This window comes from Aptenodytes patagonicus, chromosome 1 (genome assembly GCF_965638725.1).
Source record: "Aptenodytes patagonicus chromosome 1, bAptPat1.pri.cur, whole genome shotgun sequence".
Taxonomy (NCBI): Eukaryota; Metazoa; Chordata; class Aves; order Sphenisciformes; family Spheniscidae; genus Aptenodytes; species Aptenodytes patagonicus.
In genome coordinates, this window is record NC_134949.1 from 40,859,426 (window position 1) to 40,993,995 (window position 134,570).

General features: G+C 39.6%; 1 protein-coding gene across 3 annotated transcripts; it reads left to right on the top strand.

Moving 5' to 3' along the window:
* Positions 1-18,535: 18,535 nt before the first annotated feature.
* On the top strand, positions 18,536-110,353 carry LGR5 (leucine rich repeat containing G protein-coupled receptor 5). 3 transcript variants are annotated; one of them, XM_076332952.1, is made up of 18 exons: positions 18,536-18,954; positions 56,284-56,355; positions 70,653-70,724; positions 72,308-72,379; positions 83,154-83,369; positions 86,156-86,227; positions 88,829-88,897; positions 91,948-92,019; positions 92,847-92,918; positions 93,026-93,094; positions 93,242-93,313; positions 96,265-96,330; positions 96,543-96,614; positions 97,507-97,578; positions 99,502-99,627; positions 103,484-103,629; positions 104,641-104,724; positions 106,553-110,353. In XM_076332952.1, the coding sequence occupies exons 1-18, from the start codon at positions 18,740-18,742 to the stop codon at positions 107,641-107,643; spliced, it is 2,730 nt and encodes a 909-aa protein (XP_076189067.1). In that variant the 5' UTR covers positions 18,536-18,739; the 3' UTR covers positions 107,644-110,353. The 3 variants fall into 3 exon arrangements, with proteins under 3 accessions (XP_076189067.1, XP_076189077.1, XP_076189087.1); XM_076332962.1 differs by lacking the exon at positions 97,507-97,578 and having other exon boundaries at positions 18,841-18,954; XM_076332972.1 differs by lacking the exon at positions 83,154-83,369 and having other exon boundaries at positions 18,841-18,954.
* The last annotated feature ends 24,217 nt before the right edge of the window (positions 110,354-134,570 follow it).

Sequence of the window (134,570 nt, forward strand, 5' to 3'; positions counted from 1 at the left end):
TCCTTTAAGAAAATAGCAAATACACCATCAAAAGCACGCACAGAAAAGGTTTTCTGATATAATGCCAGCCATTTATCAGGTAAAAGGCACAAAAGTGTCTATGGAAAATTCCATCTAGTATTCCAGTGGTATGACCACTGCATCTTAAAAAGCAATCAGTCTATTTTTATACTTCTGTTCCTCTAAGATTTTTTTATTTGTTTTGGCAATGTATCTACATTTTCTATGAATTATCAGTGAACGTAGGAAAGGTTTCTAAGATCTTCAGTGCAACAAATGTGCTTGGAAATACTTATATTTCTTAAGCCATTAAAATGCAGTTGTATGCAGTAGCTATGCTATCACTGCCATGTCACTTTAGATAATTATCTCCCCTCTGCAAACAGCAGCTAATGCAGAGCCACTGACCCTTCCCCCTTCTGAACTGGTTCTCTTTTCTCCTCTCTTATTACTTCAGTAACCAAATTAAAATAATTAAAAGCTATACCAGTTGTAGATGTGGTGTAAGACCAGAAATGGGTCTGTTCCCATTGACTTCAGAGAAAATGGGTCATTGGTATGCATGATGCTGGCTCCCGGAATACAAAATTAGGAGGACTTTGCATTTCTGTTTTGGTATTTATTTATTTTTTCACACCCAATTAATAAGTAAAGTCAACTGCATAAAGGAAAAATGCGTATATCAAAATGGAACACATTTTCATCTGGCTTTTATATTTTCTAAATGAATTCCCTTGAAAATTATGCATATAATTGAAACAGAAATTATATATTTATTGCTCATAAAAATCTATCATGCACAAGATGTTGAATGTTGAACTACTTAGACAAATTTACTCCTTTGCATTTTTCACAAGAAGTTCCATTATGGGAACTAATGAATCTTTTCTGGAATCAGGGACATTTGTCTCCGTTCCCGAATGCAGAAGAATGGAAATATGGTATTCTATCATTTTGCTGCACTTGGTCCAGGTCCATTCAATTTTTTTCCTAATGTTTTGGAAACATACAGACATGAAAACCAATGTCTGCCTGGCCCAGCAGGAGATAGTAAAATACTTCACAAACACCAGATGGGATTTTAACAATGTTTGTAAAATATAAAATGCTCGAAGCATTCTCTGCAAACCTAAAACTGAACATGTTTCATCTCATTACAAGCCTTTTATTCACCTAGTGAATGCCTGTACATTTTCTGTTAGAAGACTGACACTAACAGACCTCTGATGTTCAAAAGGAAACCCAAAAATCAACCTCTTCGGAAACTAATATTGATACATATGGTAAAATACTTGTGTGATGTTACCAGTGTAAATCCTATGTAATCATCATAATGTAACTGCATGGTCTCAATGCTGGGAAAAAACATAATGATATTTTTTGTTTCATTCTTCTATTAAATAACGAAGGTATTTGTGGCTTTTAAGATATTGTATTATGTTTATGTTTCTAACCATCAGATAACACTTTAAAAGCCAAAAAGCAGACTGCCTATCCATCATCACATTGAAAGAAATAATAATGAGTCCCTAATCCTCCAGGATTGAGAATGCGGCTGAATGGAAAATTTTAAGAAAACTACTTTTGCCACAAGATACAAAATTATTTAAACTGAAATTGTTTGGGGGAGATGAGCCAGCTGCACTGAATTTCTTATAAAAAAAGGGAAACATTTCAAAAGTATTGCAAAGAGTTATTTAGACAATTTTCTAACTAATTTTCTGTTTGATCAGTTTTCCTTTCAAAGCTTTAATCTCAAATGTAAGGCAGCAATGGCTGACATAATACACCTTAAAAATGGAATTATATATTTAGAAACAATCAAAAAGAACAATTCATGTCAAAGCAATAGTTAAGTTCACAACCATTCTGAAATTTCAACATATTGCCCTGACAAGGGATGGACAGAATCATCAAAATCTTGAAAGTTTTCCCAGGAAGGAAAATCGTTTTAAAGTGTATGAAACAATGAAGTTAATTTACATGCAATATAATATAATTATCTAGAAGGAAACCCTGTCTATATACAACCAGCCTTTTAGCCTACTTGTTCTCTTAAATCCAAACAGTATTTGAATTAACTGAACATTTTAAAGTATATTGTACAGAAGTATTCTTATTTTCCTTGCTAAACATTTCTGCTTATAGGGTACCTGCACTTTCCCGAACGAAGGATACACAACTCTAGTATAATTTGATACTTTTCTGCCTCCATCAGACAAAGCAGTTATTCCAAGGCTAGATCTGTAGCTAGCATTAATAGGCATAGGTGTGTGCTTTCCTGACCCAGGAGCCCTGGTCTCCCTGACTTGGTAAGCTGCAAAGTCAAACTTTATGGTTTCCTTTTGACAGCAGCCTCTTGCATTCCCAGCAGCACAGTGATCTGGGTTTAACAAAAGGACTCTCTTCTCGGCACGCACTGCAGTTGGAGCCGTCGCACTCTCAGGGGAAGTGACGGCCGGTGACTCCAGGGAGCCTGGAGTTCCTCCTTCTCGCTTCCTGGCTGAATACTGTGATGCAAATGGTTGAGTAGCACTGGCATTGCTCTAGAAGGCAAGCGGTCAGGGCCTGACCGCTGAGTGCAAATACAAGGTTGGCTTTGGATGGGGGAGACATTCCAAACTCCTGCAACCCAGCAGAACTCAAGCGGGAGAAGAGGGCCCTCTTACCCATCTTGGGGGCACTTCTGCATGGGCCTGGGGGCAACTTCAAGGGCAATCAGGGTCACACTGAAGGAATTCTAGGCAGCACCAGATGTAGCTGATGGTGGAAAATAGCTTTTTTGGCTGCTTCTTCAGGAATTAGGTACCTCATTTCAATGCAGTTTCAGCAATCTTCAACTTCAGCTTAGGGAGCTAAGTGGTGGTAATGCAAAATAACTTAGTTTAGAAAGATTTAATTCCAGAAATGCCTATTGCCATCTGAAGGTACTTAGTGGAGTGTGGCAATCTAGATATTTTTGCATCAGGTTTACCAGATTCTCTCAGTTGCAATTAATATTTATCATTTAATTTTGAAGAGGTGTCAAAGGAATTGTGGCCCCCTAGAATATGCCCCTTTTAGTTGTGTCTCTTGGATGACTTTATGCACAAAAGTGCAGGGTGTTGATTGAAGTAAAGCCACAAATGAGTTATGCATGGTCATCTTTAAATCAGAAGAGTATTAAGTGCCTTTAAGTTTCCCTATCCCTTTGCATTGTAGGCCAGATTTTCATAAGGTGAAGCCTCATAGTCATATATTTTATGAGCCTAACTTTTGCACCAGCAAGTGCCGCAATTGCATCCTAAAACATAGCTTTATTTCAAGAAAACAGACGGATATTTGGGTGACTGAGGGACAAGTGAGGTCTTACTGAATTCATTGTGAACCTTTCCACCAACTTCAGTGGGATTTATGTTAACAGTAGAATCATATTTTTATTAGGAAATGAAAGAATTCTGTAGATAGCTGCATAAAACAAACAGCAAAAGCATGGAGTCAGGTATGTCATGACCTCTGGCTTGCTTTGTGAAATCCCACGCTGAAGGTCATCCAAGAAAGAATGATTTCAGGAGAGCCAGTCCTGGTATAATCTTTTTGTTATGCTTTTTGTAAAGTTGCTTGTTCTATTAATTTAGTAGCAGGTATTACCAAAGCTACTGAAATGCTATGAATTATTAATTGATGATTTTTATTCTCTTCTCCTGTGGTGTATTATTGTACTTCCTGAGGGTTTTATGTGAAGTGCAGTTTGTGCTTTTTGGTTAAATATTTTTAAAACAGTAACACTGTCAGGATAAAGAAAAGCCAAAATAAATTCTACTCATGAAAATTTTATTTTGGTTAAGTAATGTATATGCATCGCCTACACATTTGGCTGCATCCATTTACAGACAAAATCTGCCTTCATAGAAATTTATGTGCAGAAACAAGGGACAAACTTTAAAAGCTGGAACACTTCAGTAGAGATCTTTTTACAAGGGTCCTATAATTTGAGTTACTCAGTTCCACATGTGGCACCCCCTTGAAACCTACAGCAGTTGTGAGTGTACAGTCACAGAAGAATTGGGTCCTATATATTCGTTAGTGAGAAAGGTATAAACAGGCAGTTTCCTGAGGGGATTCACAGAATAAAACCTATCTCACTATGCAGTTGTGTACTAAAATACTCCTCTGTAAAACGGTGGTCTTTCAGTATTTTTATTTCCCAACGACCTCACAGATTTTGTATCAATTTTATTCAGTTTACAAGTTAAAATATGCTTGTCTTCCTTTTGTAAATGCCAGCCCTCCAAACTAAGACTGAAATGTAAAAGTCAAGATAGGTTTTCTCAAGTTTATACTCATCAGCATCACCAGTAAAAGATGCTCTGCAGCTGGAGCTCCATTAGAAATGCTATTGTGCAAGACTGACAATAAACTAAATCACTCTCACTAAATTTGTTGGCTCTCCAGAAAGAGAAAAGCAGCTAAAACGTACTGGCAAGGGCTGTGCCACCTTTGGAAGAGCTGTAAGCACTGTGTGCTCCAGCTCCTGTCTGCCTCCTGCTCACACATGACTGTTAAAGGACAGGCTGCAGGCTGCTTACTAAGGCCTGCCTGGTGGTGCATCAGTTTGTATTTGGGCCTGCACTGGCTCGCTTTCTGTTTGATTTTATGCTTCAGGGTTCCTTACCCTGTGCTTGAGCACCTTCATGAACCCTGAAGGAGCCCATAACTATAGACCATGAGTCCTGTGGCCCTCTGGGTTACATGAGAACTACCGTCTAGAGACTACACTCATCCCTAGAGTCAGCACAGTAAGCTGGCAAAGCTCAGTACAGAGTGGAAGCAAACAACAGGAGGAAAAATGTATCGTTTTTACTGGGCACCTTCACTTTATTCACAGTAATTGTCCTCAGAGTTGCCTACAAGGTGAGGAGCAGTCTCTGAATTTCAGTGGGAAATGGGAAGCTGTATCTCCCTTCGCCTCCTTTGAAAATGGCTATATGTATGTTAGATGCTGCAAGAAAAAGATGTCAGATTGAGAGAAATTTTTTTCCAATTTCTTTTTGGCCACAGAACAAAACTGTCAATTATTTGTGCTAGTGTGTGTATGTGTCCAGATGCTGCTTTTCAAGTAACACATCCTACCCAAGCTCCACATTACAGCTCCTTCCATGTCTAGTGCCTTCAACTGCACTAGGTTCTCACTCCTGTCTTCCCTTTCTCACGCAAGAGAGTCTATGAGGCTGAATGAGTCTTGAATTATATTGCTTTTAATGGACCCAAATGCTAACTGCCCTTTCTGCGTTTCAAAATTTACATCTGGAAACAATAATAAAGCCACTTTGCCTGTAAGTAACTTTATCCATGCTACTTACAACTTAAAGAACATTTTCTTTGTATTTCTATTTAAATAGTTTGATGAGGAGATCTCTCAGACGCTGGCTGATTCTCCTTGTCTTGGCTAAAGGGTGCAGTGCACCCTTTCAACCTCCAAATGCGATCTTTCTGTCTCTTCTGAAAAAAAAAAGTTTCCCTTTGAAGTTACTGAGGCAAGCCAGTGGTGTTGGTTCACCCGCCTGCTTCCATAAAACCTATTATTCATAAATTGGAACACCTACTTGATGACTGTAAAGGCGCAAACTACAGACTGGGATTCAGTACATTTCAGCAAACATTCTCCCGTGCTATTATTACAGCAGACAAACATAATGTGCAGAAAAAATTATTTTAAAAGAATTCATGCTTGTGAAGCAGATGCACCTAATATAAAATGAAATCAGAAAAAAAAATGGATTTCATAGAATATACACTGTATTTTAATGAACAGCGCATACTTCTCCCAGGATTTTTTAGGGAGCATATGGAAGACTTTTTTCTCTTGCGTTTTGTGATAGGATCAAATAGGCTAAAACTCAGATAGAACTGAGAGTAGGGTAATTGTATTCATATTTTTACATCACTTCTTGAAAATCCAGGCATTCATATCAACAGCATAATCCGTTCTCCAGTATATTGAAAATGTGCTAGAAAATAAAAAGCCGAATAAATCTAATGGCTAAAGCCATGCCCCTTTTTTGGTTTCAGAAAGCAACTTCTATTTAGCAATGGCCTTGATTCTTCAAGTGCATCTGTGCTGTGCAGTACTGTCTAATGAAGCCACTTGGCTATTCACACGACTTGAGCTAGCTCAGCTTTGCACTTGTCCTGAAAGATGTATCCGCTCTCTCAAAGCCAGCTCAGGTATATCAATATAGATATACAGAGGCATGTAAACACCCCTGTTCTGTGCCACAATATAGCCCTTGTGAGTCAAAATTTCCACTGACTTAAATTAAAATTAGCAAAATAGAGTATGAACTGAAAGATTGGCCCCTACAGCTAGAGAGTTAAGATAACTGTGGAAGGGAATGAGTCCCTGAACTTAGATTTGGCTCAATGTGAGCTGACCACTCTACCGTTCATAACTACATCCTAGCTCAATTAATAGATTTTTTTTTTGTGGCAGAAAAACCAAGTCTTGAAACCTCACCCCTCAAATCCCAATATGGTCCATCATGTGTCTCAAAGCCAGGTATAAAGGACAGAGAAGTTCCTAATATGACGATGCTTTCAAAGCAGGTTTTTTTCTCCATTCATTTGCCTGCATAGAGTTTAGAGTGGTAAATGGTGTCTACTGACAGTGCCTTAATGGGTTGAATGAAAGTGAATTGTGCACAGCTATCTAATAAATGCTATTTATATGGGGCGCTTCTAAAGTAATCACATAAAAGCAGCGAGTTCTAAAAATCTCCTGTTGATTAAATCTATATATGTATAACTGTATCTGCATTCCGTTGTCCTGGCAACATCTGGGTGACTGCTGAAACACTGAAGAGGCAGATGGTTCACAAACCTGAAGGAATACTGTCCTGTTTCTGTGTACTACTACTATCATGCCCATTTAAGTATCAAAAGGATAAAAAGGTTACAGATCAGGACTATCATCATAAAATTACCAGGGTGTTTTTTAACCTTCCTCCTCGTATCTACTTACATTGTAGCTGGGTTCATCACTGCTACCATGTGACTGATTTGGCCACCCTGTTTCTTAAAAATTTCAGACTGTTCCTTCAGAATTGCCCTTTGTATACTGGGCTTTAGTAACTCCAAAAAAAAGCCCACCTTGAAATATGTCTCATAATAATTCTGGTATCATGTTTGTAAAGGCAGTTTTCCAGAAGATTAGTAGAAAAAGCATAGTCCTTTTTTTTGACAGTTACCCTTAACTGAGGTCACAACACAGGCCCAAACAAACCTTTCATCTGACATGTTCATGCAGGATGATGGGAATCTGTTGCGGCAAGTTGATCTCACCACTTTTTCACGTATAATTCAAACTCATCAGCTAAAAAACAAACTCCATATCCATCCATGGCCAAAAGAACTGAGAAAATCACACTGGACGCTGGAGTGAGGAAAGGGAAGGAAGTATTCACAAAGGCTAAGTTTAGCCTTCGAAAACCAGACTTGCTAGGCCACCTTCATTGTTTGTAGAAGGAGATAAGCTGTACTGGGGGAAAAAATCAAGAATGCCTAGATTATGGCTTCTACTCTGAACCATTTTCTAAAGAAGCCTCTCTCTCTTGTGAATATTGTACATTTCCCTGCTTTCCTCTGGCACTGTAAACTTCTCTTTCATATAACCTATGTACTGTTGTTCAGTACTTTGGGGAAGGATGGAGAGTTCACATTCATTCACTCTCTCTCCCATGCAGTGAATGGCTGTGTCAAGCACCTCTGTGGTAACTTGGTCACAACACAGAGAGGGTGTTAAAAACATTCCCTTACTTTCATAGAGCCCGTGCAGCCTTCCCTCATTGTACAAGCATGTCAGAGACTATCACCTGAGCCCTCAGTCTAAGAGAGAGTGTCCAGGATTCCTTTTGAAATGAGCTGTATGTGGTTTTCCACAGCTTTATTAATAGCTATTAGTTGGTACGGAGGACAGGCAGCCATCTTCCTTAATGCTTGAATCGGAAGCCTTGTATTCTTGCAGTGTATTACACCTCTCCTCTTGCAAAGGCCTGCTGGTATGCAAAGTGTGAAAGTGCAGAAAGTGGATCCAGGCCCCTCTCTTTACACAGGTAGAATGCCATTTTCTACCTTGGAAGATAAAAGGCCTTTCAAGATGAACATGGGGTTAAAGGCTATATTATACAAACTCTTTTTCATAAGTTTAACCTTTCTCTCACATTTAGGACAGAAACATAGAACAAAGTACGCTGGAAGGACTTACAGAGGTTATCTGGTTCAACCTCCAGCTCAAGGACCAACTTCAGATCAGGTTGCTCAAGGCCTTATCCAGTTGATATCTGAAAAGAAATCAAAGGATCTTGAAATAAATTATGCCCCAGTGTCTGGGGACGGCTAAGAAGTGAGAGATGGAATATTAGTTTTCTGTCGAGTTTTACACAGGAGCTAGGATCCATTAGACTGCATCCTCACTTCTCCACTCCCCCCATCTCTTTTAGTACCTGAAATCACAGAAGGTAAAAACTTGTTTCTGCCTAGTACTTTCTTTTCTGGTCTGCCTGATGCTCTTTCACCATAAAACTATTATTACTTCAGAGTGTCTGGGCATTTCAAACGCAAGTTTTATATTGCTGTTGTATTTTAAAGGCTAGATTAAATCTATTTTAATAGCCACTCGATTATATTTTTGCCTCAAAGTGTAACTGTTTAAAATAAGCTGCAACTCGTGTCTTCTCAATTCTACTGTCTGGAGTGCCTGCTGACTGTGCTGGAGAAGGGCTCAGAGCGGCACCAGGAGCCAGCAGAGGGAGCCCATGCTTTTAGCTTGGTCTTGTCTTGCCGAGACCGGTGAGCGATGTAAACGGGCAACATCAAGCGTACAGCTCCCGTACAGATAAACTCAAGTGTTGGTAAGAGACGGTAGCCAAGTTACTTTTTAATTCAAGCAGAAGTATCTATCTCTTGGGTGTGCATGCTTTTGGCAAAACAATAAATAAAATCCACACCTTCCAGTCATAAGCAGTAAAAAAATTATTTGGTGTGAATACACAAATGCATGGGAATCCATTCAACTTCTTCACAGATCAACTTGTAGATATGGTTGGAATCTTTTAATTAACCCTTGGCCTCATATGCCTTTTTGTCTGTCACTACTTTTTCAGAAGTCAAAATAATGTCTTCATCTACTGCTTCATCTTCTTCAGTTCAACCACGGCTTTAGACTCCAGCCTTGCAGACAAATATATGCACTTACATTGTCCGTATGAAAAGTCCCAAAGAAATTGTGCAATGTACAAGAAATACATGCGACTTTTCCAAAGAGTAGTTTGCCCTTTTAACGTCTTACTGAAATCTAATTGTTTGGGTTGTTTGGGGTTTTTTTTTCCAAATAGCTCTGTTACAATTCATGTCAATTACTCTGTGTGTGAAAGCATTAATAAAAGATACCATATTTTTCATGTGTTATGGGTATGTTTTTACAGACATTTCTCTGAACAGTTGCAATTCACCTGAACACAATTCTAAACTTGTTAGGTTTTACTCTGGCGAGGTACTGAGATAGAAATAGGAAGAATAGCCTTGCATGCTAAATGCAATGGAACTACCACAAAAGCCTCTATTATTTGGACAGACCACAGTAAATAATAAGCTGCATTTGAGAAACACCTACCTGATAATACATTTTCTTGGTATCTATCAACCCACAGCAATAGTAAAAGATGAAATAACTTAGTCTCACCAGATTGCTCTGAACTTCTACACCTCAAAATAATTTAATGATAAAATTAACTTAATGTTGAATTTAATGCCGTCTCTCAGATACATATTCTCAAGGAATACAAAGTAAAAGTTCTTACTGCATGGAAAAAGGTTCTCTTAAAAAATGCAGTGGGAAAAACTTTGCTGATATACTGCCAGACAACTGTAAAACTGGAGGAAATTCTAAACATTAAAGATCCAAAGTAAAATATACCATAAATAATCTTCTTTGATCACCACAGTAAATCTGAATTTAGGATTTCAAAATAGCTTACTTAGTCTAACTTTTCAAACTGTTCTTAAGTTGTTCTGAATTTGTAATTAAGTTGTGCAAAGTTAGGACAGCAAAAACTACTACTGTCTCAAAATTAGCAGTTACATTTTGAAAATGTAAATAAATAGAAATACTGCATTCTGAAGATTTCTGGGCACAAATGAGCATTACTGAAGAGTAGTATCTGATTTTATTCAAATTCACCTGTGAATAATATGCTCCTGCCCTAAAAAAAGTTGAATACAATGCTAATGTATACACATATACATAACATAATGCATAATCTGACAACTTATCCTAAAACTCTGACACTGTATGGAAGGGGCAGATTTTGCTCTCTGTTACAAATGGGTCGAGCTGCAAGTTGTTGAGAGGACAGAATTCTGAAGCAAAATAAGAGGACAGCTGAATTCTGCATGGCCACCACAAGCAACACAGCATCCCTTATGAAGTCTTCTTCTCTCCCCAAATCATTTCAATTGTGTTAAGTTCGCATGTTCCACTCCCTAAAATCATAAGCCAACAGACCTGACACTTGTGACTTCTTTCCATAATAACATTTTCTAAAATTCTGCATTAATCATTATTATTCTTAAGTGCATTAAGTGCGTATTTGTTCTACAGATGAAGATGTGTTCCCTGAAAAGGAAAACCTATAATGGAAATGAAAGTGAAAAAGTACAAATACATTGCTTTTGACTTGGTGCTTTTCATATCCATTCCAAGAGATCAAACTTAAAAGTAATTATTTTTCAATACAGTGCATTGCTTTCTCCTTTTGTCATTTTCTTTCTCTTTGTATATTTTAAATTCCATCTGTTTTTACCATAGTTCACAGAAATATTTCAGAGAAAAATTAAACTTGACCAAATGCTGCTTTCTATACCACTGCTGCTTCTGACAGGTTCCAAGTGGCATTAGACCAAAATGATTTGTACTGACTTACTTTCAACCTTCTGTTTCACCTATCTCAGGGGCTCATATATTGAGCCAAATGCAGACCAAAAAATGTACATAAACAGAATATAGTAAGCCTGGGCTTTTCATATTAGTCCTTGTTTGCCAAAGTTTCCTTTTTCCTGCATATAACTTCTCAGGGCTCTGCTCTGTAGCAGCAACTCTAGTCATAATCAATGCAAGGATACTTTTGCATAGCAACCTTGATTTAACTATCCACAAATACATAAAATAATTAATATAGGTGCTTTGAACCACCTTCTGGAGGAGTCTATTACTCTTAATCAGCTTCAGAGAGATGCCTGGGAGATTAAATTTGGGTGGTATGAACACTCTCTCCTCATCTCCTACTGTCTCCATTAATTACTAAAGAAAAGTAGCCAAACCCTCAGAGGCCTGAGTTATTAACAGAAATAAATGTATTGGCTTCCGTGAAACTGTACGAATTTTGTATTGCTGAGAATCTTGCCTTTTCAGCTACTACAAAATGAACCTTACTCTGGATTTACAAGTTTAACAGATCTGAACCAGGTCTAAAAACTATAAATTTGAACTTCAATGATGACCGAAGAAGCTAAACAATGCAATACGCTGCTCCCCACTTTTGTAAAGATGTTAGGTGTCATGGGTCTATGCTGACACTCTGTTAAGGTGGGATTTATAAATATAAAACTCTTTCAAATAAGTTGCTTGCCTCAAAGGCAAACACATCCCAAAATAAATGTGCCTGCCCTAAAGTCAGCTAACCAGCCTTGCCAAGGAACAGAAGAGCAAACCAATGCATGTTATAAACATGTTAATGTTATATAAGACCCTGATTCTGACATTCAGTCCAGAAATCTATCTCTATATCTTTCAAAAACACTTAAGGCAAATACATAGCAATTCACAGAGTATTAACACTATCAGGGGCAGTGTTTGTAGAAGAAAGGGCATAGAAACTTTGGAGTTGTGTATTTCAACTCGCTGAGTTTATTGCAGGTACTAAGACTTCTTGCCTCTTTCTCTTGCAAGTTTTTTGTGGGCCACCTTCCCTCCTCTTCTCTGTAAAGACCACCCTGTCACTCCCCTGCTCTAAACCTCCTATTAGTTCTGAGCGTCCCCATTCTGTTTTTTCAAATACAAGGACTCCTCCAACTCACCCACTCTCAGCTTCCTATAAACATCTGTGCTGCAATCATTCTTCCTCCCTTTGCTCCATGCTCCCCTGCATAAGGCTCCTTCTATCTTCAGCTCCTTGGCAGCTGTAGGCACATAATCCCACTTTTCCTTCCTTCTGGTTGCTCTGTCCAAATTCTCGACTGGTTCCCTTCCTCCACCTACAGCAGGGGCCCTGTATGATTGCCTGCCATGCAGAAGAAAGCATTTCTTGTACATCCATGTGAGCATTCTACATGACCTGTGTCACTGGCAGGCTCTGGTGAGGCTTTGTGCATTGTTGAAGGTCACAGACCTATATTTTGCTTCTTCCCTCCCTTTGTGCCATTTTGCATTACTGCAGATGGGGCTGCATCAACTTAAAAGAGTCAACAGTTTATCACCATGGTACAAAGTGAGGATGAAGTATGTGAGCCACAGAAACACGGACACTTCAACATCTGTTCTGATTAAGCATGTACTAAAAAGCTTTGTTGATTAATTCTGCACTGGGCGATATGCAAATAGTTTTCAAAAACTTCTTGAAAAATGAAGTCCTATAAAGTATTTCCTGTTTGATTTTTCCAAAGTCCTAGTCAAGAATAGGAAAAGCACTGCTATCAAGATGACAGAGAAGTTTGAAACCTTTTGGTCTTACTCACTAATGAAAAATTCTTGACTTCCCTCTCTGCAAAGAAATCTGCTTTTTATGTGCTTACACCTCAGAAGCCAAATACATAGAGACAGAAATAAAAATACAGACACACACACCCCCCTTCTAGAGAGGAATTTACAGGAAAACAAGGTATTACACCACATCTAAAGCCTTCCAATAATTTGTCACAATTAGGTGCTTCTTTCTTAGATGCATTTCTTCCTTTTGCATGGCAGCTGATCCCAAAATGACTAAAACTATTACAACCACCACAAAAAAGAAAAAGAAGAAAAAAACCCATTATTGTGACCTCCTTCAAACAACTACAAAACAATGTAATCGCTTATTATATAGTATCATGCAAATACACTTTAAAAACCACAGGAACCCCAGGGTGTTTGCCACACAGACACAGTGAGAGAAGGAAGGATGAAAGAATTGGACAGAATTTCTATATGAGCTGCTAAATTAAGAAATGACTCTATGCATGCACATGGTATGTATCAGCTCTTGTCTTTCACCCAGAGAAGAATGCAGATCACCACAGCACGTAGAGGACACAGAAATACATCATGCATCTTCACACGCACACATATTCAAAGGTTTTATGTTTTACAAGTGTTAAGGAAAAAAAAAACCCTGCAATGCTCTATGAACTGGAGTTAACTTCCTCACAGATGTGGAGGTATTGACTTTCCATGGGAGTGCTGAACTTTTGTTGCATTAAGTGAACAGTATTTTGGAGACCTTCCTCAAAGTCCCACTGACAAGCACCACAGAATGCAGCACTCTCTGGACTTACTACTGTGCTACAACGCACAGTAATGCATTTTTAAATGTTTGGCTCTGACACCTGCTATTATATGGAACAAGTAGCTATTGATTACTTTTGTGGGGTGAGAAAGTATAGTCCCAAGGCTGTGCAATTCAGGAAACGGTCAAAGGGATTCATCCATCACAACACATCCTTCCAAAATTCACATCCTTCTTTCAGTCCTTTCTGAGAACCATTTGAGCCCACTTGCCATTTGGGTTCAAACCTACCACGTGTTTTTCTGTGCATGTAAAAACAGAACAAATCAGTTAAGAGACCTGTTGCAATGATTTACTGACTATCAGAAGACACAGTTAAGACCACAATATAAACACCTGACTAGAGGAAGGCTACAGTCGATTTGATCTGCCTTGCTGCCACACTCCCGTGTGGCACAGCTCTTAAGAAACTCTATCGTAGCTGTTGATATGATTCTCTTAGGACTGCAAGTGAGACAAGCTTTGAATGGGGAGTTAGATATAGCTTAAGAAAAAATACTGATGACCCAAAAAGAGGGCTCTTGTCTGTTTTCAAGTATTAGTTGTTCTGATGAAAGGTATTACTCCTTATCTAATGCCTTACCATTCTTCATGTACCTTTAGCCATAGCTTACATGTTCTCTTCTTTCTTCTTTTGGCTTTATGTGAGACATACAAGGATAAGGTAACAGACCAGTAAATGTTAGAGTTAAAAAACATCATTTAAAGTATCGTTTAAAGCACGTAGTTCCTATATTGGTGAAATATCCACTTAATGCTTTTGCAGCCTGGCTGTAATTCCCTAAATGATGTCACATCCACCTCAACTCAAAATAATAGAAGGTTCTCTTCATATAGCTTATTTCCACATCTTCACTCTAACACATGGATTTTATTTCCTAGAGAATTACTGTAACGATCAGCTTTCATTCCCTCCAAACAAACATTCAGTAAATCTGCATCCTATGTATTTACATTTTTTCCTTGTTTCTTTTCCCAAATGCCTAGCTATTAAAATGTGCCTGGGTAATCCTGACTTTTCCACTAATGTTGCAAGCTTTACTATCAGATATTTTCAGACTAAAAATAATGTTCATGTCAGCATTTGTTTCAAAATTATATGGATAAGTCAGCTGTCATTGTATGGATTGTAATAATAATACTGTTTTTCTGTTTTTGTCCCTTCTTCCCATCAGCAGCTTCACTATTGAAGAATATTTCAGGTGAACCCAAGTAAATCTTACCTGTCAAATGTTTCATCTTGGTCCTACCATCACACTAACTACAGAACTGTTGAGGGAGGAGTGCAGCTAGGTGGCAGCGTGCCAAACAGAAGAATCAATATAAAAAGACAATTTCTAAAGATGCATGTCATAGCATGCCTTAAATAGCATGAAAACCTGAACAAAAACAAGTTGATGTCACATAATCCATAATATTATTGTGACTGACAAGCTGTAACCATGTGGTAAATTGAGCCAGGGTAATTAAAACTCCTGTATTTCTTTCTGGTTCTAGGAGTGACTCTGCCTTAACCATCCAACATTTCGGGTACCAACATTTATCACTATGTAAAACAGAAATGGTGCTATCTGCCTTGGTCTGAAGAACATTGCGTGGCTTAATAAAGTGATGTAAATATATGTGTTAGCTTAAGATCCTTGGTGAAACATGATAGGTACATGATGCAAATGAATGTGAACGTATACAGATAGGTATATATGGAAACAAATGAACACAGTATATAAATAGCCCTCTGCTGTATGTATAAAAACCCTACATAGTGATAAATCTTAAAAGACATGCACCATTCTCCAGGGCTAGCCAGAATAAAAGGACAAATCAGGTGTCCTGCAAAGAAGAAAGGATCCTTCTGCACAGATCACTGGGCAGTTGCAGTACTGCTCTACAGTAGCACAGCCTTAGGGCTAGCGGAGCTTCACACTTGCCTAATGAACCCTTTCAATGTAATGACTTCACATCCCATGAAGAATTTCTTCTCCCAATAGGCAGAAAAAGAAATCCCACCCTGCACAAGAGCTTTATTTTCTCCACAGCCTAACCATACAGTTGTACTGCCTTCTAGGAATTTACCCTTCGTCCATAGACAGGAAAGAGAAAACCAAGCTACATTCGACTGTAAACTACCTTGCCCTTTGCTGCGGTGCTTTTTACTTTGGCACTGTGTTGGACTTGCCTTAATATTTAAGCACTAGCTGCTACTTTTGCTAGTGCAGGATCTGTTAACATTTCTGCTTTAAACTCCATTTTGGCTGGGACAACTGATCATTTCAGGATTAAGCATATTAATTATTAAACGCTTTAGCCACACTCTCTTTTAAAATCAATTCATCCAGTTTAAGCTTACAAAACAGAAATAGTAGCGAATATTCTGGATACCCGATTTTCTTTTTATAGTCCTATATTTTAAAATCAGATTTCACATAAAGTCTAAAATCTGTCATGCTGTAAGTAACGACCTAAAAGATGCATGTTAAATATATATCTGCTGTGCATTCTTGACATATGAATTGGTATGCTTTTTGTGTGCTAACAATATATAACACAACATATCATTTTGTTTATTTGCATGTAACATTCCATAAAGATATCTTTTATACTGATAAACCTTCGGCTGGAGGGTCATCACATTATATATCACGTTCAGAAGACAGGGGTTTTTGCCTGAGTATCAGGAAGACAAGAAGAGATTCAAGAGAGCACTCTGCTGAGATCCCTAAGGGGTTTGTTTACTACCTTGGTGAAAGCCGAAGATCACTGATGGCTGTACTATGGATGTCACTCCAAGTGACCAGGACATTATGCTGAGATGTCAGAACCTGCAGGAAATCTTACAGCCCCAATGGCCTTTGGAACACTCACAGCACCTCCCAGAGATGTTACCAAACTGACAGATGTTTTTCCTTTTCTCTTTATGGAGAACCAGAGACCTATGAGAAACATGAAAAGGAAGTAACTGTACAGCCTAATTTAAATGTGCAAAGGTAGGAATCATCCATATCCATTCCTATCAAATCTTTCTTTTAATCTTCAAGCTACTCTTCTTTCAAAAAATCTTTAAGTAAAATTGAAGTACATTAAATATTTCAAAGAAAGTCACTAGCTGAACAAATGCATTAATGACAAATAAACAACATACAAAGGAGGATTTTTACACTTAAACCCTCACTACTAATTAATCTATGTCTGTCTAACTTCAGATATCTTGCGCAAGCTGATAAATCTGCAACAGAAAATGAACAAACAGATACACTTTGCTTGCTAGAACAAACAAAATATGTGTGCAATAGCCTCAGGTTATACAAATACTACTTCACTACAGTTATGAAAAATATTTACTTATTTGTTAACTACAACTATTCTGATGTCTTTTGGCAGCACATGTTAAGGATTCTAATATCACGCAGTACAGATGCCTAATAGAAACTATGTCACCCTAGAAGAAAGTAAAGTATTCACAATTTATCAAACCATTAGCATGTACCTATTCAGCACAGCATGAAACTTCTTAAAAACCATGAAATTCAGTGACAAAAGTATTGCTGCTTCGCAGTGATATTAGACATGGGTAAGAAACAGTCAGAGGTTTTGGGGGAACAGGTCTCCTGGACAGATATCACGGTACATAATGAAAACGCCGCTTCCTGCAGAATTTTTCTCCTCAGGCATTTCTTCCTGACAATCTATGCTTTCAACCATTGTTTTTATTAGCTTAGGATAAGGTGATGCTTGGGGAAAAGCTTCCCAGCAGCCCCACAGGCCTAGATTTACAAAACATTCTGGCCTGTCTAACCAGCCAGCCAGCAGATTCCTTTTTTATTATTTTAAATAAAGCACTTGAGCTCCAGTACAAGATCCTTCTGCAGCTCAGATTACACCAAATGGTCCAGAGGTGGGAATAGGGATTATAAACTGGGTAGAATATAAAAGCATGTATTTTGCCAGCCTTTTCATTAGGCTCTCATTTCAGACTTAATTGTAGATTCAAAGACAGTGTAGCAGAAAACCTTTAACTAATGCTCTCCAACGCATACCAAGTAGCCTGACCAACAATTTACTCACCAGTCTAAACAGGAATTGGGCTGGGACCGGGTTATTAAACTGGTAGCTAGTCTCAAGTCTGGAGCTTGTGGTCAACTTTGTTCACACTGAAAACTGATTTGGAGGAGAAAAAAGGTTTAAAAAAATTGCCATCCTCACCTCTCCCTCGTCAATGGCTTTGGCATACTCAGTCACAGAAGAGTAGCACGAAGGCCACTTTCCACACAACCTGAGGAGTGGAAACCTCTGGCAAGAAGCTGGGTGAGGGACAGCTCAAGAGCTTTCAACGGCAGCCGCGCTGCAAAGTCAGTTTCCCTTGGCAGCCGGTCTCCTTTAGAAAACTGCTGCCTGTTAGCAAGCCTGCGATTTAACCGAGTGGGAGCGAGGGAAGCGGGTGGATCCCCATCTCTGAACAGGACCATCGCTCAGAATGCAGTTGGGACCGCTCACCGACGAGTGGGTTTCTGACAGTAATCAAGACCTGGGTTAGACCTCACTTCCAGCCCAAAGGAGCACCCAAGCCTTTGTCCCACCACCCCAGGGACCCCCAATAAGCCCACTGCCTCAGGACTGTACCCCCGCTACCCCAACCGTCGTGTCCCGCGCCCCAGCGCCAACCGACGCTCTGATTTCAAATGTAATTGGGGGGGTGGGGGAGAAGACCCGCCCGTTCCGCCGCCTTCCAGAAACGTCCACCGCGCGCGCCCCTGCCCTGAGGGGACAGCACCGCCCTGAGGGGACACCACCGCCCTGCGGCGAGCCCCGAGGCGCGGCGGCCGCGGGCCCGGCGGGCGGGCGGACGGGGGGGGGGAACTCCCCCCCCCGCGCCTCCCCGCCCGCCCGCCCGCCGGGCCCGCGGCCGCCCCCGCCCGCTCGTTCGTACGGCGGCGCGGGCAGGGCCCGCCGCGCTACGGCGGGCAAGGCTGGGGCGGCGTCAGCGGGCGCGCGGTGCCGGCTCCAGGGCTTTAAAGCAGCGTGTAAGCTGAGATGCTACCACAGACAGCGGCGCGGCGGCGGCGGCCGCAGCAGCTCCCCGAGCCCAGACGGGCGCCCGCCTTTCGCCCCCGCCGCGCCGCGGGGCATGAGAGCGGCCGCCCCGCAGCTGTAGGTACCCCCCGGGCCCCATGGCGACGTCCCGCGCTGCCCGCGCCCTCCTGCTCCTTCTCCTCCTCTTCTGCCTGCCGGGGCTGCGGCGGGGGGCGCGGGGCGGCGGGCAGCGCCCGCGGGGTTGCCCGGCGCCGTGCCGCTGCGAGCAGGAGGGCATGCTCGTCCGCGCCGACTGCTCCGATCTGGGGCTCACGGCCGTACCCGCCAACCTCAGCGTCTTCACCTCCTACCTGTAAGTGCGGGCAGCCCGTGCGGGCGGGCCGGGGAGGGGGCAGCGGCGGCCGCCGCCAAGCCGGCAGCGGCGGGGCGGCCCCGCGGGAGGGCCCGGGGCCAGCCCCCGGCGGTGACAGGAGGCGCGCGGGGTGGGTGCGTTGCCGCGCCGCTGCCCATAGAAAACACCCGACTTCAAATAAGTTCCTAATCGCTTTTTAATCAGCGGGCGGATTGTAAAGAGTTTATAGGTATCTCGCTATCGCCGTGCCCGGTCCGGCGCCTGGAGGATCGCTGTGTGATGTGCCGTTTAGAGGGTAATTAAAAGCGATTGCAACAGCAGAAACTCGATTAGATCTGCAGGGACGTTATCTTCACCTTTGCTTCCCGGGACAGAGCTTTGAACTGCGGTTGCCGCTGACTTAATCTTTAACAGATCTCCCCTCGGGTTGAGGAAAAGCAATAAATAAAGCGAGCTCCCAGGAGGCGGGCAGCGGTCGGAGACCGGTGCGGTGCCCGGGCGGCCCCGCGCTGCCGCCGCGGCGGGCAGGTGGCTGTGCCCCGAGCCGGGCCCGGGCCGGCGCACGCGACCCCGCCGGAGCCCTCCCTCTGCCTCAAAGTACCCGCCTTACGGGGCATCCCCGCCGGGCCGGGCTGCGGTGCTTGGAAACTCCTGCATCTCGGGCGCGCTGAATTACAGCGTGTAGGGACAGGGACGGCGAGAACGGAGAAACTTTGTATTAACAAAAAAACACCCCAAACCGTGGGGAAACTTTTTGTTTCCTTCTCTTTGGCAGAGGGATGATCGTTTAGCCGCTCTTGGTTTTTTGTGTTGAAAGTGTTGGTGCACTAAAAGTGTTATTTTAGTGCCCTCCTTACTGATTTCATACAGTTCTTTGTGGTTGCATGGCCAGTAGCTTGTTAATTTAATACTTATCCTCCATATCCAGCATGCAGTATGTCAGTTTCTGAATGTGTTTGTCCATCTGTATATTTTGACATGCTGTTGAAATGCTTGCTACTATGGTTACTGTAAAGATGCTTTCACAGTATTGTGCGTCTGGGGCACTAAAGTGATAATTCTGAACTCATTTCTCTGTTAATACCATACTTCAAAGGACATAAAACTTATGTTGCATCTGGGAAAGTAGATGAAACTAAACTAGAAATGGCTTTTCAGTTTTAGCTTATTTTATCATAAACATTTCAAAGTCAAAGCTATTAGTAATGTTAAGAGGCAGGAGTCAGCATTACTGAATGACCATTTACAGTAGAGCAGAACTTTGGCTATACATAATAAAGATACAATCTTTAAGAAACATACAAAGTCTGCCACTGGTTTCAAAAGCAGCAGGTCAGGATTGTGGGTATACACAAAACACAATGTTTTTTGGTGCTTTGGAAAGTCCTAAGCAGAAAGATAGATAATGAAGGTATAAAGGCATACTTAAGTTGTGCATATCCTGTGTCAAGAAGTAGATGCCCTAAATTCATCGTTGCTTGGAGGAATGCTAAAACTGGAAAAACTTTAGAGAACCCACTGTTTGACTGTTTTATGAAGAAAAAGGGAACATAAGTATGCATGACGATATCAAAATACCACTGCTGTGGTCTTCTGCTGTTGAAAAGATACATACCTCCAGTAACCTAGTTCTCGGTAGGATTGTGATCTGGTCCGCGCTTTTGTTTTTAAATCCTCTTGTCCTTCAGCAGGGGAATGTCTTTCTCCAGTCAAGAATTCTGTGCTGTTCAGTACCGTACTGAAGTGAAAAAAAACCACTGTGGGACAGGCAGACTTTTAAATGACCAAGGCTGCACACAGGCAGTATAGCAGTGTAACAGACATGCGGCATAACAGTATAAAAGACTGGTTCATACACATAGGCAGCTACACTTACCCTTTTCCAAATTTACCAGGCTGTTATCCTTGGACTGATTAATTATTGCCTAATTATGCAGAGTTATAGCTCCTGCCTGCCTTCCATAGAGAACTGTCAAGTCTCATTTTCTGTAGATGGCTAAACAATGGCAAATTTTAAAACATGCTTGCTTGTTGCCTCCCTGAGCTTGGTAGTGGCCAACCAGACGCTCCTTGATTCCCCCCCCCCCCCCGAAAAACAGCAATGTCTTTTTTCGCTTTTACTTTTTACTTCAGATAAAAGCAGAAGATTAAAACTGTGTACTCATATTAACTCTCTTTCCAGCAAAAAACCTGTTGATTCCGTTCTTGCACAGTAGGCGTATCTGGCCAAAACCAGTCTGTGGTACTACCTTGTGTTAAGTTTGGGCTTTTAAAGTTTTTTCTAAATTTCTGTCAGTTTTATCTTATCTGGACACTCACATAAAAAAAAAAAGTAAACATTTTCTTGGTGCGCATTGGAAGTTGTGTGAAAAGTTGAAATGCTGAGGCCATTAAGGTTTGTTTTATGTTGGGACAAATGTGTACAGAGCATGATATGTTCTGGTGACTAAATTGTGCATGTTTTTTATGATGGTGCTCTTGCAGCAGAGCTAAATGTAGTCTACAGATGGACCTGCTACACATTTCTCCATTCTCATTTATATTCCCAGGCAGCAATTCTTGCCTCCCATCAAAAAATCTTTTTTATTTATGATTATGTGTCTGCTGCCATGAACTGTTAGACTTTTTAAGAGCAGACAAGGAGAACCCAGGAGTTTCTTTCCATTCCTTTTTCTTCATTTACTTTTAGGGTAAATAATGTACTCGGTGTATTTAATGCAATTTCTGTTGACATAAATGTGAATTCCATGTGCTGATGAAGGGCAGCACTGAGTCTCTGTTTCAAATTAAGAACATGTCACTTCCCTATCAGTACACAGTAAAAAGAAGAAGCCAGGATCTACAGGTCTTTTGCACATGGGACCCTCATTAATTCTCAAACCAAGCCTGTGAGTTAGTGAAATATTGTTACCATTTACTGTGATGTGGAAAACTGAGGCAAAGAAGGGCTTGCTCAAAGTTAGAGGTAAAGTTTATGACAAAGCCAGTAATTACAGACAGACTGCCTTATCCTAACTCCATTCTTCAACCACAGGCTCACCCTACTTCTCCTAAATAATTACTCATTAAAAATAGTGTAAAATCTGGCAGCTCCTGTTCAAGAATATTTAGTATGACAAGTATAAAAAAAAATCTGTTTTCATATCTCATGTGATGACAATATAGAAGATAGCTCTTAAAGATTTTGAGGGTCTCTGTTATGTGCCTGGATAGCACAGAAAAGTAAATTTATTATAAATGCCAGGGCTTTCTAACAGTTCAGATGCTGTACTCTTTGTGATCAAAAACTCTCAATGATAAACTTAGTGGAATATTTTAAGTGGAATATTAAGCAGAATATTTTCATAATGTGACCATCTTAGATTGAAAGACATGCATGCATATGTGTATAAATATTGCACCTATGGTACATTAACTTTTACATTATAGTTTACTTAATGAGTTATTTTGGGTTACAGGTTTTTTGCATTAAAAAAGTTTAATTATGAGTACATTGTGAATATGCATAGTAATTTGGGAAATTCTGATTCATATAATTTTTAATTCTTCATAGAAATAATTAAGAAAAAATATTTTTCAAAACTATGATAACATTGATAGTACTACAGTAAAACCTGTGAAGAAGAAACCAGTGCATATTATAAGGTTCCTAACATATCAGTCTTCAAATAAATTTTGGCCTTCTGCTTCATTTATTGCCATAATATTGTATTTGATGATAAATATTCCTGTAGAGCACAGTCAAAACTGTATAAGGTACCTGAAAGTGTTTTAAGACTACTAAACAGAAAAAAAAAAAAGACAAAGAATTTGGGAGGAAAAAAATTATTTACTTTTTGAAGGTTAAAAAGTATATTCCCAGAAATTAACTACACTTCTGAAATAGGAAAGATAGTTGTTTCTGAGTTAGGAATACCCAAAAACATTAAGACCAACCCTTTGGGGTAAATTGGCACTATTTTAGTCATTCTCATCTCACAGTGCAAACTCAAGTCTTGTCTGCATCTTCATCTAAGGTATCTTGGGAATGACCATAGTTTTTCAAAGAGATTAAACAGCAAGGTATCTTCTTATGAAGAAGTAAGCTTTATAAAGTCTCTTACAACTTCCAGATCCCTTGACAAGCTTTAGGTGTTAGGTAGTTAGTAAAATGTCTGCCTTTTCTTAGAAAGTACTTCCTTACATAGCTACAAACTGTATAAACCATTTTTGCACCTTTCTAGTTGAAATAAATTAAATGATTGCCATGTGGTTTCAGTTAATAATCTGAGTCTTGTCCCAGTTGAGAATGAAGGTGAATCCAGGTTCTGGATTTAGAATTTAGCGTTAAATCCCCCTTTTGAAAAGAAAACAGAGCATTTCCTCTCTACTCATGGCAATAGTAGGTATGCAAAGGTAAAATGTACACATGGATAAATTACAGGTACACAAAAACTGAAGAAGTAACAAACTATTTGAAGTTCATGTTTGCCAGTTTTCAAGGGATTTGCTTTAAATTTCGAAACATAATGTGTCAAATCAAAGTTAGTTTCTTTGTGAAAAATTTGGATTAAAAATACATTTAAGAAGAGAATATCACTCTTCCCACTTGAGAATACAGTGCTAAAAATAACTCTTTACACTGCTTCCTAAAGAGCATTGTGCTGCTCAGAACGGGGGAAAAAGGCACTCACACACTACCTCTCTCCTTTGTAGCATTTGCTCTGTGGAAACGCTGCATAAATTGACAGGGAAAAGGAAGCTGTCTTTAAGATGGTAGAATATAAAGAGCTGGCAGGGTGAAGGCACCTTCAATTTGGTTTGGTATCTGAAGTGCATAGGACAATTGGCCAGGCAGAGCGAGCCTGACTCCAGCTGAGAACGCGTGCACTGGGCTGACCTTCCCAGTCGGCATGCCAGCGGAGATTAGACTTTCCTCAAGTGCTCCCTTGTTAACCCAGTCTTTTCTCCGATGTCATTTGTCTTTCAAATGCTTAAAATTGCTACCAATTTTGCAGCAGTCCACATCGCTTTCTTTTATTCTGTTTGTTGGCCAAGATAATATTTCATCTGCGTGCACTGCTTTCTTAATTCTCTATTGGTTATTTAAATGGTCTTGATTAATACAATTTATGGTATTTTCCCTGACTTCCTTCCTTGAACTGTCCAGCAGATCTCATTCTTTTCCCAGTAAAAATCATGGTAAATAAGGTGTCGTTCCTTTGGCTCCAAGTAAACTGACTGAGGGCAGAACATGATGTGGTGTTTTTGACATACCAAAACAGCTTTAGACTTCAGTTAGAAGAAAATACCCTAACATCTTTAAAAAGAATGAGATGTGATCAAAGCATGCTTACTCCTCAGAGATTTAGCAATTCATGTGGCAAATCCTTATGCTACATGCTCTGTACTGTTTGCCGAGAAGACCTGAGAAACTTCTATACAATTTTACTGATCAATTTTTACTGAGAAATTTGATGCCTGGAGAATTATAAAGAAATAAATGTAGTTGGGGAGGGGTAGGGCCTGAAATGATGTTACTGTTACTTGTTGAAGGAGTGCTACCCCCTTCTCTCTCCTGGAATTGAGGTTTAAATGAAAAATGCACAAAACTAAGACAATGAACAGCTTCGACTATATATGACAGTAACTCATGGTACCCCTGTTTTTAGTCCCAAGAAGCGTGCTTTTTTCCTAAAAGCCTATGGACAACAGCTTGGAATTTTTGAATTAGAGACCTTGGAATGAATATTAAAGCAGCAGCACCCAAATAGGAATACCATCCTGGAAAGTCATTGCCATTTAGATGAAAAAGACCCCTGTAAGCTGCTGCTCAGAGAGATGTGATCACTCGAGCTGAGAGAGCACAAGCCAGCTAGTATTATACTAGGCACCAGCAATACCTGGAACTCCAAGCAGGAATGAAATGGGATAGCAGTGCAGATCCCCAGCAACTGGTACAGTATGTCCCCAGCTTGATAAGACCTTTGCTCAGACAGTGCATTCTGTATCACTTTCCAGTTTTATTATTTTGCTATGTTTTACTAATTTTTAGCTATGAGCTTTGGGTTTTGGGGGTGGTGGCCACAGCACTAAGGTCCATCCCAGAAAGGACAAGTTGTATTTTCATGGCTAGACACTGCTGCAAAAAATAATTATTCTGAAGTGTAGTGTTATCCAACAATGATAATTATAATAATAATAGTCAGCCACTCCCAAATTAAGATTTTATTGGTAACAGTTGGCTCTTAGTTTGGGCCCAATTGTATGATTTGGCTCCAGTCCTGCAAATACTTATCCAGATACTTAATTTTAGTGTCAGGAATGGTTCTACTGAAATCACATGTGCAAATGTTTGTCGGATCAAGGCCTTGAATAATTCTAAAACAATTATCCCCTTCCTCAAATATCAACTCATTTGTGTGGAATAGTTTCACTAAGATGTTCTGCTACACTGTCTCATTATGCAGATTGTTTAAAAGCCTTTCTTTCCACATTCTTCAAAATCTTACATAAAATGAGCATTTAGTTTCATCTGGAACGCACTGTCTTTCAACAGTATTAAGTTATGTAATTGCAATGAAGTAATTTTAAGGACATGTTTTTGATAAAAAATTGCTAGAACTTTTTGCATTATAGTATAAAATATAGTCTTGTACAGGACATACGATATTGTGTATGCGGAGATGTGTGTGTATAGATGGGCTTTGGGCAAATTAAAAAGTATCAGCCTAAAGCAGTACAGACAACTATAGCTCCCACCACACAAAATCTCTCCCCTCTTTTGCACGCTTGAATAAATGCTTTCTTTTTTATTGAGAGTAACCATGCTTACTGATGTTACCAAGCTTAAGCATTAAGTACTTAAGTAATGCAGAAGTATTTTCTGGTTTGGGACTTAATTTGTATAATGATTGTGTATAAACTTAACCCTTTAAGTCTTAGGATTTTTTTTGTGCTTGTGTCATACAACTTTTCCCATGAAAAGTGTACAATAATTTGATGCTGATATTTATGAAGGGGAAGTAGGAGGTAGAAAAGTAAAGCTGGTGTTTAGTACTACTACTTCTCTATTTTCTTCAGTTTTTTTGCTGTTAGTTGCTTTACCAAGCCCTTCAGACTGCTTTGCTTGAGGATGGAATAGTTACAGCACTGGTATTACACAGAAATAAAACCTTCCTAGCCCTTGTTTCTGCAGCAGTAGGCATCTTACGATGCCAGTTATACCACGTCTTCTGGATCCTGTGATAATATAAATGCTAGTCTAAGTGAATGAGAGAACAGACGTGAGGTGATGTCAGCATTAAGGGAAGTATAACTGCACTGATTTGGCATTCACTGCGTTTGTAAATGAGTCTCTGTGTACCCTGAGGGGAGAAGTAGGTCATAGCTGGCAAAGGAAGCAAGGTAAGACAAAGCTCTTTCATCACTGAAAGTTACCTGTTCTGAACCACCTTGGTGAGTAACTTGCCTTTGGGCTTGATCCTTGATCAGTTTGGTGTGGAGGCTGCCTCAGAAATTAAATCTTTCTCCTGTTGGTCTCACACATGATGAGGTTGCAGTTATGTTTGTGGTGGTGGGCAGACCAAGTTGTCTGGTGTCCAGAAATTAGATTCATCCTTATGAAGGCATAGAAACCAAAGTTTCTTAAACACCCTGGTTCACAGAGATTGCCATTTTGGAAGCATGAGGAAAGGTCAGGAACTGCTTATGGCAATAGGGAGTATGATCAGATAGCTATAGCTGGGATCTAGGTAGCGAGACCTTTTGAGTTCTGCTCCTGGATACAGTAATGATGTAGTTCACAAATTTAAGCAAGTCATGCAACTTTTCTGTAGTCTTACTCTATATATGTGATGGCTGGGACAACTATCTACATGTGAGTTTGACTGATTTGGTAGTGGCTGATAAATGCTGGAGATCTGTAGATTAAAAACACTTAATGAGGTGCTAATTATGAGTATGACATGGTAAAATAAGGTGAAATCCCACAGGATTTTCTTCTATTCGTAAGGATGTATGTCTGCCTTTCAGTTTTGCTCATGGCTGTCTATGTGAACTGAACTCTGTGATATGTAAGATTCTTACTGGAACAAGTGAAGTCTATGCAGGCGTCTGAAAGCAATATTTGACCTGCTGACAAGAAAATACAGGATCCATATGCTTGGTGCAATATGGAAGTATTGCCTGCACTTGTGCTGAAGTTGTGCAAAGACAAGGATTTGGAAGAGGACCAAAAGAAGTGCAGGTTCAACCTTGTGACCTGACAAGGGTCTCGGCGAGTAAATTCCAGTCCTACACTGTCCCTGCATAAAGCCTCACTATATTGACTTCAACCTGCAACAGGCACACACAATTACAGGAAGATTAACAGAGAAGCAAAAAGTGCATTGTGAAGAAAGAAACGGCAGATAGCTTGTGAATCTGTCTGTATCGGTGCTACAGAGTAGTGAAATGTGGCTGTCATCAGGCAGCTCAGCCAAACCCTCAGGAGAAGTGGCAGTAATGCAAATCACAGTTTGCATTAGTGCCATGTGTCTGCAATAGGACTTTGTAGGGTACAGGTACCTTGGCATAGTTATTATCAGAAATGTTTGTGACTAACTGGCCCTAGTGGAGATAACACTTAAGTATATAGCTGTGGTGGGGTGAAGAGTATGGGTTTGTAGTACTGCTGCCGGGTGTTTTTAAAAATTGAGTGTGGGGCACTGTGGAAGAGTAATTGGTAGCAGAATAAAGGGTTCACGTGGTGTTATTTAGGCCTAGCACTGAAAAGGGACAATGTCAAAGCTCACGATCTGATAATAGCATCTGGGAAGGCTGTAAGTTCCTCAGCATATGGAGGCTTCACGTTGCCTCTTACCCGTTGCCTGTACATACGTAGTGTGAACTGCCGAGTGCCAGAACTTTACTTCTTTCTGGCCAAGGCAGAAGATGTGAAAAGAAAGGGCAGGACAAGCATCTTGGAACATCCTATCTGCCTGTAGGCCAGAGACAGTATGGAATATAGCTGAACACGTTCTTGAAATCTTGAAGTACATGTTTTTAGAATAAAACAAATGCTTACTGAATACTGATAAGGTGAAAAACTTTCATCTAGAATAGAAAAAGCCATTGTGTAGAAACAGATATATGTGGAAGACTATTGTAGCAGAAGTATTTCTTAGGTTATTTGGATGGAATATTTAAAATAAATCATTATAGGGAATGGAGAAAAAAGACCCAGTGCCAAATTCATCTCTGCATGTCATTCCATGTGTGTAATTTAATAGACTTATGCCAAGAAAGACTTCAGGTAGTTTTTGCTCTGCTTATACTAATGGAACTAAATTAATTTTGTTGAATTGGTACTGCTAAACTAAATTTAATTTGAAAAATTTGAAGATTTTGTAAAAGCATTAATTAATATAACTAAAATGCAGCATTCACTTCAGTTTTAATGTGCCAACTCTTGATAGAAAAGCTTCTAATATGTCATTACTGTGCATGGTGTCTGTCTTTCTGAAATAAATAAAAGTCAAAATTTTTTTAGAAAAAAAAAGATTTTAAACATACAGCCAAGTGATCATTATTGCCTTGTTTGTGTCAGGATATAGGCTCTGGCAGGAAAGTTGTGTTGTGTCAGGGAGTTGTGGCTAACTGTACAGACTTCCCAGCAGTTTGAGGAAGGAGGGATTTTCTTTCGTTTTTCACTCTTTTTGTTGTCGTCGTTGACAGCATTCAGTGAAAACAGCAACAGATTTTTTTCTGAGGATGCTTACACAGTGCTGTGATACATTCATTCCATTTATCATAGACAGAAAGAACTGTCACACCAAATAGAGTTATCAAAATCACATTTCTGTACATATTGGTGCCTCAGCTGTTCTGCCTTCAATGGCTTTCTCCGGTCAATCCGTGAAGAATCCCGTAAACCTGAAGCCAGATGTGGTCTGTTTTCTACATTTATCATCCATCATAGATACAACATCTTGCAGTCATGTAGCTCTGTGTTCCTGCCTGTCTGACCATAGAGCAGTGCTGTAAAAGCGTCGGATTTCACAAGGAATTTGTAATATCCAGATTCACTGGATGGTATTATTTACAGTGTTGTATCTCTGTGTGGGAAGTATATAGGGAAATGCTGCATGCTTTCAACGTGGTGCTAGTTTAATCTATTCTGATAAGGGTTTGTGAAAACTAATTATGAGCCAATTTGGATCCCAATGAAACTAGAACTGAAACTCCTTTTGATGATACAGATTGAGCTCCTCGTATGTCACAGTTTTATTGTAGAGGGTTCTGTTGGGTCACGGTGAGTCTAATCTAAGGGAAATTACTCACTCTTTATCCAAATATCACCATATGTTGAGTACACAGATTTGTTTTTCATATTTGGTGAATGAATAATTACCTAAGTACACAATGATAGTAATTAATTGTAAATTACATTCATTAGTGGTTTTGATTATCTCAGCATAGAGAGCTTCCATTAAAGTGTTCACAGCTTTTATAAGGCAGCATTAAGGTGGTTGTTCAATAAATATGTACTGATCAAGATTAGACCAAATGAAAATAAGCACTCTGTGTATCATCATGTAACAGTATGAATTTGGTAAATGGATGGATGTCCTAGCCACAGAGAATAATAACAGAAAGACATAAAGGAAAAAAAAATACACTGTAGCAGCTAAGTGTTATGTCTATATTCTTTCAGTCAGTAATATCACTACTAGCATTAAAGATAAATGAAATACATACCTAGCTGTAACAGAGTGAAACAAAATCGGACATGAAATAAGCCTTCTGTTTGTTCTCTATCTGTAAAATGGTGGTGTTTATCAGAAACAATTCTGGCAATTAAAACATTTGGTAATCTAACATTTATTAGCAGGTTTAGACATTAATCTGAGTGTTCCTCTGTGCTATCAAGTCCCTTCACAATGAAATGCCTTGGACCAGTACTAGCCAATGTGACTCTTTAGAAGACGGGTCTAAAGAGTTGACAAAGCAACTAGTGTACTGGTATGCTGTTTAACTCATGGAGCAGCTCCTGGCGTGTTAAGCCAACTGAGGTCTTCAAACAGTGTGACAGGCAAATGCCTGAGTCAGTCCACTTGGGTGCAATTAGAGCAGGCCTGTTGCTACTGCAGTGACCTTGGGTGCACTTTGGGAACGCATGGTTCAAGACTATGTAAGCTGACCTGAAAGAAACAGCCCAGGGCTGCATCGGGTGGGAAGGATGACACAGAACAAAGAGAGCTCAAAATTTTGCTTTATGCACTATGGCACCATTATTGATGAAGGTGAAATATGAGGTGGAATTTCTCAGTAGTTACAGTATGAGAAAAAGTCTTTGAAGTTGCATACTAAGATGATTCTACAGTGCTGCTTCAGAGCATATTATTCTTGAGTAAGTATTTTAATGATGTAATTATGTATGTTTTTCACTTTTAGTTAAAAAAGGCACTTTTTGAATATTTTGTCATCTGTCAGGGCAAGTATAAAGAAATAACTGCACACAGAGGTTGATCTCAGTGCACAGGGGTTTAAATGTGGAGAAAGAAACCCCAATAACATTCAGATATTTGTCTTTTCTTTTACGTCATCATCCATCAGAATAGATAATGCAACTCATGTAAAATCAAGAGTTCTATTTCCTATGAATATTTTTTTATTTCTTTCATATTCATAATAATTTTGTTGACAGGGTTGTCTCTGACTGCCAGATTTAATAAAAATACATAATTAAATGTTCTGATAGGCAAGATGATTGTTAGGTTTACTGCTGGCATGACATCATAAACTAATTTAAAAATTGTTGTAAAGCACTTGTAGCACAGATTGCATTAACGTAATATATTGAGTATTAACATATTAACAAAAGGCACAATATTGATGGATAAAAATTCAAACTAGGCAAATGAAAGTACATGTTAGATCATGGAATAATGTCTTCAAACATATGACATGGAATAGACCTGCAATTTTCTCTAAGTAAATAAATAAATAACACTTAAGCTTCCAGCTGTAGAGAAACAAGTTTGAGATGTCACCATGTAAGTATATACATGAGGCTGAGTGATATTAAAATGAGTAAAAGGTTGTTTTTAATACCAGTTCTGTACCTCATGCTACTCTTTCAATATTTCACAAAGTGTGTGATGCAGTTGACTTTGAAAGATACTAATTAAGAAGTATTCGGTAAGGGATATTGGAGTAGAGTTTATGTTGCTTCTAAAATCCAGGCCTGGCAGGGGTGGCTAGAGGTACCTTTTGCCATTTTAAAATATTTTCCTTTGTAGGTTACTTAGGACACCAACATAGCTCACAAAGAAAGTAGAAAACGCCTAAGGCTGCTCTTTAGAAAAGCAGTCAGCTCATAGATATACTGGGAACTGTTCCACTAGTCAGAACTGTCAAGCAGAGAATGTAAAATGTCTTCCTCTGGCTTCTGAGGAGTTTTGCCGTATACCATTGCCTTGTCCTACGAGGGCTACTTAGAGGCAAGTGAGTGCCATACAGACTGATGCACAGCTGAGTCAGTGAAGCACTGCTCCCCAGTTCTGTTAAAAATAATGAGGATCTGTCAGAACTATCAATTTAGTTCAGTAGTTGAAATAATTGGCTTTTCTCGGATCTTAAAAACTTATATCTATGTTCTTAAACTTTCACATGTAGAAGACCTGACAGTATAGGTACAAGCTTTGCTAGTTCTAGGTAAAGGTCTCTGGTAAAATGATTGGGTTTATTATATGTATTATGTTTTCTGGAGTCATAAACAAATGCAGGCTAATGAAAATGTGTGCATCTTCAGGCTAATGATTTCAGCTGCAGTGCTTCTGTATAGTGCAGAACCTCCATACACTCATTGTCTTACCCTTAAAGTGTAAAATATATTAAGATATAGAAATTAGTGTGGGGGTTTTTTCAGTATCTGAATCTTTCATTCTGTAAGAGTGGAAATACTTTTGAAGTTCTGTTATACATTAAATTTTTCCTTGGGTACCAAGGTCTCCTGTATTCATGGGAGTTTGGCAGTTACATACTTTTGGATACAGCTGCAGACCTAGCTGTTTTGTATTTGGAAGGAAAGGCAGATCGTGGTGTGACTGGTGTGACATCAGGCAGTGGGGACTCTTACCTCCATATCATCTACTCAGTGCCTGGTCCCTTCCGAGTAAGTCTGTTTGCTATCTGCATCTCTAAGTGCCTATACAGCTTTTAAGACCTCTATCCTTACCATCTTTAAGCTATTAAAGTAGGAAAGAGATGCCTTACACCGGAAAACAAAGCTTTTTCAAGCTTCTCAACTTACTATTCCAGACCTAGGAAGAGGTTTTTCATAAGATTTTTCTAGCTCTTGAGTCTGAATTACATCTCTCACTTTTTAAGACATTAACTGATAAGATGAAGAAGATTATTTCCTTTCTAAGTTGCAGCTGGTAGAACACATTCAGATATTGTGTGTGCCTGTATACAGGCTGGGAAAGAGGTTCTGGCAAATAGTTGGGCCTTAGAATATTTATTTTTACATTAATTTTTATATGCTATATCATTTAAATGTCTGGCAGTCACGTTGGAAATCTGCAAACCTGTAAAACTTCATTAACAACAAGAGTATGACTGCAGGTGTACAGGCAGTAGAGAATAAGACAGCTGTCTAAATTTGATCCTCAGGTCACTGACTAGATTTCTGTCATGTTCCTAGGTCTGTCCTCTTTGTGGAAGTAGTTATTGTCAAATAAATCTGAAAATTGAGTGGTCTTGTTACCACAGTGAACTGTGTAAGCTCTGATAAAATAGAATCAAATTATTGAAGAGTCTACAAATTATAAAGCAATTAAAATGGGGAAAATCAGAGTTGAATTATTAGGCAACCTGTATTCTGAAGGGCAAAATAAGAGATTGCAAAATGGATCAGACCAAGGTGATGAAATCTATATCTCATTCTAACAGCAACCACGCCTAGCTGCTTTGGAGGATATTTAACTGCTACCTTATAAGTAAAAACAAATCACTGTGTTCCATGGTATTTTAATATACTTGTGAATATTCTTATTCCTGAGAGTACACTGACCCTTTCTAAATGCTGTCAAAATACTAATTTCAGCTGCCTCAAGACAACAGTTTTTACAGATACAAAGAAAGTGCTTTTTAAAGTATTAAATATTGATAGCTTTATTATTACAGGAATCTCTTTATTATGAAGAGGATTGTTTCTTATTATGAAAAGGAGATGTATGTATAGTCTAACCATTGTAATCATCTTCTCTCTAAACAAAACAGTCTTAATCTTTTTTTTTGTATGCTCTTATGGTAAGTTATTCTAAATTCCTTTAAATTAGAGTTCTCAAAATAAATAGTGAATGTTCAGTGAATACAAATTTTTTTTTTTTCAATTCTTTGCTTACCAAAATAAAAAATACAGAGTAATCAAAAATCAGTGCCATTGCAGAAGCCAACTTTGAGAGCCAATTTTGTTCTTTGCTTTAATTACTGTGCCTGAAAGGACAACAGAATGAGGATGTAGTGGGCATGTTGGGTTCGGTCAAAAGATCATACTTGAGGGTAAGTCATGAAATCTTATAACATTGATGGTTTAGTGAAAAAGTTGAGAAAGAGGGCAGGAAAAGCTTGATTTATATGCTTTATTTTCTGATATGTCTTACCTATACGCTTTCTTTTCTGGTCCCATCAGCACAGAATCTCCTCATACAAAAGCATAAGAAACCAAAATGGACTTTTTCTTGAAGCAGTGAAAGGTAACAGATTTAGGACTTGCTAGATCTATGAGGAAAAACAATTTAGGAGAGGTAGACCACCAACAGTGAACTTCCAAGGTGCCAGCATATGTACTGACTCCTGACACTCCCGGCTCAAGCACAATTGCAGATTTCACTTGGCAGGGCAGGGCACTGGGAAAAGAACTTGCTTTCTGCAGCTGAGTTCCTTGAGTAGGAGCTGCTTGTCTTTGCTAGTTAAGTTTCTGAATTCACAGAATTGGAAGAATTGAGAATTTTCTGTAAGATTGGATTTGGAATAGGAAACTCAGTAAAAATGTGCTTCCATATTAAGACTCCCTCTGCAACAGAGGTAAGATGTTCATGTTGGCTTTCCCCCCCTCAAAGCCAGTTGTTCCACCCTCCTGCTATAGGCTTCATCTCTTTCAGCTGTGCTGACTCAGCTGTTTGTTGGGCTGTGCTCCTAAGCAGATCTGTGAAATAATCCAGTTTAAAAAGAAACACATTTCTGGTCTTTGAAAAATACGTATCTCATTTCACTGATCTATTTTAGAAAGTAGCCACAGAAACAGCCGAACCAGCGCAGCTGAAGGGACAGGGACAACTGTTTGGAAGCTCAATGAGCAACTGAAGGGGAGTGGAAAACTTTTGAAGTACCCTTGTACCATTGCAGTTTCCAATGCAAAAATGAACATACAGAAAACCACAGGCATGGGATTTTCTTATCTTTGATTTTGGTGTAGTCATGTGCTCATTAGCAAAAGTCTTTTGCCTTGATTAACTGGGTATAGTTGATAAACATAGAATTTTGTAAAAATTCCATTGGAGGTGCTTATTATAGGCACGATGTAAATTCTTCAGACTATTCCAGTTGAGTCTAGAATTCAGCAAAACTGAACAGGTAAACATTCTCAGAGAACTTGAGTTCATTTACAGTGGCTCAATTTAGTTGTCAGCTGAGAGAAAATTTTCATCCAGACATAGCTCTATAAAAAAAATCGCACAGAGCAATTCTTGAGTTTGTGAGTCAAAGAAAGATGAGTCAAATAAATATGAAGTTTATACACCAAATAATTTCAAAATAATGACTGGGTAAAAAACTTTTCCAAAATTGGAAAGAAATATCCCCTCTACTCCATATCGAAGTACCCACAGGTAAAACATTTTGTCTGCTTAATGGCAAACTTCACCCAAGATATATATATCCTTAGCCTATAGACCACGCAAGACCATGTTTAAGAGAATGAAAGAAGACTTATCAGATATGAGCTTACAGTTGAAAATGCCACCTTACTCTGAAATAGTTATGAAGTATATCATTCAGAGCAGAACTTCAACAAATTATTAGCAATAAAACTCTAATTATTGCCCTATGGAGAGCAGTATGGCTTGTGTGTATATACTTGACATCTTTCTACCAGAATAATTTCATTCCTTTAGACACTGTGGCACTATTATGATGCAATAACAGAAAAAAAGCATTTAAGAAGTGATTGCAGCAGCCAGTTTCAAATATATTTGCTGGTTTTACCTTATTCCATATGCAGAAAGGGAATAGTCTGTTCTGCCTCCCAGCTGCCATTGCTTGCTTTGAAAATCAACCAAGTTCTGCATCCACAACCAAAAACAGATAAAAGTACGTCAGTCACATTTCATAGGTTAACATCTCATATATCACTTTACAAAAAAGAAACCCAAAAGGTAGACATGTTGGTGATTCTAAAAAACTTAAACCATTCTCCAATTTTACGTTTCACTTTTCTAAAATTCAGGAATGTACACTTGGGGCACTAAAGAAAATGTACCTATATACCTATGAATCATCTCATTGTGTGTCTGTTACAGTAGCCAGAGACTGCACTTTACATGAGACATACAACATGACAATGTTGATCAGAACTTTTTTTTGTTGCTAAGATCTGTATTTTAACATTTTCAAGCCAGTTCGGTATTTCTTGATTACCAAATAGCAAATCCCCCAAACATGTTTTATAATCTCATTCTATATATATAACATTATAAGGAGTTATATTAAACATACAACAAGGTAAGTAGAATCGTATTTTAAAACCTTGCTTTTCCTACATAGTGTTTAAGGCAAAGAAAACTGTTGCCTACACGTCTGTAAAAAGTGTTTCTTAAAATTGACTTTATTTGTTTTACAGTTTAGAAAACTCTGCAGGTAGCCTTAAGAGTCTGTTCAATTCATTATCATGAAATCAACAACCAGAGCTTCTTTCTGCCATTCCCTGGCAGGATTAATGGGTTTTGGCATGATTTGTGCATTTAACAGTGAAAGCTCTTGCTGGGTAAGCTAGCAAGCTTGACTAATTCTCAGTTGTGCTAACTTCATAAACCTATTTTAAGGTTTTAACTTGGACTAAAGATTAAAGGTAATGACTTCACGCTGCTACCTTTGAATATATGATACTCTAATACGATTATGGTTAATGAGTGTAAATAAAATATCAAATATATATTGTATGGTACGCATGTGAAAATATGTATGTAATGGATATTTTACAACATCCTGTAAACTGTCATTTTTGATGGTTTAAAATGAGATTCCACAAAACAATTGACGTATTAATATTAAAACACCTGCATTTATTTAAATGCTTGAAATAGGAAATGATACACAGAATTAGTAAACTCCATAACAGGAACAGATCATTTGTATTTCAAAACAACTTACACTTGAATCAGAAAAGTGAACAATTATGATGTGATTTGATTTAAAGCTGGCTTGCTCAGCAAAGCCATTTTAACCTGTAAAGCATTCCAGTTACTATTGGGTTTTTCACCTTTCCAGACAACCCTAGAATCAGTATTCAGAAAAGCCTAAAGAAAGGAGAAAAGAGAGGAAAAAATATTTTCAGCCTGTCTGACAAGAGTACATAAAAAGCTCATGATCAAAGGGTCTTAAATACACGTTACTGGTGTGACAAACAACATTTTTGTCCCTTTATTAGATTTATTTTTCTTCTGAAAACTGCAGTGGCCAGTGTATAGTTTGTGAAAGAAAGCTGGCAGGGTTGTATTCTTTGATTCCTAATTAACACCTTCAGTCTCAAAAGAAAACTAACAGAAATACCATAAAATGTTGCAGCTGCATTGTTATTCCGCTTGGTTGGTTTGTTAAAAGTCGGCTGGGCATTGGCAGCTGCAATAAAGGAAAAGCTCAATGGATGTTTTGTATTGTGCCCACTGAAGTGAAAGAAGGCAACCATTTTATTTTCAAATGGGCAGCTGCATAGTGATGTTTAAATGGAGCTAAATGTGAGATTTACTGTTAATTTATAGTAATTGGTTATAAATAAAGTAGCAGTATAGCTTGGCTTTCATCTATTAAAGCCATAGAACACAAATTGAAGGGAAATGAGTTATGAGGGGTAAAAAGTGAATAGTAAAATACCAGAGTGATAGAAAATGCTGCTTGAAGCAGTTACTTAAAAGGAGTAATGGTATTCAGTTTTGCAATGTAATGCAGCAGCCACCTTGGAAGCAACTAGCCAAGCCATTCTTTAGATCGTACTTGGAGAAGTAAAGGTAGACATTGCTTTGTCCCACTATAGTGAAAACCAAAATTTTAATGCTGGGATCAGAACTAAATGCAAGTCTGCCTGGAGAGCATAGGTTTGTATTTTGGGTAGTAGAACAAAGGAGGCATTTAACTCTGGTCAGATAAATCTCACTCACATTCAAAAAATGCAATTAGGGAAATATGTAAATCTAGATGTTTCATCAAATGCTAGCTAAGGGGTTACCAGTTCTTTCCTTGCACAATGACTGAACTAAAGAACTTCAGTGTCTGTGTAAGAACCATTGTCCCAGCCCCAGAGCCCGTTGGAAACAGAGTCCAGACTGGCCGTGGGAAATACCTACATATTTGACACAGGCCCCATTTCTGAGAGAAAAGGGGGTGGAATAGAAAGTATGGAGATTTTACTGTTGCATTCTAATCAGCCATGATCTGCCTAATTTGCTTTGATCAGGAAGATAAACTAATTTTCCTATAGGCTGGATAAAAGTAATTAGCAATCCAATGCTTTCATGTTTTTGAAAAGGGTAAAGAAAAGAAGAGCAGAAATTGTAATGGTGGGAGCAAAGTACCCCTTTTCGGCTCATCTGAAAGCATTGTTAGTTGAAAATAGGATGGTGCCATAGGAGAGAGGCCCTGGTGGTTTAATGGGCTGGGATGACATTGTACACCATGATCTATAATGCTACGCAGCTAAATGTTTCTGAAGATTAATTTCACATGAGTTTTAGTATATTTAGGTCCTGTTCTCTTTTATGGAAAAAACATATCCCATGTAAACAGTATGCCTGCCATTCTCTGAGGATGCTGTTTGATTTCCCCAGGCGTTTTGGTATCTTTCTCCACAATCGCAGTAGAATAATTCAGTGGTTAATTAAAGTCTGGATCTGCTGCTACCATAAGGCTTTAAGATGAGAGTTTCTAAGGCCACATAGTGAAATCAATAAACGCCATAGCCAAAGCCAAATTACTGGATAGCCCTGTCTGCTGATTCTGCTAGGTAACAACTGTGCGGTTCTGTGGGCCCGAACTGTGACGGTTAGCCGGACACATGCACTATGGTGTAGTACGCCTCAGCGAAGTTTTCTGCGAGCTGTTACTCCTCTTCTCCTTGGCTTTGGCCATTCCACTTAAGTATAAATCAAGATGCCTTGAAAGATACTAAGTTTCACTATAAAACCCTTAATATGCAGACATGGTGAAATGCCAGGGCACAGAACTGCCATCTTTACCCAGGCAAACAGTACTCATTCAGATAATCTTACTGAAGTCCATAGGCTGCAGAATCCCCCATTTTTTATCCCTGTCTTTAAAATGAAGATTGGGAAATATTTATTAGCCATCTTAACTAGTATTAAATTAAGACGCTTTCAAAGAATATGTGTTCCTGTAATTTTTTTATGTTTGACTGCTGCCGATCAGCAGTCTGGTGCTCTGTCAGCAGACTATGCCTATTATCATAAGCAAACAGATCTCTAAATTGTCCATCAGACATGACTTAGAAGAAATTACTGGACTGCATTGTTCAGCTTTTAGCTATCTCACTTTCACAAACTTGACTTACAAGGGTATAAAAGGTATTTTGGGGGGGCATTAGGGGCCTAAAACACCCATTCCTTGCGGAGGCCAGACAGACCTTCCGTAAGCATTAGGGCCTTGCATTTGTACATACTTTTGTGCTATGCAATAATAACACAGAGAAGAATCATGTAACCTTAGGCTGTGCTAAATGAAAGTTAAGGATTACGTCTTCTCCCAGGTTTCCCCATCTTTTGTATGAATTGAGTAGTTCAGCAGGCAGTTACAGCCAGCCTGCTTAATAATTCTGTCCACCTACCTCTTTGTATTTTGAAAGTTATATTTAAAAAGTCAGATAACCATAAGGACTCTATTTATCATTTGTGTTACGGTTGTATTGCAGTCCACAGCCATAATTGTGATTATGGATCCACTGTGTCAGGAACAGTTAAAATACAGAGGCAGGCTCTATAAAAGCTTTCATAGGAAAAAAACAGCTATTTGTGATGAATGGGAAAACCATTTTATGGTGTGGATAGAGAAACAGGGGCATATGTTCTATCTCAAAGACGCTCCTATTAAAAAAATAATATCCTTTAAAGACTGAGTTTGGAAAATTAATTTCCCCTGCCAGCAAGTTGCATTGAATAGTGTTTGGGGGGGAAAAAAGTATGTTCCCATATGATAGCACTCTTAAACTGAAGTAGATAACAGATTTTTCAGTTGTCTTTCTACATCCTAAAATATGTTGGCATTGTGAACATCTGCAGTATTTGTATTCCAACCCATGTGATGTCAGCTGCAAAAGCTATGTTAGTTTGAATGTGAGAACACAGTCACAAAAATAAAAATTGATGGAAGAGTTATAAAGAAAAGTAGAAGTATCCATTGAAATACCACTGAGAGTTGCGGTTAGCCTGGGAGTCTTTATTGGTTTTGCTTAAGGAGGCAGCACCACCTCATAGGTAAAACATTGATCTGAGATTCAGATCTGTATTTTCTCCTGTTTCCTTGTTGCATTGCTTAGTGCCACAGCAAAAGTAGTTCATCTCCCACTCTACAGTCTCCTCAACTCCTAAATAGTAGTTAACTCTTTCTTTATGTTGTTCTTTGAAAAGTATTGCATAATTAAATATTGCTGTACAAAAAGTGCAGGAGGGAAAAGCCAGCAAGCACATAATTACTTTGGCCCAGAAAATTCTCCCCCCACCCCCTGCCAATACACATCATTCTTGGGTAAGGGTGGGCAGAAGTTGCTCCCTTGGCACTCCCAAGAGAAGAGATAGCAATTCTGTCTCAGACCTTTGAATTACATCACTTTTTCTGTAGGATGTGAGCTAGGGTGCAGATTCCTACGGCTGTTATGCACAAACCTGAGGAAGAGCAGGGGATTGCTTTTGTCCCTCTTTTCGAGTTGCACAGAAATTAGTTTCCTAAATCCTTAGAGTTTTTCAGAATGAAAACCATGAGGAAATCAGAGGATCTGTGACTCTTACAGTAGGAAGACACTGACCCTAATTATGAAAGTTGTCCTTTTTCCATAGCGTTTTGTTCATTACAAGGCTGAGGGTTTTCAAAATAACATTCTTGTGCTAATATGGAAACAGATGACTCTCAAAATGGTGCAGAAAAACAGTTTTACAGGAATACTTCACACTTTTGTGATATCACTCGTTTCTAGTCCCAAAGGATTCAACACACATCTGAAGTCACATCTACATAGAATTTTTTAGGAAGATGTGTGTGAGCTCTGCCCGTGTTCTGAGCCATCTGGAAACCATCAGCAAAGCACTGGGCCTGACCTTACCTGAGCACTAACCTTACCAAAAAGGATGGTTTTTATCTAGAAACACCTAAGGATCTGCATGGGAGAGAAACCTGCTCCATCTCATTGAACCTAGAGGAGTCTGACTACAAGATAGAAACTCACATGAAGCTGGGCTCCCTTCATGAAACACATCCTGAGTTACAGAGAAGAAAGATTTCAAAAGTCTTTAAGCGTTGTTACAGCCTAACTTGCATTCACTTTCGTTAGGGTTTTACTAATTTTTATTAAATCATTCTTACTAAGTATTCTGTATTTCTAGGAAGACGTACCTATTTATATTTTTATAAAACAAAGCCCAACAATCACGCCACAAGTCTTAACATACACTGACGGAAGTAGAGACAACTTCTCAGTTTCCCACATAAAGAAAACTAGTTTCTTTCATTAAAAGAAAAGCTTGAGTAAGCAACCGGGCATTACAGTATGCTTCAGATGTCAGAAAACTTAAGTTGTATTGGTGCAGAGAAGGAATCAAGGAAGCAGTTTTCTTCATCTAATTTCCTTGCACCACTGCTAGTATAAATATTGTGCATACATTTTATCTTGTGATTTAGTTGCTCCTGAAGTGATCTGAACTAGTATTCAGCTCCAGATTCACATGCTGATCTAAAATGCAGGTGTCTAGAGTAAGCAGCGTCTCACTCTCCTAACAGTCAGTATAGTCCTAGTCATTGGAGAGCATTGACCAAAAAAAGTCACTTAGCTGAAGATGAGATAAATCTTTCTAGGTTTAACTGATTACACTAGGAGCCCAGAAGCCTGTTTCACATGCAGAGAGCTGACTTAGGGCTGTTAGGAGCTGAATCCCACTCTCAGAGGTCAATGCAATTGCCTAAGCATAAGTATCTATCTAGTGCGCTCGATTTGCCTTAGGGTATCGTAGCTGGCCTTCAGCTGTCCCTTCAAAAGGCAACAGGTCTTGTTATAGGTCATAATGCTATATTTTCCAGGCCCATGTGGATGTCTCAGGTAACCGAGGATGTTTCGAATGACTCTAGATGCCTATGTTTAGCAAACTAAATGTGAGTCTCCATTCTTTAATGCAGCTGGAGCTTTATTTAGATGCTCGCACATACCTGCCTTATGCCATTTAAGGTACTCCAGGTTATCTGAGGTGTCTCCATGGGGTACATATGGTAAGGCCTCTACAGGAAGTGCATCCCCTGCTGTATGGAGAGTGTTGGTTGGAAGCCAGGCAGGATACCCTAAGTCATCTCAAGAAGTGACCCACAGAGAAAAAAATCTGGCCTAGTTTACTTTTAATCAGTCAAGAGCCATGGCATAGTTCCCCTAGAAATCTTCAGGACACGTGGAGAATTGCAGTATTATTAACACAGTAACTCGGGGTGGGGGGAGGGGGCAGGTTTGGAGTAGAAAAACCCTCCTGTTTAAACTTGTGTGATGGGCTTCATGTTAGTTTTACAGTGAGTTGGGCTGAGCGTGATGATCTGTTATGCCATATCCAAGTTGCAGAGAGTTTTCACATTTAAATTATGAGGTCTCTTCCACTGATAGCAAAAAATGGGTGGGACATGTCCACATAGGTGGACAATAAGGCAAATGAAAGAAGCAGATGCAAGGTGTGCCCTTCAGCCATAGTTCATGTGATTTCACATCTATAAGTCTTTGACTGAGCTTCTCCCTTTCAACAGTGCTAGAGAGAAGGATAATCTTTGTGTATCCTTGTGAGGGATGTCCAGTGAACTTCACTGATCCCCAGGTTGGGTGTTCTTGACGTTCACAGGAAATTGTCCAGTATGGTGAAAAGGTCGATTTGTTCAAACAAGGAGATCTATCTGGATTGGGGGAAATTTGACAGGGGTTGGTTTTGGGGGTTTTTTTTAAGTATTAAAAAATTTGCCTAGCATTGTGTCACTGGCACCTCATAATTTGCCTGGAATCTCCAGTGTGTGATCTTGTTCTGTTTTTCTTCTTTTCTGTGATGCATAAACATTTTGACCTGATTATTTCAATAATAAAAATAATGAAAAGCCTTGTGCCCTTCAAAATAGCTCATACCTTGGCTTTGGTATAACTTACTGGATGCAAAATGAGAAAAAAAAAATAGAAAGGAGAGAACACAAATGTTATTAGGATCTAAGAACAGCCTAAAGAGTTTGTGTGTGTACGGGGCAGAGGCTCTGAGGGTTTAAAGTCTGTCCATTTGGTTTATTTGGAGAAAGCTAAATTAATACAGTATTGCCCTAAAATCCGAACACAAGGCAGTATATGCCATATTATAAATTGTTAAGCCTTGTAAATGTGCAAAGTTTTTATAAAATATCATAAAGTAAAAATGTTGAATAATGATTTTTATAAAGTTCTTGTCTCTACTTTTAATATAAAACAAACAAAGTCTTCTGACATCTGATTAAGGGAAATTTTAGACTGTTTCACTAGATAAAGCAATCAGGTTGTGCTTTAATCAATTTCATTGTTGAATTAGAAGAAACATACCTTCCACTCTTAAAATAGTAATGTAATTGTAAAGTTGTCAGTCTAGGGTTCCTATTTGAACTGATTACACTTGATAAAAATAACAAGCCATGACAAATAGCGGGGCTAGGTTTCAGTAATTCACTGAAGAATGTCTCTACCAAGTCTTTGTGGCAAAATGTCTTGTTTGCAGGACAAATGCAGAGTTGAAATAACAACCCATGAATACCACTGGTGAAATGGCTATGTACACAAGGTGAATGCTAAAGTTTTCCCTTCTGAATGGACCTTTTAATCCAGGCATTATCTAGGCTCTGAAAAAGTCTTCAGTGGCCTTACGTACAGATTAATGGGAAAAGCTGAGACTCCGAGTTGGGCTATTTGCAGAAACAGTTTTCAAGATTTACTGATGGTTGACAAATGCCATTTAAGCTTTCAAAGCCATCAATATGCTATTGAAAGGGATTTAGAGGGAAATCCTCCCACTATAGAAGATGAGGACTTTGAAGGATCTCGGTGGAAGCCCTTGGTCTCCCCACCCCTTCAAACCTTTCACTGGCTTCCTTCAGCATATAGAGTCCTGAAACGCGTGGCTATGGGAAAGGGGGGGGAGGTCCCTTTCAAAGGCATTTGTCTATAACTGAATGTGCCAATCTGCTTTTGTTCAGGCATGAGAACTGAATAGAAGTGTTTCCAGAAAAAGTCTCTTGTGCTCATGGTCAGCTTTTCAATAGGCTTTCTGCTAATAGATTTTTAATATGGGAGCTGGAAATGGCAAAATACAAGTTTGAAAATTTTATTGAATTGAAAAATTGGCCAGAAAAGGCTCTCTGCCCTGTAGTATTTGTTAACGACGCTACCATTTCCTTCTTTAACACTGACTTTTAAAGAAAAGTAACCTCATACATTATACATGTGACAAGACAAATCACCTGAGCTTTGAATTTAATTATTTAAAATAATGCCCTGTCTTTTTTCCACACACATTTTAAAACCTGTTTCTATGTTCTTTCTTTTCTCTGGTTATTTAAAAGCTCATTTTCAAACCACATGCCTTTATTAAAAAATGTCCATAGGTTAGAAAAAAAGACACCTTAGATGATCATGTTTTTGTTAAAAGGGTTTTAATTTAAGATCAGGATGGCTTGAAGTCCTTGTTTTTTCCTGGGCTGTGCTGAATCTGCAGGATTCAAGATGAAAGTTCTGAAGAGCTTAATAAAATTGCACAAATAAAAAAGTGGCAGAACCCACTAGACAGTTTTGGAGAAAGGATCTCTCTGGAATCTCTGGTGGATCATGCAAGGATATACTGGGGCTTTATTCAGGAAGTTCCAGACGGGTTTGTGTTTTTCAGTCAGAAAGAATGCCTGTAAAACCCCCTTTGCGGTCCTTTTAATAGCAACAGTATTAATGCATGTAGAACCATGCAGTGCTGTCTTCTTCAGTCTGCCTCAAGTATGTGAAAGTTGAGATCCACATGCCAAGACCATGACTGAGAGGGTCATCCTTCACCTGTCTAATCTTCACACCACTCCCCACACGGGATGGGAGAACGAAGCTAGCCTGTGGGCTGAGGTAGTCTCTTTATACCTGTGTGTGGTGTGAGGAGCAGCACCAGTCTGCATCCCACCAACTCCAAACCTCCCATGAAGGGAAGGCAGGGCTGACTGGATTCTGCAGAGTGTGGATAAGAGGATAACACCTCTCAGCAGAAGACCTGCTTCTGCTTAGTGAGTGCCTTGACTTTATTTCTGTCCTATATTTAATTTCTACCTGCTCCATTTTCAAGCTGGCATCTGTTCTGTCACCATTTGGGGGAGGAGTGCAGCAATAGCAGTATGTGGCAGGTACTGTCTTGTGCACTTTTGTGCAAGGTGAGACCAGTAGTGATCAGCAGTTGCTGTCACGTAGGAGGTGGGCATTGCTGTATTCGTTTGTGCTACCTGTTCATTGCAAGGCAAATTAAGCCTTTAAGAGATCTCCCAAAGTGTCAGAGAGTTTAAGCCTTCTAGTTCCAAAATGCTGATTCATCTTCACCCAGAAAGAACCATCACAATGCAGATTATTCTGAGTAATCCTTCTGTTTTCCTGATGGGGCTGACTGGAAAGCTGAACTTTACGTGAAACAAAAATTGAGCAAGGCTATGGAAAAGAGAGGGTGAGGAAGGAAAAATGAGCCTAATCAGCACATCACTTTGGAAGCAGAACACCAGGAATGAAAAGTTAAGTATCCAAATAATTGGAGCAGGCATGACAACCAAACAGAAAAGAAAGAAAAGCTTTAACAGTGAACAACACGGAAATAAAAGAAACTGAAATAAACCACTTCCTTAGATTTTGGACCTCCTCACTTGAAAAAAAGGTATAAGGATGATTTCGTCAGCAGAAAATGTCACTTTCCTCTCCTTAGTGACCCAAACAAAAAGCATCCCACCTTTAACTCAGCAGATTTTAGAAACAATAAAAGGGCTGGAAAAAAGACGTAGAAATCTTCCCAGTGAACCCCGTGGTACTACATTCACTACTCCAGGCAAAGCGATGTGCTGTTGCATGATTTCCACATCTGTGAAATATTGCCTATTGGGTAGAACCTGGCATTAGGCACTCGGAGGCCTGGGATGACGTCCTCCTCCTCCTCCCATGGGAGTCCATGGGAGTTTTGCTACCAGCATCGGTGGAGCCAGGTGTTTACCCCCAGGCACTGTTCTAGTGCTGACATTGACTTGCTGTGTTATAAGTTTTAAGACATGTAAATAATAGGGCGACTGATTCTTTCCAGCATTTTTATAGCGTTTGGAATAGCTAAAGAAAAGAGATCTTGGAAAGTTCATTTCATGTGCAAAAAAAGCATAGCAGACAGGTGCAGTACAGGGGACACATTTCACCTATGCACACAGGTGCAATAGAGTTGGTAGCAACAGTTTACATTTGTTAAAAGTTTGTTTTGGTTACTGATGTTTTATAATATTGCTGAATATTGTCTCCAGGAAGACCCAAAACTGATACTTGAAACCTGAAACTGAGACACAGCAGTGGATTTGACTGAACAGCACCAGTTAATTGCTTGCCCTGAAGAGATTTTCTGTTGATCATCGTAACAACCACAAGAAGCGGTGGGTCGCTTGGCCTCAAAATGAGGTTACCAAACACTGGATTATGTAAACACTGTGAGTAAAAGGAAGGAAACAGGGATCATTTATTCTGGATCAGTCTTCTGCCTCTACTCATACTAAATACTAGCTTATCCTCTGAACAGCCTAGCTGATCTCAGTAGAAGTAGTCCTGAAGTATTTTGCCTCCACATATTAATTGTGCAGCTCTGATCCCAGTAATTTAAGTTATTGGAAAGGGAAATAATTTATCCAAAGAGAAGTCACTTTTTTACTAGAAGGAGCACAGCCCTTCTCCCTGAAGATTGTGCTGGTATAACCACATGAAAAATACTTGCCGGCCCGATCCAACACGTGAGGTCTCTACCAGAGATTTCTCCGTGGTTGGGTAAGTTCGCGCATCTCAGCCCTGCTCCTTGACCTGAATTATTTAAAGCTAGCTCAGGTATTTCGGTACTCTGCCTATCTGAAGGGCAGCTGTTCAGTTACAAGCAAACAAAATGTGTGGAGACTAGGTATATGTGATGTCAGTATAAGATTAAGGACCTGGTGTTTATGTATATTCAGACTATTTTATACCAGCCCATGTGAAGGTATGTCATGATAAAAGTGAATTTTGAACACTTAAGCAAAAAAAAATTTACCTGATAGAGAAATACAGTGGTTTTAAGTGCATTATCTTCGTAAGAATCAAGCTATGCATATTTCCTGGCATTTACTATTGCAGAAGTTTGGGTGTTCAATCTGTCAGTGAAAAATCTGACAGCTCTGTCATTCCTCTGAGCTCTGTAGGAGGTGTTGGAAGAGGCTGTCAGCCAGCCAGGAGCTGGCAGATCTGGAGGCCCTATTGTATTTCAGTGAACAGGCTCTGTCAGACATAAAGGGAAGACGTGTGTATAAAAAAAAATCCACAATTTTATATATCTGAAGAAGATTTACGGTATTTACATCCTAGGTATAGGATCACCCTGCATTACTCTAAGCCAACACTGCCAACTGAAAGAAACAGTTCTGCTTCGCCTCCCTTATTTGTTTCTCCTCTATACTTTAGCTTGTGGTGGTACAAACAGCAACACAATGAACCAGCTCAGGGAACTGATTTGGAATAAAACCATTTTTTTTCCCTGCTGGGTTTGTTTTAATCCAGATCAGTTGCCAACTCTGGTTCAACAGCATCCTCAAAAGGAATGGGTAGTGCTGGGGTGGGGGGGAGATCAGGAATAATTCTTCTGGTAGCAGCATTGGATGAAACTGAGTATGCTGGTGATATGACATCAGTTGGGTTGTCCATGCAATAAAGAGAAGATTCTGTAAAGCAACAACACAAAAATGATCAAATTAGTAATTCAGAGTAGAGCTCTGGTAGTTGTGATACAGTGTAGCATCATTTTCACTGCTGAAACTCTTCAATTACTCTTCAACAACACAAAGTACAACCAAACTATAATAAAAGCAGAAGTGACAGTGCTGTGTTAAAAAAAAGTCTAATCATTCAGCACCATTGCACAGGAAAATGGGAACCTACAGAATAGGAGTAGTGAAGAAGCTAACCAGAATTTGACTGAAAACTCCTCTGAGATAAAAAGATCAGTTGGGATCAAAGAGGTGGACTTCTGTCTCTGCGGAGTGACGTTTTTGCCATTTCCTTTACCAAGGCAGAATTTCACCCAATCTAGAGTATGTGTATTTTGCAGTAAACCAGGTTGGGAATACCAAGTTTATATATATGACAGCTGCTACATTATATCACACAAAGTAGCATTGTGAAATTAGTACAGTCGTAGCAGCATGCTGTTGTACCTGGGATAATTAGCCTTTCTGAGGGCACCTGACATGGTAATGTAACTTCTGGCTCTGGACCCAGCTCGCTCATCTGTACCTTGTGGACCTCTGCACTGTGCAATGTAGTATATGTATTTCCTGCTCTAAATGCAGGTGTGTTGTGCACAGATTTCCAGATACTCAAACTTACTCCATCACTGTTAGAATGTGTTTGTAGCAGATGCTCCCAAAGCTGTTTGCTTTTTAATTCTTCAAATCTGTGCTGTGGAATTGAGTTGAGGCAAATTAAGACCAGCAGAATAAGTAACTTACAGTGTATCCTGTTGCGAATGAAATTGGGCTAATCCTGATTGATTTCCACCCTCAGCAGCCTCACTGAAGTAATATTGGATATTTTGGTGAAGATGAGTTTTAAAATTGGTTTGTGTAACATATAGTCTATGCTGTGCATAGCTTCCAGTTGGGTATTCAGCCCAATTGCCTGTGTGGCCCATAATACTCGATTTAGGAAACTTGTACTCTATGACTTTAGGCTTGTATTTTGAGTCTTTGTCTACACTCGGATATATTTTGAATTAGTTTCTACTGTAGTCAAGGTATAGTACGCTAATAGGCAAACTATGCTGTGCTTTTTGTAGATGCTCTCCTCTCATAAATAACCATAATTTAGGAATAGCTTCATTGAATTCAGAGGGATGAAATTATAGACCTGGGATTGGAAGGAAATTGGACCCCCAGTTTCTAAAATGGATGAATGTGTCCATTCATTCAGAAAAAAAGAGTGTTTTCCTATATTTTTGTCATTTTTGTAACAAATAGTTGTAAAAATAAGCAACTTCTAGAGTTGCAGAAAATATTTTGAAACTAAGAGAGACCAAGGTTTTTTTTTTCCCCAGACTTGGTCACTTCTAATAAATATCTTTTCTCAACTTAACTGTACTGTTCTTCATCAAAAATAAGATAAACAGTACCTGATAAACAAAAAGGTAATGATGAAAAACAGAAGAAACATTCTAGTAGTTGTCTTCATAAATTACAGTAAAAACTGATATATTTGCCTGTTGTGTGTTGTTTCAGTATTTGAACAAGATGAATCATGTATGCAGTACACGTATACTGTTTGAATTAGTGCAGCAGAAACAAGTAATAACTCACAAAGTAAAATAATACTAATACAATCTGTGGGCAGGTGAGGAAGAGGAATTCCATTCAGTCCTCTTTTAATTGCTTCTGCTGGCTTCTGTACTATAAAATATTCTTTTAGTTATTTAAGCTTTAAAATATGTGAGTTAAGTACAGTAAATGATTGACACGTTGGAATGTTTTTGTAACTTACCCTGGTAATTATTACTTAGCAAACTGAGTCTTCAGCACCAAATGAACAGCCATGAATCAGCTTTGAAAGTAAATGGATAATTTCATCTAGGGACCATCGTGAATTTGATACACAAAAAAAGCAGAGCGCCAGAATCTTTGTACCTAAAATGAAATGTCAGGTACTTGTCAGATTAATTCAGCACTGTGTGTTTTTGATCTGATCTTTGATCTTTACTTTCTTTTTGACCCTAATTGTTTGCTCTGCCCTGCTCCCTCTGCTGGAGTCTTGGATAAACTGAATGGCAAAATTGTTTCCTGAAAAGATTAATCATGCACGTACTGTTTGCTTTACAAATGTTCTGCAGTCTAGATTTAAGTAAGTCTTTGATGGCTGTTCATATGACAGAATTGCCTACTATGTTCAGGAATAATGCATGCTGTATAAAACGACTGTGTTACATAGCTTCTGCAGTAAGAAGCCAAATTTTGCTGCCTGTGACATTAGAGGAACGCACTGACAGGTGTTGGGAGTGCAGAATTTTGGCCAAAGCACTTAGTTTGTGTTGAATCCAGACGTGGCCTATCAGCCTGGTTTGCCGGGACCTGATGTTTAATATTCACCCAACGGGTTATGGGCCAATACACAACCAGCAGAGAAGAGGTGTAAACAGAGCCCTCCTGACCCTGCTGGATCACCTTTGAGGCTTCCCTAAGTTCAAGGTGCCTGATCCTTCCCATAGATATCTATTTACAATTGCAGTGGTTATATCTTCTGTAAGCAAAATGCACTGCTGGAACAAGCACCACTGGTGTGCCAAGGAAGGGAAGGACAGTGCGAGGGGGACAGTGAGAGTACTGTCCATTTACTGGCATAAAGCTCTTCGTGAGGTGCACAGGCACACATACTCTCACTGCAGGGTCTATTGTCGTGCAACCACACAACGTCATTTGCTTTTTGCAGGGTATGTTTTAATATAAAGGTGTTGGGTCTCTGGAAACAGTGAAAGTCAATGCCAAGTAACAGAAATTTTCTGTAAAAAAAAAAAGTAACAAGCGTTCCTGTTTTAGCCTTGCATCACTTCTGTGTTAATTTTTGAAAGTACGGAATGGGATCAGTTGCTGATAATTTTCTGTTACAAATAATATTACATGGGATAATGAATTTTTAAATATTTAATTTTAGCATTTGTCACTATCAACGTGCAGAAGGGCAGAAATATCCATGCTATTGCCACTTGTTACTTCCTGTGTATACCTTGATAGAGAGATTGCCTGCTCCGTGTAATGTCTATTATAACTCTCTGTCTTCACTGCTTCTTCCTGCAAATCTACCACTTTTTTCCCAGAAGATTTTTTCAAATACAAAAATGTACTGCTTCAAATGTGAATCATTTAGTGGAAATTCACATCTTAATCATAGTTTACTACAGAGTCCTTCAAAGAACCACAGACGAAGTTTGAAACTAGTTGTGAGAAGCAATGCTATGATTTAATTGTCAAGAAGCGCTTACAATGCTTATTTATGCATGCTCATACTCTGCCCTGTGCTGCTCTGCATGGGTGTATTAAACATGCAAATACATGACTACGAATTTTCATGTTGATTTTGGAAGATAATGTAATCTAGGACCATTAAAATGAAAATATGGTCATTGTTTTCTGAGGCTATTGACAGCTTATGCGTCACCATTTGGAAAACCGGTGTAAATGCCATGGGGTAGACAGTGTGATCTACTGAAAAGGGCACTGGACAAATGATCATCGATGTTTGGTTCCTCCGTGGCGTATAATCTGCTGTTTGACTGTGAGCATGTCACTTCACCATTAGGTGTCTTAGTTTCCCTTCTGTAAAATGATGGTAATTATTATACTATTTATTTATTAAGACTCTTGAATGAAAACATGCTGTAGGAATTTATTTGTGAGAATTAGGAACTACTACTACTACAGTGTTGGCAAATAGATTTATCTACTTTAAGTAGCTGTAGCAGATGAAGTTATTTTTAATATCCATAGTGAAGCATTTGCATTAGTAGATGGCATGCACTTAATAGTTAGCATATTCTTCCATCATACAGTGGAGCTAGTAAAGTATTCTGCCAACAGTAGAAACAAGAGTGCTGTGTTAAAAAGTTAGGCATAGCAAGGGAGAGCAGTAGTAATTCTCACCCCTTTTCATTATTTTGTATTACTACATGTAAGATAGTGTCCGATTTTGCTGTAAATGGATTAAGGAAATTGTCTTAGTTTAGGAGCTGTTCTCAGCTGGTAAGAACTCAGGGAGTGCATTCAGTCTATTGTCAGTATTTTTATGTGAGTGCTTTATCTTTCAAAGACTTCCATAAAAATAGTCATTAATACATCTTGTTTGGCTAAGGCAGGCCTAGAGGAAACATAATTAATAATGCTAATAATGTCTTGATCATTTTCTAAAAATCAACCAGGTTGCAACTGTTAAAAAAAAGATAGGCTACAAAATTCATTGTCTTTAATATTGGATTATTGTATTAGCCCTGCAATGGGTAGACAAGTTCGTACCATTCAGTATAATAGAAGTTTAGCCTAGTAGTAGATTAACAGGTTGGTGAAAGCCAATAGAAGCCTTGCATATATCCCAAAACAGATTTTTATTCTCCTTTAAAAGACATGAATGTAATGTGGAAAACTGATCTTCCAAGATGAATAGTCACTGAAACATCTCTTGTAATAACAGCTAATAACAGGTTAGTAACTTGACCTCCAGACTCATCTATTACAAGTTAAGAACTAGTTCACTTAACTTGTTTTACTGGCTTTTGGGAATTCATTGTGAACTACTCACTTTTAAGATGGCAACTGGATATTTTTTCAGCATGTATATGCATGGACAACAAAACTGGGGGGAAGAAAAGGCCTGTTATATTTGCCTTCCTGGACTCTGTTTTGCAAATGCTCAGAATTTGCCCATATAGTCACTAAGAAAAAACAGACAGATGCATGGTGCAGTTTGCAATGTTTTCCATTTTTCAAAGATGTCATCACAGGTAGGATTCCTTTTGCAAGTCACCGGAGACACAGCGTGGTGATTGATTGACACAGAGTATAATTAAGATATCATTATAGTGAGCCGTGTTGCCAACGCAGTCATTGAAGCAAAACTTTTTATCTTTTGAAAAGATAAAAGTTTAATTTGCTGGTATGTTGCTTTTATAGTCAGCAGTTGGAAACAGGCTGCAGAAATGCTGATGGGAGAACAGACAATGTGTTTATCTGACTGTTCAAAATAACCTATTGCCTTTCCAGTACAGTACATCAGCTCACGGTGCGGGTAGTTTTCATAAAGGTAGATCTGGTACTATTGCTGTTTACATTAGGAGCATTTTAAAACTCAGAGTGTACTCTTACAATGCAGCTCCTACTGACATCGGTGGGGTTTGCATGCTTTGGTGGTGGGATATAGGAGTAGTTCTGTTACACTAACTTATTTAAAGATTTTCAATATTCTAGTAATTGTAAGTTTTTCATCACTGTAGCTTATAAGAGTTTACCAAGTTTGGCAAGAAATGTTTGCAGTTTCAGGTGGTTTGGTTCTGAGTATACATGCACAGGCACACAAAGGAAATTGGGGAATGGATCTGATAAAAATCAGAACCGTTCCACTGAGGATAGTTAAAGGTCTAGTACCTTGATTTTAATATTTTTCAGCATTACACTACAAATCCTGATGTGCAAGCCATCTTTCATCCCCTTCTCTTTTCTAGAGAGAGCAAATTGCTGATTTTGACAGGCTAGCACTGAAAGGAGAAATCAGAAAACCCGTTTGATGCACTTTTTGGAAAGGTATCATTGCAGGTGCAGGACATAAGACATACCCATAACAATTGTTACTGTTTTTCATAGTAATAATATCTAAGCCTATAATTTACCAACTAGCTCTTTCTGGCTGTTAGCTGTGCTTGATCTAGCTAATGGCCATAAATCTCATCCTAGCTGTGTCTTCTTGGCAATATGGTCCAAAGGCTGGCAAGTTTACTGAGAACTGCCTTTATTTGTCTCTGGAGCACTATGAGGAATTTCGACTCAGCAGCCCAAACTTTGCAGTATTGCTCACATCAAACCCAGTGACTGATTGCATTGCATTAACTCTTTTTGTTTGTCTCAATTCTCTGAACATCCCCCCAGAAGTAGCTCTGGGTGATTGGATTTCACTCATAAGTTCCTTAGTTCCTTCAGTGAACAAATACTGGATGAAATGCATCCATGGTGATTCTGACCCAAAAGAGTACTCTGAATCTAAAAACTGTAAGCGCAGATGAACTACTGCTTTGCCAGTGTAAGCGATGTGAAGTTTTTAGGGAGAAACCATGTCACCTATTTAGCCAGCTGGTACAGTTGGAAGAAGTAGACGTTTTTGATTTTTGTGCCTGAAAGTTTCTCAGTTTTTCCAGCTGTATCAGCGAGCGTAATTAAAGATACTAACCTCTCCTGACAGTAGTCTCCCTTATATTCTTAAACCCTTATAGCTACAACAATAACACATCACCAACATAGACTGGAATGGCCTGTGTATTAGTTAATAGTGTGTTAAAAACTAGTTTGGAAAGACGTTATTGACTGAATTTGGAAATAATTTCTGTTACCTCCACCATCCCTGGAGGTATTTAAAAGACATGTAGACGTGGCATTTAGGGACATGGTTTAGTGGTGGACTTGATAGTGTTAGGTTAGTGGTCGCACTTGATGATCTTAAGGGTCTTTTCCAACCTAAATGATTCTATGATTCTATGAAATATGCATAGGTAACGTTTAGTAGTTCTGTTGCAGAAAAACATCTTTGCACTTTATGATCCAAGAAAAGAATAATCTGGAATAAAAGGAACCTATCTAGCAGAATGAGATTATTTAACTGATAGGTTTAAAAAGAGCTAGCAATTACTGCAGTGTAGACTGGGAAAAAGAAGAGGTTCTCCTCCATCATGTGATGTGGAGCACATACTTTACCACATGAGTGGAGTCCAAAAAGGAGACTAGGACATTGGAGTTCACTGTTGATAAATCCACCTCTGGGGTCTAAAGATGTTTTTAAGAAAAGTGCATGTATTGTTGATTTTCTCATTGTGCATCAAAGCATGTAATGAAAGCCAACTTCTCTTATTCTGATCCTCTTTAAGGTATTAGGGTCTGGTCTGCAGATTGCTTGTGACTGGTGTCATCATGGGGTCCTGTGGGTGATGCAAGCAGACAAGTACCTGCCTGCTACTAGTACAAATTAATATGCTAGAAAAATAGGCTTCAGGTTTCCCTGGGCAGCCAGAGCACTGATTAACGCTGGTTTTGTAGAATGCCCTAAATGTGTGTCTATCTGAAGATGAATCACTCCCATCTTCCACCAAAGCTGACTTTTTAAGTCCAAAATGTGATTTGGTATGTTTACAAAAACCTATTAAGACATCTGTTGAAAATCTCATGATCAAAATTATATTGTTAAAATATCAGGTTTATCTTAATATTCAGTAGTATATGATTCACTACCTGGATGAGTTTTTCTTTTGCCAAATAAATCCATGTTTTTGTTCCTTTGCCAGAATAAATCCTTTGAGCCTTTATCAAAGTGAAAGGGTAATAACCTCCTAAACTGTATGAAAAAATTAGGTGATAAAGTATTACAATAAAGAATGAATTTAGTAAGTACACAGTTCTCAAATTATACCTAGATTTTGAAGTGAATGCAGAGAGACCTTACCAAACAGTGATTTGATAATTGTTGTAAAGTATTAACAGATTTCCTTTATTTCAAAATCTCTACATGAAGTATGTTTTTAAATTAAACATTTTAAAATTCAGCAAAAGATCAAACATCAAAATTAACTATGCTGACTAAAAACATACATTCTGTAATGTGAAGCAGACTGTGAGTAATAAGAACTAGATGGAATAGGAATAGGACGTCTATCCACCAAAGTACAGATAACTTATTTACCTTGTAAGCTCTCAACAGCTGGAAGAAATAAAGTTATCTAAATACTACCCAAAGTAGCTGGAAACTATAAGTGCCGCTACAAACATTTATAGGTTTAAATAGTGGGGGATTTTAAATTATCACATAACATTTGCAGAAAATATGCAGGTCTCTTGATATTTTTATTTTAACAGTCTACAGGAATTTTGATATAGTTGTGTAAGTCATGTCTTCCACACAGAATTTTATTATACAGTCCGTTTACAGTTTTTATACTTAATGCAAGGCAATTATAATGATACTGTGGGGCATGGGGAAGACAATGGAAAACAATGAAAAAGCATGTTAAGAATAAAAAGGTTATTATATGAAATTTAGTCTAAAACATAGCTTGAATGAGCTCTGACAGAGCTGATATGGCTGGTTGTTTCCTGCGCCAGGAACTACCGTGGAACCCCACCAGGAAGTGTGCTACAGAGCAGGATCACATTACACCCTTGTTTTATGGTTCATTTCACTTACTTAATGCAATTTGAGAACCTGCAAAAAAAGAGCACTCTAAAAAGGGGATGTTTATTATTTGAAAATATGTCATTTCTTTGACTCAAGTAGGTTGGGTTTTGGGGACACCTAATGTGCCTAATGTAAGGCAAGGCAAATCAGTACAACCATGCAGCAGGTTGTACAGCAAAAGCAAAATGTTTTCATATTCATGAAATGTAAAGAATGATGCCTGTAGTTTATATCTGTACACTTTTGCCTGTCTAGTAAACCAACAGTGTGCTACAGTGCTACAACAACAATGAAAATCGTAGTAGTTTTCCTTTGCTACTCCAAGTAAATTTTAATACAGTACAGTGGTTTATTAAAATTATGTAGACTAAAAGGGTTGTTTAGTGTTCCAGCGGATTTATAGAGCGTGATAAAAAGTTCCAAAATCTTTGGAAACAAGGAACATGCTACAGCCTGTATTTGGTTTGACAAAGGTGTGTTCATATGAAAGAAGAATGTTTAACGTGATGACTAGATAAAGATTCATCAATTCTGGCAGAGGAACTAATTTCTGTTAATGTAGTACTTAAAAATGTGTGGAATGAACAGCTGGATACCATAGTTGTGGCATGCCATATTAAGTCTCTGTCTGTTTTCCCCTACAGTGATCTCAGTATGAACAACATTACTAAGCTGCCCTCAAACCCTGTGCACAATCTCCGCTTCCTGGAAGAGCTGTAAGTATCATTGTATCCTTGATGGGCATAGTCAGCACTAGACACATTCCTGTGTTTGTCTCTCATACTTACTGTGGGAACCAGATAAAACGGTGCAGGAAGGCTGTCAGCCTGACACTTTTGGCACATGCGGAAACACTTAGTTGAAAAAAAACCAATTGCTTGTGATTCTGGAAATGAACTTATAAAAGAGTTACCGTGAGGCTACAACTTCTCTAAGCAGAGACAGAGCCAAACAAATTAAAATTTTTAAACAAGGGCTGTTTAAAAGACCTGGATTGCTTTTTGGAAATAGTTAAGCAGCAGGATATTAAAAGTTTGAATACTGGCTCATGTTTATTAAAATCGCAAGTAAAGCTATAATCAAAACCAAAACCTGCTGCCTCGTTCTGCCTGTGTCAAGGACAGTTGAGTCCACATTTCATAGTATCAAGGCTTCTTGTCCTAATCACTTTTAATTACTGTTTCCTTACTCTTAGATTTAGCATCCCTGAAGGCTGACTAAAATGCAGAATCCTGCAAAAAGCTTAGTTACGCTATCTAGTACATTCACTGAGGGGAAAAAGTACACTGCGAAAACTAGCTAATCAAGCACAACATCAAAAGAGGAATTCTGGTTTGAAGTGATGGTGACTAACCAAAAGTGAAAAGTGTTGTGCATTCATGAGACCTGGATTTGGCAGTGACCCTAGTTGTAATGGCCCAGGCTTAAAAGAAAACTTAGGTTCCTGAGGAGTGATGGAGACTCTGTAACTGATGCACCATAGATCTTGTGGGAAAAAGCTGGCACCTGCATTTGCATGAGTACCTCTAAAAGTTGATTAAAAGAATTGTCTAGGCATCCAGCCTCTTACGAAACATGGTTTATAAGCTTTTAAAAGTGAAAGCCTCCTTTTTTTTGTAGCAAGTTTAGCTGCTAACACACCATAAAAACCACATAAGATATGCAAAGTCATGGTGCTGCCCTTCTTGCAAAGACACTGTCTATTTTAAGCTATGAAATGTGTACAGTCCTCTGCAATTCAGGTGGGTATTGCACTGACAACTTTTGGTGTCCTTGCTAACGCTCATTTGAATTTTGCTATCTGGTCTTTCCAGCTGGCATCTATGAAAAAAAAAAAATTAAAACAATTTTGCTAATGCTAACTTTAAACAATACCCTATTTGCAAGCAGATTTTCCTTTCCTGTCTTATTTTTATTACTGGCAGCATTTGTATTTAGAAAGCATTATTTCTTTTAATTCTCTCTCTTCCTTTACTTACTTCTTTTCTTTGGTTATCATTATCTGTATTGCTGTTGGTGCAACTTTCAAATAACATACAGATATGGACGTAACAAGGAGAGATGTCACACACCAAGTGTTAACAGTGTCAAGTGCATGTGAAGTGAATCATGCCACAAAGACGCTGCTTGTGGATTTTTGCATCATGTTCATGTTTGCTTGTCCAATCTCCTGTCAACTGTAATAACCCTACTAAAAGCTTCCAACCCAATGATTTCTCTCCAGCCATCAAAGAAAAGAAAAAAAAGGAAAGTTTGGGCTGTTCATGGAAAGGAATTCTAATGCATTAAGCCAAGTTACCTTCACTCTTCCATTTTACAGTCCAAAGTTAGATGACCCAAATAGTGAGACTTATGTCACTGCTTGCAAAACTGTTTGGCAGTCTACTTCATCTTCCTGATCAAAACCTTTGAAAGTATTCTTACCTTATTCTTGTGTTGAGCCTACTTTTTCCACTGGAAATATTAAACCATTATCCTTATAACCCTCTGTTCCAAATTAAGTAATTCCAGTCCTTCATTGCTGGTAGTACCAGAAAAATATTTATTTCTTTATTATGTTTTGCTTTACATATACGCAGTCAGCTCCTCCATTGTTTTTCACACAAGCCAATCATTTCCATTTCTCATTAATTCTGATGCTGTTTTGTGAAACCCTTCCAGTTTGTATTCACTTTTCAAATAAACATAGAAAACTGAAGCCCTTGAAGAGGTGAGGCAACTGATTACCTCTTCTTAATGCAGGTTCAAACTCGCTGTGCTGAAAGACTCTTCAGTGTTCAGAGGCATGTAATACAATTCAGTCTAGTATTACATAGAAAAAAGTATAGACAATGGAAAGGGAACTAGCTATTCAATTTTGAAGTAGGGGGTAAGAGCCATTGTAGTTCCCATGCTCCGCTTATGCTCATTTCTGAGCAGTGGTTGTACATTTGAAAATTATTTTGCCCATCCAGGCATTGCCACATGATTTTTATTCCCAGCTTACCTGGGAATTCTGTTTTGTTTATGTGGTTCAGTTAAAGGGGACTGTTGCAAAATATAACTTGGCCCATAATGCAGACATTGTAAAAATAAGGTTTTACGAGATCTTTAGACCAAAGCAATGTTTCCATAAAATTAAAATGCATCTTAGAAATGTTTATCCGCTCTTTGAAATACAACAACAGCAGGAGCTTAAAATGCATTTTTTAGGGTTTTTCAGTGTTGAAAAAAGTGGTACTAATCCCTTTATTAGAGGGCTGGTTCAAAAATCTGATAAAAGCTGACAATTGATCCACTGAGCTTTAGCGTAGATGTTATGTCCTAGATGCATGGTTTGGCAATACTGATAAGTCATTACCCCAAAAGAACTGAGAATTTATTAAGACAGTTAAGCCCATTGTTTTGACTCCAAAGCAAGGATGTATAAGCCAGGTCTGTTCAGCCAGTTCTGACCTTCTAGGTTGAATCTGATCCACTCTTCCAGCCAAGGTTAGACACCTCTGCAAGCAGCATTCTTGCAATCCTCCTGATCATGCCTGGTATTTAGCCTTAACCAAAGACTTTGATCACTGAAGTACAACATATTGAAACTATGCTGTATTTTTGAGGTGCATGTTCCTCTAAAAATTTCAGAAAACAGTGTGGTACTTTGAAAACAGAACTGTTCTAGCTCCTAAAAAGTTTAGTTTTGAGCAAGATCTTTTATTTGTGAAAATGATGGGTCTTTCAGGCCTAATTTTGTCTTAAAGTGCATATGATAGAACTCCCACCAAGAAAGAAATATGTTTAGGCTGCTTGATTATCAGCAAGTTGCTCTGCATGGACTTGTACAACACCATTAAGTCAAATTCTTCATTATAAATTCAAAATAACTGCAGATATTTATCAGTATGACCGAGTCCAAGACTTGATCTCGTGTGGAGTATTTATAGACATATGTCATTTTACAATATGTGTAGAATGCCCATATTAATAGAGCAGTAAGTTAGAGTAGTGTATAAAAAAAAGGTTTTTTAAAAGTGTAAAGAATTACCTAGGTGGGACTCTTAAGAGTTTAAGAGGCAACTAGATCTGAGTGTAGACATATCATTTTGTGATTACTAACACTTCAAAGCAGTGCCTGAAACTGTTTTATTTTATAAATTAATGTCTCTATGAAGAGTGAGGAAGAAAGCCAATAATAATATAAAACTATTTGAATCAGACCTAACTACAAATATCTCCAACTAGATATATCTCCACACATACATACATATGCATATGCATAAATATATGCACACACACCCACGCATGCACATATATAAGGCTTTTATTTTAATTTTAAACACGGAACATTCCACAGATAAGCAAAACTCCAAGTGATTTTTAGTACATTGCTATTTTTCAGCAACTTAAAATAGGTGTTTTAGTAAAACAGTAACAAACGACTGTTTTATTACAATTATTTTACCTACACAGTAAGACAGTTCCAAATAACTTCCATTTCACAAAATCAAGCAACAAAGCCGCCTTAAATTAATTGCAACCTACATACAGGTGCAAGAAAGCTTACTGACACTCGTGTTATTTCTTAAAATAACCTTGAAGGGAATTAAATACATGTACAAAGTTTTTCAGATTGATCGCAGTATTATTACAGCGGTTACTCAGGCAGAAGTGCCTTTGAAAGTGCATTTTACTGCAATACTGAAGTGCAGAATTACAGATACAATACAAAACAGACGTATTATCTGAATCTCACCGTGATGTGTGTGGAAATCCTTTTAATGCTTCCTTCTGATGTCACTTAAATACCAGTTTTACAGTTCTTGCACAGCAGGTTTTAGTGGAGCTTTTCCTGGTGGAAATTGGCTTGTGCCACCTCCGTCAGCTAAAGTTTCAAGAACTTTCACTGCTAAATTACTTACAATCCCATAGGTAATTTCAGGGCTGCGCACAATCTAACACATAAGGTGTGAATTCGATTTCTTCACATGAATTGTGAACCCGGTTTCTTCACTTCGTACGTGCATACATGTAGAGATGATCTGTTCAGACTATGCCACTGTGTTCGATACGTGGTGTTTGTCAGTGAGAGGTACCTGTCACCAGCCAGGCAAGTGGCCCATGGCACTTATAAATTCTGTTGCCGTAAGACAGACTTTTGTGATAACTCAGGGCTGTGGCTCCCCAACTTTGCTTTAATACAGGCAGGGAGGCACTCAAAGTCCTGACAGAGGGAAGTGCACCGGTCATCTTCAAATTAACCAGACGTCAGTAAAAACAGTGAGAAGATGTTTATCTAGTTAATCAGTTGGAAGTAATTACGGTAGTTTTCTCCCCTAGTTTTTGCATACACAGTTAGTTTGATTTACTAGAAAAGAACAAACCCAAACGCAGAAGATTCCCACTGTACGAGATAACAACTTGTAACCTTTACATTCACAAAACAAGGGCCCTGATGTTCCGGAGCTGTCACTGCCTTTGTTGCTGTCCCTTTGATGCCACCAAAGTGAGTAACAGAAAGAACTCTCCCATGTGGATGTGTCAGCCTGGCACCCTCCAAACTGCCCTTTTTGCTGTCTTATCAAGAATGACAAGATGAGGAACAAAAAAAAGAGAAACAACAGAGCAAATGCCTTACTAAATTAGAGCTGCTTGCATTGCTTGTTGAATAGCTTGTGCTGACAGACAATTATTCTGGAAATGTTAATGCAAATTGCATGGACCAACCTTGACACTTGGAACTGTTGTACCTCTGTGGTATAAAGGGACAGAAGGGGAGAAGATGGGGGAAGGAAGGAGATAAAAGAGAAGTGAAAGTAGTAAGATATGCATGCAAGCGGAAACAATAAATGTTCTAGGTTGATATCCAAGAAACCTTGTCAGCGCCCCTGTGTTGCTCTTACTGAGCGTGTGTTGAAGTTTATTTTTGGCTTGTAGCTTGTAAATACTTTCTGGAACTTGTAATTTATTATCCAGCAATATTCGTTAGGAACTAGTTTAGAATATCAAAAAAAGTCATAGAAAGAGCTTTTTGTGTTACGCGATCAATACAGATAGTGAAATTATACTTAATTAAATTACAGTGAAATGATGCTTTATTAAATGTGCTATATATCTGTAGATCCTGAGGCAGGATTTTAATTTAAGTCTTACACATTCAATGTGTACTGCAGTAGCAAGTAGGCAGAAATAATTTCCTTTTTCGTCAGTGGAAGTTCAGCCTGTTTGTAGACTTCTTGATTTCAGTGCAGTGAACACTTCTGATGCCTACACTATTCAATTTTCCACTTGCTTAAAATCATGGGTAATGAATTCAGCCAATATCACATTTATATCTAATAGGTTCACAAGCACAGTAAAACCAACTTCTTCTTTCTAAGTTGTTTTTTTGAATTTCCAAACAGGAGTAGCAGTAATTTCTCCAGTAATTCTTTGGTGTTGCTTCATTGTACCACGGTAGTAACCTCAAAACTGGGATCTACACAATTTGTGTCCTTTGCGTATCACACAGGAATGTCAAAACAGCTAACACATTTTTCATTATTGATAGTTTGACCATGGTATGTTGTACCGCAGTACACTTCAGCCAATTCCTGTTTTATTATTATTATTATTATTATTATTATTATTATTATTATTATTATTATTATTATTATTATTATTATTATTATTATTATTATTTCTTACCCTTTCTGGTGATACTGGCACTACTGGGATAAAACCAAAACCAGCATCAGAAGTGTAAAAGACACTTGGGAGACCCAGCATAGGAAGTGTAATGTATATGATCCACCATTTGTTGCTCCATCTTGCTGTATCATTTAAACAGTGAGAAAGGAATTTCAACAAATTTAAGATTGTTCTGGGATTAGTGATTTGGTGACAGCATTCTTCAGACACAGAAGTGATGTCTCTAATTGGTTGTATCCTTGGGATCTGCTGCTGGGAATCAGCTTGGGCTTTCCTGGCTGATGTTGGAGTACCTCCCAAGAGTTGGCCTTGCTGCAATCAGAAGGCAGGTGCCTGTTTAGCAGAAGGGCGCTGTTGGAGCCCTCTAGAACAGCACTGCCTTCTGCAGCGCTGAGAGCAAAACAGCTTGTTCTCAGCACTGGCCGTGGACAGCTTCGCGAAAGGAAAGATCAGCTGTCTTTAGCAGTTACTGGATCACACTCATGCCAGGTGCAGAAAGAGTCTCTGCCTTTTATAAGTGGAGAAAGAAACAGTACATTTTAGACCATATCCTTAACTGACAAAAATCTATGATCTGTTTTATCAAAGCCAGCTCAAGATCAAATACACACTGATTTCATTCCAACTGCTTGAGGTCAGTTGGAGTTATTCCAGTTTACACCCTATGAGAATTTGGCACATGCATTTATAAAAGGCAATTAGGCCCTAAAACAAGAGCAGACTGTGTTATATTTGAATTTCCAGCTAAACTGTAAGTAGCAATAAATATAATATACAGCACAATTACGACTTGCGCACTCCCCTCCCCTTTTTTAAAGGAAGGAGAATATCTTTACATTTTGTTCCTTGATCTCTCTGAGCATCAGATTTTTTAATATATCATTTGACCCACGTTTCTTTTTATATTACTATAATGATTACAGTTTCAATTAACATGACAGATTGAAATATAAAAAGATAAGAGTAACATTTAAATTCCTAGTCTAACAAAGTAATTCCTCAAAAACATTTTGAAAGATATATGTTGATATCATCCATTAATTAACTACTAATTAACACAGTAATTAATCACCCATTACTTCATACATTTCTATTGCATTGGCCTAAGAATAATCACTAATAAATATCAAATTGAACTCTTACCTCGAAATTTGAGTTGAATTTGGCTAAAAGTGCTTGATGAGTATCCATATTGTCAAAGCTTTTTTGATGTAAGAAGCAAGAACATTTCGTGTTACCTATTTATAGAGGTATATGTAAGCTGAAGAAAATTATGGTCATAGAAATGTATAAATTATATATTGGCTATATATTTATATAGTTGGACGAAATATATGTGTAGTTGTGTGCTTGTGTATCTTTGATTAAGTTTGACAGGAAACAAAATTGAAGCAGAAGATTCAAGATCAGTAACTCTTCCTTGAACAGAAGCAATTTTTTATATCCAGAACAAGTTGTTTTAGAAAACGATTTGGAAATTTATGCTTTCCTGTTATACTTCCACGTTGTTCCTCCACAAACAACCATTTCCTTTATTAGAAATGGAGATAATAGTTTTTAGGATTGGTACTAGTGCTATTGGTACAACTCCTCAGAGAAGAGGTAAATTACTGGTAAATACAATACTGAGGTAGGATGCAAATGAGAGTCCTATTTCTACTTGTGTCAGCACAAATTTTTCCACAAACACCAATGAGACTAAGATTTCACCACGGATCTTGATCAGTTATTCAGAACAATTATGGCAGTTGGAGAGGCGGATCAGGCTTTTAAGAAAGAAGTTTCAAATTACAAAAGAGAATTTCTTATCTGTACCCAAGGTATAAAAGACACAATCCACGATTACGTGAATTTTAATGGAATTTTCTACATGGCATACTAGTGTTTTAGCACCAAATTCAGGAAGGTTAGTACCACATAGCAGCAGAACTGTCCCAACTGTTGGGGTTTTTCACTGTCGCAGGCCCTCTGTACTTTCAATTTCTATTCACAAAAGCAAAGATTTGTTTCACCAGTCTCTAGGTACTTCTATATAATTCCTTTTCAATTTTCTGTCTGGAGAATTTGTTAGTTGTAGTATATAATGTAGCAAATGAGGAATGAACCATCTGTTTTCCAAGAAAACAGGCAAGTAGAAAGCTGACTGAATTGTGACATTATTGATGTTAACCTACTCATCTTTAAACATACATATATATATGTATAAAACCAAATTCATGATAGCACTCTCTTAGCATGTGCAGCCTTTGCTCTTATTCCTTAAATAAAATCAGCAAACCAGTTAGTGAACAGAAGTAAAATGCAGAGTCAAAGGGACATCAAGGCAAGACAGTAGTTCACGGAATTATTTTTGTAGAAATCCCTCACTGTCTTTGCACAATTGAAGGATGATTTCAGATTGCACTCACACTTACATTCTGTATAGGATATTGCGGTACATGTGGACTGATTAAATATAATGCAACACAAGTGATGCAATGATATGTAACCTAATCTGTATTAAAGGCACCACTGGCACCAGTCTAGAAACATTGAGTCAGTCTGGTATTGCTATTACAGTTTACTGGCATAATAGTAAGAGTCCTATATATTTATCATAAATTTGAGTGTAATGAAGTTCTACTTAACTGTATCTGTTCTGAAATAGAATTACAACAGATTTCACAGGGTTTTCACTTCTGCATAGTGGAGCTTGACTCCTTTTACACTGCTTGTTCCTGTCATATGTTGAGTCGCACCAAGATCCAGAGTGCCGTCTATTCTCCTACGTTTCAGCACCTTGCAAGATTTGATCAGTAACTTGTTCCAGAAAATTCCATTGTGCTAATCCTGTTAGAACACAGCATGAATATTAATTAGTGTAAACGTATGCTTTTTTCCCAAGAAGACTATTATCTTCCTTTCATGTCCTTCCTATAGGTTTTATACTACTAGATTTTGAAATACACTTGTTCAGCATTTGCTGGACTAGATCTTACTCAAGCAAAGAAGAAAAGCAGCCACTAGCCATATCGTACTGTCACTGTCTGCTGCAGACAATGAGGAGTAGCTGGGTTAGATTTGCCACAGCTTCTTTCTACAGTTAGTGGAGAGGTGCTTTCTTTATTAAATGCCACAGTTTATTAGCTGTAGAGAGAAATCTTTTTAGTGTTTCAAGTTCACCTTCCATCCTAGCAGGTAATGAGGAGACGCTTGGTACCAGGCAAGGCTTGTCCTGATGCAGAAAACATCCACACACAAAGCGGTTTTGAGTTGGTGATGAAAAATTACTGCACTAGAAATGTAAAGGAAATAGTTGACTGTGCTCATTCACAACTTCATGTTTATTTGCTTCTTTCTGAGGAAGGAAGTTTTTCTTTTCAGACATGAGCAACAATCAAAGGAAAACAAAAAGAAGTTTCTGATCACTTTCAGAGCTTTCTGTGGGTGTCTCATTAGTTGTGCTGTCTTTGGGAATGTTCTCCTGACTTGGTGACCACCATTTCTCAGAACTCTGACACTGCAGGAGAGGTCAGAATACACCAAAGGGGTAAACAGATGGGCAACACTCAAAGGAGAGCCCAGACACACCTCTTCTTAGATCCAACCATAGGCCATGAACCTGACCTGCAGCACTGCAAGCTATTCCAGTGGTGAGCAGAGATTGCCAGCTGGGCTGAACTGCGTTGAAAGTTATTTTATAAATTGCTGCCATTTGAAAGGATGGAGGCAACATGCTTTTCTCTCAGCTCATTTATTTTACATCTTTTAGAAAGAAACATGCAGTAGTATAAAAGCTTAGCCTATGCTTAAGCCAAAAGTATCCTGGTATCTTGACTCCAACAGTGGCAAGTAGCAGGTACTGAGGGAAGCATGTGTTAACACTTCCCCATAAACTTTTCCAGCCTCCATTAATTTGCAAGATTATATGAAGCAGCATAAGTAAAATCTAGTTCTAAAATAATATAGCTTCAAAAATATGATCCAAAATCAGTAATGCTGTGTATGTTTGATTACTTTTTCATTAAAGAGATGTGATGCATTTGTGCCTGAATGTACTTAATGAGATATTTCTAAAATAATGTCAGAAATGCTGGAAATAAAAGAAATAACTTTTAAAAATTGAAATTCAAAGTTGTTCGAACAATAGAAGCCAGCCGTTTGGTTACGTAAGCACTATAAACAAGCTAGTTCATTCCTGCTCTCAGAAATCATTAACTAAAAGCTGAACTATAGAGACAGATAGTACGTCCATCCTCATCTGTTCAGGGAAAGCGATAGTTATCCATCCAGACTAAAATCACTACCCAAAGTCCATCCAAAGTTCAGTAAAATGCTGGGCAGCTTCCCTCAAATAATTTAGGGTAATGGAAAACAAAATCCCTGAAGTGGAGCAGAGGAAACCCTGATAGATACTTGATGGGTACTACAGTGTCAACAAGGGGATTCATTTTCCCCTATGCCAAGACTGAGAATAGAAACATAGTAATAGCAGGAAAAACCCGCAAGGAAAGCATTAAAAATGGTCAGGAACAAATAAGCCAAACTTAATGGGCTTTGCAGCATGCCTTAAAGAACTGGTGTGCTAACTTTCATCCAAGAATATTGAAAGAATTAGACAGCGATCCCAATGAATCATTTTTGCTGATGTTTACCAAATGCCACAATGCTGGGGAATTCCAAAGGACTGGGAAGATGCTACCGTCAGAGGTGTAAAGAGAAGGTGTGCTCAGGACCCTGTAGTTAGCTTGGGGCAACTAAGTAGCTACAGCTACTCCATGGTCTCATGGAGCGTCTTGGGAATAGATAGGTGGTCTGCCTGAAGTCGGTTCGACAGAAAATCATGAAAAGGGCGTCATGAGAAAGAATTTAATATGGTGACTGAAGGTCAGACAACGTCATTACATAGAAAATAATTGTTGCCAGATGTCTATCTTTTCTGACATTGTCAGTTTGCTTGGTGAGAGAACTACACGGACATACGTGTATTTTGGCATTTGTGATACATTTGATGTAGCCCTCTACTGAAATATGTAGGGCTATACATGATGAGTGTGATCTGCTGCTGCATAAGCAGAGGAGAATCATACAAGATAGTATTAATCACTGTCTGCAAAATTAGTGAGAGCTCTTTCCAAACTGAAAAATATTCAAAGCAGAACTTCAAGAATGACATGAGGTTTGAAAAACTCATAAGGAGTACATGCAGAAGCTGTGTCTACCAAAAAGAAGATTAACATGTGGTTTCATCTGTCTAAAGTGTTTGTACAAGGCATATTTAATAATTGAGAAATTGTAAACTAAAAGGAAAAGAAGCAGAATATAAAGCAAGGGTTGGAATCTGAAACAAAAAAAAAAAGAAAAGAGGAAGAAATTACATCTCACTTTAACAGTGCAGGTAACTATCACTCAGAACAACCCAGGAATGTGGCTCAGCATCCCTCGCTTACAACTGTCGGCTTCAGATATTTCTCTAAAAGGTGTTGGAGCTGGGGCCATGCGGAGGGGTCAGGCTCTTAGGGCGGTATATTGTGGGTGGCCAGGTGATCCAAATGGATCTTAGAGTCAAAATGACAACAGTTTACTCTGAAAAAGTCTTCTCCTGAAGACACACTGACAGAAAACCTGGCCACAAAAGGAAACAGGGAAAAAAGTTACGTGGAAAAGTTTTAGCTGTCAAAGACTAGCTGAAATACAGCCCAATGCATTATAGTCTCACTAAAACCATCCTGAATGTCAGTGAGTAGCATGTACATGTATGGGTGTGTCTCTGTGCTTAGTATTTCTTTCTAAATACATTAGATATGCATTACAGGTACCATAAAAATGTCTTTAAAATGATGACAGTCCATTTTCAAAAAATGCCAAACATTAAGGTTACCACAGAAAGCCATGATGATGCTCTGAAGCTGGGAAAAGTGAGTATTACACATTGAAGCAAAACTTTAAAGCTGTATAGTGTCCCAATTAAATTGCCACAGTCCTGCATTTGGAACAGGGAGGAGCATGCTTGGTAATTGCCAGAGTCCTCCTCCAGGAGCTCTTAAGCAGGTCTGATTTTCTCAACTAGCCCATTTTATGAAGAGTATCCCAGTTCAAACAGGCGGTATGAACATGTAATGTGGTTGGCAGTTTGCACTGCAACAATTATCAAAATTGCTGCACACAGCCACTCTTAAGAAGGGATGGTGGCCTGACAGAGCACCAGCTTGAGTCTTTAGACATGTGGGTTTAGTTCTCTGCTCTTTATCAAGCTTTCCATATGACACTCAAAGCAGTAGCTTATAGCTGTAAGTGAAAACCTCAATACCTGTACCTACTTTTTTTCCATAAAGTTTTGCAGACTCCTCACTTTCTGGTTCATACTAGGCTCATGACCAGACTCATGTCCAGTCATGTCATTAAAATAACAGAGCAAAAGGGTGCTGTGAGGGTGAAACAGTCTTTAGTCTTTCAAAAAACTCATATCATAAACTGAGATCAGCATTAGATTGGTCCTGAGCCTCTACTAGTCTGTTATCCACAAATGGCATTTGCTTTCAGGGACCCAGTCTGGTGTGCCTAACCTAGCACGTACCTGCTTGATCCAGCAACAACCCAAAAGTCATTGCCATTTTTGTTCAGAATGAAAGCTGAAGCTGGAGATGCCCCTCACACATTTGAAAAAAAATGGGCTCAGCCTGTGAGTGCCTCATCTTGGAGCAAGAGTGAGCCAGGTTTGGTTCACTCTGCTTGCAGGAATTCAGGTGCACGTGCCCAATTCTCAGATGTCTGAACATCAGGCTCCAGTGTACTCCAAAGTGAGACAAGCTCAGCAGCTCTGTCTGAAGCTGAGCGCCTCTGCAGAGCACAATTAAATTCATTGAACAGAGAGAGGAAGAGCTGCTTGCTCGGAGTTACAGGTCACATCGCTCAGCAGGTGTGTGTGTACAGGGAAGAGCCTTTTCCACAAATTGAAAATGTCTGAAAAGTCTTTGGAGCTGGGATCTAGAATCATGTTTTCTTTCTTTATGGCCCAATTTTTATTTTTATTTTCTGTATGAGAGAGAAGTGTAAAGAGAAGGTGTGCTCAGGACCCTGTAGTTAGCTTGGGGCAACTAAACTCCAAAGAAAGACAACATTCAAGGGCCAGTCAGTGCTGGATCTTTGGGACTGCAGTCATAAGCACCTGACCTTTTCCATGAACAGTATTGGCAGCTCTGGTGCCTACTTCTGTGCTGCAGGTTCCTCTCTGGCAGCTTGGTACCTAAGGCTGTTTCTGGATCTAGTCCTGTGGTTTGTCCTAAGGAGCCAGAGGCCAAATCAAATGTCAACTCTATTATCAAATCAGCTGGTCTATGGTAACTGTCTGCAATTTTGGTGTGCAGTATCTTAGCTGATGGGAAATACCAATTCCACTTGGCTTAACTTGGTCTGCAAATAGAAGAGGGTTACATCATATCAATCCACATTTGTTGCCAGCTAAGAGCAAACACTATGGCTCTACTTACACAGAGTAATTTGACTGGGAATCTGACCCCTACCAAGTCACTTTTCCAGCTAGGGTACAGGTATCATAGCACATTTGTGCTGAACTGAGATGTCAGGAGGCTAAATGCAAGATGTTCTGGAGTTGCACTGGTGGGGAACACAGAAATGCCATTATTTCACATCAAATACATGATCTCTTTCCTAGGCACAAACCTTACAGAATGCATTCTTTTTTTGTCAGAGTAACACGCTTTACAGTATTTGCTGTAATTACCTAGGTCTGTAAAAAACTTGCAGGTGTTCTGAGAAGGAAGATGCAATAGAAGTAGGGAAAAAAAGCCCTACAAATTTTAGCAAATACAGTTTATGCCAACCTATTACACATCTGCTCACAGGGAAAACTATGATTCCACCAGTACAGCAGTTTTATGTGTAGTTACTTTAAAATGAACTGTGGTCATTACTGTGTGGATATGTTTTGATATTAGTGCAAATGAGTTAAATGTGCACAGACATCGTACATGCACAATTCCAAAAGTGCATGCCTGTAAATCCAATTATTCTAATTGTTGTCAGTATATCTGTATTTTAGTTGCTGAGATTGCTCTAATCCTTAAAAAGAATAATATGAAGAATTAGATGTGCATTCTAAACCATAAGCTCGGTTTGCAATGAAATTGCATTTTTGTCTCTGCAGTCCAGCTGTCAGTAAATCAACTGTACAGTTAAGGGCTTCTCTTTTTTTTTCCTTTAAAAGTGTATTAATAACAAAACAAGGCTCTTAAACTACTGCCTCTGGCATCACTCGCTCAAACATAGCTGTATTGCACTTTTTAACAACCAAATTAATTCCACATGAAGAGAAAAAGTATTCACTCTCTTTCTTTTCCTTTTTCAAACTTTGCAGACGTCTTGCAGGAAATGGCTTGACATACATTCCTAAGGGAGCATTTGCTGGCCTTTTCAGTCTTAAAGTGCTGTAAGTAAACTGTGTGTTGTTTGATATATTTCTGATTTCCTGAATGCTCCAGGGAACTAATTAACCAGTGAAGTTTTGATCAAGTAAATTACATATTTTGATCAGCTCATTTTGAACAATTCAACTGAAGATACATATGAACATCATCAATTTTCATATAGAAAATATCCCAAACACAAAGGTTGGAAAACATTAATGGCATTCTCAAAACAACTTGCTCATCAAGTAGATGTCTCTGTACAATATCAAAGGTAAAAATCGGTTCAGTTAATAGTTTCTTTGATTGTCTCAAAAGTTCTGATTTCAAGTCTAAAACTTAGTGGACTTTTAATGATCACACAAAACTGGGGGTAAATTGCCTTTTCCTTTTCTTGAGAGCCGGGGGGAAAAACCATTATTGTAGAACACCATGTAATTTAAAATGCAGTTTGTATTTCATATCTTGTTCTTTGCGATGTAATTAGCATAAGATAAATTATAAAAAATATGAAAAAAACTGTATTATTTGGAGTAATAAGACATTACATATAGTTACTAAAATTATTAGCAGGCCACATCTCACAATATTTATACTAGAGGGGAACTTTGCCTATGTAAAGTTCACAGAAACTGTAGTATTAGCAAAAACGCCAACCTCCTAGGCAGCGTCAAGCCAAGCCAGATGCTACTGTAAGGGTATACAAAGCTCTACTGAAAAAATATGTAAGTGGGAAAGAAGTATGAAGAGTTTCCCACTCCATCTACTCTTAAGCTGGCCAGCTGTAGCTCTTGTTGGCCTAAGGAGATTTAGGCCTGCCAAAAATTATTTCGTTTACAATGTCCCATCGAATATGCCTCATTTTGAAGGCAGCATGTACTACTTCAGTTTTACCCATATAGAATCTTTTTATATATGTAGGAGTTGGTCCAAACAAGGATATTAGGCTGTATTCAAAGGGAGGAAAAGATTATTTTGGAATGAAAAGTGATTTTTCAATCTTTGCAGGCTAAATGATGTGATATTTCAGAAAAGAAATTTGTCAGGTCATTGCTAGCAACCTTCCATTTGAGACGATTTCATTGGGAAAAATTCAGCAGTTTTTACAGAGATAAAATTTTACTCAAACCAAATCATAAACTCCTCATACAGTTAAAAGTTCTGTTTGCCATAGTAGCGTTTTCCTGAGTAAGGATTTCAAGAGACAATCCTTCACAGCTTTATTGGAATAAGAAACTGAAGCACTTCGGAAGGAAAACAAAATCAGTACATGAGGATGACCATTGCAGAATCACTGGAGGCAATTAGAAGCTCAAGCCCTATTGAAAGCAAATTGGATTTATTCTTTTAACTTCCTCAGCTGCTTTGAAAATCCTGCTCAAAGCTGATGTGTAGCTGTTAACAAAGCTAATATGCTACAGGTATTTGCTTTGAAGAGAACTGGCATTTGACAGGGGCAAGGGAATGGAGTATTTGTGTAGCTTTCCTGTGTTTGTAATCTTGAAGTAGAACCAGTACAAAGGAGGTAAGCTTGGAAGAAAATTTAAAATAGAAGGAAATTATCTTTACTGTGTTGATTCTGGTTTTTGTGCTACTCAAAATGTAGGATGCTGCAGAATAACCAACTACGCCAGGTTCCTACTGAAGCACTCCAGAACTTGCGCAGCCTGCAGTCTCTGTAAGTATACTTGATAAATCAACTTGTAACCTTGCATGAACAATAATATATGATTACCTATTAATTATCTGTTAATATCACTTAATAATGTGCTGAATCAACTTTTTCTTTTAACTCTCTTTGAGCTGCTTTTCAAGAGAATTGTACTCTCAATTAAACATCAAAAGTGACTGATTTCATTCCAGTAATTTCATGACACCGGCAGCTTCTTCGCAGCGTTATAAACTGGTTCACTGTCTGAGAAGACACTCCTTGCCCTGCAATGCTTTCTGTCTGTCAAGAAGAATATGGAGCCTTGAGCACTGGTCTTTCCCATGGTTTCTTGTTAAGATTCTTTACAGGGGAAAAGAAAGCATCCCAAATGACTCCCTTGGTTTTTTTCATTTGGTGTAATTTTTTTCTTTTTAAACAGTATGGAAAACACTATTAACTCATGAAACAAAGTGTACTAGAGGATGCTTAATTATATTCTGTGCTTCAGGCAGGTCTCCGTATTTATAGTTCTTGACTGTGCCGTGCTGACTCAGTCCACAAGCTTCAGTTTTAACAGAACTCCTGCCAGAACTGCTAGACCAGGAGTGAGGATTGGCTGCTTCGTGGTATGAATGAAATTATTTTGCTGTGCTTCTGCTCCATAACATAAGGATGGTTGTACCAGGTCGTGCTAAAAGCTGACCTAGCCCAGTATCCAGTCTTCAACAGCAGATGCCAAAGGAAAACTAGAAGGTCAGGCAAAGAATAAAATAATACTTCTTTGGTAAACTGTCCCAGCTGCCGGAGGTTTGCACTCAGGGACTCACTGAGCCTGTTGTGGCTTCTTTGAATTTAATAGCTCTTAAAGAATTTTCTTCTATGAGTTTGTACGATTGCTTTTTGGGCCAATGTAACACTCATGATTTTTTGTGGCAGCATACCTGCTGATTGGCTAGCCCTGTGTAGCATGGTGAAGTACCTCCTGTTATTTACTTGGAACTTCCCACCACGTTTGATGTCCCCTAAGTGCAGCATCAGGAGAAAGTGGAAACAGCAGTTCCTTATTGATGTACGCCAGATTCTATAGACCTCTGTTGTATCTCCACTAGTCACGTTTTTCAGACGTAGGCTGTTAAGACCGTTTCTCATGTGGGAGCTGTTCCCTTCCTCTGGTCATCCTTGTCACTCCTACAGAACTTTTTTCAGTTCTTACATATTTGATTTGAGATGAGTCACGGAGGGTTCAGACCTGCACAAGATGTTTAAAGTGTGTGCACACCATGGATTTATAGAAGGGAATTATGGATGCTTTTTTTGTTCGCTTTCCTACTAACTCCCCAAACTTTGTTTTGCTTAATTTTTTTAACCTTTACTGAACATTGAGCTGTTATTTTCATACTTATTACAACTGCGGGACCTCTTTCTAGCATGTTAGTAGCTACTCAAGAGTTTGTCATGTAAACTTCGAGTTGCCTTTTCCGTAAGTGCCTCACTTGACACTTCTCTATACCGAAATTCATCTGCCATGTTCTTGTGCAGTCAATTGAGTATCATGAGTTCCTTCTGCTGCACTTGCAGTTCACATTTTGCAACCACAAGGCCACTCTTGCTGTCTCAACACAGGACGCAGTAAATAGAGTATGTTTCTTAATTATCTGCAGAATTCCATTGTCACCTGGTACCAAAAAAATGACTACATTTTCTAAAGTATCTACTGATTTTGAGTGTGCAGCATAAAATATCTAGATGATTGAAGAACATTCAAAATCAGTAGATACTTTAGAAAATGTTACTACAGTGCGCACTGATCACCAACATCACTGGTAAAAGTCTAACGATGACAAGGATAGAGCGAACATCTGTACCAAGCTGTCCAGTCTGGTTAGAGTTAAGTTGTATTGGTTGAGAAATGTACTGTGTTGAACATGCTCTTCCTTTTTTGTGTATAAAGAAGTTCCATCAGAAGGTTAACATCTTTTGCATACATTCAATTCAGCCAAAATCTGAAGAACAGAATAAATGAAATGAACTGATTTTCAGCAAAATTATGTAATCTGTGTATAACTTACCACTATGCAGACACTCGTGATACTGTATTAGCTCCCAGGTTCTTATGTCCATCTTGGACAACATTTACCTCCTTAATACACAAAGCATTTGTTAAGGTTTCTAAAGGTGAAACAGCCCTAAGAATTAATTATCTTATAATTGTTATTTGGTCAGTGCCTTTTTTCTTTATTGACCAGACACAGACTGAAATATCTCAGCCATATACTTTTGAGGTTACAGTTCTTTCCTTTGATCTTTGAAAAAGTCATGAGAAAATGCTGGTCTAGTGACTGTATTAGATTTTCTTTCTGCTAAACAAACAAAAAAAATCTTGCTGAGATCACATCACTCTTTACACATTCTGGACCAAAACATGATAAGCCAAGCAAACAAGAGTTCCTTTGTTGCTCTGAAAGAGACTGTTGAATTTTCAGCACAGTTTCTAAACAAAATGACAGTCTCACTCAGGCTTTGTTGCAAATATTTTTTTCCCTGGGTGAAGACGTTGAAGTAAACCAAACATAGTTTGTGCAGTCTATATAAAGGACTGATATTTTGTGACAGAATTAAAACAGAGGGAAAATAGGAGTGGTTAGTGGAAACCTTTAGACAGCTGTGTAGCAGACCCAAGATGGAATGATACGGGTTCGTACAGAAAAGCTACTATCACCTGAAAGACGATCACCAGCAAGAGACCACTCTGAGGAGAAGAAAACTATTATTCTTTTGTTTGCTTAAACGGGTTTGTGCCTGTCAGATAAAGGTGTGCACAGATTCAATTTCTTTCATACAGTCTAGGAATTTTCTGTTCACAAGGTGGTTCTTGCATTGGTTTCTGATTTACTATAGGAATTATTTCTTGAAACCTTTGAGATAGCAGGAGTCTTTTCAAGAGTGTAATTAAGAGGTTAAAAGCCTTCACAAAGGCAATTCCTGTAAGATAGCAACTTCTTGTATTTATTATGTTTAACTGTGCAGGTGGCATGATTTCTGGAAGCCTCATTAACCCTTTGCTTTAGGTTAGTATAGATGCGAAAAGCTGAAAACAGGTGACAGGACTCAAATCCCTGCCTTTTGTGGTTTTACTCAAGAAAGGCAGTCATGTAGAGGGGCAAGCCATACTAACTGCCTTGCTACCTTAATCAATGTGAAGAGGATTATGTTAAAATAATTTTTATATGAGTATACATATATAATTGTATGTGTGTATATGCACAATATATGGGCATATATATATGCACACACAAGTTTTCCATGTTCAGTCGTAATGCAAATTCATCACAAATTTTTGCACAAAAAAGTATTTCTGGGTGATATGTTCTCCTTATTACCTAGTGCCAGGCTCAAAAATGACAGCAGAGGTATCAATATTGATAGATACATTAATTGATGTTAAATGGCCTGTGGCACACAGAACAAGAACTGATGTATTGTAGGAACGAGCAACAATTTCTTCCACTTTCTTGTCTAAGTTGTAAGATTGCTGGCATGCGGAATGGCGTGACAAGTTTGAGTGATAAATATTCATAAATTTCTTAAGGCTTGATGTAGCTCTAGAATAGATCAGTCTTCTTCAGACAGCAGACATTATGCAATAAATACTATAAAATGAGAAATGGGCAAAAAAGGAAGATTTGTGAATTTCATCTTCAACAGCAAAAATCTATGAGAAAACCTTTACACTGTTGCCTCAAAACAAACAAACAACAATAGGGTTTTCTTCTGTCACTGAAGCAAAAAATAAGATTAAACAATATTAAAATCTTCTCCAATTCTATAAAAGACTTTGTAGTTCAATAGTCAACAACAGTGACGTGCTACTTTGATTAATAAATGAGTTCAGCTACCAGAGCTTGGACAATGATTGTGTAGGACTCCAGTTCCCTTTGTGGCAGGAGGATTTAAGGAAGTAACCAGAACATGTTGATTTTGCGATGTGGTTTTGATCTCCAAGTTCAGTAGAAGGATATCTTCAACTTATTATATGGGCTATAATTTTCCTCTGAAATCTAGTGTGAATACAAATTATCTGGATTACTAGTCCTAACAATTCAAATTGCATTTATTTCTGTTAAGCCAAAAAGAGGAAAATATGTTCGCAGGTACCATGATTGAAAGGGACGAACACACAGTCACTGACGTGTCACAACTTAGATCTTGGCAGCAGGGTTTGAAGTGTCACTTGAATGCTGTCTTCTCTGTTACTCGCCTTGAGCAAATGTATTTCTTTAGAACCGACTACAAGCAGATGGTCTCTGGATTTTGTGTTTCCCACAGCATCAATATCTCCATTCTGCTTTTAAATCAAGAAGCCTTTTAGTGATTTTGAATACACCTGTATAGTCCAAAAGCCTTTTACATATGTATATTGATTTGTTTTTCAAATATCGTTATTAATTAACAGCTTGTTTTCTGTCCAACTTTTTTCATTTAGTGTATGTATTTGTTTACATAGGTATCTTTTTTTTTCTCTAGTGTAATTGGATTGTCATCCCTTATGTATCAGAATTGGCATATAATTTAAGTATTTTTGAAGAAGGGACTGATAAAGCAGGCAATGACATATCAATAATTTTTTTTTTCCCTGAACATGTTAACACAAATTTTATATTACCAGCAACCAATAAGTTGCAGATCTCCCTTTGTGAATGTGGCTAAATAAAGGAGGAAAGCGTAACTGGCATTGCTGATGGAAAGGCAAAGCTTCTGCTATTCTTCCATTGGGACTATTGTAATACAACCCTTTGCAGTGAATATTACAGATGAAACTTCACTCCCTGTTTATTTTCTTGTTTAGACATCATTGTTAATGAGCAGCTTTTACTGCTGCTTTGTCAGACACAGAAATAGTCAAGATCAAGAACAGATTGGGTGCTATCTCACTGTCCACGCCAAACCAGTCATGAAGGACATTTAAAAGCAAGCATTATTTACTGTATCACCTGCTTTCATTCCTGTAAAATTTAAGAGGGCTTTTACTTTAATAGTAGAAAATAGGGCAGAATGCAACATAGCCCGTCTTCCAAAGCGCTGGAAACAGTTGATAGAGGGAAAAATAAACCATCTTTTCTCCCTTGACAACCTGCAAAGTTGGAATTTAGTGAAGCAAATTAATTTGACTTTGCAAGTAACAAGATAAGAAAATAGTATCAATGAAATTTGTTTTAAATTTCCTAACACAATTTGTAAATTGCTTAAATTTTATTTTTAAGATACTTCAGTATTTGTGGACCACCTGATGGTGACACCGAGTTTTACATAAAAGATTATCTAGAAATCATCTCAGATGTTCTTAATAATTGCCTGGCTGGAACAGGTCAGCAAATGGATTTTTCATCTTCTCCCTACTCCTCAAAATATTTGACATTTCAAGAGAAGTTTCCATTCTTAATCCGAACGAAGAGTTGAAGACTTTAAGGGCAGAGAGTTCTGAAATGCTTCCAGTTCAGGCTTGAAATTAAAAAGCCTTTTTTTTTTTCAGAAATGTTAACTTTAAACGATTTTTTTCCATTTTGATGCTTGTGTTACTAATACTGATTTTTAGTTAAAAGACTAAACAACTTTGATGAAATCACATTCTCCCAAGAGAACTGTTTTCATGAAAAGACAGGGACTTTAGTTGTGGTTTTCCATGTCACACCCCATGATAATGAAGCCTACAGAAGGCATTATCCTTCTTAGGAAACCCAGTACCTCAACAGGTACCCACAAACTCCCTGAGGAGGAATTTCCCACAGTTTAAATCAAGGTTGTGTGTACCCATGCAGGTGTCTGTACACATATGCAAAGATGTCTCAAAACTCACCATTGCAATCTCCTCATTTTATTGCACGTCTTAACCATCTGAGCTACTAGAGCCCTGGGGCGCACTTGATAACAGAAGAGTGACTGAAACATGGAGCACTAGTACAATATCAGACCACCCCTCTCAGTCACAGACACTTTTCTAGCTTGATAAACAGCTGGGAGGAAGATGGAGGTGCAAGGTTCCCTAAAATGCATGTGCTACTATTTTATTTGGGTGCAGTCCCTAACTCAACCAGCTGTAGGGCCAGTTGCTTTCAAAGTGAGGTGCAAATAGGCTGAACTAGATCAGCAATTCCAGGCCACTGGGTGATGTTTTCTTTCCTCCAGTAGAAGCTACTAGGCGTCTGACTCTTTTCTTTCTTCTGAGCAATCCCAAAAGAGGGGTTTTTTAATCATATTGGTAAGGGACAGACAAATTTCTCGACGTCAGAACTGCTAGCCAAAAATCATCCTGCATGGCTGAAGCTCACCGGGACATGCACCATATGTGGGAGGAAGACAAGAAGCCACTGTTGGAGTGGTTAGCAGTGTGGGGGCTTACACTGGATTTCCCAGGAGATCCTCCTGGGCACCATACAGCCACAGACTGTTGCTACAGCCAACCTAGCAAAGCAAACAGTGCTTCAGAGCGCTCCCAGGCACCAGCCATGACCGTCTGTCCTGCTGCACTGTTAACAGGGTCCTTGGCACACTTTTGACCCGTGCCAACTAACATTTGCCTGAACTGTTCCCTGGGGCCATCTGGCAGTTTGCACGCCCCTGGGACCCTCCCCAGTAGGCGCTGTGCATACAGCCACCTCGTTTTGGAGGCTAGAAGAGGTCACTAGCGTAGCGCGGGCCACTCCGAGCCAGTTGGCTGCAGGACCTGGGAGCATTCCCAGCCACACCAAATGTGCCGGTCTAGCTGTGGACTCCTGATCTGAGTCTGCAGCCACATTCCTAGGATAACCGAACAGCTCCTGCTGGCTGCTACTTCTTCCCACCTGTGGGGATTGAGGGTACCTGGTATCAGAGCCAATCTTTGTACAAAAACAGCATTGCAACTGGCTGTTTGTGCTTTATGCAATGGGCTAGCATCCTGGCCCACCATCTTGAATGCAGGTTTACCAAAACACCTGAGTAGCATGTTTGGCTATGAAGAGAAACACTAGGGATTGAAACTGCCAGAGCTGCAGAGACCTCCCCATGTAAAACTGAGCAGTGGGACAGAAACAAATGCTCCTAAACTGTGACTTGTGACTTTTCTTTTTTGGTCTTGCTGTTGCCACACAGGGTTCTCTGTATCAGTCCTGTAGAAGCCCATACAAGGGCAGAGCTGAAAGTGAGCTGTGGGAACTGCCGTGCTGGTGTGTTGTAATTAAGCTTTTACAATAGTCCTAGCATTTTCCCCTGTGGACTGAAGGGGATATCCTGCATAAAGGGCCATGTTTGAAAAACATGGCTCACAATAGCCAGCTATATTTTCATTGCATCCACTTTTCAGAGCCACTTTTGATGTCACTTGACATTACTTAAATGAGGCCTTAGCCCAACTCCTGTGAACAAATCCTTGAGAGGGTCCATGTCACCACGTGCTAGCAAAGATGGTAGGGCTGCAGGTGACCCCCTCCTGCCCATTATACCCTCCCCAGACAGGCCCTGTCCCCAGCCTCTGTCTGTCATTGCTCCGCACCTTGTGGAGAGGCTTGTCTATGGCTCCCTGCATACCAGAGCCAGGTCAGGAGATGAGCAAGGTGGTAGGAAAGGGAGGAGCACACCCCTTCTTTAATCTGCCATGTGCTCTCACTTCTCTGCCTCCCCTGCCTGTTACATATAGTCCCATTTTTCATCTCCTATTTCAAACTTAAATGTCAGAAGAAATATTTTGTCCTTGACTTCTTTATCTGCCTTCGTGGCTTTGCTCTTCTCCGGTCCCTTTGTTGTATTCAGGCCCTCATCCATTGCAAGAGGAGGCAATCCATGTAATAGCTATTTATTCAGAGGGGAGAATGACCTGGGAGAAACCTCCTTCCTGATCCCATAGCTAGCATTTGATTTAACCCTGAATGAATGAGCAAGACGCCCACAAGACATTAAGGAATTTCTTGATCACAAGGTGCATCTAGGTTGTAGCTGAGCTTGCTCTTGAGAGAAGACTCAGAAAGAGGAAAAAATATATATTCCCGTAGAAACCTGCCAGTGGCGTAAAACTAAGTATCCAGTCATACTGAACTGATGAAAAAAATGCAAATCGAATATTTTTCAGAGATTTACCTTCACTGTTCCAGAGTACCAATAAATGAGTTCTGTTTACAATTCTATATGAATAATATCTTTTCATAATTTATGCACATGGTTGTAGCATTCACAGTATGTCACAGGAAACACCAGTGGGATACAGTCCACATAGCTCAAGCATTTAATTTGAAAGGTTTGGACTTTTTAAGTGAGCTCAAGGTGAATTTCATACTGGCTGCTTTATTTACATGCTGCGTATCAGAAGAGATCAAGCATTCCTGCTTCCCTAAATTGGCTCTCTCTGGAATATAATAGCAGCTTTCAAACTCACCACGTTATCTATATATTTTCAGTTATAAATAGGGTCATGTTTGTGAGTTAATGGGTTTAGTTCTGGAAGTGCCAAAACTTTGATCAACACGTGTAAAACAATTGGCTGAAAACAGTGATTTTGATCAATGAGTTATACATCAGTGTGCATTACCTACAGTAAGACAGGAAACATAACCACTGCTGAAACCTTTTAATAGCTGCAGGAGGGAAAATGGTACTTGGAAATTTTAAAAAGATTAGATAACAAGAGCACTTGAGGCAGTACTTCTTACGAGCACTTGCAGGATACATAATCCAGTTATAGGACCTGCAGCACAAATCATCGTAGCTTCTTGATTTCTTCCAAAGTTTATTTAAACAATAATCCGACTACCTAGAATCACATTTATATTACAGCAGCCCTGTTTTTCTTTCTATGTTGTGTATTTTGTTTACATAGCCAGTGGCGGGTTTATATTTGGAAACTTCAGCTATAAACAAAATCAGTTCCTTGATTTGCTACCGAATATTGGTAAGGTAAAAATCCTGGTCTCACTGACGACAGCAGAAGGATTGCCATTTCAGCCACAGGGTCACGTATAAGCAACTGACTGTTGGCTTTGCCACGCAGCCAGGCATCCTGTGAGTAACTCCTGTGGAGTCCATGGGGATGTCAGAGCTGCGCAGGCAAGCTTCATATTGAACAAGATGTTAACTGTAATACAGTAACACATTTAGGTTGAATAAAGCCTCCATTCTTTAATCAGTGTAACTGTCAAACTAAGGCAACTGTAACTTCTTACTTTACATACCAGCATCACCCAGGGAAGAAATTTATTTCTGACTGAACACAAAGAAACCTCATCTACTCGTTCAAATTATACCTTATTTGAAAACAGAGGCATAGCATGGTTGTTGCCTGGGGAATGGGGGAGGTACGGCATGAGTGTTTCTAAACATTTCCAGCCTCACCCATTTGTTGACAGACCCTTGAGTTATTTTGGAAGTTCTGTCTCTGCTGCCTGCCATGTCAGTTATTATATTGAAAATTTAATTGTACAAGGGCTTTGACACTGAACTTTATAAATTTGTTCCAACTGACCTTGTCTCAGTTATTTGTCAGCCTGGCACGGAGCCTTAGCAGTCATTATTTGTTCTCATGCAGTAGGTAGGAACAGCATGGAGCAGGAGATAGAATGGACCTGACATTTTACATGACTGTAAATGAAGAAGCAGCTTTAAATAAAGAGATTAGTGTGGCCGCCACAAAGAGTATTGCATTTCTCTGAAACAGACCGAATTTAGGTTGTACAGAATTACTTCTTTGTACCCTGGGTGTGTCTGTTTGTTCTGTAATGTTTTCAAACATCTATTTAAATTTATTTCTGTTTCACCATTCACTTAATTACTCCTCTGTACAGACATCTTCAAGAAGAGTTTTAGAGCATGGCTTTCATGTTCCGAACAAGGTACAAGTCACTATAACACATTAAAAGCAGAAAAAGTGTATTGGAGTACAGATCACTGTCTGGATGTTTCACGAAGTTTCAGAAATCTGAAGGACACTTTTAAATATTTCCCTGAAAGCATCACAGTGGGAAAGCAAAACAGAGCAAAAGCAAAAGCCAATGAATACATGACATACTATTTCTAGCGCCACATTTGCAAAAGGTTCAGTAGATTTAGTCCTTACTTACACAAGTGTGAGAGCACGATACCACCTGCAGACTCTGAAGAGGTACGATGTGCAGTTGAGCTCCCTCTGTTGGCTTTGCAGCAACTGAAGTGTATTTAATAACTTCTTTTGCAAAATAAACACATCGCATTCACAACACTAATCTCTATTTAAAAAAAATTTTGCTCCACTACTAAAAAATGTGAACTTCAGTGCTCATTAGAATCATTGGAATAAACAATATGTAAGAAAAGGTAGAACGGGAACAGAGACTCGGAAGTGAGTTTTATTTTTGGCTCTTAGAATGGGTGTCTAGCATATGGAAACCCAAATCAGCTTGCAGCTCAGTGATTTATAGGTTCTGAAGAGAATCTCTGGCTGAGTTTCTTACACTTTTTGATTCCATACTTTCAAATAATTGGGAAAAGAAACAATTCATACCCGCTCTGTAGAGGTTCTGCTCAAAAATGATCAGTGTGTGCTCTCAGTGAGTTGATGGCTCCAAAGGAGAGCTGTCTACGGAGAGCCAGCTGACAAGGAGACTTGTAAACACGATGTGAGGTCGCAGGGGTGAGGTTGCAAACAAGATGGAAATGTAGAACCTCCGGGAAATGAAAAATGGATGTGGCAATCCACGTCCATCCTTTGGGGTTGTGTTCTTGGTGATAACTTCTGATATCCATTGTGTAAGTCCACTGTTCTTTTCTCAGAGTCAATTTTCTCTATTTCTTTTTCTCCTAGACGGCTGGATGCCAACCACATCAACTATGTGCCCCCCAACTGCTTCAATGGCTTGGTCTCCCTTAGACACCTGTGGCTAGACGATAATTCTTTGACAGAAATTCCCGTCCAGGCTTTTAGAAGTTTACCAGCACTTCAGGCAATGACATTGGCACTGAATAAAATTAATTACATACCAGACTATGCTTTTGGAAACCTCTCTAGTTTGGTAGTTCTGTAAGTTTATTGATTGTTTTTTAGCCACAATCTCTGCTTCTTTGCAGGACTTTGACCGTTTTATGATAAATTACTTGAAGATGCAATGTTTAATTTAGACGTTGCCTGGACAACCTTTAATAATTAAATATTCCCCTAGTCCCTCCCCAGTTGGCAAATGATAGGTAAAGAGGTATATACATGGGTTAATTACACGTCTGTTTTGTCTTACATTCTTAGTATTAAATTGATATCTTGGGGCTATAAATCTGCAGTTTCCTTTCTACATTTGCACTAGGCTTAGTGATATTCCTTTACCAAGAGGTTAATTCCATTTGTAGAAAATGTTCTTTCTGAAAAATATTTTTTCTGGATTGTATATGTACTACAAAACAAAATTTTAAAAAATTATCTTGGATAAACAGATTTTTTTACATCTTCCTACAGTTAAACTAGCATTTGCTAGATCACTTGTTTTGATCTAGCTTAAAAGTTTCCATCTCCAGTAAAGAACTATGTAAGGGAATTTAAAAAATCACCCTATCTGGTCAGCAAAACAAACAGGAAGAGATGAATTGTGTGCCCTCTAAGACTCTAAGGCAGTGTGTACTGAATGAGTGAAGATTAGAAAAAGGAAATGAACTGAAAGCTTTCTGGGTGACTTGGAAAGAATGCCATCCAGTAGAAAAAGTATGCATTTCCCTTCATAGAAAGTATACGTAGTTTTGTATTATCTTATTTTTGCATACCAGTTCAACTAAATGAAGCGTGCGTAGCTCGCACCAGAATCTGGAAGGAATACTATGGAGCATGGTTTCAGCTTTTTATCTTCTGGGAATGTACCAAGTGGAAAAAATTCTAGACTGGCTGGAGAAACTGAGGAGGAGAACTGAGATGGAGAAGTTATTTCAGGATACTTTGGAAAATGTTAGCATTATTAAAGAGAGAATAATATATTCAAGCTTTACAAGCTGTCTGAAACCATAGTCTGTAAGACACTTAGCATGCTATTTTAGCATATTCTAGCCCCAATGTAAGCATTGAACCTGGCATATGCCAGGGTTCTCTATTGACAGTTATAATCACCATCTCTGCCTGGTGCTTAATATATTCATATAAGCATATAGGGCACCAAAAATGGAGGGTGACGGCTGCCTTGTGCCGCAAAATCTTTGCCTTCTGTTTACATTAAGTATCAGTCCCATTCAAGTTAAAGAGTGGATGGACTTGTCATTTGACTGAACTTCTAGACTCATCTTAGTTAATGCTAAAGACAAAAGATTGTCTTGAATGTCATTCTCTAGATCCCTACCAGAAATACAGTGATAAGAGGACAGTTAAGAAATGCAGGAGAAGATTATTTCTTTTCATGCCCTGATTGCTTCTGCTCAGTTAGGTTTCCTTATTTTAGATAATGCCTTCCTTATTTCTAATCTTCTGGGCTTCATATTGATAAATAACGGAATCATTCCTCATGATCTACAACATCTGATATTTTTGCCTCATCAAAATCTTTGTGTGTGGTTCTGCTTTCTTTTGTTTGCTACTCTATTCAGTCTGGCAAATTTTCAACTCAGTGCAAAAATGCATGGTCAATTGGAGCAGGTTTGAAGCTCTATCATTAAAGATCAAACATAATTGGAATTTGGAGATGCGCTCTTCATGCTAACTAAAGCATTAAAGGTCAGCCTAGTCATTAAAAAAAAAAAAGTTGATGAGGTTTCTTCCTAGGAAAGGAAAAACCCACAGAACATTTGCATTTTGCCATCAGAATCCCTGCCTTTTATGGGCAGGTAGACTCAATTTCTGTAGGTTCTGCAGAACATTCAGAGAGCCTCTGATCCTTAACGTTATTTTCAGAGCAGAATGAAGCATTGAAGGGGAAGTGCCTTGCAGCCCCTCATTCACAGCCCTTCTTTTCTTTTAAAGTGCTACTCCCATAGTTTCTCTCCACTATAAGGGTAGAGTGTCAAGAATAAAATAAAAGGAAAAACCTGGGAAAAAAGCATCCTTTTTAAAAAACAACCTGAAGTGGCTCCAAGTTGTATCTGCTCACATTAATGAGCTTCACACAGAGTGGGTTTTTTCCACGTTGGTCTAAAAGACTTAGGAACAGGCAGCACTCTGAGCCTTCGTGCGGGGCAGTTGGTTGAAATATATAACAAAATTACTTTCAATTGTTAAACATTTGAGAAAGTAGTTTGAGATTTTTGTAGTTTCAAAGGAAGACAAGTTACAGCACTTTTAAGGTTGTTTAGTTTACTCATCTCAGTGAAGCTATGACTTTTTTGTCCTGTGGCTTTGTGTCTTCTTTCATTCTGCAAGCCTAATGCCCCGTTCCTGTCTGCTGTATTACCCATCTCCTCACCTGCTCCTGTTCTGTGCCATACCCTCTAACACCCTCTGAATATACATCTTCCAAATACACACCTCACACCCCACGCACAGTTTTTAAGGCAACCTATTAATTAACCACCACTGAGAATATGTCTACAATTTCCCAGTATTCGATATGCAAACCACAACCTGGAACTCCAGGATACACCCTTTTTAAACAATCTAGGTGGTTTTAAAACAAATCCCTTCTATGAAACCAAATGGAAGCCTGCGTGGGTGGGGAGGTATCGGGAAAAAGAGAGGAGGGCGGCGGAGGTGCCTCCTATACATGCTCTTGCAAAAGCATGACTTGCATATAATCAGTGCATGCCTGAAAATAAGTTTCTTTTGATTTAACCATCAAAATGTTTTGCTTAAGTCCACTGTGTGTAGTGTGCTTGCCTGACTGTGTGCTTAATGTTCCCCTGCAGACATCTCCATAACAATAGAATCTACTCCCTGGGAAAGAAATGCTTTGATGGTCTCCACAGCCTAGAGACTTTGTGAGTTGACCTCTTATTTGTTTCCTTTTTTTTTCAGTGTTTTCATTAATATTCTGAAAGAATAAAGATAGCCTAAAAGCCAAATGTGGTTTTTGGCTTGCCTAATCGCTACAGGATCTAAGTGATGGTTTACAATGACTCTATGTAGCAAATCCTATTTTTGACTATAAAATCAGTTTGGCTTTTTAATAAGCATTGTCAATTGATAAATTGTTTGAAGGACAGTTGAAAACTGTACTGAGCATTGTAAAGGAACTGGCTATTCATGAACAGTTACGTTTGCCTAGTTTAGTAGTATTTATTTGTCTTGTTTAATCAATAAAGCTAATAGCTGGATTGGGAAATTGCCGCAATGAAAAGCTTTAACATTAAGGAACTGTCTCGCCATAGAGGAGGGTTATAAAATTAGATGGTTTTATTTTTTTTATCCCTGGAAACAGCAAAAGTGCCAGGTAGCCAAATTGTGCATGTGTTTTACAAGGGGGGGGAGAGGAATGTTTCAGTTGTATCCAAGTTTTTGTCTTTAAAGAGCTCTGATAAAGAGTAGCACTGGTAAAGATTGACATTTCCTCAAGTTTTCACCGTAGTTCTGTTCAGACCAATTCAAATTTTCTTGAGTTTTCTAACAAAAAATAATTCTACAGAAGAACACCAAACAGGAACGCAGTGCTGATGGTTAGCACAAAGTATTTCGCTACAGAGTTAGTCAAATAAAGATACTGTCTTCTAGAGTAGACCACAGACCCCAAAAATGCTACAGGGACAGTAAAACCTTGCATATCCTTCCCCCTGGCATGTGCCATAGTCAGCTGCATCGTTTTCAGAGATTTTAGATATTTCACCCAACCAGGACAGAGACTAAAAGGCCTGTTACGAGGAACAAAGTTTCAGCCATGAATAATGCTAGTCTAAAGGTGACTATTTGCTTTCTCATCTGCAGAACTATGTACTGCCCACTTTCATGTTTCATTAAGATCAGAAAGCAAGAAGTTTTGGGCTTTTTTTTTAATCCCTTGTTTTGATTACATTGATCCCTTGGCACTGAATTGCAATTTTACGATTTTGACTTTTAGCCGGCTGTGAGTTGAGAGGAAGTCCCTTAGTGTAGCACCGGAAAGGGGGACGGGAAAGGAAGAAGGAAAATGTAATCATTTGTTTTGTTTTTTTAAGTGAGATTCACATGGCACTTGGTCAAAAATGGGGAAAAACAGAACAATGGAGTAAGTAATTGCAAACCCAGTCCCAGCCACCTGGCATGAGAGTGATGGAAACACGGAGGACAGTCAGGAACCTGGGAATAAGTGTAGGTGCAGCCACTTCACTGCAATAGGAGAATGTAGCACTTGCCTCGAGCACAGTAATTGCATACTGTATAGACCGGTTTCCAGATAGTTTCAAGATAATCTAAGGAGATCTCGGTGTAAATGATGGACGCCAGCTTTAAGATCATTTGTTTGCATCAACCCATAGGTCTGGAAATCGCATATCACTGGAGGGCAAAACCGAACCGTACATGCCTGTAATCTCTTTTTGTCAATAAGCAGGAGAGAGAGATTTACAAGCAGGAAGGAAAGCCTTGTCGAGTTCAGACAGCAGTTTCCTGCCTGCATTACTTCAGCCTGATACTATTTCAATTTCAATCTATTGTAAACCATGATTTGTGTTTTGCCTGTTCAAAAAGGCTTTTGCTCAAGTTTTTCAGACTATATTCTTCACAAAGCAGTGCCAGAGAGCATCACAGTAAACTGGCATATCTCAATTTTAGTTTCAGGTGTCTCCTGAATGCTAAAGGACGCACATGTCATGCTGAGGGTGGAAGTAGGCTTATAGTCCATTCAGCCTACCAGAATAAAGTCTAATTACCGCTGCAGCATGAGCAGTTCTTAAGGCAGAGGTCACTACCCTAACTAAACTACCAATTTTACAATTTGTGTGGTTAGAAATATTCTCTGTATGAATATTGACAAATCTTAAAATTAACAATACAGTTAATGATAACATAGAATTTACTGTATGTTTTCCCACTTGTTTACCAGAGGGAGATCTCCCCTAATGATTTTTACCCTCCAAACTCCAGTATCTCTTATTTTTACCACTTAACCACTGGGAAAAATCTCTTCAGAGATTTTTTCATCAGGAAAAAAAAAAAGAAAAACTACTACAACTAGACAGTGAGTCAGAGGCAAATGAAACCTTTATAGTGAGATGTATTAGCCATGTAAAATGCAGCTCACCATACAAAGTTGTTGAATATTCTGTTTGAAAGAATTTTTTTCCCGTTAATACTTTCAAGTAATGAAAAGGATGAGCAATTTACAAAACAGCAAATCCCTTAGTAGTATCTGAATCCACTTACGTTTTCTTTATTGCAGAATAGTTAAGATATAACTAAAAATAGGACGCTGATAAAAACTAGGAATGATAATGTGCCCTAAATAGAGTTTGTTGGAAAATATCCATACACTTTTGAGGATTTCCTGGCTTTTGGCTGTATGTATTTATTCAAAGCATGGAAGATGATATTTCATTACAAATGCCAACAATTCTATGCTATCCGTTATGCAGTGCATAACCTAAATAACAAAATCTGTTTTCACACAGAGATTTAAATTACAACAGTCTGGACGAGTTCCCCACTGCTATCAGGACGCTAACAAACCTAAAAGAACTGTAAGTACAGAGCTCATATTAGGAAGGAGGATGTTTTGTCTAGTGTGTGATTATTTTTTTTAATGCTGGTGATTTTATCAGTAATCCTTAAAAACTGATATCCTAGAAAAAACCGATAAACATGCCAACATGCATAAAAGATCTTTTTCAACATTCAGTTTAGAGCATTCACGTTCTGACAACTTTTACTTTTTTACTGCATTGTGCAGTCGGTTTTGCCAGGAACTTCATCCTTGGAATACAGTAAATAATAAACACAATTAATTCACACTGAGTCCCAAACATAACAGTTGGATTTTGCAAGCAATGCAATGTATCAGAGTCTTCTGATATATATATACACACTAGTCTTCTAGTCTAAGCAGAAGAAGGCGTGGCACCCTTATTAGTCCATCAGGTTTAAATGTCTTTACCTTCTTCCCTCTCTCCTCCCACTAAATTAAAGCAGTTTCTTTTCAATATAAATAGTCCTTTGTAATGCTGTAAATAAAACACTTCTGCATGCACAGACATAGTTTGCGTTAAAAAAAATCAACAATGAAAAGAAACCAGAGAAGTTTATTGTAAGAAACAGCTGAATTATAAAAAAATGAATGAAATTATATTCACACATCATACACACATTGTACACATCAATGCGTATGTTCAGAATTCTTTCCATTTGAATTATTTACCCTGTTGCTGGTACCATCAGCATAGATTTTTGAAAAAACTAGGTAATCATATAGGAGTTGGACACGGTTGTACCCCTGCTACATCACAAACTGATCTTAAAGCCGCTTTAAGTAGCTACCTGGGATTTTTTCCAAAGAGGGGATCCTTAGGCAGTGTTGACTCCAGTTCAGCACCTCCAGTGTTGGCAGAGTGCGGCTCTGGAGAAGGGAGTGGGGCTATGAGTTTCTCAGCCCAACTGTTCTCGGCTGCTGTTACGTCATTTGTCAGCGAAAATAATAGGTATGAAATCCAGTGGCCTCGAAGGATTGCCTTTTTGCTGACCTCTGGAGTCAGTAGCCAAACATGGATACCCCAGGTTTGCAGTAAATGCACCTTGCCCAGTCTAACAAACTGCCTGATGTGCTTGAGATTACTCACTGGCCCTGTAGGACTTCACCTCTTGTGAAGTATAAAACTTGTTTCGGATAAGCTCCTAGGTGCAAGAAATATTTGGAGTGTGAAATTGCAACCTGACATCCCAAATCCAGCACAGACCATGAGACCATGTGCTTCAGTGCTTTGTTTGGGCCGTGGAAGCCCATCTTATAAGCGCAAGGTGTCTCCCACAAGGCTGTCCATGCCCTGCCATTCTCACCCAAGTGGGAGCCCAGGCCGACAGAGGTTCAGCTCGTTGCAGGGCCACCTTAGTAAGGGTGTTTCTGGGTGGGAGCTCAGAATTTGTGCCTGGGCTGAAAACACAGACTATGGCTTTTTGTCTACAGCTTGGAGGCATCCAAGGCAGCCAGTCAGAGCTGGAGATCTGCTGACAAGTGGCCAGCAAGTCAGGGCCATATCTGTTTGGTGCTACAGGGACACCATTGTCCCAGGTGCTCGGCACTTCAAGGTCTCAGCTGTAGGAGTAGTTGTCTCTCCAAAGTAAGCGGGTATAGCTGTTACCCAAAGTTAATGCATACGTAATGTTTTGCAGGCTGGATTTTGAAGATACGTATAAAAGCATTTTTCCCAGTGTGGCCTTAATACAGTCTTTTTACCCGAGGGTGCTGATAGATTTTACTGCTCTCTTGCTCAGTATGTGAACTGCCAGGCTATAAAGTGCCTTCAGTTCAGAGAGGGTGTATCACTTGGGTACAGTGCCCCAGGACACAGGCTGCAGCCGTGAGCATGCTCTCTTCCGACCAGCTCAGACGTGCTTCAGGCTCTTCTCTGCATAAATGCACTGAGTCTGCTCTTGGCTGATGATGGGGCTGTTCTCTCACTCCAACTCAAGCCAGAATGGTGATGAGGGGCCAGATACTGCCCTGGGAAGTAGCCATGCCATTTCCTTAGCTTTTCTGCCATGCAAGGAATCCCATTCAATACAGCCACAAAACCAGTCTGTTTAGTGGTTCTAGATTAAATGGGATCCTCATATTGCTTAGAGTCTGTGTCTGCATGGATGCAGGTTTTATAACGAGGGATTTAGAGCCTTGCTCTGTAGCTCATCAGCAGTAGCACAGTGCCTAAACAAGTAAAACCAATAATGTGGGACCTGTTCAAATAATGGCCAAATGCGCTTGCATCAGTGAACAATTTGAGGCTTTCTAAACACATAAATTTAAGTTGGGAAGCCTTTTTCATACCCGACTGAACTAATGGGAGTTTCCCACACAAATCATCATTGTTCTTTTGAAATCTTAGTTGTTTCTTTTGTTTTTCACAATGGAGAATTACTCGTATGAATAAAATCCAGCAATTAATGATGAGACAAAGATTTGGCCCTCTATCCAAAAGGCACTACTACATTGGATAGTTTGTTCGTGTCCACATTTAAAATATTTCAACAAAAAGGTGATTGTGGGAGGCTCAACGTATTACAGTATAATGTATAAAATCATTTACTTGGTAAACTTGTGCAATCCATTATTCTCCCAGCAAAAGAAATAGTTGCAGTTTAACAAGTACAGGGGGAAATGTATATACTATTTTATTGTTATTTATTTAATTATTAATATTTAACTATTAATGTTATTAGTTCATATGTGTGTGTATTTACATATCTACATTATATCTATATACATACACACATAGATTCATAGATACATGACATACAGCTACGAAGCAGTTTCCTACTGAGGGCATCTTGATTTTAAAATGCCATTTTGCAGTTTACTTCATCCAAATGGTTTTGTTCATTTAGAAAAGTGCAGAATTCCAGCTATTTCGTTGCTTTTCTTTTCTTTTGCTTCTCTCAGTTCTGTCTTATTCCAGAAAACAAGGACATACCTTTACATACAAACACTTTTCTTATTACAAACAGAATATTGTTGTGCATTGTGAATACAGATTGTGCCTTCACTTTTTTTTTCTTACTGTGTAAACCATTTTTCCTTTTGTAGGGGATTTCATAGCAATAACATCAAGTCAATACCTGAGCGTGCATTTGTGGGTAATCCATCACTTATTACAATGTAAGTGATAAGAGTCTTTTCAATTACTCTTCTTATTGGGGAACGGGGAACTAAGTATCATATTTGTGGCTAATTGTCAAATAGCTCGTCTTGTGAGTATACTGCGTAGCACATCGTTATACAAGCAAACAAGCTTATGTCTTTCCAACTTCATGGAAAGAATGGCAGTTTGCGTGCCCTGTTTAAGGGAAGCGAGTAGTGGTCTCTGGCCTTTGACCTTTTATTTGAACTATTTCTTCTAAGTCTCTTAGGATTACTGGCAATGTAGAAGCTAGCAAAAATTACTCCTGATGCATTCCAGTCTGAGTTCCCATTGTCTTACATGGGAATGCATTTAATGGGCAAACCTCAAAATAAGAAATTGTAAAATAAATGTAAGAAAAATAGTGACTCATCTTGAGCAATAGTATTCTATGAGCAAAGGTAGCATGACTTCAAAAGTGCAAGGGAGCCTCTTCTGAGCAGGTGAAGTTCTGACTTCTCCACCTGCTAACCTTAAATTTGTCTCAGGCCGTAACAAAGTTCTTCATATTTGGATTTCTATCTTTGCAAACCTGGGAGGAAGAGGGAATATTTTGTTGACTGGCTTCTGGCTTTAAAACCAAGAAAACAATGACTACTTGAATATTCAAAATGTGAAATGTGGTTGATGGATATAGATCAGTGGGTGAGAAAAGCCCAGAGGTGCACCTCTGCTACAACCAGAGGTGCACAGTCTGTGATTCATCATAGAGAGTTTACTCATTTGCTTATAGTATAATCATGTAACATATTTAGAATCTGTTAAAATATTTTTCATAAAATGTCTTTTTATCCTCTTTTTGCAGTCATTTTTATGATAACCCTATCCAGCTTGTTGGAAAATCTGCTTTTCAACACTTACCAGAACTCAGAACTCTGTATGTGTTTCCTTTTTTATTTTAATTGTATTTATATGTTGCAATATTAGAGTTGTCCCACACTTCCCTCACCACAGTTGTATTGAAACGATGTTTTTAAATTCTAGGACTTTAAATGGTGCTTCACAGATAACAGAGTTTCCTGATCTGACAGGGACTACAAGTCTGGAGAGTTTGTAAGTGCTAGAGAAGTATTTTTGCTTTGTTTTATTTTTTTGGACACTGACTTATTCTAAAGAATGTCCTAAAAAAATATATTTGTTTTGCAATCTTTAAAAAGTGATCTTTTTTTTTCTTTTTTTTTTTATAAATACTTTCAACAGGACACTCACAGGAGCACAGATCACTTCTCTCCCCAAATCAGCTTGTGATCAGTTACCTAATCTGCAAGTGCTGTACGTTTCAGTAAGATTATTAACATTACATTAATGCAAGAGATTAATGGACAAATGAAATCATTATGATTTCAAAATTACCCAATTACTGCTATTTCTGTGTCTCACTTTACTTCTTAGGAATTCAGCTTAGGGAGCAGGCCCCCGTGTTATTCAAAAAGTTCACGATCCACTTATCAGTCAGGATTTCCCATACGTTGCTGAAAAAGATAATTACTTTGCATATTTTTAGGAAAGGGTAAAACGGTTCTTGATTTTGTTTAAAAAACAACAGAACTACCTTATTTTCTTTCATTCTGTCTCTCCTACAGTAACCTAGGGTTTTTTCCCTCACTGACACAGATAATTCAGTGAAGTGAATGGAAAATATAACTGCGTAAGGAGTGCAGTTTTGAGTCCTTGTTGTGCTCTTCTTTTAGTTTCTTTTCCAACCAGATATAAGTAGTTAACTGAAATTTTAATATTTTCTATTGTATTATACTATTCCTTCGCATAGTTGGGGCATAGTTTTTATACTAAATATCCAATATTATTTTAGCTTGGAGATTTCCTTGGAGTTTGCTTAATCACTAACGAAAGTAATCATTCTGTCAGCTTCTTTGAGAATAAGCCAACAGCACTTTCCTCTATGTATTACATCACTAGGAATGTATTTGGTATTAGTTCTCTGGCCAACATTGAAATAGCACTAATTATAACACATTATTTGAATACCAGCATGGATGTCATGAACATTTCCAGAAAAAAATGTTTTAGTTGATGGACTCAATATAATCATTTCCAGAATGATAAAAGACAGAAACAGAGTCTGTTGCCAGAAGAAAGTCTGCACACAGACTTAAATTTAAGTATGTCCTGTATTATTCAAAAACAATAAATAATCTCAAAACAGAAGGCAAATAAATACTATAGTAATTAATAACTTGTATAGTTCATAGTAGAGTAGGACTGTCCATTGGAAATTCACATTTTTTATTTTTGAGTATCACCCGGTATTATTAGAGCTGATATTTAAAAGGGTGGGGAACCAATTTAACAGCAATTTCATGTACTCAGAGTTGCTCTTTCCCCATTCCCATCAGATTGGAACCAGCCTGCCAAGCCCACATTTAGGTTTGCACGTTAGTTTTGCCTGTGCCATGAAGTATAACGGTGCGCTGAACCCCACAAGTTACTTGGAGACTGCGATCTTGAAGGGGCTTCCTGGCTCGGATACATGCACAAACACTACAAGCGCAAACACTGCTTTGAAAGGCAATTTGTGCATCCTGCCTAGCCACCAATACTTCCAAATGTGGATTAATGTACCGGGAGGCTTCCTGCATGTCTGTGCACCTGCAGTAAAGGTGTATGTGGGAGCACGGTCCCAGCAGTCCTTGAGAGACTACCCTCAGCGCAGTTGGGTCTGCACCTCAACATGGGAACCAAAACCACTTGCCCTCTGCTGCTGCCAGGAGCCTCATGTATTAACGAAGTGGGAAAAATCCTTAAAAATAAACAAGTAAAATATTTCCTGGAGCTCTAATAGAAACTGAGGGGAGAAGGGTTTCGGTTTTGGGTTTGTTTTTTTTCCCATGTGTGAAGAGAGAGTGTCAGTATGTACAAAGTTCAAGCTGGTAACATGCTTTTAAGAAGACCTAAGTCACAAATCTGTGCATGACAGAATAGCCACAGTCTGCCAGACATACCAAACATCTTTTACCTTGGCCTAAAAGCCTCCAGCTCACTTGAATTCTCCTCTGCAATGTCTGATTTGGACCACAGAGTACCTGTGAAAAATACAAAAACAGAGGCCGTAATCTTCCCTGCTGTAACAAAAAATATACATATATTGATGGTAGTCTTTGTGCATAGTAAAAGCAGAGTAGAATACCTTAAAAACACACACGGTCATTACTTGCACCACTTGCACAAATCAAATACAGAATAGTCTAAATGCCCCTGTTGGAATAGTAACAGTCAAAATAAAATTTTACCAAGGAGGTAAATGGGTGGAGATGAACCAGTTTTAAAGAATTCGAAACAGGAGTGAAAAGAGATTACTCTTTTACGTGCTAATATTGGGTAACTGTGGAAAAGGACGTTTTTCCTAATTATAGGCATAAGCTTTTTCTCTATATTCTTTTCACTAGCAAATTTCCCATTCGGTTCTCCCTGAGCAACATGTATATATAGGATGAGACTGTTGGGTGGTGGGGGAGGGTGTTTGGTTCCTTTTTTTTTTCCCTCCAATTTCTGCAAATTGCCTGGGCTTGGTTTTGATTAGTTATATTATACTATAAATCAGTCCAGATGTTTCAGTTATTCTGTAATTTGTTGAGTTTTGGCTCAAGTCTTTTTAAGGTTTTTTTCCCCCACGTAGTGATTGATTTCAAAGTTAGGTCCAATATTTTTTTAACCATTTCCCTCAGTTATAAGATATAACGGTCTAAAGATCAGAGGCAATAGTGCTTAATTAGAAGTGTAGAATGGAAAGCTGATTACAGTCCATTGTGATTATTACCAGAAAAATACAGGATCTTCTCTGAAAAAATCTGAGTATATATTTTTAGTAGATTATTTTAAATGGTTTAAATATTTGTCAGAATTTAATGAATATGAAGGCTGTGATGTAAATCCAATATTCCCTATGAGCAGATGGCCAATATCGTTACTGTAAAACACTCAGCAGAAGTCTACACTTCAGGCAGGAAATCTTCAGACAATGCAAGGAATTTGCAAACGTAGGATATGGAGTTAATACATCTTGCCTTTTCCCCTCCTCTCTCCTCCTCAGTTAGGAATCAAAATCTGACAGATGAGGGATGATAAGTGAGTTTGCACATTTCTATTCTTCTGTGAGTGTGGATAAAAGCAAGTTATTTTAAATTGAGTGTGAAGGTAGACAATGAAAGTTCTTTTTCTTTTAATGTTACTTTGATGTTAATCTTTTCTTTTCTTGTGTATTACAGGGATCTGTCTTACAACCTGCTGGAAGATTTACCCTGTTTTACTGCATGTAAAAAACTCCAAAAAATGTAAGCACCAAACTACCCTAAAAAGCCTAAAAAGAAGCATCTATATACAAATGTGTTTGTGCATCATTAACTTGGTTATTGCTGGCTGATTTGACCTATCCCAAATACGTACCCTTACACTACATTGAAGTGGATCATAAACACAATCTGAAACACCCCGAAGTGTCCTCCACATGCCTTTGAAACTGAGGAGATTCTTATTGCTGTTTCAGTGACTTGCATCACAATGAAATCGGTGAAATCAAAGCAGACACGTTTCGGCAGCTGGCTGCTCTTCGGTCTCTGTGAGTACAGCCCTAACAGCCATTCACCCAGGTTCTCAAAAACATGGGGTATACACTGCCTGCTCGCTATATGCCCCAAAACATCCTTGTTTCTGTTTTTCCTCACTTTGATCTTTCACCCATTAGGTCATAACTGAAAGGAGAACAAACATTGTGAAGTTTAGCATCGGCAGCAATGAATTCAAAGCTGTAAACTTACAGCTATAAAAGTTGTTACTTCTAAATGTTTCTGATGGAGGTGGAGAGAGATACTGAGCCAGAGCTGGCATCTGTTGGCGGGTTCACATAATAATCAGCTCTAGGGAGCATGAAATCTTTTTATAGAGAACAGCGTCTTAAGAAATAGAGTCCAGTCATGTGCGGGTTTCTAGTTTTCACACAGACACATGTGCTAGCAGAGTAATTTTATCAAGAAATTACTCATGGCTGTAAGTTTTTGCAGGATCAAACCCATACATTTTTTGAAGAGTTGCTTTCAGTCTTTTTGATTTTTTCAGGGACGGTGAAGATTGAGATTAGGCAGTTAAGCCTATTGACAATGGATTTGCTGTTCTTAGTCATATCATGAGGACCTCTTAGAAGCAGTCCATATACCCCAACCTTCGTTCTGCTGCCTTAGGAAGCTGTGAAGCAGACTGAAAATAACTGCCTTAGACTGTAGAAGGCATTAAGATGTTTTAAGAAAGTTGTCAGTTTAATAACTAACACCATTAACTGACTAACATAATTTAAAAATGGAAAAAAGATTTTGCACTATGAGATATGCAGAAGCTTATTCAAAATATTTGCATGTAATTAATACCTTTTTTATGTTTAGGCCTCCTAATCAAGTGTATGAAAACTTCCATATTCACTCAGTTGGTATGTAATTTTCCACTCACTTTTCTTGTAGGGATTTAGCTTGGAACAAAATTAAAATTATTCACCCCAATGCCTTCTCCTCTTTACCATCTCTGATCAAACTGTAAGTATTTGTATATCTTTTACATTCAAATTTTCACATTCTTCTTGCAAGAGCATACAAAAATCAAATAACTTGGTGCCCCAGCAGAAATTGAGGCTTTCTCTATTCTAATCTTCTGGTCTGTTGAATACGTATCTAAATGCCTGCTTTCTTGTACTTCACCAATTCCCATAGGTATTATGGAAAACCTGCATATAACACTGTGTAATCAGAGTGATTTGGGGTCCATGAAGAATGTCAGTGCATCTGCCTTTCTTCATTCAATTTGTTAGCAGTTTAGTGTCTTGTAGCAGTGGGAAATATTTCCTGTTAGTTGAGTTTCAGGACTAAGGAATTGGATTAAAAATTAAATAAGAAACATTTTCCAGTACGCATCTTTATTTCATCGTTCCTCATTTGATGGAATAGTTTTTCTTCTTTAGTAAGTTCAGCCAGAGTAGTTAGCGGTCAAAACATCAGCAGCCAATTTTGCAGGCCTTTTTCACAAGCACTTCTCAGTCCTTACTAACTTTTTCCTACTTCCCACTGTCATTGTAATGCCTCTTTAAGGTGAATCCCTAAGGCATTGGGTGTATGGGGAAGACGTGAAAAAAAATTCCTCTGGAGTCATCCTGCTGCATGGTTGTCACAAAGATATGCTGCTGGGCATTTGCTCACAGATAATCCAGTAGGTGCTGGGAAACCTAAATTTGGAAAGGGGTATTCATTTCTGTCGGTGTGCAAAGCCTCCCCTCTGAATGGTGCACTGAAAAATGTCCATAAAGACAATATTGTCTATGACATCCCTTTTGGGGCCCTCCTCAGAACTTTCCTTCTTTGTGAGGTAAGCAATAAATTGTAGCTTTGGTCAATAGCATAGAACAGTCAGAGAGGGTTGAAGAAAAAAGCCCTTTAACACATACACGGTGTACCAGTGTTTCCTGAAGTGCTAGTCTCTAACCCTGGTCTGACTGAAATCAGTGGTCATTTTTACCATGCATTAGGACCAGAATTTCACCTTTGGTATTTAACTATGTCGTTAGCAAGAGGACACACACTAAATCAGACAGGTAGAAGACCAGTCTGTCAACATACCTTATTTTATGTCTAGCCCTTAGATTTCAGTAGATAGTCCAAGAGACAGGAACTTTGCTGTTCAGCCTTGGGCATAAAAGCATTTCAGCAGCATCAGACTCCCCTTCTTCCTCCTTCTTGACTGTTGACCATCTTAAGTATTGCAGTGTAGATAATTGCAAAGAGGACTGAAAAGGCTCATAGAATAAATAGAAGAGAGAGGGAGAAATAGAGAACAGAATACCTCTGGACTTCCCCCTCTTTGATTACTTTACCATCTCTCCTTGATCACTGTCACTTTTTTGTTCACCTGTTTTACTTTCCCCAAGTTACGTATCCGCGTTCATCTGCACTGTCTTCCCTCAGCTCCTCAGACAAACCTCAGCTTAGAACTGTCACCTTAATCTGCTGCAGCCCACACCCGTCCTACCCTGAAACACACGTCTTCCCCGTACACCTGACCTGCTCCCTGTGGAGCTTTCAGGGCAGCCGTGCCCTCTAGCATCCCACTGAATCTTTCAAACTGTGGGAAGCTGTTCTGGTACTGGCCCCCTTTAATTCAAACAATCTAATGAACAGATTTTAAACTCATTTGCTAGTCTCAAAACTGGCACTATGAATGTTTGGAGTCAAAATTTGACAACAGAGACTTAGCTAACTGCTAGACATTACTGTTAGCTTTCTGCTAGACACGTAGGTGCATACTCCTGAGTGGTGCTGCAGCTTTGCTGTTCTGACTGGGGCCTCTGCTTAATGCAGTCATTTGTGATTGAGTTAGAAAAGTCTAACCTGTTTTTCCAACGTGACAGTTCTAGTGCTGAAGAAAAAAAATTAAAACCCATAAGCTGATTTTTATTTGCTGTTATGCAGGGATGTGTCATCCAACCTTTTGTCCTCTTTTCCTGTGACGGGACTACATGGTTTAACTCATTTAAAATTAACAGGAAATCATGCTCTACAAAGTTTGATATCATCTGAAAATTTTCCAGAACTCAAGTGAGTATATCATTAAAACTAATAAGCCACATTTGTGTTCATGTGCAATGGAAGGTGTGTCAGTGTGTAACGCATGTTACTTTGTATTGTCAGTCTTTGATCTGTGCTATTAAAACTAAAGCAAATATGATAAAAATGATAGACTTTTTTTATTATGCTCACTTTTAACTGAAGAAACTATGAAGGGGTTTGAAATACTAATCCCAGTACTTGCTTAATACGAGCCACATCTGCTTCCTGGTGATATGTTTCAAAAGCTGTTAAAACAATACTTCTAGCAGCTCAGTGATATGTCCTGCTTCTACTGGATTGTGCTTACAGAACTTCCATTATATTTAATGAGAACACAGCAAATATCAAGGGAAGAATATACTCCTGAAGTTCCAAAATATTTGACCTCTTTTGTTTGAACATGTTTTTTCTGTAATCTTTTGATTAAGATTCAGATAATAGTTTGCCATTATTACTAAAACATTTTGATGCTAGTAATTTTCTGCTGGATGCTCTACAGGATACAGGATAGGAAATGTTCTCTAGAGATCACTTGCAGCTCTGCCAGTCACTGGATAACCATAGAGAAATCACAGTGAAAAGAGTTTTGCCTCTGACTTCAGGGTATTTGGGAGTGTCCCCTAACTCTCCCTTGATTTTTATATTTTAATTAGAGGATGCCAAGTGCAACATATGTTTTTTCCATGTTTTACTGTAAAAGGTTTGATATCATAAAATTTGAAACAATTAAACAGTGTGCACATAGTTACAGAATCACAGAATGGTTGAGGTTGGAAGGGACCTCTGGAGGTCGTCTTGTCCAACCCCTCATGCTCAAGCAGGGTCACCTGGAGCCGGTTGCCCAGGACCATGTCCAGACAGCTTTTGAATATCTCCAAGGATGGAGAGTCCATCCTTATGTCTTCACTAGATTTGCCTTTTGCACTGAAAAAGCCCCATGAGTTTAGCAGGCAGACAACTCAAGGAGACATTACCACTAATGAAAAGGCCTGGATTGTTTGGAGTTATCAATAAGGGAGTCGTGAGTAGAAGTGCGGAGCTGATTGATTAAACCTCTGCGTACAGCACCGGAGGGATCCACACTAGAACACTTCTATGATGGCATGTTAATATAAACTGAGAGAAGAGCTGCAAAAAATGGTTCCGAGGTTAGGAAATAATGCCTTAAAAGTATTAATAAACCAAATACTTGTATTTTGTCACAGAGGAGATTGGGCAGTGACTTCATCACAGTGTATGAAACTACTTTATAACACAAACATTACTAGAGGCCTTAAGCCTCTCTGACACTAGAGACCTTGAGATGGGTCTCAGAGGTCAAGAAGCAAGTACCATAAGAAATCATGAATGGCTGAGTCTGAGCTTCTGCCGTAGGTTTTCTTCTCTCACTGACTTTGCCCACATGTTGAGGCAGGTGACGATTCTAAAATACCTGAAGGTTCTTTAAAAGAATGCAAACACAAGAAAATGGATTACTCCAACCTGGCAAATAAATAGTGATATATATACCATGGCCTAGAGGCATAAGAGATGCTGCAGTAGTCCTAGAATAATCTGAATCTACTATTCAACTGAATGATGTACAACTAAGATTTTTTAATTCTTTTATCAAAATTATACTTTATATGATTTTTTCTACCAGTAAAACTATGTACATTGCTAGTGTGTATTTCATCTGGGTAAGTAGTTAACAAGGATGGGTCAGGCAGTAGCTTAAGTCTTAAAAGAAGGTTATAAAAAGTATGATTAATATATCTGGAGTTGAACATCTGTGAGAACAAATTATATCCAGTCAGGAGAGAATGAGGTAAAATCCTGAGCTGGAGTCTGCAGGACTTTTACCATAAATCAAAATGAGTCCAGGACTTCACACAGGGTCACTGCACAGACAACGCATGAAGCACCAAACTTGAACAGAGATCTAAAACAAAATGAAATTTCACCCTTTGTAGTTGTTGGAACTAGACACTGGTTACAACATTAAAGACAAATTCCTGTGTAAGAGCTTCCTGCTCATCTAAATGGGTCATTGCTGTTCAATACACCAACACATCAAAGAGCTGAGCATCCTCTGCCCCACCTGCAGCAATGGCATGAGAACGCTCTACAGAGCTGAGCCCAGCCTGCTATGGCAAGCTTTGAGGAAGTCAAGTCAGGCTGCCAGCCACTCCTTCCTTCTTTATCTGATGCTTTGATTCAGCGCTGTAAAGAACTCAGGGATTTACTCCATTCATCATAACTGTGCCTTCCCATTCACCGTCAACCCCACACCTTTGTGAGGTGGAAAACGACCTTGCGTTCTCTGCTGCTTAATCTAAAAACAGAAAAAAGAGGCATTCCTTGCTGCAGGAAAAAACCCTATCAAGGATACAGATATCATCAGTAAGATAAGCAGTAAATAAAAATTCAGCCAGTGTTTCTAAAAGAGTTTAATTTGACAAAGTCCAAATCTAATCACCCACATCAAATAAGCACCAGCCATAAAAAGGACTGCTTCCAGCACTGTATGTGCCCCAAAATGCACTAATTTAAAAATCATTTTAGAGCTTAGGGTTCTGTTTGTTCCCCTTTGTACCAACCTTTTGGCTAGCACACAAGTTTAAGTCCTGTTGGCACTGGGCCTGATTCAGACTGATTTCTTTACAGATTTCCCAGGGGGTTAGAGGTTGCTTGGAATGCTCATTATGTTAATTTACATGATTAACCTGTTGAAAGTAATCTGATAGGAGGATCTAGTTCTATTTTATTCCTTTTAAGTTAAGTCGGAATAACTTCTAATCACCTCTTTATCTTTGAATTTTTTGGTTTATTGGGGTTCTGGAATTAAGGTGAGTTGTTAGGTTTCACTATGTACTATTGGCGAACTGTGCAAATTAAATATCTCTGCTTCCAAAGCATAAAATGTGTCTAAGTAATAGAAGAAGTAGTCTGTAGAACTTGAATATATGTAGTTCTTCCGTGCTACCCCAGAATTTGCACATCCCCAAAGGAATTAAATTCAGAACATACTGGAAATGAGCAATTTTCTGACAAAAGAAACCCTCAAAATCATTGAAACTCACTGACCTATATTCAGTTATGTGTTAGGAATAGCCATGATCTTAAAAGAGTTAGGAATGAGCATCTAGTGTCCTGCAATGACCGTGCTCATTTCTAAGACAGTTAATAAAGTAAAACCTTTTCCTCAGTAACATCTGTTTTGACACACAGTGCCTTTCTGATTCATTCACCTTTTGGTTTAGAACACTGCTTTCTTGATACGTACATGAAAGACAATCTCCTTTTTGCCATCTTACTGTGAAAACAGTTGGATGTGGAAAGAGGTGGATAAAGTTTGAATTCCAAAAGATCGCATTCTCCCAAGACTGGAGAAATTCCATTTGGGAAGTGATGTTTTGGCTTTGCCTGTTAGGCAGGTAGATGCCGTTGTGATCTTTGGATCTGCTTTTTTAAAAGAAACCATTAAGAAAGTAACATGGAGAAACTGTTGAGTTACACTGTAAAATCATTCAAAATCATAAAATAGAAATACAGCTCTAAGAGTAACATTCACTCAACGGCAAGGCACATATCTCCCATCTTCATATCTCCCATGAAAATGTGTAAGAAAACTTCATTGTGCCTTTACTAAAATCAGCCTAGAAATCATCTGCATTTCTGATGTGGAATTTTATTTGAGAGTCCTCATTTTGTATTATCATGACTGATTTTTGCCCATAGATATTTTTACTTTCAGTCATGGTTATTTAAACAAGTTCCTTTGTGCTAACAGTAGAGGAGCAGTACGATCCAGTAACTCTGGTGCTAAACCAGTATCATGGCATGCTTCCTTATTCTTTTACAGGGTCATGGAAATGCCTTATGCTTATCAGTGCTGTGCCTTTGGAGCTTGTGAGAGCCACTACAAAATCTCCAGCCAATGGAACAAAGATGAGAATAACAGCATTGACGATTTTCACAGGAAGGATGCTGGGTTGTTACAAATTCAAGGTAATCATCATCTTTGGCTTTTAAATCTGCCTGAAGGCTGTGAGCAGCCTGTGATGTTAATCAAATCCAGTACTCTTTTACAGTCACAGAGGCAGCCTCTCCCTCTCTCTTGCCCGATAATACGTTATTCAAGCATTCCTATGCTTAGCAAACTCATTTTTTCAGGTCTGCCTTTCAAAAATCTCACTCGCTCATCTTTCCGTCCAAATAATAGCTATAATAATGTGGGAAGTTAAATCTTCCCTTTATGTGAGAGACAGGGCAGTGGTGCTGGTATGTAACCCCATACAAGAGCAGGCCAGCAAAGATCTCGTTTCTTGCCAGCCTTGGAAGTAGCAATGCATCCTTGGCTCTCCTGCTCTCCACATGCTTCAGTATGAGTCACAGAGCTTACATGGCTACTTTGGCATAGCTGCTGATATTTTTTCCTAGCATTTCCTGGGTACCAGAGAGTGCATCTGCTCTCCAGGACAGAAGACTACTGTATTTTTCTTCCCCTTCAGCACAAGGTCTGTTACTTGTTACCTGTTACCTGTTACAGAGGTGCATTCATACATGTTATGCCATCCTGCTGCTTTCTGTGCTATCTCCACTCCTTGAAAACAGTAAGTCTCAGAGTTCAGGGCTAGCCCCAGCAAGGATAGAGCCAAGAATATGTGGTAGAGCGATGACATAAGAAACAACAGAAAAACTTGGGTTAATTCTTAGTAGCCTGGCACAACAGCAGAATTCATATTTTAAACTCCTTCCTAGGCAGCCGTCACACTGCAGATTAGATAATAGAGTGTACCTGTAAGTGATTATTTTCAGAGAAGCGATGGTGCCAACTTTTTAAATAATCCTGAGTACAGTAATTCAAAACCAAGTAGGCGTATGTCTGCTTCTGCTCACAGTTTGGCAGGCAAAGGGACAAGATCAGGCCTTAAATACCACAGACATTCTTGCAATTTGTACTAAAAGAAGTTTTGCTGAAAATTGCAGTATCCAATCTGGGTATTTTCTCCCCCACAGATGAGCGTGACTTTGAAGACTTTTTTCTTGACTTTGAAGAAGATCTGAAAGCTCATCATTCAGTGCAATGTTCACCTTCTCCAGGTATGAAACTCCCAGACAGATAGGAATCCAAACACAGTATTACCAGATACTCTAGATGCAGAACAAACTCTGAATGTGATACTAGGACAGTAACATGATGTTTTGCAATAATTTGATGAGATTAATACAAATACATTGCTCAATAATACAAAATTTTGCATTGAAGTCCAGAAAACTACTCAGCTACTAAATTCATCTATGAGTGGAACAAAAGTTTTACCCTGTCCTCAAGCAGATCCTCACTTGGGCCCCTTTTCACAGGAATTGATCCCCTTATCAAGGGAATGAGAGAGCAAAGACTCCATTCTGCCAAGACACAGATAATAAAGGGGAGCAGAATCTTTGCTTGCTCAGTCTTCTGCAAAGCTAAAGTAATTCTTCTGAACTTCACTGAGTTATTCTACACTTGAGCTTCTCGAACAACACACAGTTTAGTTCAATGTCTAGGAAATACCAAACACTACTGTATTGATGTACACAGTCCATCACAAAGGACCCCCAGCACTGTCATTTTCTTTATAGAATAGCGCATTCCTGGCTTCGCAGTGTGGCAGAAAGGAAAAAGAAATACATTGATTGAATTGCAAAGCTACAGGCCACCAATTCCACTGAAAGTTTCCTTTAAGGCAAGGAAAGAAACATGTCTTTGGGAGGTCGCGTCTAGCTTTAACAGCCGTGGTCATAAGTTTTGCTTGCTTGATTCAGCAAACATTTTCCCTAGCCATTCTTTCATTGTGAAACATGAAAAAAAAAAAACAAGTGACAACTGCACTTCAGCATTCATTCCAAGCCAAGATTCTTGTTTGTAACAGCAAATAATCATAAATTTTTAAAAGTTATGTAAAGAGGAATAGAAAAGGCGGGAAGCCAAAATATTTAGAACCATTTGACCATCACATATTCTCCTATGGCCTAAATATAACTACTGAGTTCATTAAATTGTCGCTGTCTTCAAGGTAAATTATCACCAGACCCAAGAGAAAATTTAGCTTCCATGCTGATCTTTCGAATGGTATCTTAGAAAAACTTGTAAACTGACACAATAGATGCTTGTGCCTACTTGATGGCAACAGCTGAAGTCATATGGACCGCAACTCAGCTGTGGGGTTTGTGTCTTCATGGAGAAGCACAGCCCACTGTGAAGGACTTGCTTTGAGAGAGCATAGCTGGCTCGTACCAAGATGAATAATGTTTCTCAGACTGCAGAGCATTCAGCTTCAATCGCACAGCATATGCACCTCAATTCTATGAGAATACACAGCAGGCTTCAATCATAATGACCTGACTTCAGCCACAGGTCATCAGAAGCCCCTCCAAAAAGGCAGCACTTCCAAATGCAAAGACAGCCTCAACTTTCTTGGACTGTGTAATGACATGTTGTAAGGTAGCCAAAGTGCATCTGTCCATATCCATTACATCACACTTCACCAGGACTCATTAGCAACCTGTCCTAGTTTAGTGAGAGGTATCTTTTTCACCTTTTTTCACACACTGACAAACATCACAGCATTTCTTGAAACTACAGACTGGACATTCACGTTGGACTTGTACTGCTAGGCACAAAAAGAAACGCATAGACTATTCGGGCTGAGGGACAAAGACTTGTGCACCAGTAACGCAACGTGCAACATGCATTTAGCAGCATGTTATCAAGGTCTTGGATTACTCCAAAGGAAGAGCAAATTTCTAGCTCCCCTTCTGGACTGAAATTCACTGCTTGGCTGTGCTGAGAACCTGCAAGAAGCATGAAAGTTAATGTCTTAGAAATCGCAAAATTATCTTTTAGTTTACATGGGTTTCCCTTGCCCTTTCTATTTTGTCATTTCAGGTCCCTTCAAACCATGTGACCATCTGTTTGGTAGCTGGCTGATCAGAATTGGAGTGTGGACCATAGTGGGTTTGACCTTTATCTGCAACGCACTGGTGTCTGCTACAGTTTTCAGATCTGCATTGTATATGTCCTCCATAAAACTTTTGATCGGTTTAATAGCTATTGTAAATGCCTTGATGGGTCTGGCCAGCGGAGTACTGGCTAGCGTGGATGCATCAACTTTTGGTAGCTTTGCTCAGTACGGCGCACGGTGGGAAGGTGGAATTGGTTGCCAAATAACTGGCCTTCTCTCCATTTTTGCTTCAGAGGCTTCCATTTTCCTCCTTACCCTAGCTGCACTTGAACGTGCGTTCTCTGTAAAGCACGCTACAAAGTTTGAAACAAAATCCTCCATTGCTAGTGTAAAAATTGCCATTTTCTTTTGCTTCGTGTTGGCACTAATCATTGCAGTGATACCACTCCTCACTGGGAGCGAGTATGGGGTTTCTCCGCTTTGTTTACCACTACCATTTGGAGAACCTACCGCTATGGGCTACATGGTAGCACTGGTATTGCTGAACTCCCTTTGTTTTCTGGTAATGACTATTGCTTATACAAAGCTCTACTGTAGTTTAGAAAAGGGAGAACTAGACAACATTTGGGATTGCTCTATGGTCAAACATATAGCCTTGCTACTTTTTACTAATTGCATTCTTTATTGCCCTGTGGCCTTCTTATCTTTTTCCTCCTTACTAAACCTCACTTTTATCAGCCCAGAAGTGATTAAGTCAATACTGCTAGTGATTGTTCCACTGCCTGCATGTCTAAACCCACTCCTTTATGTACTTTTCAATCCACACTTTAAGGAGGACTTGGGAAGTCTGCGAAAGCAAACTTTGTTGTGGAGGAGATCAAAACATGCTAGTCTGATCTCTGTGAATTCAGAAGACATAGAAAAACAATCTTGTGACTCAACACAAGCATTGGTAACCTTCACAAGTGCCAGCATATCATATGATATGCCTACCAGCAATTCACTAATGCCATCGTCTTATCAAATGACAGAAAGCTGCAATCTTTCATCAGTCTCATTTGTTCCATGTCGCTAGTTTCAGTGGCAGTACAGAAAATATCTATGTTTACAAAATTTTTAATCCCAAAAGTAAGTATGGATGTGTGCATACAAGCTAGAGAGTGCCTCTGAATTACTGTTACACACATCAGAAAACAGACAATGACAAAACTTGTAGCAGGCTGAAAATCCAATACCTGAGACTTCTCAGCCTGCTTCTGAAATGCTGGGATGAAGAGAGAAACTGAAAGCTGCTGCAGTTCGTGCAGTTGTATCAGCTGCTCTCTTTTAAAGTAGCACTACTCAGAAAGGGCGTCAGTTGGTCAAGAGCAAAAATAGCACATTAAATTGGTAAGCTTTTATTTCCAAGCATCACCTGATACAGTTTGTTTTCAGGGGTTGGGATTCTTTTTCCTGTTTACTGTAATTTGGTTTTAGTAATAGTTTTTCAGTGCCATGATTGTTCTTATACACATCTGCGTATGGCCCTCATTCAGCAAGGTATCTAAATGGAAGAGTAGTCCTGTTCAAGTCCTAAAGGTTTCTGAACAGGCTTTGAGAAAGTTCTATGTTTGATAAAGCTGATTTAATACTTAAACTGACATTTGATTTGGTTTTTAGAAGTCATCTGACTTGAGAAAGCATTTTTAATTGTCAGCTAAACCTACAAAATTAACGTGGTGTGAAAGAAGTTAATCAAGATCCCGTTAAGCGCTTAAAATGTAATTGTAAATGGCAAGCCATTGTCACATGGATATTTTTATAGTGAGGTTCTGCACAGTTTGGTCCTGAATTGCTGCCATGCCAGTAGAATTACTCCCAGAACTACTGCTGATAAAATTGGCAGACGACTCATAGAATTTGAGGGTGGAAAATACTACATAGAAAGTCATCAATACAAAAAGACTGGCATGGTGAGGGCAATTAAAGGGCACCAAAGGCACTCACATAGAAACATTCATTTAAGGTAATTTGCCTAGGAACAAAAACTGTAGTCCTGCACATGGCATGATCTCTGTCTTGTGAAACACTGATTCTAGAAAGCTTCTAGTTCATGGTCACTAGCCAGTTGAAGATTTAGAGGCCACACTGTGCTTTTGGCTAAGGATAGCCAATATCCTTAGCCAAGGCAGTATCAAGTAGGAGTGAAGAGGTTGTATGATCTGTGTTCTTAGCACTGATGCAAGCACTGCTGGGATATTTCAAACAGTTCGTGCATCCACATGCTGTAAAGGACATTGTGAAATTGAAAAGGATATGAATATCGTAAATTTAAAGCAGCTTAAGAAAGAAGTGATTTGATCACCGTTTATACGTGGCTACTTCTGGGAAACAGAAGTTTGAAAGCAGAGGATTACTCATTCAGGAGGGAAGAATCTGGTAAGATCGACTGGAAGTTGACATGAGGGATATGCAGCATAGAAACAAAGGTGCAAATTGTTGACAGTGATGGTCATTAGCTAGTGGAACTATCTGTCAGCAAAAATCTCTAAATTCACATTGGATATATTGCCAAAAAAGGTATTGCAGCAGCTATTGGAATTCAGGGACTTCTGATGGCTTTAGTTTAGGAAAAGGTTAGATTAGATCAACACAGAGTTCCTCTCTGGTTTTAAATCTGTTAACACTTTGCTGAATCAAGGCATGTATGTTTACACCTCAGAAGCATCCCAGTTGGAGAGAAGAGACTTACGGTCTTTGCTGTCTACTGTCAAAATATCTCAGACAACAGAGCCACCTTCACTTCCCTAGAATATCAGTCTTTGACCTTGGCCAAGCCATCAGGGGATATTCCAGTATTCTTTTCTCAGAGCTGGCACCTTTTGCTCGAGTGAGCTGATCATTTAAGACATGAAAGTGCACAAATTTACTTTTTTTTGTTGTTAAAAATAGCTCCCTGAGGAGTAACATTTAATAGCCCAGTACTCACTGCTCGGTTAATGGCCACTCAACCTCCAGGTGAATTTTTTAACATTACCAAGGTTAGGCTAGCCCAGTAATTAAGGTAATCAGTTACACATGATCTCTGTTGTTCATCTGTTACTGTATATAAAACTTCCTGGGACGCAAAGGATGGATTTTCACAATGAAAAATTTGTTGCTAACAATGGATATGCCTTGATTTTCTTGTCCATTCACACTGGCGTATTTTTAGTTTTGCAGTTACAGATGGCATCAGTTGACTTTGGCTGACATGTTCATCCTTCAGGAAAAAAAAGTGAACCAATGCTAAAATTATGTATGATAAAGTCAGCTGAGTACTTATCTTAATCCTTCATCTCTTGTGGCTTTTGAAGCAGTGCAGCATACAGGTGGAGAACGATGCCTGAAACGACTTTGGATTAAACAGAGGATCAGTCAACCATTGCACAATACCTATTACCATGTTTACTTAGCTTTAATTTAACTGGGGTCCATCTGTGCTGCACTGCTTAATGCCAGTGAAATTCCTTTCAGCTCGCTATATTTAAGAAGTTTGTAAAGTGATTTGAGAAGCAAAATAATGTTATAATTCTAAAGACTAGTTAAAGAAAGCTTCTTTTATCAGAACTTTTTTAGCTTGCAGAAAGTCCTAAAGGCTTTGTGTCTTATTTTTATAAGCATGTTTGAAATATTTTGATCAGATATTTTAAACTTGAAATTGTTAAAATTCATTTAATAGATTTTTAAAGTAAAATGTGTAAATATAGAACTGTATTTATTATTACAGTGAAATGCCACCATAGTAAAGGACGTGAGATTAAGCACTGTACAGTTTCATATTGATATTTGCTATATTTTCTGCTCATATATATTACTAAATTCATTATCTGTAAATAATATAATGTAAATGTGTAGCAATTGTAAATAGGTGACATGCTTTCTTTTCTATCAGTGTTCCAAACATATGTAAGTTGTAATAAAATGTGACTACACAGTAAAGAGCATTTAATCAGGACCTAACACCTCACAAAATGGCGTGCATCCTCAATTAATCCTTCCCAAGTTATTGTAATACTTACACTGACCTCCCTAGATGTCAAAAATTCTTTGCAAAGTATAAATTAGAGGTTGCGTGCTCTTATTAGGTGCCCAGGGAGCAAAAAAAAAAAAAAGAATAGTGTTTCATTTCAACACAGACTAAGTCTTTTACCAAAACTTCACTCACAGACCCTTATGAACAGATCCTGCTCCCTGTGCACGCTGTCCATATCTCAGTGACGACCTCTCACGATTGCCACGTGCGAGACTGGCACCTCCGACCGTGTGACGAGGGCACGCATCGGGTCAGGCCATGAACGTGCATGAGTTACCAGCAGGCTTCAGACCATATCGGACCACAGGAGAGATGAGGTTCTGCTGCACTAGGCTGCTGCTTCTGGTGAGACAGCAAATTCTCCCACATGCTTCCTTATTTTGTCTCCAGTCCCTTACGCGGCAGACGAAGCGGGTCAGGGGATTACCAAACAGCTGGCAAAGTTCGTCTGATACATGGCAGAGAGGCAGCAGCACCATCACGTATGAAATGCATAGGATGCAGATGCTAAGGGCAAATGAAAGGTGGGGCCTAAAACATGGGACTTGGCAAGAGTCGGGTTGCTCAGGCTGCACTAGAAGTTCCAGCTCAGTTGAATCAATTAGCAGCAGCTAAGCACAGTCATGTCATCATCTAGGCATCAAGGGAAGGCGAGACAGTGGATGCATTCCTGGTAGGAGGGACTGCAGCACAGGACAGTGCTATGTGCTTGAGTTTTGAGAGACTGTGATTGTAGGTTATTTCTGTGAAGTACCTGAAAGAAAGAGGTAAAATATCAATGAGGTGAAAACTCTGAGAAAGCAATTGTTTAGTCAGGAATTCGCTCCATATGGTAAGTAACAAATTACAAAGATTTAAAAAAAAGTGAAATGATCGTAGATGTAAATTGATTTTAGCAGGGAGTATGCAGGTTCTCCGTGTAGATAAGGAGGCTAGAGTGGATGGGGTCATTTCAGCCAGAAGGGCCAGTGGAGAAGTAATTTTGGTGGGTGAGTTTCAGAATAGTCTTATTGAGGTGGGACAGAACCAGCAGTGAATGGGGATGAGAAAGGCATTAATTAGGAAGAAAAAAACAGAAGCATGACAAAGACAGCATAGGGGAGTGCATAAGCCAGGGAGGAGAGAGGGTTTCAAGAGACAGGATGCAAACAGGGCCCGCGTTTTATGGGATATTAAGAAGGGTGGTGGAGTTTGTGAAGGATGAAGAGCTCAGTGGATACAAAAGGCTGGAAGCAGTGTGATGGCTGAGGAGATTGAAATGGTAAGAAAACAGGCAGTGAAGATGCTTTCACATGCACTTACTTGCACCAGACAGCGTAAGCAATATTAGAGCTGGGGGCCATAAGGGAGAAGAATTAAATTGTGTTATTTGAGGAGGGAAATACTACGGCTTGACCGTAGAAGGGAAAGAGAATAACTACAAAGGAAGAACGGGCTGGTTAGTGAAAGCCTCAGTGCAGAAGGGAAAAAGAGGCATCAAGGCTATACATCTTGGTACGTGGAAGAAAGATTTTTATTAATTTATGTACCAATTAATGAGCGGTAGTGCCTGTGGTCACAACTTCGGTGTTCTGGGCAATGCACTATCAAACATAAGTATGGGTGACTTCTCCCTTAAAGCGCTCACGCCACAGACGTGTAGTGTTATCTGCAGTAACAACCGAAGGAGAGTTTACTGCAGGCTCATGCCATGGGTTATTTAGGCAGAGCAGACAGAGCACGCCACCTGCTCACTACTCTGGCACACCAGATACATTACTGAGTTGTATCTGGGAACTCGGTCCTCAGGGAAGTTGCAGATACGCGAATGGCCAAGGAAAAAGAGCCAGTCAGAGATGCAAGTGAAAGCGATAAAGAAGATGGGATCACCTGTAAGAAAAACTGATGGGGATAAAGGCCAAGCCTTAGCAGACACTAGCAGAGAAGCACGGGGAGTGACGCTGCGGCAGAAATGCTGCATCAGCTGGGCATGCGGCTTCAGGCCTTGTTCCCAAAACGGGAGAGAACATCCCTGGGTAATCTGGTGGTCATACTTGATCTCGAATTGAGACCAACCACTTGCACAGTCCTTGCTGTTGCTGCTGCTCCATGTTTGCTTTCTGCCTTAGTGGCCTACATATACCAGACAGCAAGAAAGCTGCTGCCGCACAAAGTATCAAACTATCTCCTCTCCATATTGTCTGTAATAGGAATTTCAGCTTTACAGTATTGGGCACCACTTATTTCCTCTGACTGTTGTATGAAACACTGGAACAATAATCTCATAATCAGACATTTCTCTGTCATCAGTTTAGGTTGCTGCATGGAAGTTAAGGTCTTGCTGAAAACCTCATTACTCAACCACTTAAGAAAGGCTCAAATAATCAAAAATGTTTGTAGCAAAATTAATGTTCTTCCTTCAGGAAAGCACTGGAAGACAAGGAAGTGGAGACAGAAGAGTAAGAACATGAATACAGGAAAGCTAACAGTAAAAGACCAGAACTAGGATCACAGCAGTAACAACAGTGTCAGAAAATCCTTTCCAGATCCATGAGGCACAGTAATTGTGCAGATGCTCAGGTGCTGCAGGAGAACATAGCTCTCAAACTCCAGCTGAGCGGCACTGCTTCCACCAGCAAAGGGTGGACCAGCATCTCCACCAACCACAATAAGCACGTCGTGTTCTCTTTCAATAACGTGCCAACCAAGGGACAAATCTGTCATTCTGCAACAATGTTGTTATAAAAAAATTAATGTGGGTATTATTGTATATTATCTAAATTAGGCCTAGGAAATTGATTCAACTCTTTATCTGTGTTTCCTTGAACAGAGTCCCAGCTACATGCGATTAGAAATTTTAAAGAAAAATGCAAATTCACCCGTGCTAATAAATAAAGTAGAAGGAATTCCATGTGTTAGACCTAACACTTGCAAGCATACTGGAAAGAAAAGGCAGTATCAACATTAAGAACATCTTGTTCACATAATGAGAATCACAGACTTGTGCTCCAGTGGCTCTGGAGACATAGGAAATATGAGTATGTTCCCTCCATAAAACAATTTGTTGTGGCATTGTCAAAATTATCTAAGGATCCGATCTCAGTCATAGGAAAAAACAAACATTAAGAATATTCCTCTTGAGAGCTGGCCCACAGCCAGGATTTCTAAAAAACTCAGTCACAGACAAAGAGTCCACTCAAAATCCCTATTTAATCTTTTCACAGGTGGCAACATTTTCCACTTGTCAAGCAAAAAATATGCTTCATTAACAAGGGAAAAAACTGTCCATCTGTGAATCTAAAGACTTCCACTAACTATTATGCATGCACGTACCAAGAGTCTTCTCCAACTGGCCTTGAAAGTCTCAGGACTCCAAAACTAATACTTGAAGGAAGTTTCAAGCATCTCCTTTTTTGTCTGGTGTCATTCTTGATATGTAATCACTGTTTTGACAGCTGTCTGCAGTTATTAATTTGGTTCCGTGTATAACAACAGCTTCTCAGGACTATCTATAGATGTCACTGCAGTTATTATCAGCATTTCCAGTTTATGAACTGACCTTTTCCTGAAGGAAGGAGCTCTCCTGGCCTTCTAAGAAAAAAAGTAATTGGGGAGATTGTTCTACGAGAAACAGAGGTTTCATCTCCTGTAGGAAGTACCATAGCCGCCTGTGAAATCCTCCTAGGCCTCTTTTCTGGTTAACTATGAAAATGAACTCCAGAAAGTTTTGTTTGGACAGGGAATGAATTCTAGGATATGAAATCAGTCTTAAGTCTGCAACGTTAACAAATGCCTCAGCACTTCTCTCCCTGAACATCGTCATCAGTCAGCAAACGAAAGAGGAGCCAAGATCATTGTTCCAGGGAAGTACGTAGATGAGATGATCAGTGAGAATGTGTCTAAACCATGGCAAACTAGCCAAGTGGAAGAGCCAGCCATCGGCATCTTAATTCATGAAGTGGGAAAATAGTTCCCTGACTTAACTGAATGCCCTACTGTGAATGCAAAGTATGAGGAGTTTTGCTTTATTTGATATATACTTGTCCCAGTATACAGACAATCCTCCATATTGTTAGATTTACCCATGAGTTGTTTGTTTTTTTGGTTTGTTTTTTTTTTTTTTGGGGGGGGGTAGGTTTGGGCAACTGGCTATATTCTGGAGTTCATGAGATTTCAGCATATTCCTCGATACTAAAGTGTAACTGCATATAAATTTTATACACAGATTTCTCTAAGCTGACTATTCCTCAAGGAAACTGGCCATTGCTTGCCACTAGGGTAACCAGAGTCCTACACGTTTGCTCTTTTGTTTGGTGGTGACATGGTGTATTTGATACTTGTGAAATTCAGTGTGATAGATGAGCAAGGTGGAAGGCCCATTCATAGAACTGAATGAGACAGAAAGCCATTTCCTTAAACATGGGGTTTATATACTAACCTCAAGTTTCACCTACAGCTGCTTGAAAATTGTAAGAAGCTTGAAGAAAACAATAAAACATCAAATTTTCCACTGGACTTGTCTCCGTTTTGCAAACAAATTTAACACCAGCCCACATCTATCTCCAGTCTGTGGAATATAGAGAGGCTCGAGATGCTCCAGCTCCCAGAATGGTCATCGCTTATGTTCACACTTGAAGATCTAAAATCCATCATACCAGGTCCTACCCCAAAATACAAGACAATATAGCAAGTCAAAGTTTGCCAGACCTACCCTGCAAGAAAGCATTTCAGTTCACAACTTTCAGGAACAGTCTTTAATCTAGCAATTTTCATTCTGACCCAATTTGCTAACTTAATATTTTAAAAGGCAAAGATAGGACTACATTCATGAGAGTCCATTTAATGTCATTCAACTTCAGTATGAATTTCTTAAGGCCAGGGCCTAGTTCTCCCCACCTTGGGCGGGGTTTAGGCACTTCATTTACAATATAGTCTAACTCCAGCGACAATTGAAGTCAGTCAGAATTTCCTGTTGGAGGACAGGAATCCCCATGTGCCTGTGCAGAAACTCCCGTTCGTATTTTAAAATGCCCTGGTATGGTGAAATACTCTGACTGTGTAAGCCCAGTGAGGAGAGGACATCCTCGGAGAGTAAGGATACCTTTTTGGCACTATCCCATTCATTTACTGCACACTCCAAAATGCTTGTTGCCTTGAAGGTGGCTACGGACAATTTCTCTGTTCAGCCACAGATTCACCCAAATGCTCTGCTGCCTTCCTGTTGGTACAAAATCTGCTACTCTGGGTGACACCGGTACTTCCTCACTGCCATCTCTACCTGCTTCTCTGTCCCACTCCTCTCGTGCTTCTGGCTAAGTAATACCCAAGATCTGCCTCTGGCACATCGATTTAGATTCCAGAAAGCTTTGCAGTTTTGGGGACACGCGCTCTTGCTTGCATTTATCCTGGTGAAGGGGACTCTGTATCACCTCCTAGTTTCAAGTCACTTTCTTCCCAAACTACAGAATAATGGTATGAATTACTAGAGCTGTTGATGCTATAGGCCGTAAGTCTTGGTGTCCTGCACACGTGGAAACAGTACCGTCATCGAGTCAGAATAGGCTGATGCAGAGGCAGTGACAGGAATTACCCAATCATACATTGCACTAATATACAACATCTGCAGTCACAGGCCAGTCAACTGAAATTTTTTCGCCTGCTTTTGTGGGCAAATTTGCATTGCTACCTGCAAAGCCAGTCTAAAACCATTTCAGGGAGCTGTGTACTCCGAGGAGATGAAGACCTTTTTCATTCCATATTCATTTTAAGAATTTTAGTTTTGTCTTTGCACAGTGTGACAACTATTTAACTATGTCTCTCTGCCACCCTGTTTTTGAAGAATAAGGTATAAAGAAGATCAGTCATAACATCTTAAATTTTCTCACTCTTCTAGCAAAGACCATTACAGTTGAGAAAACCATCTTAATAGGAAAATGAAGTGAGCAAGTAGGGATCCGCACAGATGTACAGCACAGGGTCAAATCTCACAGAAATATGGAGTCCCCTGCATGGGTTAAACACCCCCCATCTTGAAATAATCTGCAAATTGCATGACTAGTGAAAGCAAAGAATCAATCTACAGGGGGGGTCGTGGAGCACAATGGTGGTAAACTGATCCTAACTGGCTGGATAAAAGTGTTATTTGGGAAATAACTCCAGTATGCAAAACTGATTACTTTGAAAGGGAGATAGGGGCTAAGTCACATAATAGGGTAACTGCAACTAATACATCATTTCTATCCTTCGTGAGGAGTTATTCCTCTCTTATTGGAGGAGTACGCTAGGAAAGAGAGCCATCCAATGCCTACGTTGTGAAGCCAAGCACTTCAAAAGCAGAGGGAATCAGATGACTCAGTTCTCACTGAGCTGATCTGGAAATAACAGCAGTCTTGAAGACCTTACCAAGGAACAAAGATCTGACACCAAAACTTCCTCAGCCGTGTGCAATGACCAGGCCCTTCTCTTGCTTACTTTAACCAGAGCATTTTCCAACAAAGATGTTGAGGGAGCTATAACCATCAGGCTGTAGCGATGTGGTATGAGGGGAATATCTGGAGGAAAGCCCAGCAATGATGCCTATGCCAAAAAAGCAATGGTGCTTCCTGATTAGGAGGAAAGCAAAGAGGTCTGCATTAAGTTGATCCTACTCCCAAAAGGGCCATGTGTGAATAGGGGAGCAGATCTCAGGTATGATACAGAAGTGCATGGTTTATCTACCTGAAAATTGGCAGACTTGAGTGATGTAATACACAGCCTTATTCTCAAGGCATCTGTCCTCCATAACTACCATCTCCCAAAAGAAAAGAGCGGCCCTCGTAGCGTGCCATTTTTTGATGCACTGCGTAGTAATTGAGCTGCTCATCATCACCTGGACACATAAGCATTCACTGTGAGATTTGTCAGCCTTGTATTTTGAACAGCCTGAAAGTCTAACATGGACACAAAGCTTCTGCTCCCCTGGAGACCCAGTCCGGCTCAACCTGACCACCCAAGTGGGCTTCTCCATCCAGAGGGATGTATCCTATTCTGGAGGACATGGGGAGCTAAAAAACACCAAGCCCTGAGACACTGGGAGAGAGTATGTATCTAAGGGACAATGACATTCTTGCTGATCTGAAATAAGGCAATAAAGCACACAGGATGGAAGCATAGCTAGGAACACCTACCTACAGCAGAGTTTGGCATGTGTTCACTATCACGAAGACAAAGAGTTGATATGCTCTGTGAGAGAAAAATACCATTTCACTGTAGTAGTTGGCAGGGAGGTAAAGTCAGGACATCTGGAAACTCTGTAAGATCACCATGGGCCAGAAAGGTGGTGCAATTACCTTAGGAAAATGGAGACTACAGGTCAGAGAAATATTCTTTTGGAGTAGACTTCTTCAGAGAACATGCCCCGGCTCTGCAGCCTGAGCCCTCGTGTTGGAGGCTTTTGTCTGTGCAGTGAGTGGTGCCAAAACATCTGCCCCAGGAAATGCCACCTCTGGAACTGGATGCAGCCTCCATGGCTTCCTGAACAAGCAGGTTTGCAACTGAAAGTCCTGAGCCCTCCTTGCTCTAGGGTTAAAAGTAGTGCAAGCAGAGCACTTAACAGAAATTTGCCCATCTCTAAGACAGCAAACACAGAGAGGTTGTATAGAGGTTGAGAGGTGGAATCTGGAAGAAACACAAGAAAAGATAACCTTTGAAGAAGCTGGAGCAAAAGCATTTAAAAAATCTCAGAGTCGCCAAGTGCCTCATTCCAAAAAGCAGCGAAGAGAAACTGAAATGGCAGTGGGTAAACTGCGTATGCACCCATGTGCTGGGCACAGGGGAGGACTGTACGGTACCCTTTATTGGTATTGCAAAAGGGGGAAGAAAAGTCTCCAGTCTTAAACAAAGACATGTATGTGCATCCACAGTATGGGACTATTGGTGGAGCATCAGTCAAAGAAATAGGATAAAGATACTCATGCAGAAACAAAGCATTTCCATGAAAAAAAAATCATTAAAAACCCCACCTTTATACAAGGGTCAGTAGAAAATAAAACAATAAATCATTGTGTTTTATTGGGTTCATCAAGTGTTAAGTTTGGTGAACTGACAAGCTATTCAAAATTCAAATACTTTTTTTCTTCTGTTCACTCCACTTAAATAGGAATCGGTGATACTAGCTTGTACAGAACTGAAATATAGGTCAAAGTAAATTACCAGTATTAATTATTTAGTTCTATCCCTGAATACTGCTTTTCTACCTACAAGAATTGATAGGCTTTCCCTTGAAAACATTCTCTCTCCTTTTCCCATACTCTTGGCACTATTCTTTACACAACACTGCTGGTGTACATAGGCCTTTCCAGGTCTTTAAGCACTTTTTCCCTCCCCGGAGGGTTTTACAGCAGTAAGAAATCCATTTTGTGAGCCATAGGTGAACTGTTCTCAGTATCGATCTCCCTCTACTTTTATTATTATCTGTGTTAGGAGAGCACTTTGGAGCTTTGGTCATGGACCAGCATCCCACTGCTCTACGCGCTGCCTAAATACAAAAGGAAAAAGGCTGCTTGGAAGCTCTCAGAGCTAAATTCTGAATGCAAGAAAGCATAAAGAGAAAGGGAAAAAATGGGTAAGAAAGCCCACAGGCCCTTCCAGTGTGGAATTCAGAGGCTTTGCAAGGACCTTCTGCACTTCAGTGGATTTCAGCAAGTTTTTACTTCCATACCAAATATTCCTTTTTGCACAGTGGAACTTCTCACGTTTGTAGGCAGTGAACTACAGCATAGTCCTAAAAACTGTTGCTTTATGGTAGAGTGAAGCATGTCTCATCAAATCTGGGCCCTCAAAAATGATATGCTAGGTCTGATTTTTTTTTTTTAAGAAGGTAAATAAGTGACAAACAATAGAGCCATTGTCTACTAAGTACCATTCTTACACCAAGAGCCGTTCATAATGACAGCAGCATCATAAAAGTGCTTTGATCTACGAAGGATCAAATATCTTTGTTTCCTATTAACATAACTTTCTTTCCCAGTGGAGCACAGAGCATTTCTGATAATGGCACTCTATTAGGATAATTAGAAAAAGATTGTTCAGCTCTATTTCCCCCTTAGAACTCCCTGGCAAATTTGTCCTTTCGTGTCATTCAGATTTTCTACCCCAAATACCTCTGTCATAAGGAAAAAAATTAAAAGTTTCACATTTTATGGCTCAGAAGTTTAGGCTGCCAATGTGATGTTAACCAGCCATTAAAAGATTCTGAAGAAGGACCCATCAAAATTAAGCCATCACCTTTTAAAAAAGTAATATTTTTTTTTAATGTGAGAAAGCTTTTAGATAACTTTGTCATAGATCTTGTAATAAGGTGGCAGGAATGTGCCACCTTATGCAAGGGTGGCATAAGAAAGCATTACGGGAAAAGCTTGCCCAAAGGGATTTGCGGGTGTAATATGACCAGAAGCAGAATTTGTATGACAGATGACAGACGGAGGAAGACACTTGTTAAGAGAGTATTCCCGGACATCCTACTGGAAACCTAGATTTCTTACTTTGTCTTGCCGTGCAATACTCAGGCTTTTGTCTCTTCCATCAGAGATGTAGCTCTGAGGTCGCAGGCAGTTAGGGCCAGCCGGAGAACGTCGGTCTTGTTTCGCCAGGCACCTAGTGCCACCATGTGCCCAAGTGTGCCTCACTGCCGTTGTGAAACACTTATTTCCCTTTTCAGTATCTGGTTCAGTGAGTCATCACTCTTCCGGAAGGCTCAGAAGGGCAATTTGAGGAAACTCCCTGTGCAGATTTTGGGAATTCTGGTGGAAGAGACGCTCCCAGGCTCTCCCACGTTAGTGGTGGTGGAGACGGGCACAAGGCTGGCAATGGGAGCCCTTAGGCTTCAATGGTTTTCCATCCAAAACACAGCATCCTTGATCAGCAAGATGGTTACCAGTCATGGCAAAACACTTTTAATTGCAGAAAGGAAATAATCAATGAAGAGATCGACTGATGAAACTGATCAAAGGGCTCCAGCATTATAAGAGAAAAAGATCTCATCAGCCATGCTGAGGAAAATTATGGCAGGAAAGTCAAAGGCACAGATAACAGACCCCAACCAAGCAGGTCTGGGGAAAAGGGGACTAGGAAATCATGTACAGAGGACTCTCATGTCCGTACAGAAGAATGGTCAGGAAATCAAGGAAACTAAGTGTATTGGGATTTACTTTTGTTCATATCTATGCATTTATTATTCTATAAAAAGCACATGTTCCTGTTTGCTTCAGCTATCTAAAAAGGTAAGCTTTAAACCGAGAGTATTTGGAAGGCTGGAGATGGGACATGGATGTCCTGAACCTGTTGAAGTGTTACAGTTCCCGATTCCAAAATCTTAAGGCAGGTGGGACATTAGAAAGTGTGCTGGAGAAACCAAGAAAATGGTAAATACTGCAGCCCACTGACAGCCCACGTGCGCAACCTAAATACTGCAGCCCAGCAAGCGTACAGGTGAGCAAATTACGGCAGGGATGTATGACAAGAGACTTACGCTCCTCAAAAGTGAAAATGTCCTAGAACATACCACAATCTGCACATATTTGACTGCTCAGTCAAATTGGGATCTTCATTACCATCACCACCACAGTTTCTATAAGCCATATGGGAAAAACAATTACTTTATTAGGAAAGCATAATCTCTTTCACCCTGCATAACTGTTTATATACTTGTTCTTTAATCACTACAGTCCTGAGAAGGTTGACATTTCATGCTAGCTCGGGGGACCTGAAGGAAAAGAGATGCAAGCTGCACCGGAGGGCTTCAGCTGGAAGAGCACTCAGGCAGTGCCAGCAGCCCAGCTGCTGCCTTCAGGAAAAGGGGTCGGGATCCCATCTTTGGCAGTCTGGGCACTCAGGACTTCCAGGATCCCAGCTCCATCCAGCAAAAAGCCAGGAGGCTCCAGTCAGTGTGCTTGGCTCTATGAGCTCCTCTGGCTCCAGAGTACCAGCACACAACCTGGCTTGTGCCTCTAGACAGAGTAGCTACCTGTGTACTGTGAATTAAACAATCTGGGGATATTCTCTGCCCTGAAAGCATAATCCAGGTCTACACGTTTACACTCCCTCCAATCCCTCTTTCCCTCAAAATAAAGTGGTCTTGTCCATAAAACATATTGGGAATAGTGTCTGGTCTACATTAATTCACCAGACAATACCTGGGACAGATGCTGTATGGGCCAAAACCATGTCAGGGAGCCTGCTACCAGCATGTTGGAACTGTTAGCCTGTGCTTGAGTCCATATCTTGTCCAATCCCATTAATACAACCAATGTTTCTGGAGTTTCTGGCACAAATCAGATGGTTCAGAGGGATAGTGTCCAGGGTTTAGGCTTAGCATCCTATCAGTGTGTCCAGCAGACCTGGAAGCACTATATTCCAGGCAACCGGGTGGATTGCTGACTTTGCTTAGAGACTTTCCAGTCTGCTCCAGTGTCCAATTGCCTGCAATCTAGCAAACACAAAAACAATTTTGGATAAGGCCCAGTAGCCCATCAGCGGATGCTTTGTGACTGGATCAAGGCTTCTTGAGTCCAAGTTTCCACGGATGATTCTCCATGCAGCCATTTGTCCCAATTATGATTTAGGACTTCCACTGCATCAGAAATCAGAGTGTGTACAATACAGGGAGTGAGCTCAGGTCCCAGTGTTGTACCTCCATGTTCTCCACCCGTCTACATGTTGACTAGGAGAAGGCCAGGCTGAAACAGTTTTCATTGCTCCATTTCAGCAAACGCTTTTCATAACTTAAAGCCTCTGGACTGCTTAGTAGAATTGGACAGAAAAAAAGGCAGAAAGACATACAAATATAATAATCAAGCCTAACCTTTGATCTAGGTTGATCTGATAAAGCCCTGGCACAGGGCCTTCAAAAACAACTCAACATAACACTCTGGAAGGATTATGCTGAACAAGTGATAAAAGCACAAGCTTTGTGTTCATTGGCACTTTACAGACACTGACCGACTCACGTGCTGATTTCAGACAAAAAACATTGACTTTTTGCCTCCCAGATGAATTCCACTGGGCATTTTCCTATCTCCCATCATGCAATTATAAATCCACTTACATTATTTATGGTGCGATATCTTTATCTCTCCACAGTATTCTCCAGACAATCCATCAGATTATACTGGGGCTTTACAACCAGAAAACACGTGGAAGCAGGACTTCTTACTTACCGAGCCAGAACTACTCCATCCAGAGTTGGTGCACAAGTGCCACATGCAAGTCCCCCTGGACATTGCTCAGCTGGAGCAAACAGACCCACTATAAAAACAAGGAGCAGAAGTTCTTTGCAGTCTAAACAAGTTTATTGCCCATAATTCTGTCTTTGGCTTTATCTAAGTCTCCCACATTTGGCTTCTGACAATTTAGCAGAAAATATGCCATGGGTTGCTGGCTGAAAAATGTTTTAAGGGCAAGAGAGTCCTGCCTCTTTTTTCTGTATCCAGGGAGGAGGGGGGAAAGAAAGGGAAAAAAAAATGCTTAACCCTTTCTCAGAGACAATTACTGTCACCAACCCGTGCTTGCTTTTATGATGTTGTCCAACTTCTGCTTAAAGAAAATACACGTTTACACAATATTCTTCCAGTTAGTGCCTTGTAGAGTCGACAATGCTTTTATCATATATTTGTGCTGTAGGGAGCACAGTAACACACCATGAAAACCTTTGGTTTCAGACTGAGACGGAATGAATGCACCACAAAGACCAACAAAATCCTGTGGATAATAAAAAGCACATTATCTTCTGCAAATAGGCTGAGCCCTCGTCAGTGGACAGGGAATGCCGAATGCTGTTGTGAATGACTGTTCCCAGTGTAGCACATGTATCTCAAAGCCCTAGTCTATATACTCTGAAGTTTATTGTAGGTTTCTGAGTCCATACTGGGTGCTCCTCCCAAAGACAGTATAGACTGTCCTATTGACAGGTGACACAAAAGGCTAGTTTGAGGCATGGATGCTGACCTCTCCAGGCTCCTTCTGTAGTAAGAGAGACATAGGCTCCTCTAAGAGAATCATTCCAGTAGGGAGCCTAACTCCAATTCTTTAATGAGTGCCTCAGAGTACCCAGGTACATCAGAGTCCTCTGCCCACTATCTCCTATTGGAGACTTTGGCTTAGGAGGCAAAGGGGTGTCTGTGCTGTCCACACAGTACTGGAGTATGCATCTGCCACAGAATCTGGTCTTGCTATACACCGTCTCCTGCATCCATCGTCAAACCTTCAGCATACCCTGCACTGGTGTCTCTCGTGGCATAACCTCAGCCGGCAGCTGAGCACCACACAGCCACTCGCTCACTCCCCCCTGCCCCCAGTGGGGTGGGGGAGAGAATCAGAAGAGTAAAAGTGAGAAAACTCATGGGTTGAGATAAGAACAGTTTAATAATTGAAACAAAATAAAATAAAATAATAAGAATAAGAATATACAAAGCAAGTGATGCACAATGCAATTGCTCACCACCTGCCGACCGATGCCCAGCCAGTCCCCGAGCAGCGGCCCCCCCGGCCAGCTTTCCCCCAGTTTATGTACTGAGCATGACGTCACATGGTATGGAATGTCCCTTTGGCCAGTTGGGGTCAGCTGTCCTGGCTGTGCCCCCTCCCAGCTTCTTGTGCACCTCCAGCCTTCTCAGTTGGTAGAGCATGGGAAGCTGAAAAGTCCTTGACTGGTGTAAGCACTGCTTAGCAACAACTAAAACCTCGGTGTGTTATCAACATTGTTCTCACCCTAAATCCAAAACACAGCACTGTACCAGCTACTAGGAAGAAAATTAACTCTATCCCAGCCGAAACCAGGACAGTGTCTTTAGGCATAGCCTCAGCTATCTTAAGACTTTTGTGAATATAATTTTTTAAACCACTGAGTTTGTCCTCTGTGCAGGCAGATTTTTAGTTGATCCTCCCTCAATCACTTTACAGGAATGATGGTATCATACCTGTAATCACACAGTTTAGAGCCACTGTCCTTTTGAAAGCATGCTTCAGTCTTGTTGGTCTATCTAGGGCCATGTAAGGAATGCACTGCCACTCTTTCCTGCTGTCCCAACCAGAGATTAGACAAAGTTTGGCTTTTCTTGACTGTACAGACATCTGAACAGTGCAGGTCTTGGTGGTGACCTTCCTACCAAAATCTATCCAACCACTGCTGGCAGAAAAAGGTGCCTTAACATCTCTTCTAGAAGAGAAAGGAAGTTCACAGAAGGCTTCAGAGGGAGAAGGAAGCCTGAGAAGGGATAGGTGAAAGCTGATGGGAAAGGCAGATGTGATTACAGGGGGCAGGGGCTGAAAAACATGGGCTATTCCCACATCACATCATCATAACTAAAACTTCCTCATGCAAGCTCGTAGGAGCGGTTCTTCAGCCTTCCTACTCATGCTGTATTAACTCTGGTCAATACAAGCGAAAACATTGTTGCCCTCGAGACCTGTACTTAGAAGTTCCCCAACCACCTTTCCTCAGCCACACAGTTTTCTCAAACTGACCAGAAAAGGGACTGACTTAACTACAAGGGTCACAAAGCCAGATTGACAGTTGTCACGAAAATAAAAAGCAGATCTAGAAATCAATGAGGATTATCAGCTGATCTGAAAGAGCAAATGTTCCTCACGGGTCACCTGTGGCCATCACATGCTGTGGTAGCAGTGAGAAATTAGTTAAAATCATTCCCTTTTTCAAAGATGCAGAGTTTTCCCCAGCTCAGACTCTTTGAAGCAAGCCGCTTATACGATAGCATCACAGTATTTTCTATGCTATTTTCTGCTAGATCAGGCCCTGCTGTCTGCACTGAAAGGCTTCTTCCCGTCTACTTTCTGTCAACATTTTACTGAGCCATGATACGGTCACTTCTGCCAGTGCCCCAGGTGCAGCACCGCAAACTTTATGGTTGGATTTTATGCTCCCATTAACAGAGAGCAAACAGACACATAGGTAATTCATTGCCAGCAATTTTACAAGGTTAAGTTTCAGTTACAAGCCATACTCTGCTTTATTATCTGCTACTCAGGTAGGACAACAAGAAATAGTAGTACACAACAAAAAAGAAAAGTAGCAGTTAACATCTATATCCTCTTTTAAGCCAAATTTTGATCTTGGGTTCCTTGCAAACATTAAGCCACCTTACAGATAAGGATAAGCTAACACCCCTGCCCTGTTCTTCAGAGCAACAGATATCCCCTGGCATGAAATACTGACCGGCTCTGGAAAACAGACATTTTCTGCTCTCATCTCATTCCTGACCACTCCCTAAAACCAATGGTAGGATGACCCCCAGTCTCAGGTGAAACGGCAGGATGTGTAAGGACATCTGCTGGTTTTAGTCTAGATTCCTCAGGTAAGATACAGCTCCATCTATTTCTATGCACTGTAACTACCTCAGTAACCTACTTCGAATTTCTAAAGGATTTGAAAGGTGCTGAAAAATTTTGAAGTCAATGCTGCTACATCTTTCTTTGTACTCTATCCAAGCTAGTTAGGAGCATCGCTGCATCTACAGTTACACTCCCATTACAGGATAGAGATATAGCTAGTATATCTTATATGTTAGATAAAGTAGGTAGAGATAGTCAACTAACAGTCTTCTCATTGGATACATAACCCACAAATTTATTATCTGGTAACTAATACCACCAAGACATAGATGCTTACATTCAACTCACTTAGAAACTATCTTTGAAATCTTTCAGATGCAAAGATGTAATACGGCATCTAGCAAAATCATTCAAGTTATTTCCTTTTGAGATTCCCAGCACCAAGGAAATAAATTACTTCATTAGCCAGATGCTGAAAGCTAGGTTTTAAGAAACAACTGACAAGGAGACTCCATAAACATAAATGGGCTTGATTACATGCAGTTTGTTAAAAATTCTGTATTCCTAAAACCATGTGAATACCATGCATTCTCCCTATCCCACCAAAATCAGTGTCAATAAAACAGCCTGTGATTTTCTGTGGATACACAAATAGTGTCCTTCAAACCAAGAGGATGGAGTTCAGTTTGTTCCACAACAGTTCAGGAAGCTAATGGCTATCGGGGGGCGGGGGGGGGGAGGGGGAAGACAAAACCAAAGCACAGAAAGCTATCTAGCAGAGACGTGACCAGAGTAAATCAACATAAAACTGCAAAGGGAAATGGGTTTGCAATTGCTTTGACTAGCTGACCATCACTTGGGAACCTTATATTTGAAATCCGAAGAAATATTACTTGTGAGGAGAAATGACATTATTAATCAGATTGTGTTTCCATGTTCATGTGGAAGAAGTCTGCTCATAATCCTAAAAAGCTGATCAGATGACCGATGCACTCATCCCTCAGCTGAACTGTTCCATGACATAAATTTGGGTGATCAGACTTCTCATCCGTTCACATAAAACAGAAACTTTGTTGCCCTGTAATTCTGACTGACATTTCCTGGGACACGAACACAAATTACCTGTGAGGAGGAAGGGGCTTAGTCAGGGTCTGACCAGCTTAAGGAGAGATGCAGGTCCATCTGCATCATCATTCTGGAGTCTTGGAGACACTAATCCATCTCACAGATCTAGTGATGGGCAAGTCGAGAATTAGTTTTTTTCTTCTATCAGTAAATTCATTCAAGACTATCCTATTAAATACTCTATTTGATAAATATAATCTATTTTGATGATTTCCAAAATCTTGAGGTGGACTTCTTCATGGACCAAAGGAAAAACAAAACCAGGCAATGTCCAAAATTGCTAGAAAAGAGCAGAAGAACTAACAGAGGGCCAGACCAAGTGGTTGTCAGGAACACAGAGAAACCAGCTTCTGCAAGGAAGAGATTTCTATTTTGTGAGGATTTTCTTCCTTCATTGATGGTTTACCCGCTTCCAAGGGGCAGCTTTCTGTGATTGCTGCCTGTTTGTGGTGCATGTTTCCTATCGCTCCTCCTCACTAGAGGCCAGAGTCTCTGATAGTCCTCTCTGAGTGACGGGCTCCTCCATTTTAATCATCGTGTGAGTATCTGAGAGGGGAGAATTTCTCTAGAGATTTGCAGCTTCCAGATTTTGAAGAGTACAACCATGACAGCAACTGCAGCGACAATGAAGAGTTTATATATCTTAAGGCCACATCAGGACCATCAATTGCTTCCTCAAACATCTTATGAGTGAATTTTCCTTGATCAAGGAAATTTCAACTTGTCCGTACGTTGCTCTCCATACATTGCTAGGAGGAATGTACTCATGATCATTAACTCTACTGGGATAATTGCACCTCTGTAACAGTCATTATGGTTTGCAATTTTAAAACAGTCCGGCTCAAAAATGCTCCAAGTCCAATCACTTCTGCTTGTCTCAGGAAGGCTTCCTTTGACATTCGCTACATACCTAGAGTTTGGGGTGAGGGGGGTGGAAGGGGAGTGTTCAATTTGCTACAGTTAGTAAGCAAAGTATAGATGTGGGTATGTTCTTTTAAAAAAAAATAAAATAGGATGTTAGGTAGTTCATCAGTTTTCTCAGATAAATACAGATTGTGCCATCGGCAACAGGTGGCGTGGAACTTCCAGCAAATTTTGTCTGGCATGGATAGTCTTTCCAGCAGTACGGGCTGAAGAATAGGCAAAAGTTTCAGACTATTTTGACATCTACTTACAGAGATTTGGCCATTATATTTATCAAATGCTAGAGTAAAAGGTTATCAGCAGCAGATGAACATCTGCCAGAATGAGGAAGAAATGGCAGCAAGAAAGACCTCTGCTATTTCTCCTTGGATTTGTTTCTCACCACGTAGTTCTTGTTCAGACCCTTAGGACTACAAAACAACAATTAAACCTTCAAAGGATTTTGATCCCAGCCCCTAGGTGATAATTACAGAGAATCTTCAGGGCTGGGTAAGATTTTTGGTGACATTTATAGTAAAAGCCTGGAGAAAAAAAGGGAGCTAATGCTTCCTGATTAGACAGAAATGCACCCAGTCTTTCATTATCAACACAATCTCAACCTTGGTTGTTGTGGAATTGGTTCCAAGCATCCAGCTGAACATGGTATACATACAGGACAGTACCACAGACCAATGAACGTAAAGGGGTTTGAGCTGTATTGTGCCCTTCAGGAAAGCTGGAGGATGTGGAAGTTTTCACCACCCCTTTTTCACTTAGGTCCTCTGAAGGTGATGTGCATTTCTGATGTTTGGCAGGATATTGTCACTTTGAGAAGCTAGCTACTCCTTTGAGTAGTAGTTAATGAGCACTGGGGGCAGCACTAGCACAGGTGCACAAGGAATATGCCTGAAGGATTTTGAGAGCAAGCCAATTCTACACCTGACCCTCACAGATCTGAGGCAGGGTCTCAACCACCTGCCGTACAAGATCAACAAGGATCCTTAGTCTTCTCAATTTAAACCATTAATTTTTTGTTTCTGCCAATCACCTAAACAAAAACTAAAATACAGCTTTCATTGAAGGCCATGGTTACCTCCAGAAAGAATAAAACTGGGCAGGAAGTCTCTATCAGTAACTGCAATCCCTGTACTGACTATATAAAACAAAGGGTGTGCAGTGGGACAACACCTCAATAAAAGCACTAAAGAAACTCTATAGCTAGCTCTTAAGCTACTGTATGCAGTAAGATAAGAAGTATTTACAAACAAAGTTAGTCAAGTGCAAAAGATCACATGCTCACAGCTCTGTCTCAGCCAGGGATGATAGGAAAGAACCTAGATTGCTGGCCTGGCTCCATGCTTTTTGCCCTTGACTAAAGAAGCATGAAGGCAATTAGGGGCCAGGTGCAGCTGATTAGACAGGGGTGGTGAAAGCACACAGATTTAATGTACACCAGGAACGTGACAGAATCACAGAATGGTTGAGGCTGGAAGGGGCCTCTGGAGGTCATCTGGTCCAACCCCCTGCTCAAGCAGGGCCACCTAGAGCCAGTTGCCCAGGACCATCTCCAGACGGCTTTTGAATGTTTTCAAGGATGGAGACTCTACCACCTCTCTGGCCAACCTGTGCCAGTGCTCGGTCACTTTCACAGTGAAAAAGTGTTTCCTGACACTCAGCCAAAACCTCCTATGCTTCAGTTTGTGCCCATTGCTTCTAGTCCTGGGCACCACTAAGAAGAGCTTGGCTCCATCTGCTTTACACCCTCCTTTTGTACACATTGATAAGATCTTTCCCCGAGCCTTCTTCAGGCTAGAGTCCCAGCTCTCGCAGCCTTTCCTTATATGTGAGGTGCTCCAGTCCCTTAATTATCTCTGTGGCCATTCAGTGGGCTCTCTCCAGTAGCTCCATACCTGTCGTACTGTGGAGCCAGACCTGGACACGTCGCTCCAGGTGTGGCCTCGGACCTGGACATGTCACTCCAGGTGTGGCCTCATCAGTGCTGAGGAGGAGGATCACCTCCCTCAACCTGCTGGCAATGCTCTTCCTAATGGAGTACAGGAGGCTGTTGGCTGCCTTTGCCACAGGGGAACACTGCTGGCTCACGTTCAACTCAGTGTCCATCAGGACCCCCAGGTCCTTTTCTACAAAGCTGCTTTCCAGCCTGTACTGGTGCCTGGGGTTATTTCTCCCCAGGCGCAGGACTTAGCACTTCCCTTTGTTGAACTTCACGAGGTTCCTGTCGGCCCATTTCTCCAGCCTGTCAAGGTCTGTCTGGATGGCAGCATGACGCTCTGGCATTATCAGTCACTCCTCACAATTTTGTGTCATCAGCAAACGTGCTGTGGGTACACCCCACCCCATCATCCAGATCATTAAGGAAGATGTTAAACAGGACCCAGTATTGACCCCTGGGCTACACCACTAGTGACTGACCTCCAACTAGACTTTGTACCACTGATCACCACCCTCTGGACCCAGCTGTTGAGCCAGTTTTCAGTCTACCTCGCTGTCTGCTCATCCAGTCCATACTTCATCAGCTTCTCTATGAGGATGGCATACCACTTCCTATGACTATTGTCCATGGAAGAACTCTGCATCTTCCCCCCACATACTCCTGCGAGTCTAGCTTCCTTACAGACACCTACCTTGGTATGAGAGTGACAACATCACAGTGGCTGTTATGTGGGTTGTCAAATATGAGATAAATTGGTTATGAAATATTTAGTATCAAATACCAGCATCCACTTATGCTTAGAAGTACTGGTCAGGTTCTGATGCACAGCTCTAACACCTCTTGTAGTCCCAATGGAAATCAGTACTCCAAAAAATAAAGGTAGCAGGCTATTAATTGTCAGCATGGATAAACAGGAGGAAGCATGTTTTAATTGCGTAAAAAGTCCTATTCTTTATGTGATTACATTTTTGGTATCTTTGCAGTTTTATATAACCCAACCAGGAAAAACTGTCAATAAATTAATGAGTTAAGCCAAGGCTTTGTTTTCCCTCCCTTCACTCCTCACTCAAGGCTTATAATCTGGATAGAAAAGATAAAAAAGCTTGTCCCTGTCTCCACAGTATGTCCTAGAACCATGAAAAGGGTAAGATAAAGCAGGTCAAGAATCTACCATCAAAGCACAGAATGCAATTCATATGGGAATAGCATTAATTCAGCACTACGAGCAGAAATAAAAACCAGCTAGGTACAATTGTATGACCAATGACTGCAGTTCAAAAGCTTGGATGCTGCTGCAAAACAGCTTGCTAGATGTGGAGGCCAACAGCTAGGAGTTAAAGCATCTTACTGACATCTTGCTGACATCTGATGTGGGCTTAAGAACTAGAGCTTTTAAGAAAGACGGAGGCTTTTTACCAAGGCCTGTAGTGACAGGACAAGGGGCAACGGTTTTAAACTGAAAGAGGGTAGGTTTAGACTGGACATAAGGAAGAAATTTTTTACGATGAGGGTGGTGAGACACTGGAACAGGTTGCCCAGACGGGTGGTGGATGCCCTATCCTTGGAAGTGTTCAAGGTCAGGTTGGACGGGGATTTGAACAACCTGATCTAGCAAAAGATGTCCCTGCCCATGGGGACATCAGTCTACTCAGCTAACTAGGGATTTGCATCAGATCAGAACCCCTCCCCTTTCTGCACCCACAGATACCAATGCCAAATGTTCAGAGCCCATAAACCCATGGCACAGTTATCCAGAACAGCTGTATTCAGCACCACTGTAGCCATCTCCGTCTCCCAATACTAGCCCAGTGTTTCAGAACAGCACTAATTGTATAAATGTTAGTGATGGAAACCCTGTTCGTTGGTGGGTCTGCTTTCATAGTTGAAGGCTGCTTAGCTTTGAGACACTGATCAGTTGAGACCTGGGAGAAAAGTTCCTTCTTTTCTGAATGCCAGAGAAAAGTAAGGGCTCACAAGCAGCCTCAAGCTCAGAGCAAAGCCGGTCATTCAGAGGGACCTCAAAAAAGTGAAACAGAAAAGAGGTGGGGATAACTCCACATCTGACAATGCTTCACTCTAAGAAAAACTGAAGAGTGGAATTGAAGCTATGAAGAACCTTAGAATGTGCACTGCTAAAAAAAAGCTGTCATGAATGATGCCTGAAGTTAAGGAGTAGATGCTCCCTATATTCTTTACAAGAAGGTAACTCCTAGTGGGATCTTTCTTCCTGTTTTTTCATTTGACTTACTCACTGTTCCCTTTCTTCCTTCCCCTTGCAAAAGTTTAAGAAACTTGCAGATGAATTGGAGAATCACGTTAAGCAAAGGGAAACAGACATCACAGGGTTCTGCCTCACAATCCCAGGCAGTAAGAACAGTTTGAGGCTTTTCTCATTTTTACACTTTGGATAACAGGAGGCACAAGGGCCCCCAAACACAGGCAGCATGATGAAAGTGAAATAAGTATCATTCAATGAAATCAAGTAATCTCTAGAAGCACAGAAAAGGACAGTTTGTAAGTCACAGTGTGAGAACTCTGTTTTGCCTCATTAACAGATGGTCAAGTAGGCCCCCAGGTAGTGACCTCTAATTGTAAGAATGTAAGAGCACCAGCTGCCCACCGTGTTCAGGAGAACACCAAGACTGCTACCAAGGAGGTAGCAGGGCAGCTGGCAACAGCTAAAGCTAACAGCAAGCTGGACAGTGCATCAAACCTCTTGCAAGACTACAATGCTCTTCTGAAGAGCTTCCAAAAGCCCAGCAGCAGAACAAGAGGTGCCCAGCTGACGTCTATAGCATGCTGACGGCAAACTGTTGTTACAGTACTGTTGTTTACCTACTGCTCTTGCCTAACTGAAGCAGTCTTTTCCATTTTGTGTCTTCGGTCTTCGTGTTCTCAGCTTCCTGCATGCTTGCATTGCATCTCTTTAGTTTGCCAAGCTCTTCATACCTCTCTTAAAAGGTTCATGCCTCTGCCGCTATTGAGATCGGGTAAACCTGCTCACTCCTTCATTTTAGGTAACATTCCTGTGACATTGAAAATTCCTGGATCTTTTAAAAGTTTTATATATAAACACAAAACACACACTACAACTTTTCAAATCTTTCACCTGAAACAGAGCCTGTAGAATATGAAAGGGAATCATAGAATCATAGAATAGTTTGGGTTGGAAGGGACCTCTAAAGGTCATCTAGTCCAACCCCCCTGCCATGGGCAGGGACATCTTCAACTAGATCAGGTTGCTCAGAGCCCCGTCCAACCTGACCTTGAATCTTTCCAGGGATGGGGCATCCACCACCTCTCTGGGCAACCTGTGCCAGTGTTTCACCACCCTCAGTGTAAAAAATTTCTTCCTTATATCTAGTCTAAATCTACCCCCCTTTTAGTTTAAAGCCATTCCCCCTTGTCCTGTCACAACAAGCCCTGCTAAAGTTTGCCGCCATCTCTTTTATAAGCCCCCTTTAAGTACTGATAGGCTGCAATAAGGTCTCCCCAAAGCCTTCTCTTCTCTAGGCTGAACAACCCCAACTCTCTCAGCCTTTCCTCATAGGAGAATCTACATCTGCTTTTAAGAGTTGCTAATTCCCAATAAATATTGCTATATAAAATGCAGTTAACCAATGGGCCTAGAAGAATGAATAGGCTCATCCTTGAACCCAGTGAAAAGAGGATGTGTCTTGCAGAAAAATACTTATCCCAAAACTTAAAAAAATTATAGGAAAAGACAAGTCTCAGTTATCTCAGAAAGGTTAAGACTACCTTAAGCCTTTCTACCTAAATTTATTACCAAAACAGTTCTTTAAAACCTTTCTGCTTACCTCCCCTTACTGCTTCCCTCTGCACTTACTTTCCAACATGCTTTCACCTTGTAGTTGTGGAAAGCATATCTGTAACAAAGCTAGGTTAAAATTGAACTTTTGTGAAAAGTAAACAGCATGCCATCCCACAAATTGATCATTGTCTTGACAAGCACTAAAATGACTAATACTGAAAGAGATTATCTTCACGTAGGTCTTCATCGAACGTACTAAACAAAATGAATAATTTCCATTGATTTTTCTTCTTAATTGTCCTGGTTTCAGCTGGGATGGAGTTAATTTTCTTCCTAGTAGCTGGTACAGTGCTGTGTTTTGGATTTAGGGTGAGAACAAAGTTGGTAACGCACTGATGTTTTTGCTAGGTAGTGCTTACACTAGTCAAGGACTTTTCAGCTTCCCATGCTCTACCGACTGAGAAGGCTGGAGGTGCACAAGAAGCTGGGAGGGGGCACAGCCAGGACAGCTGACCCCAACTGCCCAAAGGGATATTCCATACCATGTGACGTCATGCTCAGTACATAAACTGGGGAAAGCTGGCCGGGGGGGCCGCTGCTCGGGGACTGGCTGGGCATCGTTTGGCGGGTGGTGAGCAATTGCACTGTGCATCACTTGCTTTGTCTATGATGATGATTATTATTACTATTATTATTAGGATTTTATTTTATTTCAATTATTAAACTTTTTTTTCTCAACCCATGAGTTTTCTCACTTTTACTCTTCCGATTCTCTCCCCCATCCCACCGGGGGGGGGGGGGGGCCGTGAGCGGCTGTGTGGTGCTCGGTTGCCGGCTGAGGTTAAACCATGACACTAATAAATGCAGCTGGATGCTTTGTTCATGGTGTTG

Bases quoted from the DNA above. Each gene is read 5' to 3' on its own strand.
- LGR5 (XM_076332952.1), top strand. From the start codon at position 18,740: ATGGCGACGTCCCGCGCTGCCCGCGCCCTCCTGCTCCTTCTCCTCCTC. The intron at 88,898-91,947 runs GTAAGTACAGAG...TTCCTTTTGTAG, and splicing joins CTAACAAACCTAAAAGAACT to GGGATTTCATAGCAATAACA. The intron at 104,725-106,552 runs GTATGAAACTCC...TTGTCATTTCAG, and splicing joins GCAATGTTCACCTTCTCCAG to GTCCCTTCAAACCATGTGAC.